This window comes from Arvicanthis niloticus, chromosome 3 (assembly GCF_011762505.2).
Source record: "Arvicanthis niloticus isolate mArvNil1 chromosome 3, mArvNil1.pat.X, whole genome shotgun sequence".
Lineage (NCBI taxonomy): Eukaryota > Metazoa > Chordata > Mammalia > Rodentia > Muridae > Arvicanthis > Arvicanthis niloticus.
This window is the reverse complement of record NC_047660.1, coordinates 70,173,299-70,316,562: the sequence shown is the minus strand read 5'-3', so window position 1 is coordinate 70,316,562 and position 143,264 is coordinate 70,173,299. Positions and strand designations below refer to the sequence as shown.

Below are 143,264 nucleotides of genomic sequence, written 5' to 3'. Positions count from 1 at the left end.
GCTTAGCATCACCGGGGATGGTTTGCAGCTGGGGAGAAGTACCTGGAGACTTGATAGGCTTTGGTGTGATACACACGTTGAGTGAGTTAGTGCGGTCCAAAATCATACATTCAACACGATGTTCATTTGTGTGCACACGGGCCCATTGTTAAAAGGCACGTAGAGGGGATAGGTGACTCAGCAGTTAACAGCACTTGTGTGCTCTTCCAAAGGATCCGAATTCCCAGCAGAAATCAGGCAGTTCAGGACCACCTGCAGCTAGCTTGGGTGGATCCGATGTCTTCTGATGTTTGCAGGCACTGGGGTCAGAGGGGATGTGTTCACACAGGCACACATACACACAAATCATAAATCTAAAAGGTATATGGAGCCTAAACATCGCATTGCTGAAGAGAATCTGCAATAGTGCATCTCTGTAGTTCCAGCACTTCGGAGGATTCTAAACTCAAGGCCAACCTTGCTTACACAGCGAGAGCCTGTCTCTGAAGGATCATTCCACAGAGCCCTAGTTTCTCTTGCATAGAGAAAGGCAAATAAACATACCATCAGTGGTCATTGATTCTTGAGCAGGAAGCAGTAGCATGAGGCCATACCTCACATTTTTTTTCTTCTTTTTAGTTAATTTCCTTAACACAATTTTATAGAATATGAGCATACAGGGTCTTCTCCCCAGCGATTGGCTCAGCCCGATGTTTGTCTGACACCAAGACATGTTCTTGAGAAAGAACATCAGTGAGGCATGGATCAGCATGCCACACCCAGCCCTAGACACATTGAGAAACCATTGTAGACACAAGAGACCATTGTGAAACACTAACCTGTTAGGCTTCCTGTTGGAGAGAATAAGAGACTGAATGTAGCCCTGCAAACACAGGAGACAGTGGGGTGGTGTTTCTAATTGTGTTAGTAAGGTTAAGTGGAAGGAAACAAAGAGCCCATATTCTTCATCCTGGTTGTGTTTTAAGTCCTGATCCCACTGCTCACTGGATACATCACACTGAGCAAGTCACTTAGCTCAATGCTGCCATTGCTTGGCTATAAAACTAAGGTTGCAGTAAATACCTAGGCACGTGGAGTTATGTGAGTTATGTGAGCCTCAACCACTGAACGTTACGTGCAAGCTTATCCGGAGGCCTAGAGGTTATTTTCTCTCTCTTGTAAGGAAACAAGTGAGAACAGAACCTGTTGTCCATGTGATGTCACTGGTATGGAAAACTAACTCAACAGAGTGAGCCTCACAGTTGCTGAGCTACTGCTTGTGGCACTGAGTCAAACAGCCTCTCAAAATCCCCTCGCCAGGCCCTCACGATGTGCACAGAAGGATGACATTCGGGTTGAACCCTCCAGAAAAACCTGTCTCAGGACGGGGACACCTTAAGCTACTTAATCCTCAGCCATATTCTCTGATTCAAGTCCATGCTCTGTTGGATAGAAGGGAAATAGGTTCAGTCAGGTGTGGGCTTTAGGGAAATGTGAAGGGCAGACAGAGGCTCTGTCCCAGGAGGAACCATGTCTATAGGAGCCATTTAGCCTTGAGTGGGGACGTTCTCCACAGACCAGCGACTGGTTCATTGGGTACAGATTTCCATGCATCATCATCCCCATAATGTCAGCAGCCATCCTGGAAACACAGTTTGTGTCTTGGCTGCATGCGGCTGCACCATCCCTTCCTATGTTTGGAAATACAGAATCTATTCATCCCAAAGCCTCGGACCCACTAGGAGTTCTAAACACCTCAAGTCAGGATGTGAGCAGTGGTCCAGTTCTTGCCCCTAGGGAAGCACTCCAAAGGCTGAAGCAGGATTGTGAACTCCAGGCCAGGACCCAGTGTGATAATCCAACAAGAAAGTTGAATGAAAAGGGAAAGGCAACAGAAAAGGGACCAAAGGAAGAGGGCAGCGTGGTGGCCCATGCCTGTCATCTCAGCACGCAGGAGGCAGAGTGAAGGCATGGGTGATCACCTCATTTAGAGGCCAGACTGCTCAGCAAGCTGGGGATATGTATAAGACTTAAGAAAGAGAAGTGCTGGAGGGAACCAGGACTGCTCCTGCATAGGAGCTAAATTTGGTTCCAACACACCGACCCCTGCCCCCCACCCCCCGCCCCACTCACTGCCACTGTAACTCCACCTCCAAGAGGTCTGACACCCTCTTCTGGCCTCCATGATGCACTTGGATGCACAAATTCATGCACGTACACAATTATGCAGGTAAGCTGACCGTAAACTAGAACCTGAGATCCTTCTGGCTCAAGCCTGGGATTACAGGCATGCTCCAGCACACCCAGAACAGCAAGCTTTAATAATGTTAGAAGCCTAACCAATGAGCAAAATAGTTTTGATCCATACCTTATGCCATATTAGAAGATTAAAAATGGATTATATACCTAAAAATAAGACTTCAAGGAGAAATTAGAAAAAAATCCTTGTGACCATAAATTATAATATTAAAACTACAATAAAAATAACAATCTGCCAGGCAGTGGTGGCGCACGCCTTTAATCCCAGCACTTGGGAGGCAGAGGCAGGCGGATTTCTGAGTTCGAGGCCAGCCTGGTCTACAGAGTGAGTTCCAGGACAGCCCGGGCTATACAGAGAAACCCTGTCTCGAAAAACCAAAAAAAAAAAAATAAAAAAATAAAAAAAAATAAAAACTAGGGCTGGACAGTGGTGGTGCACACTATTAATCCCAGGAGTTTGACCTTGACCACAGAACAGTTCTAGGGACAGCCAAGGATACACAGAGAAACCCTGTCTCAAAAAAAAAAAAAAAAAAAAAATTAAAATCTGGGGCCAGGTGGTAATGGGGACACTTTTCATCCCAGCACTCGGAAGGCAGAGGCAGGTAGATCTCTGAGTTTCAAAACTAGCCTTGTCTTCACAGTGTGTTCCAATACAGCCAGAGCTACACAGAGAAACCGTGTCTTGAAATATATATATTGGTTTTTCGAGACAGGGTTTCTCTGTGTAGCCCTGGCTACCCTGGAACTCACTCTGTAGACCAGACTGGCCTCAAACTCAGAAATCCCCCTGCCTCTGCCTCCCAAGTGCTGGGATTAAAGGTGTGCGCCACCACTGCCTGGTGAAAAAATATATTTAAAAAAAAAAATGAGATTGAAGAGATGTCTCAGTAGTTAAGAGCACTTGAATGCCTCCCAGAGGTCCTGAGTTTAATTCCCAGCACTCACATGGTGACTCACAACCATCTGTAATGGGACCTGACCCCCTCTCTGGTGAGCATGAAGAGAGCGCTCAAAAACATAAAATTTTTAAAGCTGACAAGGAGTAGCTTAAAGAGGGAAGGACTTGTTGGCTCATGGGTGGAGGAGACCATCCATCATGGTGGAGAAGTCGTGCAGACAGAGGGTGAGGTTCTCACATCTAACACCACAAGGCAGAGATGATAAAGCTGGTCCCGTCTCCTTTTCATGCAGAGAGTCATACTGGGGCATCCCAGGCTGTGGAATGGTGGGGCCCACATTTAAGGGGGAGTCTTCCCACTTTGGTTAATCTAACAGTTCTTTGAACCCAAACAGTTCTTTGAAGATAATCCCAGGTGGCTTGGCTCTTACAAGTCTAGATCCAGTGAATGTCACCATCACACCGTCACACTGCCCATGCTAAAGGCATTCAGAAGCAGCTGAACAAGCCAAGCAAAGACACAGGATTTTAATCCCCGGAATTCAGGAGGCAGAGATGGGTGGGTTTCTTTGAATTCAAGGCCAACCAAGGCTGCATAGTGAAGCCCTGTCTTACACACACACACACACACACACACACACACACACACACACACACACGGCAAGAACAGCAAAAGCAACTGAACATCTAGGCAATTCCATGGTCTCATTTACTAGTCTGTAAAATGGAGAAGCTGAACTAGATGTTAGGGGGGCTTCCCCTGGCTCTCACATGCTCCTTTATGCTTGAGTTTATAGTTTAACCTCAAAGAAGAAAAAGACTGCTGAGCATCTGTGAGATACCTCGAAGCAGCTAGGCTGACGACAAAGAAATGTGCCAACATTATAAAACACCAATGGGTAGCAAAGAAGAAAATCATTAACCCTGGATGCTTTTATATTAACAGCCCCATTTATGACTATAAAGTTAATTACAGGCATCTTAGAAAACATAGACTGTGAGAAAAGAGTTAAGAGCAGGTTAGCCTGCTTAGACCTTGCACTCATCTTAGAGATGTATAAGTAAGGCCTTGGTCAAGCGCTGACAGTGCAGCCATCGGATGGCCTTCGTTAATGACAAAATGCTAAAGCAGTTTGTCAGGTTTGCTTCAAAAAAAAACCATCAGGGCTCATGATGTACACCTGGCCTTATCGTGATAGGCCCCTGCTGGTTACCATGCTGGCACACAGCCGACTACACCTATGTGAGCAATCTGCATAACAGCCTTAAACTGTGATAGACTTCCTTGGGCAAAAGACAGTCCACACCTGTGTCTGTAGAACGCCGAAAGAAGTATTTCTGGGTGACTTGCCACAAGGAAGAACTTTGGAAGCCAATATTGAATATGTCTGAAGCCAATGGATGCCTATCTTTTTCTCCTGATATTTTTGCTCAATAACTGTGATGATTTGAAGATGCTTGGCCGAGGGAATGGCACTATTAGGAGGTGTGGCCTTGTTGAAGGAAGTGTGTCGTTTGGGGGTGAGCTTTGAGACCCTCCTCCTAGCTGCCTGGAAGATAGTCTTCTCCTGGCTGCCTTTGGATCAAGTTGTAGAACTTTAGTTTCCTCCAGCCCCATATCAGCCTGGATGCTGCCATGCTTTCTACCATGACGATAATGGACTGAACCTCTAAAACCGTAAGCCAGCCCTAAAAGTTGCCTATAAGAGTTGCTTTGGTCATGGTGTGTCTTTGCAGCAATAAAACCCTAAGACAATTGGTGGTGGGGGGAGTTGGAGAGTTGGCTCATGAGTAAGAGTACTTCTGTTCTTACAGAGAACCTGAGAACCATTCCCAGCCCACATGTCTCGTGACTCACAACCACTTGTAACTCCTGCTCTAGGTTCCTGCCCTGCTTGAGTTCCTGTCCCGACTTTCTTTGATGAAGAGCTGTGATGTGGATGCATAAACTGAATAAACCCTTTCCTCCTCAACTTGCTTTGATCACAGTGTCTCATCACACCAACAACTTTAACTAAGAATTCTGCTTGCTTCAGGAAGCCTCAGTCTTGGGATCTAAGGTCTTCAACTGATTAAATGAGACCCACCTTCATTCTAAATGGCAATCTGCTGGACTCAAGGTTTACTGATTTAAATGTTGTTTCAATTTCTACTCAGCTTTACTAAAGATGGTGTTCCTGAATAATCATGCTTGGGTGGCATTTCAAGTAAGACTTAGGCAGTGGTCATCAACAACATACAGCTTTCAACTGGCCTTCTTGTGTAACTGTTGTGGTGAAGAGTTGATCTGTTTTGGCTACCGAGAATCTCCTCTGCACCCACTCAAGAGCTCTGGATTTGTGAATGAAAGACATGCACGCACGCACGCACGCACACACACACACACACACACACACACACACACCACACCTTAATTTTGATATGTCTTCCTAGCTCAATGGCTGGGTACTTGCAAATCTCCCTATGGCTAGCACACACTCTGCCCCATGCCTCCTGCTTCCTTCCACCACCACCATCCCACCCCGCTCCATATTCCTGGCTTAACACCTTCTAAATCTATATTTTATCTTTGCGGCCCTGTTACCTTTTGGGCAACCCCCCCCCATAGGGCCACTTTTCTTTCCACCTACGTTGGTGGATGATTTCTCTCCTGCAGCTCTTAAATCTGACCCCTATGGCTCTGAGTCACAGTGATTCTCCTCTCTCTCTTCCCCTTGGTCCCCTTCCCACACAACTGAAAAGTCTCACCTCCATTTCCCTGCCCAGCCATTGTCTGTATGACAATTCTTTATTACCAATGAAACCTAGCTGAGGGCAGGGACCCTCAGCGTCTGGAAGTGCAGCTTTTGGGAGCTGAATTAAGAGAATGCACTAGAACCATTTCCTGGCAGTAGACCACCAAGATCAGGTGTTTACTACAGAAGCCATGAGATCCTTACTTGGTGATCAGAACAAGGCAGGCTTAGAGTGAGGGTTGACAGTTCACCTTAAGCATGCTGTTTAACAACATTTCACAAGCCTACCCTGACTTTCTGGAAATAGAGAGCAGAGTTATTCTGAAGGTCCATTGTCTTTTAGAAAGGGAACCACTGCTCTTCTCATGCCACCTCAGTGATGTCATTGTGAAAGTCAGGGCCCTTTCCTCTGACACACTTGCAAAACCAAATGTAGGAAGTCAGGTCCGTCTCAGTTACTGTTCTATTGTTATGAAGAGATTCTATGGCCAAGGAAAGTTTTATAAAGGAGGGCATTTAATTGGGGACTTGCTGCCAGTCTCAGAGGCTTAGTCTATTGTCATGGCAGGAAGCATGGTGGTGGGGAACATGGTTAGCAGGCAGGTGTGGTGCTGGAGAAGTAGTTGAAAACTGATCTTGATCAGAAAGTAGAGAGACAGATACTGGGCCTACCGTAAGCTTTTGAAACCTCAAAGCCCACCACCCAGTGACACGACACATTTTCTATAATAAGCCACACCTCCTAATCCTTCTCAAATTGTGCCACTTTTTGATGACTAAGCATTCAAATATATGAGGCTATGGAAGCCATTCTTATTTAAACTATCACAAAGTCCAACAGGTTTTAAGGGAGTTAAGGACAAGACACAAATTAGAGTGTTTCCATACCTCAAAGTGTTTGGGCAGTAGTGCCTCCATGTGTCATCAGGGAATTCTTTCTGGGAGCCAAGAAGATCTCAAAAACCAGCAAGAAAAGACATTTCCCCCCACAACCTCCCAACCCAGCTTGGGAAACATTGTGTTAGTGGCACCTGTTCTCCTTCCACTACAAAACAGAGAAATCGGCCTGGCTTGGTGGTGCAAGCCCTTAGTCTCAACACTCTGGAGGCAGAGGCAGAGGCAGAGGCATGTGGACTCCTGTGAGTAGCCAGGTCCACATAGAAAATTCCAGGACGGAGCTGGTGAGATGGCTCAGTGGTTAAGAGCACTGACTGCTCTTCCAGAGGTCCTGAGTTCAATTCCCAGCAACCACGTGGTGGCTCAGAAACCATCTGTAATGGGATCTGATGCCCTCTTCTGGTGTGTCTGAAGACAGTGACAGTGTACTCATATACATTAAAATAAATAAATCTTAAAGAAAAAAAGAAAAAGAAAATGTTTAAAAAAAAAAGAAAAAAGAAAATTCCAGGACAGAGAGCTAAAGCTACTATAGGTAGGTAGGTAGGTAGGTAGGTAGATAGATAGATAGATAGATAGATAGATAGATAGATAGATAGATAGAAGAAAGTGTCCTGCATGCTGACAACACAGCATAGCTTATGGGAAAAATAAAATGAAACCCAACATTTATATAATGCTTGAATTTGAAGAAAAATTCAAACTGTATAGGTAACAGAATTATGTACCTACTCAAAATGCACACATTTCACTTGGCATCAGCGCCTCCAGGCCTCTGTGCCTGCTCTGGCATCTGCATGGCTGGGCAGGGTCTCTCCCTCCCTTGTTAGCATCAGCTTTGCGGTCTTTTCTTTGCAGGGGCCTTTGGAGGCATGGACTCTGGCTTTGGAGGACGGGCTTAGCAGACAGCCTTGAGGGTCCTAGCTGTGGTCCATGTTTTCTTGTCTTCATCGCCTTTAGCACCCTCCCTCTCTTGCTTTTCTGTTGTGCACAACAGCAGCAGCATAAGGAGGTAGGCACTGGGCAGCGTGTGTGGGGTCTGAGGCTTTGGTCCCTCAGTGATGTTTCCTGCTGCCTTCCCTCCCCCCCCCCATGATAGACATCAACACACACACACAACAAACAAACAAACAGCCCTGTGGCTGGGCGTGGTGGGGCATGCTTGCATTTTCAGTACTGGGGAGAAGGAGATACGAGAATCAGGAGTTCACAGCCATCCTAGCCTACGTGGGACCCTGTGTCAGACAGCAACAAGCATCAATAAAACCATCTTAATGAATGCTTTTTTGTTTCAATTCAACTTAAAGTATGTAGTTACAGTTGAAATTCTTCTTTATCATAAGAAAATAGATAATTTTTAAATTTTTTTTGGTTGTTTGTAGACCAGGCTGGCCTCAAACTCAGAAATCTGCCTGCCTCTGCCTCCCAAGTGCTGGGATTAAAGGCGTGTGCCACCACTTCCCGGCTTCATTTTATTTTATAATTGTCTAATATTGTATGAAAGTAAGTGGAAACCAATTAATTAATTAAAATATCTTCACAGCAATGGATAGATGTGTTTGATCAAACAACTGGACACCGTTGCCTATCCAAATTGACTCATTAAATTATTCATCATCATAGGTTTAAGTTTTCTTATTTAAAGAAGAAAGGCCAATAAGAAACAAAAGTCAATTATTCAAGATTGATAATAACCCCAGCATGGGCCTTCCCAAGTGAAGAGCCCATCCAGTGGGTTGGGAATCCGTCACAGCCATGCAAGTGTGACACTGGCCAGAAGAGGGTGCTGTCTCCTGCTTGTGTAACAATCCTCTTGGGAACCAACATGCTGGGAAATGTTGATGATACTTTCAAATAATTATTTTTTTAAAGCTCTTGATTTAGTATATCATAGAACCTTTGGTATTTCATTATGGCACCAAAGCATCTCATTGGCAGTACTGAACCACTGAAGTAATAGTGCATGAAGGCAAGGACCAACTTTACCATGTGACTTTCCCAGAGAGATACAGTTGGTCCAACCAGGCGGAACCCAGCCAGTTGGTTTTCCAGACTAGGCTAACTCAGGCTGGTGCTAGAGGGAAGAAGAAGCTTGCCATATTTGCCAACAGAAGGCAAACAAACAAACAAACAAACAAACAAAAACAGAGAGGAATCGTCTAGCCAAGACTAAGGGTATGTTTGGGAATTCCCTTGTCATTAGCAAAACAGCCACATCTAATCTGGTTTCTTAATTAGACATGGAAACTCACATAAGTCTAATAACCCCTTAGCTTTCATTGATAATTAAAAGCTTCCACTCTAATGACAGCTCACATTTCTGCTATGTGCATGTTTGCAGAGGGCTCTTCCACCACACATCAAGAAGCGAAGGCACTAATTATTTCCAGTTTACAGCTGAGGAAACACTGAAGGTAAATGGTTTGCTTTGGCTTCCTGTTTGCAAAGCCTGGGAGGTGACCAGAAATCTGGGGCCTGGTGCTAGCTCTGTGTTCCTTCCTTATCAGAAATATAGTCTCCTTCCCTCTGGTGTCCATTAATGATGGATGTCTGCATATGGCATATGCAGGGAGAACTCGTCTTTGTAGATTGTGCCCAGCATGTGTGTAACAGCCAAAGACAAGTGCACAAGCATATTCACAACAGTATATTTGTCTTGTCGGTACTGATTTTGCTGTTGTTGTTGTTCAGTGTTTTGTTTGATTTGTTCATTGGTTTGGTTTTTTTTGAGACAGTTTCTCTGTGTAGCCCTGGCTGTCCTTAACTCTGTAGACGAGTCTGGCCTCAAACTCAGAGATCCACCTGCTTCTGCCTCCAGAGTGCTGGGGTTTAAAGGCGTGCTTCACCACACCCAGCTATTTTTACTTATTTTGTTTCTCTCCTGTTTTTGTTTGCATCTTTTTCGTCTTATAGATTTATTTTCATTTTATTTTTTAGTGTGTTTGAGTGTTTCACCTGTGTATATGTATGTGCACCATTTGTTTGCCTGGTGCCCCAGGGGGCTAGAAGAGGACATTGGATTCCCAGGACTGGAGTTGCAGAACTCCTGATCCTCCGGCTTGTAGCTCCCTAGTGGTGCTTCATAACTCAGGTTGTTCTGTGATGATGGATGTTGAGCCCAGTGTTTCATTCATGATAGGGGAACATTCTACTAACTGAGCTACATCTCCAACCCTATACAATTCAGAAAGGATTTACCTTTATTATTTAAGTTGCATGTGTGTGGTCATGAGTATCGGGGGGCCTTTGGAGGTTGGAGGCCAGAGGCATCCCCCTCGAGCTGGGACAGTTGCAAGCCACGTATTGTGGGTGCTGGGAACCAAACCAGGCCTCTGGAAAAGCAGTAAGCCTTCTTAACCACTGAACAGAGAAATGTATATTGTTCAGGGAGTTCTGGGAGGTTGCTAGATACATTGTTTGTAGAGCTGTGTATGTATGTGTGTCTGTGTGTCTGTGTGTGTGCACATGCATAATACATACAGGTAAAGGAAGTAGTAGGCTGCCGGTGGGTGAATAACCCAAACAAGTAGAGTACCAGGTTGGTAAATTATTCCCCGTGCTTGTCTCAGTGATACAGACAGACCTTTTCTGAGACATTATCTCTCACTTAACCTGATTAGAGATCAACATAGCAAGATCTCATATCAAAAAGGGAAACAGTGAGTGGAGAGTTGGGCAAAGTGCTTGCCATGCAAGGATGAGGAGCTGAGTTTGGGTCCCCAGCACTCACTTAAAAGCCGGGTCTGGTAGCATATGCCTGCAATCCCAGCACTGCAGGGATGGAGAAGGGCAGAACACACAGGTTCTGAGAGAGACCATCAAAAGATAATATGGGGGATGCTGGAGGGTTGACTCAGTGGTTAGGAACATCAGCTGTTCTTGCCAAGGACCCAGGTTTGGTTCCTAGCATCCACAAGGCAGTTTACAGTTGCCTGTAACTCCAGTTCCAGGGGATATGATGCCCTTTTCTGGTTCCTAGGGTGCATCCACATGCACACATACCTACACTCAGGCATACATATATACACACATATATAAATGTATTTTGTCATAAAAGGAAGAGCAATAAAAGTATATAGCTGGAGTGAAAACCTAGTCTTCACATGCAGGTACAGGCATGGGAGCACTCATTCGTGCACACACTAATGCACGCGCGCGCACACACACACTCACAAATAATCATAACTTTTTTTAAGGAAAGAAAACACTCCTACCACCACCACCACCACCACACACACCAAGTCCACAGAGCCTCACCTTGCTGGTTGGAGCCCTACAGTGGTGAAGCACACAGGTGAGTGCACCTCTTTGCACCTTAGTGCCTTGTAATCCTGGGCTGCAGCTTTGCCTTGGATCCTGTCAGTACAACCCTTAAAAGGAAAATTGCTCAGACCGGTATTTAATCCAGCAGAGTTAGCGGAACAGGGAAAACAAATGGATTCAAGAAAACAAATGGATTCAAACAGCTCCCAGACCAGAGTCTAAGAATCCCGACTGACTGGCTCAGACAGCATTTGTGGGGAAGCAGAAAAGAAGCGTAGAAAACAACTGGGCTGGGTGAGGCTCAGTACTAGAGCTCTCAGAAGCCCTGATCTCCAACTCCACCATAATGAATAAGTGAATGAATGAATGTTTGAATGAGTGAAACTTGATTGGCTAAGCTTAGTCAACCAGTTATTTACTTTCTTATTTGTGTGTGGGTACGCACACGTGTGTTTGAACATGTGAATGTGACCAAAATCAAGGTTAAAAACCATTACATTACCTCTAGGTCTAAATGGGACACCCCCAAATTCAGCAGCAACTCAGCCAGCTCGTTTTGAAGGTGTTCTACTGGAGTTGTACAAAGTCAGTTTCCCTGGCTGCCTGCTTGTCTTTGTCTCTCGAAGGCTATTAGATCAGGCCATGGCCTGAGTGAGAGGCCAATCATGAGTCTGACATAATGGCCAATGTGTCGCACCGTAGCCAGAGGCAGGTACATTCCTTAGGCAGCAGGTGTTGAAACAATCTAGGTAGAAGTTGTCAGGCTCAGTGCCTGCCCACTGCTCCCCTGCTAACCAAATCCCACTTGGCTTGTTAAGCAATACCTTCTTGGTTACCCGCTGCTAAAATGCAGAATCCTGAAAGGAAAGGCACTTCAGTTCAACAAGTCTGTGGAGTGAGTTCATCAATTATTCAACCAATTCAAGTCGGATGCATTGGGAAACAAGATTCATCAGGGTGACTAAGAAAATTCCATTAAAACTCCAACTTTGAACTAGACACCTCTGGTCACCAGAAAGGGAGCTGGAGCTGAGGCAGGAGGATAACAGAAAGATTTACAACACTTCCACTGCCCTTGAGGACGAAGGGCTATGGAACAGACCCAAGCACTGCAAACTCGGTTCTGGCATGTCTTGGCCATCCCCCCTTCCTTCTCCCCTTGCTCAACTGTTAGATTCCATTTCTAAAGCTTGCTCCCAAGGTCTATCCCATTATTTGGCTACTTCCTTGTGCCTGACTAAAACTCCAAGGTCCAGCAATCAAAATTTATTATTTCATTACTCTGGCTAACCAGTCCAATCAAGACTTACCAACTCAACCCAGCACAGACTCCCCTCACTTCTCTTTAAAACCCACTCCTGCAGAAACACCTAATGTCTATCTTTGTCTGATCTAGAGGCAACCCCCTCCGCTACCCGCTACCCACTCCCCTCCCGCGTCCACTTGGCCCTCTGGGGTACTCTCCTTTGTGCTGAGAATTTGTTGTCTGGGTGTGTTCTGTATAGACTCTCTTGCAGAGCAAGGAAGTGTTACTAAGGGCCCTAGTGAAGACTGGAGCTGAGTGTAGCTGTGTCAAAGAGCCCTTTCACACATGCTCACGGCTGAACCACACTGACTCTTTCATTCAGAGGCCCAGAAAGTAGGCTATTACAACCCCATGGTTTTCTAAATATTAACGTGGGTGTAATTTCCTGGTTCTAGGACCTCGCCTTGGTTTCTACCCTCTAGAGTCCTTCCTAGGTTGTATTAAAGGGAGTCATTCATAAGTGTTTGCAGGGTGCTTGGGGCCCACCCACCTTTTTTTGCTTATTTTCTCCACTCTGTCCACTTGCCAAGTCCTGGTGGTGGGATGGGTGGTTTCACATTTGCTAAACTGTCTGTCACAGTACTGTTCACAAGGCACCCTTGTGAGAATGGCACCAGCTAGACAGTCCAGTGGGAAGGGAGGACTGTGACCATCAAATGGAGACAGTTGAGGTGGTGCTCCTCTGTGTTCCCAGCAAGAGGATCAGATCAAAACCAGATTAGTGACTTCAAGTTCGAGGCCACTGTGGGCTACATGAGGCAATGTTTCAACACAAGAAAGATGGGGGGAAAAGTTAAAAGAGTTAGGCTTGGGAAATTAGAGAAGAAACTAAGAAGGATGAAAATAGGGGATGAGGATGAATGGGAGTGGAGGAGAGGGTGCATGGGACAGGAAAGATGCAAAGGGGCTACAAGGGGCGTTAGAGCAGCAGAGAGGGGGAGGCAAGGGGAAGGAGCATTAAGACACTTAAATTGGAAAATGCTATAATGATCTCTAATACCTCGCATGCAGTCTTAGTTAGCATTTCATTGCTGTGAAGAGACACCCTGACCATGGCAACTCTTATAAAAACAACATTTAATTGGGGGTGGCTTACAGATTCAGAGGTTCAGTCCATTATTACATGACAGCATCTAGGCTGGAGGAGGAGGAGGAGGTGCAGGAGGAGCTGAGAGTTCTACATCTTCATCTGAAGACTGCTAGGAGAAGACTGCCTTCAAAGCAGCTAGGATGAGGGTCTGAAAGCTCACACCCACAGTGACACACCTACTCCAACAAGGCCACACCTACTCCAACAGGGCCACACCTCCTATAGTGCCACTCCCTGGGCCAAGCATATACAAACCATCACATATGCTAATTTTAAAAAGTTTAATACTTTTGAGACTTTATTTCTATTTCATTTGTATGCGTGTTTGTCTGAATATATGTTTGTGACCAAGAAGGCAAGAAGACAACATTGGATGCTTTGGGGCTAAAGTTACAGACAGTTGTGAGCTGTCATGTAAGTGCTGTCAATGAATTTGAGTCCTCTGGAAGAACAGCCAGTGTTCTGAACCACTGACAGATCTCTCCAGCTCCTATTTATTTATTTATTTATTTATTTATTTATTTATTTATTGGTTTTTTTCCAGACTGAATTTTTCTGTGTAACCCTGGCTATCCTGGAACTCACTCTGTAGACCAGGCTGGCCTTGAACTCAGAGAGCAGCTTGCCTCTGCCTCCCGAGTGCTGGATTAAAAGCTAGAGCTGGATTAAAAGTCTACACAATGTAGATGTGTGGGTACCAATTCTGCATCAAGCTTCCTGATGCCACCTGGTTGGGAAGAGCATTTGGAGCTGAACTGTAAAACAAATCTGGAGAAGCCACAGAAGGGAACTGGAGAACCAGTGATAGGAGGCGGTGCTGAAGTTAGGCACACTGAAAGGTGGACAGCTAGTTCCTGTTACAGATCTGTCACAGACACTGGAACACTGCCTGTCTCTGAGTTGGGCTGGCCGACTAGGCAGAAGCAATAAACAGGTTTTCTGAAAGAAAAAAAAACAAAACAAAACTGAGAATAGCCAGGACCTTAGAAGGCGCGTGTGCTACAATGGTGAATCTTCGGGATTGCATACTTAGAATTGTGTCTTTCACTGTACATACTTTTAACTTAAAAGAATTCTAGTCATTGAGCTGGAGAGATGGCTCAGAGGTTATGAGCACTGGCTCTTCCTGAGGTCCTGAGTTCAATTCCCAGCAACCACATAGTAGTTCACCACCATCCGTAATGAGATCTGATGCCCTGTTCTGTCATGCAGGCATACAAGCAAATATAGCACTCGTATAAATAAATAAATCTTTAAAAAAATAAAAATTCTAGTCAAGACCTGGAGAGTTGGCTCACTGGTTAAGAGCACGTGTTGCTCTTCCAGAGGACCCGAGTTTCCATTGCTGGCTCTCACATGGCATCTCATAACTGTAACTCCAGTCCCAAGGGATCCAAAGCCCTCTCCTGATCTTTGAGGGTACCAGGCACATACATGGTGAACATACGTATGCGAAGGCAAAAGTTCTCATACACATAAAAAATAATAAAACAAACCTTAGAAGACTTAGGAAACGAACTGCCATCGGACTGAACCTAGTTAGTTTTCCTTTCAGCAGAACTATAAATTAACAATTCTGAAATGCTGCCCTGGGTATTCCTGGGCTTTGGCTAAATGGAGCTAGGTTCTCACAGTGTTAAGGAAAGATGGCACATGGATAGGGAGGATCTTTGCTGTGCTGGAATTAGAATTAGCAGTGTAAACTCATGATTTCTAATATATACCCGTGCCTTGGTGTCTTTTGTTATTGTTGTTGTTTTGCTCTTTGTTTCTTGACCTAAGTTCTCTCTAGTACATAGCTCTAGCTGTCCTAGAACTTGCTATGTAGACTAGACTGGCCTCAAACTCACAGAGATCGACCAGCCTCTGTCTCCTGAGTGCTGGGATTAAAGATACGCACTATACCACCTGTCTTTCTTTCTGTGTGTGTGTGTATGTGCAAATGTGGATACATCTGCCTGAGGCACATAACTCAACGTCAGAGCCTTCAGGCAGACACACTAGCAGGAATGAGTGCAGTTAGCAACCAGGTACTATTTTTTCTTCATTTTCTTTTAATTGAAAATTTTTTCAAGCTAGTGAGATGGCTCAGCAGTTAAGAGCACCAGCTGCTCTTTATGAGGTCATGAGTTCAAATCCCAGCAACCACATGGTGGCTCAGAACCATCCGTGATGAGATCTGATGCCCTCGTATGGGTGTCTGAAGCTACAGTGTACTTTGGGCCAGAGCAAGCCTGGCCGGAGCAAGAGGGAGAAGGGAAGGGAAAAAAAAAGAAAAAAGAAAAGAAGAGAAAAGAGAAGAAAAGAAAATAAAGAAAATCATATTTATCTAGCAATATAGTCTGGCCATGGCTTCCCCTCCCTCATGGCCTCCTGTATCCTCTTCCTCATATTCCTAGCCCCCCTCCAACTCCATGCCCTCTCTCTCTCTCTTTTTATAAAACAAATAGGCAAATGAAAATAAACCAAACAAGACAGATTAAAAAAAAAAAAGCATTGGTCAGGCAGTGGTGGTGACTAAACAACTGCAGATCAAAACTATTTTTCTTATTTGTGTCAAACCATTGTATCTGTTTTCCTTGCATCATTTTGTAAATGATACACTGTAATAGATATTTGTATTAGGTAATAAATCTAAAGACGAGGAACATGGAGCAGCACCACAGGGCCACTGCTCTCTAATACCAGTGTGACTGTGCGCTTTCCACTTGCAGGAGAGAGTTTCTCCTTGGTAAAGCACCCAGGAAACTCTGGGCTAAACAAGCTGCTGCAAGAATATGCTCTCTGCAGGCGGGGTGAAGAAACTTCATTGTTACAAGCCTGGGGTATGGAAAACAGCTAGCTTGCTTCCTTTATATGAGACCCTGAGTCCGCTTCCTTTATATGAGATCCTGAGTCCGATGCTCTGAACTTGAAAAACAGAAAAAAGCAATCCAGGTCTCTGAGACATGACAGCTACACTCATAACCACCAGCTATTAGAGAGGCAGAGGCAGCAGAGTCGAAAGTTCAAGGTTGTCTCAATAAACAAACCAACAAAAAGTAAGTAAATATAAGGGCCAGAAATGTAGCTCAGTCGTTGGCTGCTTGCAGAGTATGTGAGAGGCTCTGGATTTGTGTTTGCATTCACACAGTCTCTGGTGAGGGGTTGCACGGGAATTCAAGAGAGCTGTACCTTGGAAAGCCCAGCTATCGGCCCTGTGCAGGAAGACAGTTAAGCCTACCTCGTTGGTCTTGTGCTATGGTTACAATGATGACAAGAGTGGTGTAGACTGGGGTTGTGGTTCATGGTAGTTCCCAGCTCAGCTTGGGTCTTCTGAAAGTACAGTGTGTGTTCTTAGCCACTGAGCAAGCCAGTCTGTACTGGCACTTGTGTGAGGCCTGGGTTTGGCCCCAGCCTTTGTGGATGCACAGGCTATTTTACTTGGGCCTCTGCCTTATCCTTCTCTTATGCTTCATCCTGTGCATTTGCTTCTTGTGACACAGGAGTTTCAAGGAAGATGGTGCTAAGGCCAAGAGAGCATCTTTTTTATTTTTTTAAGTTTATTTTATGTGTATGGGTGTTTTGACTGCATGTATGTCTATGTGCCAAGTGTAGCTGGTGCCAAAGTCTAAGGCCAGCTAGCTACATAGGAAGGATCACACATCTGAGGCTAACCTAGGCTACATAGCAAGATCTTGTTCCCACTCCCTCCAAAAAGAAAGGAACAAACAAAGGAATGAAGAAAGGAATGAATAAGCAAAGGAAAGAGAAGGGAAGGGTAGAAAAGGGAGGGTAGGAGAGAAGAGAGGAGAGGAGAGGAGAGAGGAGAGGAGAGGAGAGGAGAGGAGAGGAGAGGAGAGGAGAGGAGAGGAGAGGAAAGGAAAGGCAGGGACAGAGCTTAGTTGGAAGTGAAGCTGACTGTTGTGTACAAAGCCCTGGGCCAGATGCCAACCATCTTATAAGACATGGGTGGTGACACACACCTGTAATCTCAGCACTTGGGAAATGAAAGCAGAGGGACTAGAAATTCACATCCATCCTTGGCAGCATCTCAAGTTCAAGGCCATCGGGAAGGCTGTGTGCAGACTGTATGCATACCCTGTCATTACCAGGAACTCCGGCCTTCACCTAATTTTCTGCTTGCAGCAGGCCTCAGGCTAATAAGGTCTCTCACAGGTAGTGGCCAATGGTACTTAATGAAGTCACCTAAGATCTGTGTTTTAATATAAACCAGCATCTAGTATCATATGCTCAGAGAGGGTCATATCCTTGTCCCTGTGAAAGTCCTGCCCAAAAGGCGTATCTCGAGCCTCCTCATGAAGAAACACAAGGCAGATCCAAATTCAAAGACATTCTATGAACCACTGATCTATCATCTAAAAAAAGTCAGAGTAAAGAAACAAAAAGAGAGTCTCACAAACTGTTTCAGAATAAAAGAGCACAAATAGACTTGACAACAAAATGTTATGTGGTCTTGGAAATCCTAGACTCAGGAAAGAAAAAACAAAAACCAAGGAGATGGTTGGAGCCATCAAGGAAAGAAAAGAAAAAGAATGGTTAATTCTGATTGTATTAACTGCACTGTGGTTGTGCAGAGAACATTGTTTCCTAAAATCTGGATGAGGTGGTACACAGATATCTGTAATCCTAGCATTTAGGAGATAGAGGCTGAGATGAGAAGTTCAAGGCCAACCTGAGCTACAGGAGATCATATCATAGAAAACAAAACAGAGTATCTGTCTTTTCTTGTCTTGGAAAATGAAACACTGAAGTGTTTATGGGTAACAGCCACTGTGTCTCTCCTAACTCTTGACTTGAGAAATTGTGGGGTCTGTAAGAAGTATTTGAGCTGAAGACACTTCCTGCATAGAGTTCCCATGAGCATGGGTTAGCTGTCACAAGAGTGGACAGCTATAATGTGCCCTGTCTTTGCTTTGTTCCTTTTCTTGTTACAAAGAATCTGTTTGCTTTTCTGCTTTTCTTTGTGAATTAAACTAACATAGAGCCCAACTCTCTCTTGAACTTCCTAAAACTTTGAGCCAAAATAAATCTTTTTTCTTTATAAATGAATCACTATCAGATGCTCTGTTGTCGAAATGGAAAATGAACTCAGTGACTGGGAAATAAGAATTATGTGAGGGGCTGGACTGATGGCTCAGCAGTTAAGAATGCTGACTGCTCTTGCAAAAAGGACCTGAATTTGGCTTCCAGTATCAGGCTGCTCATAACCGTAACTCTAGTTCCAGGGGATCCAATGCCCTCTGACTTCTTTGGACATTTACATAAACATTGTGCACATAAAACTCACACATAGCCATAAACAAAAATAATAAATAAACATTGGGCTGGGTAGAATGCACAGTGCATGTCTTTAATTCAGGCACTCTAGAGGCATAGACAGCCAAGTCTACATGAGATACGTATATATGAATTCTTTTTTTTTTTTTTTTTTTTTTTTTTGGTATTTTGAGACAGGGTTTCTCTGTGTAGCCCTGGCTGTCCTGGAACTCACTCTGTAGACCAGGCTGGCCTCGAACTCAGAAATCCACCTGCCTCTGCCTCCCAAGTGCTGGGATTAAAGGTGTGCGCCACCACCGCCCGGCCTGTATATATGAATTCTTTATATTGTTCTTTCTTGACATTTTTCTGAATGACAGAAATTATATGAATTAAAATCGAAGCAGCCAGTGGATGTGGTCAGAAAGACAAGCACTCTGAATCTGTCAATTTGAAGGTGTATGCTTCATGCTGGGGCCGGAGACCGGGGAAGTGAGGCACTTCTGATACCTGTGGGAAGGGGCAGGTTGACACTCCAAGGCAGGCTTAGTGGCTGGAGCATTTGCTATGCAAATTCTGTCAGCACTGGATCAGAGGGTAGGACACAGTTCCTGTCAGAGCCGTCATGCCCTGAGGATAGAGGTCTTGCAGCTGTTTTCTGTCAGATGATTCATAGGCGCCATGTAGCAAACAGCAAACAAATGTGTCCTTGGTAAATATGGGAACTGTGTTTGGGTTTGGTGTCTTCCATAAAAGTAATTACTGTCCAAGTTTGCTTTTGTTACAGCCCATTAATAAATAGAATGCTTTTTTTTTTTTTTGCAAAGAAACCTGATTTTAAAATATATATATATTTTCACCTTTAGGTCAGAGCACAGCCTGGGAATGTTTCTTTGTTTAGTGGTAGACACAGAAGCTTCCTCTAAGCAGGAATTCCTCTCCGAGAAGTAAAGGAACTCAGGGCCACAGTGGCCCTTTACCCGATGCCGGTTGTCCCCTTCTCCTACATCTCTGTCTTGCCTTAGTCTCTGCATTGCTAGAGATACAATTCCCACCATGTTGTTGCTTTTGGGAGCTGGGGTGGGGTGTGGAGACTGGCCAGTGGCTGTGTTGGTTGCTTTTATCAACTTGACACAAGCTAGAGTCACCTTGCAAGAAGGAACCTCAATGGAGGGGCGACCTCCAACAGTCTGTAAGCACGTCTGTGGGACATTTTTCTTACTAATGATTGGTTTGGGAGGCAGGTGGTCTGGGGAGTGTAAAGAAACAGGCTGAGCAACCCTTAGGTTGCACACGTCAGTGTGCAGCCTTTCTTCACGGCTTCTGTGAATTTCTACCTCTTGTTTCCTCCTTGAGTTCCTGTCCTGACTTCCCCCCAGGACTGTGAGCTGTAAGCCAAGCAAACCCTTTCCTTTCTAAGGTGTATTTGGCCAGTGGTCTGTCACAGTGACAGAAACCAAACTGCGTCAGTGACCAAAAGCACTCCTTACACAGTCATCGTGGTTAGCCTGGATCTCAGCGCCCACGTAATAAGTCAGGCGCAACAACTCCAAGAGGGGCAGAGGTGGGAAGATCTCTGAGCTTGCTGGCTTCCAATTTAGCTGAAAAAAAAATATTGCCCCAGGTTCGGGGAAAAATTCTGCATGGAATCAATAGGCAAGCTATAGAGAATACCGGATCTCTTCCTCTGGCCTCTGTGAGTACGCAGTGTGTGAACTCACACGTGGATGTGAGGACCACAGCTTAAAACTCAATTACAAAAACGTTTTGGGTCTCAGTTTCTTTTCTTGTTTTAACCTGCATGTTCCCACACTAAAGGACAAGTAGGACAAACTTCTTAAAACAAGAAGAGGTCTATTTGGGACCCTCCAACGTGTGAGAGATCTTGGAAATGCCTCCTGCCCTCTCTAGCTCATGACTCTAAATCGTGCCTGGGAAGGGCCTGGAGTGAATGCGCTGCTGGGAGGAGCAGAGGTTTGCTTCCCTTTTCTGCTGCCCACCTGGCCTGCAAGGAGTGCACCTATTGCAGGACAAGGGACAAGGTGCCTGCCCTTGAAACACCTGGCCAGGTTACTGCCACAGGGAGTCATGGAAAAACACCCATGCCATGCTGAGTCACCTGGGCGTAGACACTGCTGGGTTTCATTCTTGCAACATAAAGAGCTAACAGAGTCCAGATGGAATCTAGGCTGAGTTTTGTAACGCTTTTTCTTTTAAACCTATTTTTATTTTATGCTTTTTTGGGTGTTTTGGCTGCATGTATCTATACACCATGCACATGCAGTGCCCATGGAGGCCAGAAGAGGGCGTCAGATTGCCTGGGACTGCAGTAACAGATAGGGTGTGTGCTGCCAATCAAACCCCCAGGTCCTGTGGAAGAGGAGCCCATGCAATTACCCACTGAGCCTTCTCAGCAGCCCTGAAACACTTTTAAAGACAAGTTCATAACGCATTCACTTCATGAACTAATTAGGCTGCTCTAGAGGCTGGGTGAGGCAGCAGTATGCAGAAGCCGCTTGGCAGCCAGCTCACCTTTGAGGACCTGAGTGCTCCAGCAAAGGGGATGTGATGTTTGATCTCTGAAAGGTCCATGATCAAGAAGTGGCTGGGATTTGCCTCTCTCAGCCAGTCTCCAAACCTCTGGTCTCTTTGGCTTTAACCACTGTTGGTCTTGGGCTTCTCCCTGGACAGAATTTTATAGACAGGAAGTCCCCTCCACCTTCCTTCCCCAGACAGGAAGTCTTAGTTTAGAATAGAGATCTGTGTAGTCCAGGGCAATGTTGCTTCAGATGTCTGACTTAGGAGCTACGGTTTACAGGACATAACCTGGAAGGCAGGTGGGCTAGCACCTGACCGACACAGACAAGGCCTAATTTATTTTCCTGGATGCTTCAAAGCGTTTCCTTCAGGCAATGGCCTGAGGTGGGGAATGGAGGAGTATCTGGTCCTGCAGCCACAGTAATCCTGATCCTGAGGAGAAAACACTCTGGAAGATCAGCTGGGAGAGTCCAGAGACCCAATCCCAGAGTCCACCTCACCTCTCACATGGGCTTCACAGTTTGCCATTTAATTAATAGCAAGACATTTGTTTTCACTGGTGAGGAAACGGGCGCCTGCTGCCTTTGCCTTTCCTGATTTTCCTTCTGCCTCCTGAGCTGAGCAGGAAGAGTTCTTTTTGGAGGAAGTGTGTGAAGGAATCTGGGATGGTGACGACAGAAATCATTCTTTCCAGGCAACAAAGTTAGTGTCCCGCCCCTGGCATGTGGAGCCAGAGGTGGCACGGCTGGTGGGCCCACACTACAACGCGTGGATGTCTATCTAAGACCTGAATGTGTCCCAGGGTGTGTACTGGCGTGTGAATATATGCTACAGCCTTCTTGCCTAAGAAAATTTACACAACTCAGGGCATATAATTATATAAAAATGGGTATAGAAGGCAAAGATTGACAGATAATACATTGCAAAAATATTATTTAAAAAGGAGTCTTAAATTTTAAAAATTATATTTATTGTGTATATATATGTATGTGCGATGATGATAATGATGATGGTGGTGGTAGTGGTGGTGTGTGTGCGCATGCATGCATGCATGTGTGTGTGTGTATGTATGTGTGTGTGCGCATGTGTCTGTGTGTGAGCGTGCATGTGTGTGTGTGTATGTATGTGTGTGTGCGCGTGTGTGTGTGTGCATGTATGTGTGTGTGTGTATGTGTATATGTGTGTGTGTGTATGTGTGTGTATATGTATGTATGTTTAGATATATACCCACTACAGTATGTACATATGTAAAGGTCACAGGACAACTTTCAAAAGTCAGTACTTACCTCCTAACATGTGTGTCCCAAGTTTTCCTTTTTACAAACCTGAATCAATTTAAGGAATAAACAGATAACAAGGTAAGCTGCTTTAAAAATATTTACCAAGCTGGTACACACAGCATTTGGGAGGCAGAGGCAGACAGATCTCTGAATTCAAGCCCAGTCAGGTCCATAGAGAATTCTAGGAAAGCCAGAGTTACGAAGAAAAACCCTGTTTCAAAACAAAATAAAACAACAACAGCAATAAAACAAGGGGAAAGAAAGAAAAGAAAAACAATAAATAAATAAAATATTTAGTTTTTGCAACTAAAATGGGTATTTTTCTTTTGCCAAGGATGTGATTGGATCTAGGACCCCATTGCTGGTCAATCACCCTACCACTGAGCTATGGCTCACACCTGTAACAAAGAAATATAAAGAAGTAAGCTACATACAGGCCTCAGCATAGGCTAGGGCAGGACTGTATCCTCATGCTAGTTATTATTGTTAACCAAAACAATTTCTCTCTTGAGTTGACTACATAAGAAGTAAATCCTGGCTGCCAATATGAAGTCACAGTCACAGTGACAGCATACAGATGTCACATTTAAACTCAAGCCAGACCAAATCCCAGCATAGAGAGGATTGGGAATATGTCCCATCCGTAGCTGAGGAGCTATGGCAATTGCCAGCTGCTGGGAGAGTCAGTTTTCCTTCTTTTTTTCTTTTCCCCCCATTCTTTTGATTTATTCATTTAACACACACACACACACACACACACACACACACACACACACTGTAGCTGTCTTCAGACACACCTGAAGAGTACATCAGACCCCCATTACAGATGGTTGTGAGCCACCATGTGGTTGCTGGGAATTGAACTCAGGACCTTCTGGAAGAGCAGTCAGTGCTCTTGCCAGCTGAGCCATCTTTCCAGATAACGAATGTAGCTCTCTTGGGCTGGTGAGATGGGTCAGTGGGTTAAAGTACCTTAACCAAGCCTGGCAGCTTGAGTTTGATTCCCAGGAACCACATGGTGGAAAAAGAGAACTGATCACACACACACACACACACACACACACACACACACACACACACACACAAATCTAATTTTAAAAAAAGAGTGTAGCCCCTGCTTAAGTGGACCACACTGCAATGAAAACCTCATGTCTAAAAATATACCAGCAGCATAAATTGGATTATTGGATTTAGTGACTTAAAAAGAGAGAGAGTGGCTGGAGAGATGACTTAGCCCTTAAGAGCACTGACTGCTCTTTCAGAGGTCCTGAGTTCAATCCCCAGCGACCACATGGTGGCTCACAACCATCTGTAATGGGATCCAATGCCCTCTTCTGGTGTGTACTCCTATGCATAAAATAAATAAATCTTTTAAAAAATGGAGGAGGGTGAAGTTGTGTGGATGGGAGAGGGTGGATAGGGAGGAGGATGGGTATAATCAATATATATTGATTGTACAAAATTCCCAAAGAGCAAATGAAGAAGAACTAATACTGTAAAGTAAAAGAAAAAGAAGTGAATGGAAAATAAATGTTAAAATATATATGCGCAAGTTGTTTCTTTGGCATTTTCAAATTAGAGTCCTGGACTGGAGAGATGGTTCAGCAGTTAAGAGCACTGCGCTTACAGGGGACCTGGGTTCAATTCCCAGGACCCATATGGCAGCTCACAACTGTCTGTAATTCCAGTTCCAGGGATCCAACTAACATGAACTTGAAGGACTAGGGTACCAGACTGTGGGTGAGTGTTGGCTGGGAGGACCACAGATGAGAAATAAAACTGGAGGGCTGGCACTGGGAGATCAAGGATAAGCTCGGGACTGCTTGTTTGGTTTTTGAGTCAGGGTCTCACTATACAGCTCTGGCTGTCCTGTAGACCAAGCTGGCCTTGAACTTACAGAGATCTGCCTGCCTCTGCATCTGCCTCTGCCTTTGCCCCTTGCTCGGCCCCTGCCTCTGCCTCTCTGCCTCTGCCTCTTTCTCTGCCTCTCTGCCTCTCTCTCTGCCTCTCTGCCTCTCTGCCTCTCTGCCTCTCTGCCTCTCTGCCTCTCTGCCTCTCTGCCTCTCTGCCTCTCTGCCTCTCTGCCTCTCTGCCTCTCTGCCTCTCTGCCTCTCTGCCTCTCTGCCTCTCTGCCTCTCTGCCTCTCTGCCTCTCTGCCTCTCTGCCTCTCTGCCTCTCTGCCTTTGCCATGCTGAGATCAAAGGCATGTCCCACAATGCCCAGCTATAAGCTGATGACTTATGCCAAGTCAGTTTATTAAGAACTATAGCATTGGCTGGGCAGTAGTATCACATATCTTTAATCCCAGCACTTGGGAGGCAGAGGCAGGCGGATTTCTGAGTTCGAGGCCAGCCTGGTCTACAGAGTGAGTTCCAGGACAGCCAGGGCTACACAGAGAAACCCTGTCTCGAAAAACCAAAAAGAAGAAGGAGGAGGAGGAGGAGGAGGAGGAGGAGGAGGAGGAGGAGGAGGAGAAGAAGGAGAAGGAGAAGGAGAAGGAGAAGGAGAAGGAGAAGGAGAAGGAGAAGGAGAAGGAGAAGGAGAAGGAGAAGGAGAAGGAGAAGGAGAAGGAGAAGGAGAAGAAGAAGAAGAAGAAGAAGAAGAAGAAGAAGAAGAAGAAGAAGAAGAAGAAAAGAAGAAAGAACTAAAGAACTATAGCAGAAAACTCAATGGAGCAATGTTACCAAAGAAAAACAGGATACTTTGAACAGTGATAACAACAGTCCTTCATGAGGGAAAACTGTGTTCCCTGGAACTGAAACCTTAACTTCTTTGAGGCCACGCCCTAGGCCCCAGCCCCAGACTGGCCTTGCCAAATCTTCCCCTGTACAAGAACATAGACCTAGTTTCTGATTCTTTCATCATGGCCTCTGAAAAGCCTTGGATCTGTCTGGCTCCCAACAGTAGAAACTTTCTCTACCTCTCTCCTTAAAAATCTGTTTGTTTGTTTGTATTTTCCTTTTTAAATGTATTTTCATAGCATACGAAGCCTATCCATAACCATGGGCTTCACTGTGAGAGCTTCGTGCAGGTGTGTATTTTGAATGTATTATCCCTCCTTACCATCTTTTGCCCACCTTTCCAACCCCTCCTCATCTCAGCTAGTCACCTGTGTGGTTAGCTTGTATCAACTTGACACAAATTAGAGTCACTGGAAAAGAGAAAACCTCAACTGAGGAATTGCAACAACAATGGACTGGCCCGTGTAACTTTAATTTTTTCAAAACCTATTTTTAATGATAGTCCTTAAACACTATAACCTTCCTTGTAGCCCACCACCCACCAGAGGTAGTGGAAGAGAAAGGATGTAGGGGAAGTGGACCTGTTTAGAAAGGTTGTTTGGAGCAACTCCCATCTGTGTTGTCTGGAAATCAGCAGTTCAGTTCACAGGTCAGCAGCAGCAGCTTGATCCACTAGAAACATCTTATGGATACAGCAGCAGTCCAGTTCTGTAGAGTCAGGTTAGCAACAGTAGTGACACGTCCTAATAGAGACAGCCAGGCCTCAGCAGGAGGAACCAGCAGGAACAGCAGGAAAAGTTCTCACCTGTGCCTCCGAAGATCAGTGAAGACAAGAGACCCACACAGCTAGCTCTACCAGCAAGCCTAGCTCTGGCTCTGTCACTCCTTGGAGTCCTATTCTTACCCTCCAAACAGCATGTGTCCTCCACCTGCTTTGCCTCGGCACATGTCTTGCCTCAGCACATGCATCCAATCAGTTCAAGTCACAGAAGTAGCAAGAAACTGCAGCACACCACCAGAAGTTTTTGGTGCATTTCTCTCTATGGAGTCCTGACAAATGCAGCTCAACTACACAATGTAAGGCGAACCAATACATGTGTGTTAGCAAAGAATCCTTCATCACATGTCCTTTCCAGTGCTTGCTTTAGGAACATCCTGTCTCCTGTGTCTGCTTCAGGGAAACATTCCTTCAGGAGTCTGCCTTAACCTTTCACCCGTGTCCACTTTAACAAACACCATCCAACTGACTTTCCAAAGAACCCTTAAGTTTCCACTTCAGGCCCATGGGCAAGTCTGGGTGCGGGCATTTTCTTCTTTCCAAATGATGGTGTCAGGCCCAGCCCACTGTGGGCGGTACCACTCAGGGTGGGGTCCTGGGAGATTTCCAAAGGCAAGCTAGAGGGCACTAAGCAGCACCTTGCAATGACAGCCTCTGCTTCCGTTTTAGCTGTCGGCTAAAACTAAGGCTAGACAAAATGGTCCATTTATTTTCTTTTACCTGTAAGGTAAAGGAAGTCTGGGACTGCAATGCCCAATAACCAAACATCTCTCTGTACCTTCATGCCTGTGTCTTTATCCATTGTCCTCTGTCTTCTTTAGCTATGTGAAAACCATACCAAGGCCCAGGAAGGAGAAAGAACACAGGGAGATAAGGATGGAGTCAGGAATGGAGAGTCATTGGTCTGCTAAGCCTTGCGCATTTCACACATTTGAAAGGAGGGAGTTGAAGGTGGGCTGAGCTACAGCACTGCTGCAGGATATCTGATCACACTGGGAACCCCAGGAGTGTGTTATTTACTGGAAACCCCTGTTTTTAGTTGTGCTGTGGCTCAGCCTTAGCAAACATCTTTAATCTAAGCGTTTTCTGCTTGACTATTGTAAACAGGATTAAACCAAGTCAACCATAGGTCAAGGGGCAGAGCAAGCTAACAAAAAGTAAACATAGGATTACTAAGAAGGAAATCAGAGAGAGTAAGAGTAAGTCAGGAGGATGGATAGAGAGACACTCCAGCATCTGGCTCCCGAGGCTCCACTGGTAAAATTGCGATTTTGTTTAAAAAAAAAAAACAACAGACCACAGCCAAGCCAGCCTCCTCAGGCTGAGGTTTACATTCATGCAGAAGCCACAGGGGACAGATGTTTCTGGACAGATCTGATTATTGAAAGTGAGGCTGAGAAAACCAATTAGCCCAGAGAAGAAAACAGCAGAGGTTTTTCAATTAGAAAAACTGACATCTCATTGGAACTAGCACAGGTGGACCAGGGACAGATCCTAGATAGAAAGGTGAAAGCATTGTTGGTGACTCAGGTTTGGCTGCAGATATGGAGGAAGAATGCAGCATGGAGTCTACAGGCCAGACTGAGGAGAGAACTACCTGGGTGCCTGGCCCAGCAGCGAAGTCTGAGCTCTGTCTCTTCTCTGCCCATGAGGGCAACAGCAGCCAAAAACATGGAGGGACAATAAGAAAGTTGGAGTGCCTCGGAGTTGCTGTGACCTAGGAATTGTTGCTGTGTAGAGATGCCAACCCTTCAGAAAAAGCACACATGCAGGTGAGTGTTGACAGAAGGAACAACAGATTCATGCGACTACAAGAGCAAAGAGAGATTTTCCTATCGACTTCACTTTAGATTATGTTACCTTATTTATCGTGTGTGTGTGTGTGTGTGTGTGTGTGTGTGTGTGTGTGTGTGATACAGCGACAACTTTCAGAGGTCTCTGCTCCCATCATGTGGGTCCTGGGGACCAAGCTCAGGTTGGCAGGCTCGGTAGCAAGCACCTTGACGTGCTGAGCCATCTTGCTGACCCTATCAGTGCCTTAATTATAAAGACTCCTAACAAGGATAGAGCGGCTGCCATTGCAGGTTGGTGGTAGACGTAGTCCTTGTTTGCTTGCTTGCTTGCTTGTCAAACAGCTGTATAATTTTGCGTTCACACAGGCTGGTAGCAAAGGAAAATGCATTGTAAAAAATTAAGACATTAAGACACAGGGAGGCTAAGCCTGCAAACACACTTCCTCCACAAGGCCGCACCTCCTAATAGTGCCACTCCCCATGACCAAGCATTCAAACACATGAGACTCTGGGGGACATATCTATTCAGACCACCACAGCACCCAAACTTCCCACAAGCCTGTTGGTCACCAGTTAGAAACTGACTTTCCCCAACCCCTATTCTCAAAAACACCCACCTCAATAACTCTGTCATGTCTGAGGAAGAATGAGCTCAGCTGCACACGACAGCCCACATCTGCAACCAAGCACTTTCGAGAGTGAGGTTTAATCATGAGACCAAATCTGAGACCAGGCCGGGCTCCACAGAAAGTCACTGCCTCAACAGAACAAAACAAACTGTCATGCAGCCTTTACAACCACTTGATTTAGCATTCCGTGCCTGGCATTTTACCAGAAACTAAGTGACCCAGGGATGGCAGCCTGAGCTGGCGCCAAGGAGCTCACAGGTGAACATGAAATTCCTCATAAAGCAGGGCCTGCTCATTCTGAGAAGAAACCCTGGTTCCTCCTTCACAGCTCCTGACTCCTCGATGCGGTTCCCAGTTTCCTCATTCACTTTAGCCTCGTCTTTCTGAGTCAGCATCATTCTCCCTCTTCTGCCCAGTTTGTGTTTGTGGTTGTGGTTGTTTGTTCTACAAAAAAACTGTTTGCATTCCTTATCTTTCCAGCCACCAGTGGAGGTGGTGTCCACCAACACCACAGTCCTGAAAACGTTCTCTCTATTGGTGGTTAGGATGTTTGCTGGAGCCGGGCGGTGGTGGCGCATGCCTTTAATCCCAGCACTTGGGAGGCAGAGGCAGGCAGATCTCTGAGTTTGAGGCCAGCCTGGTCTACAGAGTGAGTTCCAGGACAGCCAGGGCTACACAGAGAAACCCTGTCTCGAAAAAAAAAAACAAAAAAACAAAACCATAAAACAAACAAAAAAACAAAAAGGATGTTTGCTGGACCCTTATGTCAAAGTTATCACCGTTCTTCCCTTTGACGCAGAGAGGGCATCCATGAAGACCTCCATGTGGATCTCTCTGTATCTGTCATCACTTTCTCCCTTCTCCTTATGTGGCATAGGGGTCCAGACTCCATCTTCCTCTGTCTGATACCCATTCTGGGAGATGATGGTCACCCCGAAGACTTCAGAGACATTCTCTCTTTGTGCCATCTTAAGTCTTCCCTAACCTCAGACCCTTATTTTCTCTTCCTGGGCATGTTGTTGGGTTTCAGATCTGTGGGAAAGAAGAATGAGAACTATGGTTTTCCTTTACAACTCACTCCTCTCTGCAATCGACAGCATCGGGGGCCCGAGTCAGAAGCCTGTGTGATATCTGTGACTACACTGTCCTTTTTCTTTCAGGAAGTCTTCCTGCCACTGAGATCTGTTAGAGCTGACCCCAAGCCATCAGTCCCAACGAGGGATGGTGAATCGGTTTTATCTAATGCGTCACTTCCGTGTGATAAGGATTTGGAGACAGCATTTGGTCTCACAAGTAAACACTGCTGTGCCTGGTTGTGTCTCCACAGCAGAATGCACACTGTGTTTCCTAGTCAGCCCTGCACCTTCTCTGGTAAAGAAATGGAACCCAGCCCCTCCTGTTGCAGGTTGCCACTGCCCTAGGCGCTTTCTTAGGACAGGGCCCCTTAATAAACGTTTCCCGCTTGTGAATCCTCGTCACCACAGAAACGTTGATGCCACCGTGCACATACAGGTGTATCAGTGAGGACTAGAAATCAAACATGTATTAATAGTAAATCATAAAGAAAAGTATTTTAAACCACCCTCTGGTGTGTGTTGCAACGTATCGTTTATTAGGGAGGAAAGTAATTGTTACAATATGCAGGAGATGGATATGTGCTTGTTTATTTTTACATAAAATTAAGTCTTGGCTGAATATTTGATCCTGCAAGATGTAGAGACGCTTCAGTATTCTTTCAAGTTGGCCAATATTTTGCTTTCTAAATAGTCAGTGCTGGACTGAAGATGGCTCAGCAGTTAAGAGCACTGATTGCCCTTCCAAAGGTCCTGAGTTCAATTCCCAGCAACTACATGGTGGCTCACAACCATCTGTAATAGGATCTGATGCACTCTTCTGACAGGACAGTGTATTCACATACATAAAATAATCCTTTTTTTAAGTTTATATGAGTACACTATAGCTGTCTTCAGACACACACTAGAAGAGGGCATCAGATTCAGTTACAGATGGTTGTGAGCCACCATGTGGTTTCTGGGAATTGAACTTAGGATCTGTGGCAGAGCAGTCAGTGCTGTTAATGACTGAGCTATCTCTGCAGCCCAAATAAATAAATATTTTTTTGGTTTTTCTGTTTGTTTGTTTGGTTTGGTTTTGGGTTTTCGAGACAGGGTTTCTCTGTGTAGCCCTGGCTGTCCTGGAACTCACTTTGTAGACCAGGCTGGCATCGAACTCAGAAATCCGCCTGTCTCTGCCTCCCAAGTGCTGGGATTAAAGGCGTGCGCCACCACTGCCCGGCAATAAATCTTAATAAATAAATAACTAGTCAGGGCTGAGAATGTTGCCTTGTAGAACTATAAAATGATAGAAATGTGCTCACAGAGATTTCAGAGATTGTTAAAAACTTGATTCTAATCACAAACCCAAATCATCTAATGATTAAAAATTATTAGTATTTTATGTGTATGGGTGTTTTGCATGCATGCACACCTGTATACCATGTGTGTGCTTGCTGCCTGGGGAGGCAAGAATGGAGTGCTGAGGATGAAATCCAAGACCTCTGGAAGAGCCAGTGTCGGGGCTCTTCAATGCTGACCCTTTCCTCCAGCCCTAATAATGTTTCAAAAGAGAACTTAAGTAAGCAGGTCAAATAGCAACTTTTAAAATCAAATGTTCTGATACAATACAATAATAACTTGATACTTACATGCCAAATAATGACAGTCAGAAATATTAAAAGTCTTTTCTTCCTAAAAGTAAACCGCTGTGTTTTTCGAAAAGCAAACAGTCTTGTACAGCAGAAACACTGCTATTCATAACGTAGAAGCATCTTGAACCTGAGCCAGGGTCTATCAGTCAGAAGGCATGCACGAGGCAAAGTGTACCCTGTGTGTCCTGAACCAAGGCTGCGTTAAGATCCTGAGTACGAGATGGGTGAAGATTGCCGGAAACCCCTCAGATGTGTTACCTGTTTGATTTGGAATCAGTCCGTGGTAGCTATATGTCTGGAAAGCTTTCAGTGTCATCACCCTTTGAATAAACTCTACATTTAATGACCCACAGTCCAAGAAACTGTCTTGGAATACCAGAAATATTCCATAACTTTCAAGTATTCCAAGAAGAGTGGAGTCCTCTACCTTCTGACTCCCTCCCCTCCACAATTAAGCCCTTGCTTTAGCCCTCCAAAACAGTGGTTTTCAACCTGTGGGTCGAGACCCTTTTCGGGGGTCAAACACCCCCTTTACAGGGGTCACCTAAGACCATCTGCATATCAGATACTGCATTCTGATTTGTAGCAGTTGCAAAATTACAGTTATGAAGTAGCAATGAAGCTAATTTTATGGTTATGGTGTTGCCACAACATGAACTGTATTAAAGAGGCGTTGCAGGGTTGGGAAGGCTGAGAACCACTGCAAAAGGACCTTTGCTGTCTCACTACCCACACCATTGCCTGTGGCTCATGGTATAGAACCAGTGTCTCCCTGCCCCGTTTCAACCCCTACGTCAGCTACTTACTACCTGTGCAACTCCTATCGATTTATTTAACTCCCGATGCCTCTGTTTCCCCATCAAACAAGTGAAAATAGTTATTACTCACTGATAGGCTGCTGTGAGGATTACACAGGTTAAAGGACAGAAAATGCCTAGCTTAGCCTCTGCCACGTAATAAACCCAAGGGCAACGTTCATTCACATTGGTACCACACCTGGAATCCTTCTCCCCCTTGGCTTCTGTCAGGGTGTTCCACTGGTCCTGCCCTGCCTTCCTCCACTCCCAGTAGAAGTAAATTGTTCCTCTCCGCACGCCAACAGCATGTGTCTGTCATATGCTTCCACTCCAGCAGGTACCCGGGCGGGCAGGCAGTAATTAGTATCTATGTGCTCATGAGAACCAGGGTTTGGGTGCTCCTTTAAAGGCAGGGATCGGCTCTGCCTGCTTTTGTGTCATCTGCTTCTGCTGAGTGTCTGGAGGACAGTAGCCCTGACAGTGTTGTGATAAGGAATGAATGAATTGTCCACAGAGGCAGAATGAGTGTTGAGTAGCAATAGTGGTCAGATTTAAAGTTGTCATTTATCTCCTTTGCAGGTTCCTCCTGGCTTCCTGGAGTACCGCACCGGTGTCTGCTACGCATCGCTGGGGATCACTTGGCTAGCTCTGACTTGTTTGTGCCTGGGAGGGGGTTTGTGGCCTTCAGCGCTATACTGTTCATTCTTGTCATAAACCTAGATTGCATTTTTCATGGCCTAATTTCCTCCACCACTCTGATTTCACTCTAGGTAAAGAATAAACAGGAGTTCCTCTCTCTACTCCAGGACTCTTGACACTCCCCCCCTTTTTTTTTCGAGACAAGATCTCACTATGTAGTTCTAGCTAGGCTAGAACTGACAGAGATCCACCTGTTTCAGCTTCTCAAGTACTGGGATTAAAGGCATTCACTGCCAGGCCCAGCTTGACACTCATTCTTGTTGAGACCCTGGACTCTGAGGTCTTCATGATTGTGAATATCATTGCTGCAAGTGGTGGCAAGGTTTTTGGAGAGCTTTGAGTTACAGTTAGTTGAAGGAATTAGCCCCTTTTGAAATCTACCTACCAGAGTTTGTTGCCTGAACCAAAGATGTGACAGTATAGCATTCCAGTGTACTCCTGTTACTAGATTGTCACAGTTTATAGGAAACAGCCAGGCTAAGCTATACTTTGGATTCTCTGAGAAATTTGCAAGCTTGATTGCTATCCTTGTGGTTTCACAACTCATGATAGTCCCTTCAAAAGTACAGAGAGGGGCTGGGGAGGCACTGGCTGCTCCTTCAGAGAACCCAAGAACATGGCTGCTGGACGTTAACTCCAGTTCCAGGGTATCCAAGCCCTCTTCTGGCCTCTGTGGGCCCCCCCAGACACACATGTGGTGCAGGGATATACATGTAGGCATTCACATATACATATAAGATAAAAATAATTTTTTTAAGTATAGAGAGGGCTAGGGCGTTGGCTTAGTGGGTAGGAACACTTGCTGAACAAGCCTGAGACCTGAGTTCAAAGCTCAGCGCCCACATAAAAAGCCAGGAGTGGTCACATGCACCTGTAACTCCAGTGCCTTTGAGGAGCAAGTGTGAGAGAATCTCCTGAGCTTGCTGGTCAGCAGCCTGGCTCCAAGTTCAGTGAGAGATCCTGTCTCAAAGGCATAAGATCAATAGATCAGGACTCGGCGTTTTCCTCAACTGTACACACAGGTGCACCACCCCACCCGTACAACAAAACAACCGAAAGCAGGAAATAAGACAAAAGCCCGGAAAGCCAGCCTGGTGGCACATGCCTGGAGTTCCAAGTACCAGGAGGTAGAGTTAGAAAAATCGAGTCATTCTTGAGTATATATGCAATTCACAGTCAGCCCCAGCTACGTGAGACTCCCGTCTTAAACACATAAATAAAACACAGGGAGGAAAATCCTCCATGGTTTTCAGCTTTCCTGCCCAAATCAACCCTCCCCATCTCGCTGCAAAGATTTTGATGGTTGCCGGCCAGGAAATGTGTTGAAAATGTGCACAGTGGGTTGCCAGCCAACAAGATTCATAGCCTGTCTGTCCTGTTTCCCACACCCTGCCACAGCCCTGGCAAACCCCACAGTTCTGTTTGCAGTGTGAGCACTTTTATGTCAGGGGAGTGATTCTTATCAGGAGCGTCCCATGTACCCACCCACCAGCTGCCCCACAAGTCCCACCAGCTGCCCCACAAGTCCCACCAGCTGCCCCACATGTCCCACCAGCTGCCCCACATGTCCCACCAGCTGCCCCACATGTCCCACCAGCTGCCCTTCTCCATTGGCTCTCTACAGCCCTCTCCAGAGAGGGCTGTTGTTATTGTTTTGTTTTTTGAGACAGTCTGGCCTTGAGCTCACTCAGTAAACTCACCAGTCTCAAACTCACACCAATCCTCCTGCTACAGGCTCCCACATGGTGGGATTACAGGCGAGAGACACTACCACTATTCCTGGCTCTCATCTTGACTCAGGGTTTTTTTTTTTTTTTTGTTTGTTTGTTTGTTTGTTTGTTTTTGTTTTGTTTTGTTTTTTAGCTTTGGAGGAACAACTTATTGGGCAAATCTATGCGTTCCTGGGTGGAAAGAAGAGCCTGACTCGGGAGTAGAGAAAAGGACAGACTGTGCTGACGTGGAGACAGGAAGTGTGACTAGAGTCCTGGTGTCTGCAACAATGTGACAGGGAGAGCTGATAAGAACTGGTCAGGGAAGACAGTGGAGGGTCTGTGCACACTCAGGCCACAGCTCGGGGACTACCTGGAAGGATCACCCCAACAGCAAGTTCCCAGAAAAGTAGTTCCTTAGAGAAGTTGGGTGGCTGGTTTGGGCTTCATGCAGAAATCCTGGAACATGAGTTATGTAGCCATCGTAACACACATGGAAACCAGTACTTTCCGGCTCATGCCTGATCCAGCACACTCAGTCCTGCACAAGCTAGCGGGTTAGGAGAGCTTGTGCTCTGCCCTAGTTAGAATGCCTTTGTAGCAGGTGAGAGAAACCAGCGTTAGCCAGTCTAAGTTTAGAAAAATGATGCTCAAGAAGGGTCCCAGGTAGGGTGGGCAAGGGTGGGTGCAGTCTAAATGCAGACCTGAGACTGGGCATTTAAATATTTACAACCCCACCTGAGTATCCTTCCTTCCTTGCCAAGCCTCCTCCTCTCTCTCCCCTTCCTCTTCTCTTCTCTTCTTTTCCTTTCTTATTTTTCTTCAAGAGGCTTTTACTAGGTAGCCCAGGCTTAGATCAAATTCACAATGTTCCTGCCTCTGCTTCCCAAGTTTCATCAAGTTTCCTTGTCTTTTGTTTTAATTTTTTAAATCAAAATTTATGTTAGGGTACAAGGAAATTTTTAAACCACTTATTTACTTACTTATTTCTAAGTGTATTTATTATTGTGCATGTGACTGAATGTATGGTAGACATGTGAATCTGAGCACATGTGCCACTGTCTGCATGTGAAGTCAGAGGACAAGCTGCTGGAGATGACTCTCTCCACATGTGAGACTCTCAACTCCAGTTCAGATTGGCCCCTAAGGACTGGGCCAAGGTTTTTGTCATATGTTTGAGTCATTATACTTCTTTCTGGTCACCAATCTTTCCTTCCTGCTGTCCCCTATGCTCCAAGCCTCTTTATCTCAGAGCATGTCTCTCCAGCTTTCACATCTAGAGGCTAACACTGTACTGGGACAGCACCCATACCACCTGCCTGGTGTTTCTCAGGGCCCAGACTCACACTCCAGTGGGAAAAGCCAAACACTGAGCCTGTGAAGGCAGTTTGCCTCTGAGTTCTATCAACTATATATTGTATGTCAAAAAGCTCCAACAGGGCCAGGGCCACCCCTTCAAATGTGGCAGGAAGGTCATTCAGAGAGAGATGAAAACTCACCCAGTGTGTGTCATCTGTCCTATCTCCCTGCTCAACTCAGTGTCCTTGCTGCCCACTTCCTCCAGTCTCCCCGGGTGCCCTTCTCAGTACTTAAATCTCGGCTCAGCTATCATCTGCTAAAGTGCCAGCCACCACTTTAGTTAACAGGACAACTGACCCCTCAGTTCTATTTGATAGACTGAGCTGTGTCCCTCCTTCATTCAGGTTGAAGACCTAACTCTTGGTACCTTTCAATGTGGCTGTATTTGGAAGTGGGGGCCTTTAAGGAGCTGAGAAGTTTACGTGGGAACATTAGGGTGAGCCCTGATCCTGTAGTATGACTGGTGACCTTCCATGAAGAGAGGACTGGGACATGGAGATATATAGAGGAAAGACCATATGAGGATCCAGACAGAACTCAGTCATTTCCAAGCCAAGGAGAGGAGCCAAAGAAGAAACTAACTCTCACATGTCTGAGACTGTCAAAGAATAAGAAAGGATATCCCATTTTAAAAAGAAAGGAAGAAAGAAAGAAAGGAAGGAAGAGGAGGAGGAGCCAGTCATGGTGGCACACACCTTTGATCCCAGCACTTGAGAGGAAGAGACAGATGGATCTCTATGAGTTTATGGTCAGTCTGGTCTATATAGGAAGTTCTAGGCCAGCCAGGGGTACATAGAGAGACCCTGCTCAAAAAGGAGGAGGAGGAAGAGGAGAAGAAAAAAGAGGAGGAGAAGGAGGAGCAGGGAGAAGGTGAGGAGGAGGAGGTAGAGAAGGAGGAAGAAGAAGAGGAGGAGGAGGAAGGGGAGGAGGAAGAGGAGGAGGAGGAAGTAACTTTGTTTTTGAACTTATGGCCTACATATTTGTAAGCGAGTGAGTCTGTCATGGAAGCATTCAGGCTGCAGTATTCATCCACCAGAGCAGCCACGGCAAACCCTCCTACTCCTTTCCTTTACCTTACTTTCTGTCTATTCACAGGGGCAGCTGACGTGTCAAAAGCTTAACTGGGAGTGGGCTCTGTCAGGGCAGTCATAGGTGGCAAGTGTGTTGAGCTGATGTACACACTGAGGCCCCAGCTCTCAGGAGGCGCTGTTGTAGGTGTGTGGGTTTTGTGGCAGCTGGAACTAAAGGCCAGCTTGGATTAGGCTTGTGGCAGAAGAAGGACAGAGGTGACTGGCGCAGAGGCAGGCAGTGAGAGGAGCTTTCCCAGCACCCGGATACCTCTGCTTCCCTCATTCTGGGGGCTTCTCTCTACACTAGCTGGTTGGAGCTGCCAGTGCATTCTTGAGGGGGCTTGGGCTGCAGCCTGGGCGGGGAGACTATGTTAACTAGCAATTGGTATGTTACTACTGACCCCATTTTATGTGTTGGCCAGATTTTGACAAACTTGTCTGCTGACTGAGTTACAAAGAGTGGGTTTGTAAAATGGCTGAGGCATACGTTGGGTTCCTGCTAAGCACACCGGAAATGAAGGCCCAGCTTCAAACAGCTGAGACGTTAGCAGCAGATGACCTTGGCTCCAGAACACTGGCAAGTGTTCTGTCTTCAAGGCACAAACTGTGTCCCCATGACACGAAGGCTCCCTTTCTGTCCTGAAGGTTCCAGGCTCCCAAGTCAGAAGCCAGCTATGAGCATTACATGTACCAAATGTCCCCAGGTCAGCTCCGATTCTCAGGTGTCACCTGGACGTGTTGACAGGATGTAGACACAGGCAGAACTGGGAAACTCTCTGTGGATCAGAGGTGACAAGTGGGAAGACCTTTTCCTTTCCTCTTTCCTGGTTGTTCTAACTAGCTGCTCTCTATGAGAGCTCCTGTCAATGTGGTTCTGTTTATATTTCCCTAGGGCTTCAAGTTTTATGGGGCATCTCTCTTTATTTGGCACAGCATTAACTAGTTTCTGGGAAATTTCTCCTTCTGGCTGTATTTCATATTTCTTCATGCTTTAATTTTTATTACACTTAGTTATTTCTGTGTGGGAGGACATTGCCTGCCGCAGAGCACAGATGGAGGTTGGAGGACAACCTGCAGAGTTCATGCTATGTGGCCCCAGCGCTTGAACTCAGGCGATCAAGCTTGGTGGGAGACACCTTTACCTGCTGAGCCATCTTTAAGCAGCCCCCCAACATGCTGTTCTATGTTGTTTATTTTCCTATTCTACATCCAGCCTTCTTCCTCAGTTTTAATTTTCCTATTTAAAAAGTGACTAATTGGTCCCCCCTCCCCCTCAGATTTCCTTTCTCTGCTTTAGTATTTTTTCACTCTCTCCTGGCTTCCTCTACCTGAAGTTCCCTCCTTCAGATACCTTCCACCAGCTTCTGCAAGTTTGAAGCCGCTCTGAGGCCTTTGCCTGACTGTCTGCTCATCTGTGTATTAAGTCAGAGTCCTAACGTCTCTGTATCAGAAGAAACCAGTCGACCAGCTGCCAGGGTCAAGGTCAGGCTTGCCCCTTATTTCAAACAGAACAGTCATCGGTATCTAGAAGTCATTCAGTGGTATTTTATGAGATTGTCTTGGACATGTATTTTCAAAGAGTTTATATAGGCTTTGGGCTGGGTTCAAAGAGCCATTCACTGCACCTACACAGACCGTAAACTTCGGGCACTCCTTGATATAGCGTCATTCACTGCACCTATACAGACCGTAAACTCCGGGCACTCCTTGATATAGCGAGACCCTTTTGCTAGCTTTACCTGGCACAAAATTGGCGTAGAAGCGTTCACTCGGATGGGCAGTGACGACGTTAAGTCTAACCTCTTGATTCAGCATAAGTAAGCCTTCTAAGTAACAAAGACATAACTTTTATCGATCCCTAAAAATGACCAAAGAGTACCCACAGAGTAAGACTGTGACTCATCTCTTATCTCTATAGCAACCTTTTCAGCTGTCCACTTCCAGCTAACCTTCTGAGCGTCCCCATGACTCACTGTCTTAAGACTTTAAGTGTTTGCCTAAGAGTCTAAAGACATTCCTCTCGGCCCATCCTGTTCCATGCCCACGAGCTAATCATCTACAGATGACTCACTCAAACAAATCGGTTGCCAAGGCTACCTGTGTAGAGGAGAGTTCATGGCGTCTGAATTCTTCTCTGGCCACACAGTGACTTCCGAGTGTGTAAGCTTGGAGGGGCAGCGAAGGCTCGGCAGAGCTTGGAAATCTACCCTAGAGAGTAGAGCAGGCCTCCTCAGTGCCACTGATGAGAGCACATTTCCCTCTGGTTGTGGAAAACCGACTGAGACTCTTTATTAACATACTAATAATTGATTACTTTAGAGACTACAGGAAATCTGGAGAGCCAGGTGACATCTGGACTGCTCCATGGTTTACATAAGCCAGTGGCAACAGTGATTGTTTGGGGTTTTTAATTTTTGTTTTTGAAACAGGGCCTTACTGTGTATCCCTGGTGGCCTCAAATTCCCATACAGACTAGGCTGGCCTTAAACTCGAAGGGATCTGTCTGTTTCTACATCCCAAGAAGATTAAAGGCATGAGCCACCACACCTACCTACAGTGATTTTTAAAAAAATGTATTCATTTCTAAAATTTTATTTAACTGTTTTAATATTTTAAAATGCATTTATGTTTGCACATATGCAGGTGAGCATGTTTGTGTGGCTTAGATGACAACATTCAAGAGTTGATTCTCTCCTTTCCTCATGAGTTACAGGGATCAAAGGTAGACAAGCTCCCTTACCGGATTATACTTAACTCTCTACCCATATTTTCTCATGTCTAAAGTGGGATTTGTAAGCAAGGGCACAGTGAAACCACAGAACTGAACTAACTCCATGGGTAGAAAGAAAAGTTCATTAAGGCTTTGGACTGACAAAAGCCGTTGGGAGTGACAGAGACGCAGATGCCCTTGCCCGAGGTAGTTGACATTTGGGCGCAGACTAACAGAGTTCCTGGTCAACTGAAACCACCTCTAAGCGTCTGTCTGGGCGTCCAGAGTCCCTCTGTTTAGGACCAGCACTGGCATTTTGGGGGGCTGCTTTGGACCTAATAGGATTAAAATAATGCCAACTCCATAAATGTATGTAAAGCCCTAGGCACAGCGTGGGGTGCATAAACATTTGGTGGATGTTAGCTGATGTCATCTGAAACCGGAGAGAAATTATCTTGAATATTCTTAACCACATCACTCAGCTTTTATCTATATAAATGCTTCCAAACTGGTTATCAGCCTTCTTGCAAAAGACAGAGCTACTCCCTGTTCTGTTGACTTAACTGTCCCTTGCCGTGCTGGACTCTCCAATCTGTAAGAAAACATCTTCCTAGGAAGCAATTTACCCATTCATTCTACTTCATTCATTCATTTGTCCACAGGTATTCATTCATTCATTCCCAACAAATACCCACCTACTATGTACCACATTGGGGTACCCAGCCCAGCAAAATCCAGAGCAGGATTGAATGCAAACAGGGGCGCCTCTTACATCTCAGACGTGTCAGGGACACCTGCTCCTCCTTCCCCTCACACCCAAAGTCACTGCACATTTCTTGGGAAGGCTTCAGCTGAAGGAAATAGGGGCAGGATGAGACCATGAAAGGCAGCTTTAGACAAGGGAATCCGGTGAGTCTGAGAACCTGGGTGCGGTCGGCAAGGGCCCACTGCGGGGCACAGGTGAGGGGCACAGGCTGGCGGGCGTGTCCCAGTCCACCTTGGGGAAACTTCGGGGTCCGCGGGGCGCGGTCCAGGCAGGCGCCTGCAGGGCGAGGGATGCTGCCCCGCCCCAGGAGGGCGGGCCCGGGGAAAAGTGTACTAGAAGCCGCGAGCCACCGCCCAGCTCTAACTGCTAGCGGAGCAGCGGGAGGAGCACTAACCAGGTGAGAAGCACACAGAGCACTAACCAGGTGAGTGGCGCGGGGTGAGGGGACTGTTCAGTGCACCAAGGGCTGGGCTTCTGGGAGATGGACGGAAGTCACCTTCAGGGTCCCAGGCGCCGGTCCACTGCCATGGCTCTCCAGCCGGTAACTCTCGGAGAAAGTTAGTCACGACCTACATACTAAGTCTCTTTGGGATGGCGGGATGCCTGCGAAGCCCTGCGCTCCAGTGAGCCACAACCCACGGAGATCCACCTTGTAGCCTGGCTCCAAGCGGTTGCCCCTAGCTGGGCCATAGGAATCAGGTGCCCCTTCTGGCACGTTGGGGGTGGGGGTAGGAGTTTGGGGACTCAGCAGACATCGCCCAGGATTCCTGACTTGGCCAGTAGGCTCCTTTGGTGCACCTGGAAGCCTTCCAACTAGAGATCTTGCTGTATGGTGCCAATGAGTTCCACCAGGTTCAGCGGAGGCAGGGGCTACAGCCACTCCCTGCTTGCCTGACCGCATGCAAAAGTGCTGCCCAGGACCTAGTGCGCATGTGTCGGGATGAAGAACTACTGTAACCTCTAAATTTTTTTGTAAGCCAAGTGACTCATCTCTGACCAGTGTGGATATTTGTGCAATAGCCTCTAGATCTGGGTGGAGGAAGTCTTGGGTGTGGCCATATTTGTCTCAGAGTGCAAACCCTTAGCTTTCAAAAGTTGTGTTTATCCTGAATTATCTGTTACTCAAACAGGGGTTGATGATAAGGGGATTGAGGCTGTGGTTTAGGATCCCAGCTGACCCTAGCAAGTGATTCCTATTTGAAGAAACTGGAATATTTGTAAAGCGATCCCTGGGGAGTATGGTTTCTAGATAATGAGAACGTTTGAACTTTGTGACCCCGCTAATTCTGAGGAAAACAACAGGAATCACACTGTGTAAAACCTCACCAATTCCTGAAATTCCACGTATATATTTCCATATTTTCATTTACTTACTTTTGGGGGGAAGGAGAAGTGTCTTAGGGTTTTACTGCTGTGAACAGATACCATGACCAAGGCAACTCTTCAAGGACAAAATTTAATTGGGGTTAGTTTACAGGTTCAGAGCGTCAGTCAATAATCATCAAGGCAGGAGCATAGCAGCATCCAGGCAGGTATGGTGCAGGCAGAGCTGAGAGGTCTACATGTTTATCTGAAGGCTGCTAGTGGAAGACTGGCTTCCAGGCAGCTAGGATGAGGGTCTTAAAGCTCACACCTACAGTGACACACCTACTCCAACAAGGCTACACCTTCTAATAGTGCTACTCCCTGGGCCAAGCATATGCAGCCCATCACAGGGAGGCAGGATGCTACTGCAGCCTAGGCAGGTGTACTCCAAGCTGGCTTTCAATTTTCAATCCTGTCACAGTCTCCCAAGTACAGGAGCTAACAGTGTTAAACTACCACACACAACTGGTTCCATAAAAATTGAAGTTTAATAACAAACAAACAAACAAACAAAAAAAAACCCAAAAAAACCCTTGCTTTTCTGCAATAATAGTCTTTGGTGGTGGTGGGGTACAAGTCAAGACCTTGAGACTGAAAGAATTTTTTGTTTAGACAAGGTCCTCCTATGTGGTCTAGGCTGGTTTAGAACTTGCGATTTTTCCAAGCCAGTACAACCACACCTAGCAATTGTCTCCTTGGTAACTGATCACACTTTTGCTTTGTTGTGCTTGTTTCTCCAGATAGGGTCTTACAACATAACCTTGGTTGGCTTCATACTCAGTACAAAGTTGAGGCTGGCCTTGAACCTGTGGCGCTCTTTCTACCATGGTTTCCTAAGTGCTGGGATTACAGATGTGGGACATCTTTACAATAGACTTTTTTCCTAAGATAGTCATATTTATCTTTGACGGAGACTAGCTTCCTAAATTCACAATGTTTAGAAGTTTGGTTTAAAATCTGTATTGAGTCCATGTTCTGGAGCGGACTTTGATGGGGCCTTTCAGGCTGAAGCTTAGAAGTGTTTAATGGATGGTTCACTAAATAGTACCCAAAGCAGAAGAGGTAGAGAATTGCTTGAGGGTTGACTGGAAAAATTGATCATTTTCCTGTAGAATGAGTCTATTCAGGGGTTCTCAATCAATGAGATAGTTCACTGGGTCAAAAGCATTTATCATCTTTCAAGATGGGGTCTCACAGGTAGCACTGGCTAGAAGTTCATACATCAGGCAGGCCTGGATTTATAACACCCACCTGCCTCTGCCTTCTGAGTATGTACAGATCCTTTCCAAAGAACACTTCCTTAGGTGGATGTGGGAGTAAGTGCCTGTATTTCCAACATTCAGGAGACAGACCCCAGAGAATCTTAAGTTCAAGGCCAGCATAGGCTACATTTAGAATTCCAAGCCAACCCAGGCCAAAGAGTAAAACCTGTCTGGAAATATATAAACAAACTTCTTACTTCTTGCCAGTAAGCTCAAGTGTCCTAGGTCGGTCTTACGTATGATTCAGGTGCCTTTTTGTCTAGCTCCCTCAATAGTCAAAGTCTAAATCTTTACTGCAACACACACACACACACACACACACACACACACACACACAAACAAACATACAAAGACATACACCTCAATTAAGAATCTATGTTTGAGAAGTAAATACTGTAAAAAAAAACAAACCTAAAAACAATACTTTTTTTTTTTGAAAAACACAATTTATTGGTTAAAATGTGGTTTTTCTTAGTAATGTGACTGTGCACAAAAGCATTCTGTACTCAGCAGCCTGTGTGTTGAGTGATTCACCAAGTTAGTGTTCTGGCCAAAGCTCCATCTTATTTTTAAATCTGTTTACTGGTTCAGCATGCTGTGTAGTTCTGGGTGAACAAGGCAGAGAATTTTTCAGGGAAGTAACTAAACATTTTAAAGGATTTTAAAACATCAGAGATGTACACTTGTAAACTAGTATAGGACAAACATGAATTAGGAGTCAGGAAACTTGGGCCCTCAATCCCAGGATGCTAATGAGTTGGCCTTGGCCACTGAGTCAGCTCTCGGATTCCTCACTTGACAGTGGGAATGTTTTCTCCAGCCAGTGTCACCAGATCGTTAACAAAATACAAATTCTGTGGAAGTTCTCTGGGAACTGAAAATCCCTGTACAAGTGCTGGGAGGGTGTCATTATCCTGACATCCTGTGGAATGTATCACAGTGCTGTCCAAAGTGTCATCCAAGGCCCACCTGAGTCACAGCGAAATCTGCTGCCTCTAGGATTTCATTTGGTCAGAAAGGAAAATGGACCAAGCCGGCCCTGATCAGAGGCTTTGAGCAGAACAAAGCTTCACGTAGAGGTGTCCCTTAGCATTTCTCCATGTATCTTTCTTTACACATAATTTGATTGGTGTTCTGTTTTTTGAGCACCTTTTAAGGAAAATGGTAAAGTTAGGTTGTTTGTTTTCTTTTTTTCCTCACAGAGAATTTTTTGAGTGAAACATTATTTATCAGAGATTTGGCCTTCAGGTTTAAGAGTTTAACTTGTACATCTTCAAGTCTCTTTAAACTGTAGTGTACTTAAGAGGGAAAAAAAAGGGTTTCTTTAGAGGGAAGTGTTCGTTGGTTAGCTTTTGGACAGTCTTGCTATGTGGCCTAGGTTAACAGTAAACTCAATCCTCCTGCCTCAGCCTTTTGAGTGCTAGGATTAGAGCTGTACAGCACCAAGCCCAGCAATAGATTGCTATTGTTTTTGAAACAGGGTCTACATGTGCAGCTAAGACAGGCTCCGTACTTCTGCTCCTCTTGCCTCAGCCTCCCTAGACCGGAGGTGGCAGTGGTGACCACCCTTCCTTGTAAACTTGGCTACTTTTAAAGACTGAAACTCTTTATTGGTTTTTATGGTCCCTTGTATGTACATTTACCTATGGATAGACATTAACAGCCTGGATTGCTAGTTTTCAACCATACGTGGTTTTGGCCTTAGAGATTTGCCCATGTTTGAAAACATTTAGGGTTGTCACAAGTTATAGTTATTAGTTGCTAGTTATGCCACTAGCATCTAATGGCTTGAAGCCAGAGATATTGCTGAAGGGGTGGGGAATGGTTAATCAGAAATGTTAAATTCTCTGCCCACTTTGAACTTCAAAACTATTTCCTAACAAGATCTCACTACGTAGCATTGCCTGGTCTGGAACTTGCTCTGTAGACCTCAGCTCTGCTCGCCTCAAACTCACAGAGATTTGCCCGCCCCTGCCTTTTGAGTGCTATGTGCCATTCTGCCCAGCCTAGGTTTTATTTTCTTTAAAAAATTCTGAAGCCAGAAACTGTGGCTCATGCCTTTGAGCCCAGTCATTGGGAGGCTGAGGAATGGGGATCGATATAAGTGGTCAAGACCAGAATGAGACCCTGGAGCTTTTGTGTGGTCCAGGCTGACCTCAACCTCATGGAAGTTCTTATGCTACAGACTGCTGAGCTCACAGGCATGAGACACTATGCTCACCTAATCATGTCATTTCTCGGGATAATTGAGTAAAATATCACAGGTGGGCAAATGAAGTCAGAAGAGTCTGATTATTTCCAGGTCCAGGTAGTTCTCATGGTAGCAAAATGATGTGGCCATTCTGAGCTCTGATCAAACTTACCCGTCCAATGCTGCCCTCCAAATATGCTAATGCTGTCAATCTGATCCCCAGCACCCTAAGAAAGAAAAGTTTTCAAACCAATGCACTCTGCTGCATTGAGGGATCTGTTGAAAGGGGGGTTCGGGGGTGGGCAGGTTCCAGGCATCTTGTGGTTTTCTAGGTGTGGTACAGGAGCACAAGCCGGAGGAAACAGGCTGTCTGTAAACCAGCCCCGTGACAGCTTTGTGTAAGGCAAACCTGTTTGGCAGAATCTTGAATGCAACTGCTTTCTGTTCACATTGCCGCCTGACTCACCTTTTATTTGGAATATCGAGCACCTTTAAAACAAACAAACAAACAAACAAACAAACAAACAAATGCAGGCACCACAGCCAGCACTGGAGATGCTGAGGCAAGAGGATCATTAAATTCAAGGTCAGGATGAGCTACACAGATAGACCTTAATACTAAACACTTCAAAATCCAACCAACCAACCACTCCCAAATGTCACCTGTCCACCACCATCACCCTTCCCAGCTCACCAGTAAGCTCTCAGATTTGAATGTCCCAGCAGAGGCTTGCGGCACTGACCATACTCTGGTGCGCATGTGTCTCATGTAGCTTGCTGGTCTGTGGGCCTTGTGATTATGTGGAAAATGATGGCGCAGGGCAGGCACCAGGGTGTGCCAAACAAGGATAAATAACCAGGCCATGTCAGCTGTCTTTGAGATCTCAATGGGAACCCACAGATAGCTTTCCTCTAATGTCCCAGAAGTCCTGAGGCTGGGAAGAGAGGAGGGCTGTATTTCCCATGAATCATTGCAAGGGTAGAAAAACCCAGGGAAGCAGGTAGCCGAGAGAAGCTGTGTCTTGTACCATTTTTCACCGAGAGAAGAGGCAGGAAATTCTCAACCTACTCCTTAGCCCTCAAGGTCTTTTACTCCTCGGCTTCAGAACACAAGCACCTGGCATCAAGGTCTAACTTCACAACCTCAGTGGGTTTGGAATTTAGCTAGAATGCATCCCAGCCTGTCCACAGGATGGTTTTACAGCCCAGTACCATTGACTTAGGCAAAATGATTGTAGAATGACCAGAACTGCCCATGAACTATTTGCAATGTTTAATCTCATGAAGGTTTGTAAAATGTTTTAGGCTCAAATGCTAATAACTTCTCTTTGGCTTTTCTCTTTTAGGAAAATGGCAGACAGTTTTTCCGTAAGTATTCCATGTCTGTTTTCTTAGCCCCATACACGCTCACACGGGTTAAAGGTTTCATTTCTACCAGTTTTCCCTTTGATCCTCCTACTGAGAAATTCCCTTTGGCTCACTTGTGCATTTAGGCCCATTAGCAATAAGCTTGCTTTTCCAACAGCAGATTCCAGGGAGTGGCCTCTGCGGCAGTGACATGTGTCCTGGAAGCAGTGGGACCATGAAACAACTGCAGCTGTTTCTCATGTTGATTAGAAAGCATGTGTTTAGAACCAGCCAGTTCCTGTAAGCAGGAAGAGTTTAGCCCACCCTGATCCGCAACAATGAGAGGCCAGAATAAAATACAAAACAGCAGAGGACCAACTCTAAACAGCAGAATGGGCGAGGGAAAAGTGAATCTTTTCCCATCTCTCAGCTTCTTAGATTACAAATGCCTGTAGTCCCCCAACTCTATGTAGTGAAGGAGTCCCATCCTCTAATTGTTTGTCTTTCTTTACAGCTTAATGATGCCTTAGCTGGCTCTGGAAACCCAAACCCTCAAGGATATCCGGGTGCATGGGGGAACCAGCCTGGGGCAGGGGGCTACCCAGGGGCCTCCTATCCTGGGGCCTACCCAGGTCAGGCTCCTCCAGGGGCCTACCCAGGACAGGCTCCTCCAGGGGCATATCCTGGACAGGCTCCTCCTAGTGCCTACCCCGGCCCAACTGCTCCTGGAGCTTATCCTGGCCCAACTGCTCCTGGAGCCTTCCCAGGGCAACCTGGGGCCTACCCCAGTGCTCCTGGGGCCTATCCTGCTGCTGGCCCCTATGGTGCCCCCACTGGACCACTGGTAAGGAGGAAGGGTTGTTTTGTGGGCTTGCTGTACAAGTGGAGAGGACATTAGGGGGAATTTAAGCCTGTGGCTTAGAGCCATATCTTAAGGGCTAACCACAGGGATGTTATTAGTCTGGTGGGAAAAGGAATGTGTTAATATTGAGTTTATTCTGTGACTTGATAAGGCATTGATAAATGTGCTTTAATATAAATCAAGATTGTAGTAATGAGTGGTGAACACCATTAGGAAACAGAGACAGAAAGACCTCTGTAAATATGAGGCCAATCTGCTCTACACAGAGATCCTGTTTCAAAAAAATAATTATACTATGAGGCAAAGCTATATTATTAATAAATACTGAGTTCGGTGGCTTATACATATAACCCCAGTAAATACTGAGAGCTTTTCAAGGCTGCAAAGCTTTAGCTCAATCCAGGGATGCAGGAAAGGGAAAGGATGGGGTAGGGGAGACTCCTCCAGCTCACTCCCACGCAAGGAGCCTTCCAGTTCACCCACCCTCTGGGAGCAACTTCAGGAAGCAGGTACAAGGTCTAGTGCAGACCACGGCGAGAGATGGGAGTATGGGAGACAGCAGAACCTAGGAGGAAACTTTAAAGGAGAGACTAGAGGCAGGGACAGAGATCTTGGGATGTCCATACCTTAAGCACTTTGCTCAACACTTGTGGAATGAACCAGAGAAGTGCTCATTCAACACAGACTCGTGTGCAAAGCATTCTGCTGGTGACCTGTGAGCACAGAAGCCCCAGTCGACACAAACCTCTCCTCAGGGAGCAGAATTACAGTGCTGTACGTCATGTGACAACGGACCCAGGGACCTGTGCATGAAAAGATTGTTGCTCAACAGTCTAGCTTAAAATGTTACAAAAATGAGTCCATGTGGATGAATTATGGGTTGAAACAGCCCCAGTGATGGTCCAAGAACATTTGCTCCTTCATTTGTTAATTTCTCAATTAACTTTTTGCACACAGGGAACAAACACTACCTTTCATCTCTTTACATACTGGTCAAGGTGGCCTTTGAATCTACCCAGGTTCTGTGTTGGTCACATGCATTGCAACAATGTTTGCAATGGACGTTTACACTCCTCAAGAAAACACAATGCTTTACTGACCCTGGAATTCTTGTCTGTCCCAGACAGTGCCCTATGATCTGCCCTTGCCTGGAGGAGTCATGCCCCGTATGCTGATCACAATCATGGGCACAGTGAAACCCAACGCAAACAGGTACAAGGGTGACCCCAACAACCAATCTGTTGAATGGTTTCGAAATACAGACTATCTTAATTAAGAAGATTTTGTAAACTACACATTAGAATCTAGCTTCTAGTGTTATTGTAGGGACTCACCTTAAGAAACCCAGTAGGGCCAGTCCCTTAACAACAGACTTGTGTTTGTATTAACACACAAGAACAAAAAGGGTCAGAAAGTTCAAGTGGCACTTTCAACAGTCCAACCGGGAAGGAAACATTACCTACATCCGTGTACCCTGCTGTTCTGAGCTTTCTGGTTAACCATGACAAAGTCAGGTATTTGATAGTTTTTAGGCTTGGTCTTGACAGATATTAAGAGTAATCTATCAGGGCAAGAAAAGAACCATTATTATTACTTATAGCAAGGTACAAAATGCTCTCAGGATGGGTCTAAAACTATGAGGATATCTAGAAGCATTTGCCTGAGTACACAAGAGTACATCTGTGAAAAGAGAAGAGAGCACTACAGTCAGGAATGACCCCCCAAATAAGACAGCTGGTGGCACACATTTGGAATCACACCCCTCGGAAGGCCAAGATAGGTGAGAATCACGAGCGGGAGCCCAGTCTGGGTTACATAGTGAGATCCTGTTTCAATGAACAGACAAGGCATATTGTCCCACTGAACTTTCGAGGCGATCCCCGTAATGAATGAGAGGATGGGCCTGTTCATTTTGAGTTGGATCTGACACTGTCGCTTCTTTGCCTCCAGAACAGAAAAACAGTTCCAACATATTATGAGAGGGTTTGCATTTTAGTAAGTTAGATGTTCTTGACTTGATACACACTTTAATTCTCTTTGATTTCTGTTTTAAAACAGTATTACTCTAAATTTCAAGAGAGGGAATGACATCGCCTTCCACTTTAACCCCCGCTTCAATGAGAACAACAGAAGAGTCATTGTGTGTAACACGAAGCAGGACAATAACTGGGGAAGGGAAGAAAGACAGTCAGCTTTCCCCTTTGAGAGCGGCAAACCATTCAAAGTAAGTCGCAGCTGCGGCTGCTGCCGTACTCCTACATTTTCTTACCAATGGGAACCACTGGAAAACCTGTCCTAGGCACCTGGCCAACCTTCCTCCCTACCACGGCAACCTCCAGCCTCCACAGGCAAGGGATGTGGCCAGGAGCAGCACATCCCCCATTGTCACTGGTACCTCTCCAAACAGTCTTCTAGTATCACATTGCTTTTCTATACCACAAACCTCCATTTACAGGATTATGGATGAATGTTCATTAACTATGGGGAGAAGTATTTCCTGGCCTTCGCAAAACTGGCTATACATTAACCTGTCTGATAAGTTAATATTTGTCATTAAGGAATCCCTTTCTATGTTGCCATTTTTAACTTTAGGTATTATAGACCCCATTAAAACTAAACTTTTGGGTGGTTTTTTGGGGGCGTGGTAGTGGAGAAAACAGGGTTTCTTTGTGTAGCCCTGGCTGTCCTGGTACTCAGATCTTCCTGCCTCTGCCTCCTGAGTGCTGGGATTAAAGGCGTGTGACACCACAGCCTAGCTAAAACTAAACACTTATGTATATAAAACTATTTTTATGATTGTCATTATCTATCCTTCTGATAACTTTGATATCTTTTTATTGTGTTTTTTAAAAAAGATTTATTTTATGTATATGAGTACACCATTTCTCTCTTCAGACACACCGGAAGAGGGCATCAGATCCCATTACAGATGGTTGTGAGCCACCATGTGGTTGCTGGGAATTGAACTCAGGACCTCTGGAAGAGCAGTGCTCTTAACTACTGAGACATCTCTCCAGCCCTTTTTATTGTGTTTTAAATCTGACAATCTAGATTTATTTTTGCTATTCAGTCACTGCTCTAGATTCTGTACGTAAAATGAAATACTGAACTTCCCGAACTCAGACTACACTGGTTTAAGAATATATATTCATATATATGAACATTATATATATATATAAAATCTTCCCTCTTTACATAGAAATTAACAGATGAAAACAAAACCTGGCAGACAGTATGCCATGGGAAACACTGTGGTGGAATGCCTAAATTGCAATGGTTATTACATGTTTTGACTGTTCCCATGTTTGGTTCCTAGATCCAAGTCCTGGTTGAAGCTGACCACTTCAAGGTTGCGGTCAATGATGCTCACCTGTTGCAGTACAACCATCGGATGAAGAACCTCAGGGAAATCAGCCAACTGGGGATCCTCGGTGACATAACCCTCACCAGCGCTTCCCATGCCATGATCTAAGCCAGAAGGGGCGGCACCAAAACTGGCCCTGGGGAAATTATGAGCAGAAAACTTTGGCATTTCTTTTTTTATCCTTCTTGTAAGACATCCATTTAATAAACAGTCTCATGCCGAGAGATACTTGTTGCTTTTTCTTTTATGACACTGGGTGTCGCATCTTAGGACCTTGTGAGCGCTAGACAAGTGTTAGGAAGTGCTAGGCCCAGCACTCACAAGGTCCTATCACTGAGCTACACATCCCTAGCCTTTTAAACTGTGTGTGTGTGTGTGTTGTGGGTCTGTGCACAGGGGTGCAGGTGCCTGCTCACACGGGAGGCATCAGGCCTGGTGCTGCTGGAGTTCCGGGTGGTTGTAAGGGGCCTGACTCACATCCTCTATGCAAGCTGTCTTGAGGGTGGATGGCTGACTTGCCCACTCATGCCGTGGATTTGCACCCCTCTTCCTGGAGGGTGGGACAGGTTAGGTCCACCCATGCCTCAAGCTGCCTGTCTTTATATGCCCTTTGATTTGGAGCAGTATGTACAGGGAAACATGTAATTATCAATAATCCATCCTGATTTTTAAAAAGGAAATACACTGAAGAGCACTGGCTCACCAGTAGACAGTTACCACCGGCATCTGGGTAGAGCTGTGTTACTTAGCAATGTTAGTAGTGCTGTTAGGTGATTCCAAGGGAAGACCAAAGGGTGCACTTACACAACCCTAGATAAGGGCCAATCAGGGCACAGGAAGATCGACGTAGGGCTGCTGCCAGCCCTGACCCTACACCTGTCTTCTGGCATTACTCTATACCACGCAGACGCTGTTCTAAACGACTGGGAGCAGGTTGCTCACAGCAGCATCACTGCAATTACAAGGCAATCATGCATGTATACAGACGTGAAATATCTGTGGTGGAGGCTGGTCTTAAACCTATTTTTCCTTTAAAGCCTCAGGTCATTGCCTTCAAATGAGTATTTCAACACCATTGAGACTCTGTGTCTTGGTTTTTATGTCCATTCTTATACCTAACACTTTCTATCTTTTCTATCAGTAGCAAGCTCAAAGTAGAAAAAGGTCAAAATTCTGTTCTACGCTATCTTCTCGAATAGCTTAAACTGGTGAATGTCACAAGCTGGCATCCCGGGAAAATCAGAAATCAAGAGGTCTATAAAAGCAAGCACTTGCAATCACAACCTAAGGGACAAGAACATCTCCTTCCAGCATGCAGGTCCCAGGCATTGACCTCAGGCCATCAGGTTTGGTGTCCTTACCCACCAGGCAATTCTGCCCTCCCACCCCCCATAACTTTCCATCATCCATTAGCGGGCCGTCAGGAAACCCCATCTAAAGGAATACAGGAAAACAAAGTATTTGATGTCAACAGATACAGGTGCTCAAATGAAAATCCATAAAATGGGCATGCAGATGCAAAACCTTGGTTCATGTTTAATATTTTAAATAACCTATAGGGTTTTTATAGTATCATTATTAAAATGTCTCCACAAACAGGGACCATTACAACACTGTGTAATGTAATATAAACAGACCAAATAGAAGTGAATACCAGTGCATATTTTCACAACTTCCAACAGTTTAAGATGTAAAAGAGAATTAACAATGTGAAGAAAAGAATATTTGCAGTTATTTTAAAATTAAAAGCCCTCTTGATGTTCTCTTCTCTTCAAGGTCTTAGTGGTGAGAAGACAATGAGGTCACCTCCAAAGGAGAACTGTCTGCCGCGATCGCACAGTCTTGTCTCCTCAGTGTAGGGGCTGTTGCAGCTGAGGCCTGGCTAAAGAACACAGCAGAGCAGTCAAGAGTTGCCCTTAATAAGCCTTCTGTACCCTAGTTAACTGAGTGCCAAAGAATAAGTAAGTTTCCCTATGTAACAATGACACTAACAACAATGTAAGACCTAATATAAAGCTTTTTAAATTTTATTTTTTATGTGTGCCATCATAACAGGTGGATCTTGAGCTGCCAGCCTGGTCTACAGAGTGAGTTATAGGACACCCAAGACTATACATAGAAATCTTATCTTACCCCCTGCCCCCCAATAAAGACCTCAGAGAGTAGAAAGAGAAAGTAAATTACAAGAGCAAACTGGGCTTGATGTTACCCAGGCCTCTGGGGCAAGAGGGCTCCTACACAGTAAAAGCAAGCAGGTAAAACACACAGACGAGTATAGCTACTGTTATCAAGTTTGGTTCAAAAATAAAGGCCAGGGCAAGAGATGGCTCAGTGGTTAAGAGCAATGACGGCTCTTCCCAGCACACACATGGTAGCTTACAACCTTCTGTAATTCCAGGTCCAGGAGACTACGCACACAGTGCATAGATATACAGGCAGGCAAAACACATATTCTTAAAGAACTTTAAAGAGGCCAAAGATCACTAATTCTCTGGTTCTACAGTCATCTTGATGTGGTCTGAAGAATACAAAGACAGCATGGTTGCAAACAACCCAGGGACATGCAAATGAGGATGACGACTCTGCATGTTAGTGTCTCCATTAAGTACCTGACATAAACAGATGATACCCTGGGCTATCTAGGTATTGACCTTGCAATAGGACTTACATGCTCTATGTCACTTGAATCTTGTTTTCCAGGACACAGGGCATCTTCTACATGGCTGCACCTGAAACAAGCAGTGATATTATACACCAATAATGAAACATATCACAATCATTCGACCTGTGCTTTGAGTCCATCCTGCATGGAGACCACTAGTTTGCATAATGGGGTTGAACACAGAGCTGACCCAGGAGCCTGCTGATCTGTACAGACTAGACAGTTATTGTATGACGGCCACACAGATGATGTCCTCTTTCCCTGGAAGCTCACAGGCCCCTTTCCATGCCAATCACTCAGGCTAATATGGTTCTACCTGCAATGCTGAATCTTAGCCAAATCCAGAGCCACAACTAGGAACAGGTCAGGGTGAGGCTGAGTTCTGAAGCAAAGCAGCCCCGTTACTGTGTGGGCAGCCTTGCTGTGTTCTGTGTGTCAGGTCTTGCTATGTAACCCAGGCTGGCTTCTCAGTGTTCCTGCCTCAGTCTCCTAAGTGTGGAACTACAGATGTGCTATCAAACCTGCAGGCTGGCTATGTTTACTGGATAGTGTAATTCAATATATTTTAATCCTAAATATAAATAGAGATCAGATCTGAGTATGTGTGTGCCTACAAACACACAGAGACAGAACAAACATAAATAAAAATGTAACTGAAAAGAACAACAAAGTATAGGACTGGCAGAGTGCTTGCCTAGCAAGTGAAGGCTCTGCATTCAATTCCAGAACCACCAAAACCAGAACCACGAAGGAGTCGCACCCAAGCACACTCTTTTGTAGGTTAATAAAAAATGAATTAAAAAAATTTATCCGTCATAATCTCTTCAGGAGCCAACAAGATGGTTCCTAGGTAAAGGAGCCTGACACCAAGCCTGACAATCTGGGTTCACCCCTGGAACTCACATGTTGGGAGAGAACTGTTTGCTGAAAGCTGCCCTCTGCCTTCAACACATGTCACAACAGGCATGTGTGAATCTACACACTCAAAGTAATTAAACAGAATGTAATTTTATTTCTTCAAGTTTGTTTTAAAAAGATTCTCTTCCAGAGAAATGAAGTTTATGCTTTTATGGAGGAGGAAAGTTCCGTTCCCATGTTGGTCAACTTACAATTGCTTGTAACTCAGGCTCCAGGAAATCGGAAACCTTCCTCTGCTCCTGTGGGTGTCCACACACACGTATCACACACACACACATGGTCTCTGTGAGTACCCACACACATGTATCACAGACACATGTAGCACACACACATGGTCTCTGTGAGTACCCACACACATGTAGCATACACACACGGTCTCTGTGAGTACCCATACACATAAATAAAATGAATCTTAAAGAATGACTTATTGCAAAGTTGGGTTTTTTTGGTTGTTGTTGTTTTGTTTTGAAGACAGGGTTTTTCTGTGTAGCCCTGGCTGTCCCGGGACTCACTCTATAGATCAGGCTGTCCCGGAACTCATATTGATTCACTTGCTTCTGCCTCCTGAGTTCTGGGATTAAAGGTGTGCACCATCACTGCCTGGTTCAAAGTTATTTATTTTCAAGATGCTTTCTTGTAAGATGTGTGTGTGTGTGTGTGTGTGTGTGTGTGTGTGTGTGTGTGTGTGTGTGTGTAAAGGCCACAGGCTTGCAAAACAAGTGCCTTACCCACTGAACTATCTTGGTGGCCCCAGAATTTCATTTTGGGAGGGACAAATATGACTCAACTGCTATTACAGATCTTCCTAATACAGATAATAAACTATAAATTATACAAAATAGCAAGATAAAAAATTGGTATCTTACAAAACACAGATTTTTATAATACCAAAAGCATTTTTGTGGTTCTTAAAGGATGAAATATGCTTTTGGCATATCAAAAGTTTAAAAAGACATTATTATAAATAAAAATATAGTTAAGAACTTTTATGTGCCTCCTCTATTTTAACTCACAGGGTCTGCCCCATGCCTTATTTAGTGGTATGTTTTTGAAATGAAGAGTGTTCAACATTTTCCAAACTTCAAGCCCAACATCTTCTCTAGACATCAGGTAACAATTTCCTACTTAAGTTTAAGGTTCCTTTCCCTCTCAGATGAGCTGCACACTTATCTGTGAGCCACTATAAAGACGGCTTAGGTTATGCTGTTGCAATTGTGTAGAGAATGGATCAGTTTGAGCAATTACAAGCTAAGAACCTGGCATGGCTACTATAAGAGTTGTCTAGTTAATGACCGAAAGTGATGTTTAGATTGTCTGCACACAGTAGGCACTTTCTCTCTATACATACTGTATGAAAGTATGTGCCTCTTCACCACCCCAGCAACAGCAGAGCACCCCTGTTCTGCAGACAAGGAAAGTGAAGCTGAGCTAATGAACTTGTCCCAGAAGTTCACAGCTGGCACGTCATCACATGGTTGGTTTAGAGCTGAGATCTGCTAAGCACCAGAGGATACCACATTGCTTCTCTCCTGTGTATGGCACGGTGACTTCTGCCAACTGCAACAGGACCACTTACCAACTTCAGTCTTGGTGCTTTCTTTTAAGACAGGCGGTGTTGCTAAGGCTGGTTCCAAACTGCTGGTGAAATAATCCTTCCACCTCAGCGGCTATGACTACCAACACCACAGTTGGTTCCAACCTGAAATCTGAAGTCTGTTTCCTCAGAAAAGCCCAAGACATGTGGCTGACACACTTTCCCAGCTTAATCATATGAAATGAGAGCCCACGTCAGTACCATCAAAGTCAGTGTACATATTAAAGAGATACCTGCTTTCAAAACAATCTGAAAACGTCCGATCAACATGCTCACTCTTGCTGCTCTGAGGGTCAGGTTTCTTCAGTGGTGTCTTCTGTCTTAGAAGATCCCCTGCAGCCCGGCCCTCAGGCACAACTTTGCTGGCAGACATATGTGTTCCAAATCTTTGAGAACGACGTTCAGAAGACAGTACTAAAAATAGAAAAAAAACCCTCCATAGCAAGTCTTTTCGTTCATTTTTTGTTTAGAAAGGCAGTACAGAGCCTACTCTTGTCAACATTGTTACTGTCAGGTGCCAGGGACTTTCTGTGACAGGAGGATGGTCACGTTAGCCTATGCTTCCCTTTGATACACCATGCCTATTATGTTACAGAACTTGTTTTAAAAGGCAGGATTCTGGGCTGCAGAGCGGGCTCAGTACTCAAGAACACTGGCTGCTCCTCTGGAGGATCCAGGTTTGGTTCCCAGCACCTCATGATGTTTCCCAACAACTGTAACTCTACGTCCTGGGGATCTGATGCTTTCTTCTGATTTCCATAGCCATCAGGCACACACATAGTGCAGACAAACGTGTAGGTAAAGGTAAAGCACACATACACATAAAACACTAAAACTTAAAAAAAAAAAAAAACATAAAGAGGTGCAACTCTGATAATAAGCAACAACAGTAAGAATATTTTAGAAGGTATAATGTAAATTAGCAAGTGAGCTATCCTTAGCTAACTCAGGCAAACAAATGCTTGGGTCAAAAGTGTTGACTCAGAGGCGCGGTGACATACACCTTTAGTCCCAGCACTTAGGAGGAGGTTAGAGATTTCGGTGAGTTTGATGCCAGCCTGGTTTACATAGCTAGTTCTAGGACAGCAAGGGCCACACAGAGAAATCCCGTGTCAAACAAACAAATAAACAAAAACAAAAAAGAAAAGAGAGAGAGAAACCTAGTCTCTTAACAAGTTCCTTTGACCATTTAGCAGAGCAGAGTATGTCCTGGTAAAGTTGAGACATAGGCTGTATCCTGCTGTAGATGGTTACCAAACAGCTGAAACACGGGTTAGTCATGGGGACAAGGAAAGAAACAAGTATTTACAAATAAACTATGAGACACCCAGCTTCCTCCTACACGGCACTTGAATGGCTGGTGCCAGAACTGGTCCTAGCTGGAGGTAAGAGAATGACCTCAAGTGAGCAGCGTAGAGGAAAACATTTGAATACAGGGATGTACAGAGCCCCTCCAGAGGCTCAGGCGGCAGGACCACAGCAAGTTTCAGGCCTGCTGAGTCCTAGGACAGCATGGGAAACTTAGCCAAGCCTTGTCTAAAAAGAGAGGCTTTCAGAAAGACACTTATCTTGTAAGCAGCCGACCTGACGCAGACCCGATGGCTGGTTAAAGGCACGGCATGGTCTGTCAGCTTGGTAAAGTGGCGCCACCGACTCAAGGCAGCTGCCCTTTTTGACTCGCGGCTGACTAAAAGCGGCTGCCAGCTGAGAGAAGCAGCGCCTCCGCCTCAAAGCAGCTGACAGCGCTGACATTCGCCGTCAGCTGCTCTGAGGTGCAATCCAAGATGGCGGCTGCTTAGGCTCAGGTAGAACTATCAGTGCATGCGCAGTGCACTTAGGAATTTGACTCCAACCCCTCCCGAACGGGGCATGCAAATGAGGTACCACTAGGGTACCATGAACCTGGCCAATCACCCCCTCCCGGGCGGGGGTATGCTAATGAGCATGATAATGAGGCATTGCAAATTGACCAATCGGACACCTCCATGCGCTTTGCCACGCCCAGGGCTGGGGGTATATAAGCAGCCCGTTCTGGGCATTCGAGTCAGTCTCTCCCAAAAATCTAAAAGAGCGCTTCCAATAAAGGCTGTTGAGAAGGATCTGGTTTGTTGCATCTTCCTTGCTGATCTAGCGGGGGCGCGACAGTATCTGGAGGGACAAATGCTTGCCCAGCACATGTCAAGCTGAGTTTGAGCTCAAGGATCTCAAATGCAGCCGCTCAGTTCCCCCACCCCATGCAGAGGGGCTGCAGTCGCCCGCACAGCTGAAGGAAGCCTGATAGCTCAGGTCTTCTGCACTGTAACCCTAACCCAGCTTGGCACCGAACCTCACACACAGACTGGGAAGCGTGGCAGTAGCAGCTATAACATCACTTGGAAACATGAACAGGATCTTAAAAGATAAATGACTCACAGTATAAGCACGCCTCTCAGAATGTGCTGCACATGTGGACTTGCCAGCAAGGAGCCTATCTCTAGAAGTCAGAGCACGGGGTCTCTTCGTGTGAAAGTCACTTTCTCCTTTTACTCAAGCCCTCACTTGGCCCAAATCCTTAAGTCTCAGCAAAACTACAAACCTGAGAATGACTTAACAGGACTCTCAATTCTGAAAAACCCAGCATCAAACACAATTTTGTCAACTTCCTTTGGTGTCTCTGGAGCTGCCGTATGGGCTTGGGCTTCCTGCCTCTGCAGCCTGTCTTTCATCGCCTTCTTTATGGCATCGAGACGACTCCTAGCTGCCGCTCGTCCATCGTCATCCTGTTTTGCTTTGCCTGTTCTACCAGGCACAATTTTTTTCTGCAAGGAGAAACCATAATTAAAGGTGTGTTCATTACCACCTTCTCCTGTTCCTGTGGTACTAAGGAGTGACCCCAGAGACCTGTACATAGCAGGAACTCTTTCTTCCACTGAAGTAAGTCTGTAGCCCCTTTAACTTTTTATTATGAGACAGGGTCTCACTATGTTGTCCCTGCTGGCTTGAATGCACACCCATTTCAGCCTCAGGACCAGCTGATATTAAAGAGGGCATTGCCCCACCAATTGAGCATCACCTTCTGTGGTGTGGATGAAACAACCCTCAGAGGCTCATGCGTTGGAATGGCTAGTCCCCAGTCAGGAGAACTGTTAGGGCAGAATTAGAGGTGCCCTGCTCAAGTAGGTATGCCTTTGTTGGAGGAGGTGTGTCACTGGGGTAGGGGGGCTTTGAGGTTTCAAAAAGTTCTCTCCAGCCAACCAAACCGTAGAACTAAACAAAGTAGAAGGAGAGACATCTGGTGGTCACAGGCAGAATTACAATTCTTATATGATAGAGCCACTGATAAATTATTTTGAGAGCTAAACACTCAATTAAGAAATACCCACAGTATGTCAGGAGCAGCAGTGCAAACCTGTAATCCCAGCATCCTGGAAGCTGAGGCAGGAGGATTCTGTTGACGCCTGTCCCTGCACCCCAGCACAGCTGGAGCCATTTTGTTCCATGCCCCCAGCTATTTCATATCGTTAACTGAAATATGCCTGCCAGTCACTGACACAGAAAAATCACTTGACTCAGATTAGGGCCATGCTTCCCACATGACCTGTCATGTTCTGAATGCTATGAGGTTTATTCATCTGAAATTCCACAACTATAAGCTTCACTTGGACCCATCAAATTAAAGATCAATATGAACTGTTATACTTAAATTAAAATGGCTTGAGTCAGGGCCGACCACCAGGCAGCACTTCCAGCATCTGTGTATGAGCTCACTGTGGGTTTAGTCTTTATAAGCTGGCCCTGAGAAATGTCCAGTGCACAGTTTTGAGCTATTGCCCTGGTTGGTCAGTCTTGGGGTATGCGTTCAGTAAACCATATCTGTTTAACTGAGATCCATATTCGTGTGGTATGGGATGACTCTTGGACCCCAACAGATTCTGTTTGAATTTTGGCTGGGGTACTTAGTAAGACCCATCCCAAAAAACAAATATCATTATACTAGCTCTTCTTATGAACAACATCTTTTACTATTACAGAAGATTTTAAATGTGTTTAATGATCTAACCACTCCTCTCAGATCTTTGTACTGAGATTTCACTGAGAGGAAATAATAAAGTTTCTTTACTGAGACAGAATTCAGAACATCTCTGTTTGCATAACACAGTAGAAAGCAGCAACCTAAGTTTATAAAATAAGTGTACTTCTAAAATCAGAAGAAAACTAGCCATTTGATTTGATAAATGTCCATTTGAGGCATAAGTAAGATGAACTTTAAAAAGGTCTTAAATTATGTGTGAGAATGTGCATAAGTGCAGCCCCCCTCCCCGCCCCCAAGTACAGAAGAGAGCATCAAGGCCCTAGAGCTGGAGTTACAGGCCCCTGAAGGCTAGTCTGTGTGTGAAAGAAAGAGCAGCACACTCTCTTAAGCCCCTTAAATGGATTCTTATAGATTAACAAGGCATGTTTTACAGGAAACATGGAAAACCTCATAAGCATAGTGAAGAAATACATAAAATCTCTCATTCCACAGTCTGTCCCACAAGAAGCATGCAAACTTCTTGTGATCTGCCCACTAAGAGCGTTGGCTCTGAAATAAACCCTGGAATGAAAGCCTTGAGCAAATGACTTAATCTTTGGAGTTTTGGAATTTTCAACCGTGAACTGTGAGTATAGCACTCATCTAACTGGACTGCTAGAAAGTGTAACATGTGACTCTCTAGAGTTTAGCATTAACAAAACATGAATTATTTACTGCTATTGCAATTACAAGCAAATACATAAACATAAGAGATTTGTTCCGGTTTTGTACAACACAGTCTTGCTATATATAGTCCTTGCTGTCCTGATACTTGCTACATAGCCCACGCTGGCCTTGAACTCATGGTAATCATTCTGCCCAGCTTTCCATAAGTGCATATAAAGCTACTACACCACACATTTTGACACAGGTCTCGTTATCAGAATAAAACAAACACATGCCCATCCACCCACTGTCTAGGAACATAAGTCACCTAGGCACCCCAAGTCCACCACTCATCTGTTACCTTCTTCTTTCTGGAAGGAAACGTCTTACATTTGTGTTGATTATATCCTTGCTCCCCTGCCCACAAGGCAATCAGAAGGTAATAAGCAAGAACTTCAGTTTGTGAACAGTCAGAGTTTACACAGTAGAAGTGAAGAACCAATGCCTTGAACTTGTCCTCTGATCCTCGCCTGCACCTCATGGCACAACCAGACGACACCACCCACCCGCAGAAATAAACATATCTTTAAAAACAAAAATCAGAGAAGACTTTGTGCTAGAAACTTGGGCAGGAATGCACAAACCTACCCGGAGGACCGTTTTGCTTGAATTATTGTTGTCTTTCCATCCAGATTCCTCAAGTTTGATCAGGTTGTTGAACTTTTGGCTTACATTGTCGACCTGGTAATAAAAGCCAGAGTTCATCCAGTTAATGCTATGTTAAAATTGCTACTTTAGGACTCTAAAATAAACGACCATGTCAAATAAACAGATAATGGCGATCCAGAACTGGTTAGTTATAAAACTTAAAATCCTATGTATGGGGATATATGTGTAGGGTAGTGGTGGTGGTCTGTGTGTGTGTGTGTGTGTGTGTATGTGTGCGTGAGGGGGGGAGAGAGAGAGAGAGAGAGAGAGAGAGAGAGAGAGAGAGAGAGAGACTAAGACTCACATTAACCCAGGATGACCCACAACTTGCTGTACAGTCCAAGAAAAAATACTTAGAACTCCTGATCTTTCAGCCTCTACCGCCCAAATGCTGGGGGATATTCAGTTCAAGTCACTGAAAATTGTGTTCTCAAGGTTTTTGTTTTGAAAGGTTTCTGTGTGCAGCCTTTTCAGTACAACCTTGGCTATCCTGGAACTCTATCTCTAGACCCTGCTGACCTTGAACTGCCTGTCTCTGCCTCCTGAGTGCTGGGATCAAAGGTGTGCACACCATGCCTGGCTCAAATCAAAAACCTTTATAGTAAAACTGTTGACATATTGGTCTAGAAACCTTTAAGCCCTACATAAAGGATGCGTAGCTGCTACCTTATGCTTTACTTGCTAACTGGCGTGCGATGCTGAGCTTCACTTCAGAAGCTTACTGTGTTTCACTAGTCACCATCTGCTTCTGTTCTGTGCTAAGGCATCCCATCCAGGCCTTTTTTCCAAATTGTCATTTTCATGCTTTCTTTCTCGTTTTTAAGGAGGGGGATGGGGAGAGAGAGGGGAAGCAAGGAAGGGGTGGAGAGAAAATGCAACAAATTCCAAATCCAGGGAAGAAGGTACAATTTAATGACCAGTGCCTGCCTGGCAGAGGGGAAGCCCCAAGTCAGGTCCTCAGCACTACACACACCAGTGAGACTCCCTGCCATTTGCACATAACCTATGTATATCCTTCTGTATAGTAGAAATCACCTGTGTATTGTTTATAATTCTGAATACAATTCTGAATGCAAATTCTATAGACTTAGCTTCCCAGGGTAATGGGACTAAAGGTGTATACCGCCGCACACAACTGATCTGCCTGCTTTGTTTTCTTTCCTTCAAGATTGATTTTATTTTATGTGTATATGTTATATGTGTGTACCTGAGTGCTCACATGTGACCCATGAATATGGGTGCTGTTAAGAGGGAGTCAGATTCTCTGTGTTTCTCTGTGTGGCCTTAGCTGTCTGGAATTGTAGACCAGGCTGACCTCCAACTCACAGACCTACCTGTGTTAGCTTGGGATTAGGCACCATGTGTGCCACCACACCGTACTCTACTCCTGCCTTTTGATCATCTCTAACTACAATGCCTGACACACAACAGGAATTCAGTAACTGCACCAGCTCATTCCTCACATGTACCATTACCATAGTCTCTGACAACACAGGGACAAGGTGGTGCGGTTGACATGGGCCTCCTGGTAGCTACTCCCTACATTCCAAGTAGCTGAACTACTATCTTTCCAACTTACTGATGTTACAAGCAAGTGTGGACAGCACACCTGACACATACCTGAAAACTAACCATATCCCAGAATCCATCCAGATCTGTGCAGGTGGTCTCCTTTTCGCCTCGTTTATATTCACAATTGTCCACTAGTCCTTCAAACTGTCTGAATCTCTCCTTGATAAGGAGTCTTGTTTGACCAACTGCCGTTCGGATAAGATCTTTAGCTAAAGAAGTAAAATAAAAAGAGGACTTTATAGCAAGCCAGACAACTAAGACTTACCCTCAATACCTTAGAGCTCACAGAATCAAACTCTTACAGCAAAACAAAAATGACTACCCAAAAAAAAATTAGCCATAAATACTGCACACGAGTTCCTTGCTTCAAGAACCAGTAACAATTAGCATCAACAATGTCCATCCTCAATCACACACAGCTTCACAGTGAAGATGATTCCCTCTACTTGTATTTTATGAGACTTCAACCTCACACAGCCAAAGCACATAAGTATCCAAGGACCTTGTACTGGTAACTCTTCATAAATAGCTTCTCCAAATAAGGGGACTAAAGGACCTTTGCTAAAATTTGTTTTCATACTGATTTACTTAATTGTAATTCAGAATACACACACACACAAATATATGTTTTTCTTATTTTGTTATTGTTTTTTGGAGACAGAGTTTCTCTGTGTAGCCCTGGCTGTCCTGGAACTTGCTCTGTAGACCAGGCTGGCCTTGAACTCAAGATCCACCTGCCTCTGCCTCTTGAACGCTAAGATTAAAGGGATACCAGATACCACCACTATATATAAGTTCACATTAAAAAACAAAATATATAAAGGCTGTGTAGTTCTCTAGCATAGAAATATTAGGGGACATATGCTCAACAGCTCCTGGTACTGTCAATAATACTGAAACTACACAGTTGGACAACACAAGAGTTTTGATTTTGAAATAAAGAGAAAGAAGGGCTGTGGATACGGCTTGATGGTCAAGTCTTTGCTAAGCACATACAAGATCCTGGGTTGAATCTCTACTACCTCCACTACAAAAAAAGACCAAAAAACAACACACACACACATACACACACACACACCTAATGCACAACATAACCACCTTTGTAGTCAGGTGTGTTTGGACACACCTGTAAGCCCAGCCCTTGGGAGGTGAATAGGATGACCAGGAGTTCAAGGTTCAAGTACAGAGTGAGCTCTGGACCATGGCGCCTGTGCTGAGGGAACCTTTCTACAACAAAAGCCAATACAATGAATGAGAGCAAGAAAAGAAACAGAATGAAGATGACTTTTTCTTACCATCATCAGGAATGTCCAGTTCCAGCTTCCTCTCCCACTCCAGGCAGTATGAAGTTAGTCTGTCAGTTTCTGATTGGAGGATATTCCTAAAATTATGATATACATGTTAGTGTTCCAAGTACTGCCCACCTTAATTCAATCTTACCATTTTGATATAATACATAAGACTAGAATGGTTTTAAAACACAGGTATGCCAGGTGGTGGTGGTGCATACCATTCATCCTAGCACTTGGGATGCAGATGCTGCTGGATTTCTGAGTTCAAGGCCAGCCTGATTTACAAAGTGAGTTCCATAACAGTTAGGGCTACAGAAAAACCCTGTCTAAAAAAACCAAAACAAAACAATAATTTTTTAAAAAATCAGGTGTAAAAAAATAATGACAATAGTAATTTTGGAGACTTTATGTATAAGGATTTAATGAACTATACTAAAACTCATGAAAGACAAATCTCCGGTCATCATATACCTTGTGTATGTCCGCTCCTCTCTACCTAAAACTCACATTGGATGATGACACCAAGTCCCACCTTCAAGCTACCGTTCCTTATTTGTTCTGTTCTCTGCTCAGAGACTGACTAGAGTCCAACAACTTTGGTGAGTATTTCATACTCACACACAATTCTTTATGGAACTAAGGCCAAGCTGAGTGCCAGAAGCATGCTGGAGATAACCCTGTGAGGTCTATGGTTAAAGTTCACCATAAAGTGCACCCCTGCAGTCCCAGCACTTGAGGAGATGAGGTAGGAGGAGCTCTGTAACTGCCAGCCAGCCACAGCCACAAAGCAAGACCCTGGGTCAAAAAAGAGAACAAGAACAAACAACCCATTTGCTCTAGTTACGGTGAGGCCTTTATTACAAAGGCTGGTGATTAGATGGTGTGATTCTTGTCAGTTTTGCTCACAGTCAACATTTGATGTCTAGAGACCTTTTTGTTGTTTTTCTGTGTAGCCCTGGCTGTCCTGGAATTCACTCTGTAGATCAGCCTGGTCTCAAACTCAGAGATCTGCCTGCTTCTGCCTCCCCATTGCTGGGATTACAGGTGAGCACCACCACTGCCCAGTTCTAGAGACTTTTTTTTTTTTTTTTTAAAGATAAGGACTCATGATAGAGCCCTAGCTGACCTTGAATTCAAAGATTCTCCTCCCTTCTGCTAGGACAAAAGGTGTATGTCACTGAGCCTGGCTGAAGACATTTTTGATTTTCACTATAGGACAGAGATGCTCCAAACACCCAACAATGTACGAAAGGGACCACAAACAAGAAGTACATAATTTAAAATATGAATACTTCCATAAATCTGTGTTTATACAGACATCCCAGAGTGCAGAGAAATCAGTACTTCTAACATGACCCAGCAATCCCACATCTAGGTATGCAAAGAACTGAAAGCAAAGTCCCAAAGGCATATTTGCATACTCATATTCACAGGAATTCTAATCAATAAAAGATGGAAATGAGCCAAATGTCATTACAACTGGGTGTGGTGACACCAGATTCAGAGACAGAAGGATCAATCTACATTGGAGACTGCTAGGGGGAGCCCTGGGCCAATCAGAACTGGTTTAGAACTTGTATAGTAAATTTTAAGCCAGTCAAGAGAACATAGCATGACACCATCACAAACAAGAACAAAAGCAAAACAAACAGAAACATAAATGACAGATATATAGAGAAGCAAAATGTGATTCATATGGAGTAGCACTTAAGATTTATTTACTGTCTTATGTATGAATGCTTTGCCCTTGGAGAACAGAAGAGGGTACTGAACTCCCTGGAAATGACAGCACGGTGGCTGCCATGTGGGTGCTGGGAACCAAACTGCTCTGAAAAATAGCAAAGTACCCTTTAATGGCTGAGCTATCTCTCCAGCCCAGTCTCCCAGCCCCAGTACTATTCATCCATGAAAAAGGAAAACTGAGCACTGTCTGTAATCTCAGCACTTCTCAGCTTCAACAGGAGGAACACATGAGTCGGAGTCCAGTCTGGTCTACAAACTAAAGCACATGCCAGTAAGGACTACATACTGAGATCACAACTCAAAAGAGGAAAGAAATTCTAACATTACAGATCAATCTTAAGGACACTATGCTAAGTGAAAGAAACCAGTCACAAAAATGAACATTGGCTTGGGGTGGTAGATAAATGTCTAAAACCCTACCAGTAAGAAGGCTGACACAGGAACATCTCCTGGCTCACCAAGACTGGGTTACTTGAGACTGTCTTAAGAACAAATGAAAAGGCTGGACAGTGGCGGTGCATACCTTTAAGCCCAGCACTCAGGAGGTAGAGGTTGTCGAATTTCTGTGAGTTCAAGGTCAGCCTGGTCTAGAGAGTAAGTTCCAGGACAGCCAGGACTGTGAAAAGAGACCCTGTCTCAAACAACTCTCAAATCTCCCCACCAAAAAAATAATTAAATAAAGGCAAATTGTGTATGATTCTATTTAATTGCATGATGCACTTAGAAAAAAGTTATGGAGACAGAGACTAGAATGGTTGTTGCTAGGGGCTCTTAGAAAAAATGGGGGTCTGTCTGGCAGATATAGAATCAGGTGATGAAAGTTATGGAGATGGGTGGAGGTGATGGCCTCATGACACTATGAGTGTGTTTAATACCTGTGCACTGCACACTTAGAGTGACTCTTACATGATGTACCCCTTACCTTAATAAGAAAAACTGGAAAAATAGCAACAAACTCAAGAAGAGAGAGAAGACGAAACAAGGCACGGGAGGGTGCACTTGCTCAGTTGTAACTCAGGCAGGTTAGCCTGAAACCCCAAGTCTCCCAAGTGCTGGATTATAGGTGTGAGCCTCCACACCTGGCTCAGTTTTGATTTCTTAAAAGAGAAATTAGGGCTAGAGATGTATTCAGTGACAGAGCACTTCCACAGCATAAGGAAGGCTCTGGGTCTGACGCCCAACCGTGGAAAGATCAGAAATGAAGGAAGGAAAAGGGTTAGTTCATCCAATGGACAGACATAAAACCACAAGGACTGAAGTAACGAGGGTGGAGACGCAGCCTAGCCCTGACGTCACTTAGCTGGATAAGCCGCTACCTCAGGGGCTCAGTAGTACCATAGACTATGCTACACCTCTAGATGCCCTTACATTTGATTGAAACCTTCACTGTAGAAGCAATTCAAGTGGCTACTAACATGAAATATTCAGGAAAAGGTAACTAAAACAACGGAAGATGACTTATCAGTTAGGAGCACTGGTTGGTCTTCAGCACGCACAGGCAGCTCACAGTCGTCTGCTCACTCCATTTCCAGGGGATCTAAAATCCTCTTGTGCCCTCTGCAGGTACCAGGCACACACAGTGCACTAGTATACGTGTAAGCATGACACCATACCTATTACAAGCCAACCAACACCAAAAGGACCACAGGAAGATGGCATATCCTCTAGCTGACTGACAACGTCCTAAAATACTGCAAGTACTATCCTAGGAAAATAACAACCTTCCGACACTGCTTGAGGGAGTGTAATTGGAAATCAGTATTTGTTTTGTATTTTTAAAGACAGTTGTGGTCTCAACCCTGACAGTTGATGGCTCCTGGTAGGTCAAGCACGCTCTAGTGGATAGCCTACACTCGCAAAGAGAAGTCCATGGATTACTAAAAAAGACCTGCTGGGGATTGGAGGTAGGTGCAGACCAGGAATGCACTAAAGGATGATGCTGGGGTGAGTCTGGTGAAAACACATTGTATGGAATTCTCAAAGGATTTAAAAAGAAAGGAAGGAAGGAAGGCAGGCAGGCAGGCAGGCAGGCAGGCAGGCAGGCAGGCAGGCAAGCTCTCACATTTCCCCAGTTGGTCTTGAACTTGTTATGTAGCCAAGGATGACCTTAAATTCCTGATCCTCCTGGCTCTACTTCCTGAGTGCTGAGATTACAGGCCTGGCCAGTTTATTCAGGGCTTCATGGATGCCAGGAAGGACACTGCCAAATGACATCTCTCCATTTTTCTCTTTTCAGCTTTGGTGTCAAGTGTGAACAGCTGAACCCTGTTCATAGCCACCAACTGAGTCCTACCAAGTAAGCCGAGGACAGGAGGGATTATGTACCCACGCATGAGAAAAGTTCTTCAGGTGCTAAAACAGAATGTCAGCAACACTTACCACTGAACAAGAACAAAATGTCGGACTGTACTAGACAAAAGGTGTCTGTCCTAAAACACAGTATCTAGGAAGGATCAAACTACAGGGCTGGGAAGGGCTCTTCCCTTGTACATGGGGCACCTTTAGAATCATATTTCCATCCCACCTACGAAGTGGAAAAAACATCCGAAGCCAGTTTCTCCCCATTTACCAGACACAACATTTTTGCATAAAATCAAACCCTTAAATCTGGGACAAAATGTCTAGACATGAATGCAGATTCTTACAGTAACAACATACAAACCTGAAATATGGCACATCATGCTGGGGCTGGGACGTCTGACCTTCGCTCACTTCAACTGATGTCACTCCTTTCACTGAAAGGTGATCTGAATTTGAAGTAGAAGCGTCCTTCTGTTTGAATTCAGGTTCTATGACACAAACAAAAACATTCATTAAAGAACAATTCCTAAAGTGACACTCCTCACAGATCTTTAAAATCCTTCAGTTTTATCATGCTGAACTTTAAAACTAGGTTTCTGCCTCAGTCACTTCATTCACGTCTCCTCCGTTAGAGTTGTGAACACTTCTGTGTTCATGTGTGTGGAGGTCAGAGGTCATCTACAAGCGTGAGCCCTCAAGCACTCTCTATTTCTGAAAGGGTCTCTTCCCAGGGCCTGGCAAGTCACCTGCAGTGTCCCCACCTCCCAGGGCTAGTCTCCAGCTGCTGCCCCGCCCACACCCAGCTCTGTCCGCAGGCTCCAGAGCTCAGTGACTGAGCTGCCTCCACAGCTCCTCCTCCACATTTCCCAGGCCCTGGACACATCACATGAACTACACGGTGAAAATGAGCTCAACACAAAATTCTACACAATTTTAAGCCAGAGAAGTGACAGCTTAATTAAACTAACGCACCTTTACTATAGTCTGTCAGAGAATTCAATTTGTGCTGTACCAAGGTTTCATCAGCTTTGTCTTGAGTTGTAGTGCTAAAATAACAGAAAAAAAAATTTCACAAAAAATGAAGTTCACATATATGTAACTAAAGGATTTGAAAGTGTTGCTTTAAAATAAAAGGATAAAATAGAAATGTTTGCTTTTTTCGGAGTAGGCTTCAGTATGTAACACACACAAAGTTGCTTTTATTTAATAAATTTCTATAAAGGCATGGTGATATGTGTCCTTAACCCCAGCATGGGATTGGGGAGCTGGCAACAGATATCCAGTATCATGGATGCTGGGATAAAAAGCTACCTTTTAGGGCTTTTTATTTGGTTTTGACAGGATATCTTGCTATGAAAATGAGACTGGCCTCAAACTCTCAAACCTCATCGTCAGCTTTACCAGTGCTAGGTCTACAGGCATGTTCCAGCCAGCCTGGCTTTCCATCTTTAAAAATGCTTATTCTGGGAGCTGGAGAGATGGCTCAGCACTTAAGAGCACTGACGGCTCTTCCAGAGGTCCTGAGATTTCTAGCAACCACATGGTGACTCAAAACTATCTGTAATGGGATCCGATGCCCTCTTCTGGTGTGTCTGAAGACAGCTACAGTGTTCTCATATAAATAAAATAAACAAATTCTGACCAGGCTGTGGTGGTGCATCCCAGTACTCTAGAGACAGAGGCAGGAGGATTTCTGTGAGTTTGAGGCCAGCCTGGTCTACAGAGAAAGTTTCAGAATAGCCAGGGCCACACAAAGCTTATTCTGGACAGAAAAATTTTAAATGATAATGAGAAGCCATTTCTATTAAACTAGTTACAGAAGGATTTAAAGATGTAGAAACTTGGGGCTGGAGAGATGGCTCAGTGGCTAAAAGCACTGACTGCTCTTCCTAAGGACCCGAGTTCAGTTCCCAGCAACCACATGGTGGCTCACAACCATCTATAACGGGATCTGATGTCCTCTTCTAGTGTCTCTGAAGACAGCTACAGTGTATTCACCTACATAAAATAAATAAATAAAATCTTAAAAAAAAAAAAAAAGATGTAGAAAGTCTTCATAAAAGATTTTTTTTAAATACCAATAGCCGTGGGTGCTGCTACGATCTCTAATGATGTACAGCCAAGCTAGTTTTACAGCAACTTTGCCTTTTCTTCTGAGGAGTCCAATTAACCTTCTTCCCACTTTACAGGTTTCCTGCTACTAGAGGTAGTTTTTTGAGAGGAAAGGCAAGATGGAGGTAGGCAGAAGCTAGACATATGGCTCAGAGGACTTATTGCTCTGGCAAATGACCCAGGTTCAGTTCTCAGTACCCACACCAGGCTCACAAGTGCCTCTGACTAGCTCTAGGGAGGCCTGATGCCTCTAGTCTCAATAGTCTCAATAGCACTAACATGCATGCGCTCGCACCTACACCCCCCCCAGAGAGAGAGAGAGAGAGAGAGAGAGAGAGAGAATTAAAAATCATCATAAAATAATTTGCTTAGGCCACAAAGTGAGTTGCTATTTCAGCCTCACCAGAAAAACAAAACAACAGCAACAAACAAAACAAACAAAAAAACAAAATACAAAAAAAAAAAAAAAAAAAAAAAAAAAAAAAAAAAAAAAACCCAAAAAGCCAAAACAACAAAAAAAGGAAAAACCCAAAAACAACTAAGGGACTCGAGAAGTGGCTCAAGTACTTGTGCTTGCAGCTCTTGCAGAAAAACTCAGTTCAGTTCCCAGAATCCACAGGCAACTCACAACCACCTGGAACTCTAGTTCAGGGGATCAACACCCTTCACAGGCAGTGCACACACATGGTACACTTATATACATGAATGCAAAACACCCATGCACATAAAATAAAGTTTTACAAAGGTAAATAAAGTAGGTAAGTATTATTTACACATTATAATTAAGTCACCTATTAAGAGCAAAAATCACTAACAATGGTGCCAAGTCTACAGAGTAAATTCCATGGTTGCCAGGGATACACAGAAAAACCCTGCACCCTACACATTTATGATGAAAATAATTCACAGAAAATTCAAAACAATCAAAGATATTATTGAAGGCTTCTGAAGAACTTTTCTCACCATTTTTTTTTGTAATTTATAGTTAGCATATTTTACTAGCTAAACACAGTGGGGGGGGGGGGAGCAGAAATGTAAGAAAGGCATTTGTTACCCCTTTGAGGAAAGGGCTTATTATTGAGAGTATTTGTGTATTAGTATTTGTGTCTGCTTAAAAATATATCTTACACTTCTGGTCTTAAACAGTTTTGATCACAACTGGGTGTCAAGAAAGCGCTGGCACTTCTAGGACTCAGGGGAGCCATCTGGTAGGTCTTCAGACCAAGTGGGGGCTGAAAGACACAGTGCTTGGGGGCAAAGGACTTCCTTTCTTTCACTTTTGCAGGGACTGTCTCAGGCAAGCTTTCCATTTCTTGGAAGACTCTGCCCGGATCCATTTCATTTGTCACACCGGTCTGCGAATCCAAATGCTTTTCTTCAGGCTCAACTTTGGAAGAAATAGCCTAGGTAGAACAAGCAGAACAGAGTTGGAATTTCTCTCCCAGGAATGCACCCAACCATTAACAAGGAACACAAATAACAAGAGCAGCTACAAAAAAGCAAGTCAGACAATGTGATGGCAGTGCAGGCTGTAATTCAACGGGATTCAACTTTTGGCCACACCAAAGGTGGTCCAGTCTGACCACCTTAATGACACACCAAGAGTGGTCCAGTCTGACCACCTTAATGGCACACCAAGAGTGGTCCAGTCTGGGCCACCTTAATGAAAGGATGGAGCAAGCTGAGCTCAGGCATCCATCACTGTTTCCATGTGAACAGCTCCCTCAAGACTCCACAGCTATGATGAACTATACCCCTGAACTGGGACAAACCCAGTCCCCCTTAAGTAGCTTTGCTCAGGTAGTTTATCACAGCAAAAGGAAAAGCTCGTAAGAGAGCACCCACATACATAATTTGAGACAAAAATGGAAACACTTAAACATGTCTACACGAGGGCTCAGGACCTGCTCAGTACTTGAGAGTGACTGGTGGCCTTCAGAGAACCAGAGGATGGGTCGCAGCCCCTGCCAGGTGGCTCACCACTGCCTCCAACTCTCACTCTTTCTTTTAAAAAATGTACACTTGAAATCAGAAGGCCAGCTGTACTAAACCAATGCTGTAATTCAGAGCCAGTCCTTATCAAACAATACCTTGTAAATATTATAACAAATAAAAATATATTAAAACTACAATAGAAAAATCAAACTAACAAAATAATGTTTTTATCAAAATTACATGAATTATCACAAGGCTTCGAGAATGAGAAAACTAGTATTTATTGACCAACTCATTTCTAGAGGACCAAACCCTTTGTAGAAAAGGAACCTTGGATTGTGGGAGCTGGAGCGATGGCTCTGGTTAAGAGCACTAGCTACCTTTCCAGGGACCCAGAAATTCCTAGCACATACATGGAGGCTCACAACCATGTGAAACTTCCACCCCAGGGGGTCTGACTTCCTCTTCTGGCTTCTCAGGCATCAGGCACATGTGGTACAAAGTCTTATATGCAAGCAAAATACCTATTACATAAAACAATTACAAATAAATAAATAACCTAAAAATAGCTTTAGGTTGTAAATAATATCCCAGGAACAACAGTTCTCAATGTGACCCGATGAGATCAACCAACTGGATACAAAGCATATTCTTCTTCCAAGGTAACTTAGATGCTACTTGATAGTTAGACGTTTAAGAACCTGTTTTGACTTTATTAATGAGACCTGATCTCAAACCAAGGTATTTCACCCTGGCTAACAATCTCAGAGGTCAATGTGTTAGTGAAAGTAAAACCTAGTAACAGTACTTAGAGGAGCACACCATGCCATGGGTGGATGTTAGAACACAACTTCCAAGTGCTGGTTCTCCTCTTCTACCTCGTGGGACCTGGGAATCAAACCTGGGTCACCAGGTTTGATGGTAAGCACCTTTACCCACTAAGCCATCCCCCTGGTCCTATGAAACAAATCTTCCTTTAAGACCCAGTTGGCTGAGATTCACTCTCCATTCCTCTCCTTGGAGGATTTGTGTTTGCTATTCAGTAAATCTCTAGGCAGGTTTCTTATGATTCAGCATGACCATTTGTTGCTCGCCTTAAAAGGTTAAAGGTATAGCACAAGCCAAGGAACTCAAAATAGTTCCTTTTTTTTTTTTTTTTTTTTTTTTTTTTTTAACGTTTCTATGTATGGAGGTCAAAGGCCAACCTGCAGGAGTTGGGTGTCTCATTCCACCCATGTGGGTTCAGGGGATCAAGTTAAGATCATCAGCCTTGCCAGCAAGCATCTTCTTCACCTGCTGAGCCATTTTGCAGGCCAGGTCCCGTTGTGGTTTTTTTTTTTTTTTTTTTTTTTTTTTTTGGATCTCATTCCTAGATGCTGTCAGAAGCCCTGGTTTACTGAACTCTTAACAACTCTAGTAAATTCCATGTTAGAGATAGAAAAATAAATTCAAATTACACAGTGTGCCCCAAATCATGCAATCAATTGGAAGCACAGACAATACCCTAGTATAACCGAATCCAAAATCCAAGCATCTCACCCTACCAACCAGTTCTTGCAAAACTGTCTCTCTGCTGTGCTTCTCACAAGTCTCCATTTTCTTTCTCTGCTAATCAGATTGCACTTTCTCTATTCATAACTGAGAGCAAGGCACCCAAGCACCCATGTCAGTAACTGTTAGGATGCTTCCTTTAGTGTCCATGGTTTCGGCCTGCTTGTACTTAGCTCTCTGAAGCTGCCTGCATGCCTCACTTCAGCCTTACGAATGAAGCATTTTGATGGGGAGACACTGGACAATGACAGAAGCCTGTACTCTACCTTGTCTGGCTTGCCTTCTGCTTTTTTGGCAGGTCTCCCTCTACTTGGTCCCACTCTTTCTGATTCATTCTCTAAAACAGAAAATAAAGTAACATATTCACTTTATAACAGACAGTCAATGCTACATATCAAAGTATTAGATAACCTGGCAAAGTTTGAAAGAAAACCAGGATGTCTTCAACTTTTATGATTGCAAGTCACACTAGAAAGGGACAAAACCAAATGAAATGTCCCATTAAATATAAACCTTTTTGGGTTTTTTTTTTTTTTTTTTTTGGTTTTTCGAGACAGGGTTTCTCTGTATAGCCCTGGCTGTCCTGGAACTCACTCTGTAGACCAGACCAGGCTGGCCTCGAACTCAGAAATCTGCCTGCCTCTGCCTCCCAAGTGCTGGGATTAAAGGTGTGCGCCACCACCTCCCGGCTCGTAAACCATCTTTTCAAAATAAAAGGTGTTTCTTTTCTCTTTTTCTGATTGCCAAACACATACTTACTATAACAAACAAACAAACAAACAAAAAAATCTTACTGCCAACACTAAACCAACCAACCAACCTAAACAGACAAACAGACGCACATGCCTCTAACTTCAGCATTTCCTAGGAAGCCTGAGGCAACAGGATCAAGTGGGCAGGCTAGCCTCAGCTACAGGGTGACCTTTTGTGTTCAGGCTAGCCTCAGCTACAGGGTGACCCCTTGTCTCAAAGAAACTGGTCTCAAGAACTGGAGCGATGGCTCAGGTTAAGAGCAGGGACTGCTCTTCCAGAAGCTGAGTCCCAGCAACCTCATGGAGGTTGACAACCATCTGTAACTCCAGTTCCAGAAGATCAGATGGCCTCTTCTGGCTGCCATGGGCACCACACATGTGGTACACAGACATACACACAGGTAAAACCCATACTCATAAAGTAAAACTAAATCTAAAAAAAAACAAAAACAAAACAAAACAAAAAAACCCTAGCCAGAAAGAAACTAACAATAGCCTGGTGCAGTAGTTGAGCTGGCAGTGCTCACTGTCCACACACGGACCCGAGTCTGGGTCCCAGCCACCGTCTGCAGCCAGTGCTAGGGAAGCGAGGACTGCTGGATCCCTGGAGCTTGATGGCCGGCCCAGTCTAGCTGCACTCTCAAGATCCAGGTTGAGAGACTATACCTCCAAAAGCAAGGTGAAGAGTAACAGAGGAAGATGCCCACTGTCGACCTGTAGCCTGCCTACACACACACACACACCCCTCACTTGTGAGTCCATTAACAATCTCATACTTCAGCATGTATTTCCAATACTTTTTATATTATTAACACACTAGATTTCAGGGCCATGATCCTTTTTTTCTTTCTTGTTCTTTATAAAATGTATTACTGTCTATGTGCATGCAGATAATCATCTCTTCTTACCATTAGTGGCTCTTGTGACTGGCTTTCTTGTGGTAGAGGACACTGTTCGGGTGATCTGCTTGGGCCTCTGAGGAGCCGCTGATCCAGTCGCTGATCCAGTTGATTTCCCTGCCATGGGCTGCACAACTGAGAAAAAAATCATCTAATCAGATGCCTTTTGTCAGTCCTGAGTCGTTCCTGGGGCTGCACCAACTCCATCATCATTGCTAATATTCCTACCTTTCTTCTCTCTCTCTAATGGTTTTTTTTCAGAAACTTGTCTTTGGCCAAATTGGGTTGCTTGAGGAACATTCCTGCTACCAGTCTGTGAAGAGATTAGAAACTTTGTCATTTAACTGCATAATAAATCAAAGCACACTCTTAACTTGTTAATTCATCAATTCAAGACCAACTTCAACCAGCAGAGAGTTTCAGCAGAATCTGGGCTACATGTGACCCTGTCTCAAAAACAAAGCCAGAAGGCGTGATATCACAGACCCTCAATCCCAGCACCCAGGAAAAGAGGCAGGCAGATTTCTCTAAATTCCAGGCCTGTCACAGCACCAAAGTGAGACCCTGCCTCATAAAACAAAGAAATTTTTTTCTCCTTATATGCTTGTTGGAGGAGTCTAAAAATACTAATAAAAATATTAACTGTGGCTTTCTTGCCCTGAAATAAGACCTTGTTATGTTGTGAGGCTGGCCTCAAACTCATGAACTTAAGCTATCACCCTGCCTCAGGCGCATGAGTGGCTGTAAGCAATCAGTAGCTTGGGTACCATGATCTAGTTATTTGCTCAGTGATACAGAACAGGCCTAACAAGCATAGATCCCCAGCCTGATTCTCAACACTGCTAGAAAAAAAAAAATCAATAGTAAAAATCCCTCAATTTTACACTTCTCCCAGAGATAAAGTTTTTTCCTAGGGTTCATTCACTTCCTTTGAAACTATATCCCACATATAGGCATCTCAATGTTTCCTTGACTATTCCAATTAAAATGTTACTCAAGGCCCACGCTTACTGTAATCTCCCACCCCACATACTACATATACCTCAGTTTTATTCCTAGGCCCACTAAGATTCATAAAGCCTCAGCATTTGATCAGTATTGTATGTAGCCCAGGGGCTAGAGAAGTCACAGGATCATGGCGGTGACTCCAATCTGTTAAAAACAAAACTTAGGCTCTTACTCAATGAAAGTCACTGCCTTTCTCAGTAGCAAACCGTTCTCTCCCAGGTCTTCCCCTGTTGCTGTAGTAGGGAAGCCAGAACTGTATCCCCCCCGAAGCTCGGTGCTTTCCACTGTCTGTACTTCATGCACTTAGCTAGGAACGCATGGCAGCTGCACAGACACAGATGGCAGCATGATAGGTCACACAGGAAGTGTTTATGCAAACAACGCTGTAAGTGACAGCCTCCTTGGCATCTGGCGACGACTACTCTAAGCCATCACCAATCTTCATACCTTCAAGTCCGATAAATACATCACCATGCTTGTATCTGGTCTTAGGCTGTAAATGGAATCATAAACTTTGAGAGGAAAAAGTACGCCTCCTTTAGTAGCAATTATCTATACACAAGGATACCTTAGTCTGCTCCATATGTTCTTTGGCCTTTGATCTTGTAATCCGCCCGGTATATGGAAGAGCCTTTAAACAGCCAAAAGAAGGTAGATTTAAACAAACATAAAACACACTGGCAAAATTTATTCCATGTCTCAGTTTAAAATTTAAATTTTATCCTTAAAAATTTACGGTATACAGATACTTGCTAAGTCAAGTGTTGATTTTTCCAGAGTTAAAAGAATTGTTTGTGTATTTCAAGTTAAAATCATAACCGGACCTTTTCTGGCTCAGCTTTCACAGCCCTCTGGTCTGTGACAAGAAAGCCGGGCGCGGTGGGCCTATAGAGACCCACTTTGAACACTCCACGCTTGGCTTTCTCTCGTTGTTCTTTCAACTTTTGAAGCTGCTTTTCTTCTTTGTATTTCTGAAGGAGCTGCTTCCGTTGCTCACTCAGAGCTGTTTTCACGGGCCCTAAGGGGAGGTGGTGTCAAACAACAGTCCATAAAACACTTCGGACAAAACATCACATCAACTTTCTAACAGCATACTATGGCTAACTTCATCTGCTAATAAATCTTCAATACTCTCATACAGTTATTTCGAGTTCTAATCATGACAAAATTATATTATGTATGACTTCATTTGCCCAACTTTTTAAAAATATTGATATACTGATTAGGCTAAACCACTCAAAGAACTTTAGGAAGGGCCATCGGGTTTGCCTTTTCCTATATGCAACAAGCTTTAAAAATTCTTAATGCCATCCATCACTTGAGAGGCTGAAGCAAGAGGAATCCAAGTTTTCTTGGCCAGCCTGGCATTAGAAAAGCCAGGCTCGCCAGAGCTATCTATTGAGACCTGATCTCCAAATCCAGTTCTTTTGGGAGTCAGGAGTGTAGTTCAATGGTAAGGCACTTGCTTACTTGCCTAGCATGACTGAGGCCCTGAGTCCAATCCCTAACACCCTGCATACAAAACAGTAACAAAGCAATTCTTGGGAAGGAATGTCACTCACACACAAAGCCCAAGGTGACAGCCTTCCTTACTGGGGCTGCAAGGATCTGAGCAAACCCCACAGTTTTACCTCCTGGGCCCAAATGTATCTCCTGGTAACAAAGCTCGGACTGAGACCCTCACAAGCCTACAGATCTTTGGATTACAAAACATTATACCAGGGCCTTTCTTCAGATTTCATTCTCTTTACGAAGGCAATCCCCCAACCCCAACATAAATTTTATAAGCTTTTCTGTGACTGGCTCTTGCATTAAGTTCTCAGGCCCTCAATGGGCTCTTGTTCTTACTTATTTCAAGTTTTTCACTTATTCCTAACCCCTATGTTTTTCTTCTTCTAGGGTAGAAATAACATCTCTGGGTTTCACTGGACTCAAGCTCCATCTTTAAAGACAGACTATGTCCTGGATGACAGTTCCTCTCTTTTGAATCCATTCCTCCCTCCACAAGCCCCCTTTTTGGAGCCAGCATTTCACTGTACAGCCCTGACTGGCTTTACCATGCTCCTGAGTGCTGAGATTAAAGTAAAGGCACGAGCACCGTGTCAGCCCTCAATGACTTCGTCATCTCTCCTTACATGCCTAATAGGCACCATAACTTCAACATGTCCAGCAGCAGGCTGTATTTATATATTTGTCCATACAAATGCCTATGTTCATGATTTTAAAAGGGACTTATCAATTGGACAGCGGGACTAGGAAGATCTGGGGGAATGGTACCTGAGAAGAACTGGAGGAAGGAAAGGAGGTAATTCATTTTGATTGAAAAGATATTTTTCAAAAAAAGGTAAAAATTTAACATGTCCAAAATTGAACTCTTAATTTTTAAAATACCCTCCCCTAAAGCTACTGTTGTCTTCTACAATACTCACTGCATATTTTAGTTGTGCACAGAACAAAAAAAAAAAAAGTCATTCTTTCAGAACTCTGACTCCAGACCTTTCTCCTGCCAACTCCCTAGATGGGCTGTGACTTTCCCTCTTCACACTGCCACACTATTCACACCAGGTCATGACTCTCCCTCTCCACACTGCCACACTTTCACACCAGGTCAGAAGACACAGAAACTTGCAACTATTCTGTCCAGTTTTTGGCCCTCATGTTTCCTCAGAATCATGAGGATAAATCTGTAGGAAGCCTGGTGGTACAGACTATCATCTTTCGGCCCCAATAGCACCTTTACAAAACCAGGTTCAAATGCACTGGATGGGCATGCCACATTGATTGTAAAAACTGTAAAACAAAACTTCTGGGGGCCAGGAAGAAAGCTCAGTGATTAAAGTCCCTGCTAAACAATCCTAACAACCTGAGTTTGATCACTGCAACCAACATAATGGCAGAAGGAGCAAAACTCCAGAGTTGTCCTCTGACCTCCAACATGCTCACAGGAAAACCTGTGCTCCCACACCCCGCCCCCTCCAACGAGTGAGAAAAAACAAAACCCCTGAGAACGTCCTCTCCTCCACTTAGCCTTGGTCTGTGCTACTGCATTCAGTTCTAACACTTGCTAAATAAAGAACAAACTCGGACGCCAGAGACTGCTGGTTAGAGGGAAGCCATTCCTCGGCTCCGCCCCTCTAACTCCTCTGGCCATCTAGGATACTATTCTCATTATTTTGATCTTTTTCTGAGGCTATTCCTTTTTGTTTGCTCAGTTCTTCTTTCCCTGTGGCCCCAAACCACTTTGGGCAAAGCTTAAGAATGATCATTCTCTAGGTGACTGGTGAAATATTTTTATTTCAGACGTTCTCACAGAGTTATTTAGAACAATTTCTTTTGATCAGTGCAGTTCTTTAGCTTCTCTCTCAGGCCTTTCTTTTACTATTTATCTGATGTGTATGTGTGTGGTGTGCCTGAGGGGATGTACATGCACCACACACATGAGGGAGCTGGTGAAGTTGGATCCCCTGAAACCCGAGTTACAGGCGGTTGTGAACTACCACACTAGGAATGGACCTCTGTAAGACCAGTCAACACTCTCAACTGCTGAGCCATCTCTCCAGACTCTCAAAAATACTTACACTTACAAAAGACCCTTGCTTACCTGTTTTGGAGCTGGCCTTTTCTGGAGCAGTGTTTTGAAATGTCTCATGTATATTAACAAGGTCTCTCCCTTCCAGTGGAATGTTGACATCCTTCAAACCAAAGTGTCTGTTTCGTTCATACACCCTGTGTCTGTTTTCCTTCTGAGACATCGACTTTCTGTGAGCCAAGGTAGTTCTAATCATTTCAGTGCTCAAATCTTTCCGAAGCCGGCTGGCAAATCGTGACACCGGCATCCTGCCAAAGACGAGAAACAAACACCAACATAAATGAATTTACATTTTATTATTAAAAAAAAAAAAATCAAAATCTCAGGTCAGGCTGTGGTAGCTCATCACTCTACCACCAACACGAGCGAGCAAATCATGTGAATGTGAGGATAGCCTGGGCTAAAGAGTAACTAAAACATTCTCTCAAAGAGCAAAATAAGTAAAGTAATAAAAACAGTCAACAGGCGGTGGTGGCACACGCCTTGAATCCCGGCACTTGGGAGGCAGAGGCAGGTGGATTTCTGAATTCGAGGCCAGCCTGGTCTACAGAGTGAGTTCCAGGACAGCCAGGGCTACACAGAGAAACCCTGTCTCGAAAAACCAAAAAAAAAAAAAAAAAAAAAAAAAAAAATCAAAATTTCAGTCTATCTCCTATACTACTCTGTACTCCCTTGAAATGAAAATATTAAAACTTACACCAGAACAAATATGAGTAAATATGAAAGTAGAAAAGTCATCACAGATGAGATGTGGCCTATTTGGGGGCCATGAGTAGGAAGCTGCTCAACAAATTAAACTGAAAAAACTATAATCTAGAATACGGACGTAAGTGGAAACAGAAAGAAAACAGCTACATTACAGAAATCCTTAAGCTTCCCCTGGTCTGGGGAGCTGGCTCAGTCATTAAGTCCTGCTATACCACCCAGAGGACCCGAGTTCATCTCTAACACTTGTGAGGCCGGGCACAGCACTGCAGTAATGCCAGTGCTGGCCAGGGCAGAGATAGGCAGTTCCTCGGGTTCTTCTGACAACCAACCAAGTAGCTCCAGCTTTAGGGAAAAGCTCTGTCTCCAGAAAATAAGAAAGAGAGCAATAAGGGGGATACCTGTTGTTGGCCTCTGGCCTCCACATACACCGGCATATACACACCCCCGCACCAACACACATCTAACGTGCGCACATACAGACACACACACGCCCCTAACAAAAGCGCCTGGGAGGCTGACAAGAAGGCTCAATAGAGTTCAAAGCCAGATTGGGCTACACAGTACCTACGGTTTAAAACCCAGCTATACCCTTCATTCCAGCATCACCCCACTGTGATGAATACACTCCTGACTCTAGCACCTGGATAAAGCTAGCCTGGTAAATACAGGGAGACCACAATGGAAAACCAAAACAAGAGGTCCTGCTCACAGGCCATCTCAGCTCCAAAGGAGGCTGGTGGGAACTATGTGAAACTTTGTTTTAATCCTCTCCCCACCGAAAAGAAAGAAACAAAACAAGCCAAACACAACTACTAGAGAAAGAGTTTAAGAAAAACTTGGTGATACAGTTGTCTCAGACTGGGTGTCAATTGATGCAACGAAACACCAGGACCAAAAAACAAGTTGGGGAGGAAAGGGTTTATTCTGTTTACACTTACATTGCTGTTCATCATGAAAGGAAATCAGGACAGAAACTCAAGCAGGGCTGGAACCTGGAGGAAGGAGTTGGTGCACAGGCCACTGAGTGATTCTTATTGGCTTGTTCCACTTTCTTACAGAACCAAGGACCTCCAGCCCAGGGATGGCTCCCTCCCATTAATCACCAGCCTTACAGCTGGACATCATGGAGGAATTTCCTCAACTGAGGCTCCTTCCTCTCTGATGACTCTAACTGGTATCATGGTGATGGTCAAATGTACCTACCTCTCATCTTAAGATTCTCAGTTTAATACTTACCGGAGGTTAAAAAGAAATGACAGCGTCTTCAGGAAAAGCACAACCCACTGCCACTTCTGGGTTCTTTTGAGAGGTTATTAACATACAGGTCAGGTAGGTTCTCATCTCTAATACGCTGTCAATGCTTTAGGATAATCTACATTTTTTCATGCCAATTCTTTTCCAAAGGCTTGTTTGTTGTTTATGTATGTTTATCTCTGTGTGTGGGTAGATGCATACTGGCGTCCAGAAGAGGGACGCTCTTGACGTCCTCTTGACGCTGGAGCTAAAGGAGCTTGTGACCTGCCTAACGTGGGGTGCTGGGAAGCTAACTCTGCAAAAAAAAAACAAGTGCTCCTAACTGTTGAGCCATCTCATCTAGGCCATTTTTAAATTTTGGGGGGACAGCGTCTCATGTAGGCCAGGCCATTCTCGAACTGGTATGCAGCCACCTATACCCTTGAACTCTAGATCCCCCTTACCTGAAGCAATTTCTGGATCCACAACAATGCCGCAACACAGAAAACACCACAGATCCGCAGAAGGAACACCCGGACCGCCTTCTTCTTCGCCGAACTGAAACTTCCCGCTGCTAACCGCTGATTGGAGGGACTTTTGCCAACACTTCCGGAAGCTCCCGCCCCTTCCCCTCGAACGAAGCTTGCGATAGGTTGGTTCTGTGCGACATTTAAATTGTTTGGAAGGCAAAGGATTGGGAGGGAGGGCGAGGAGTGAGGCGGTAAACTGGCTAGGTGGGGAGGCAAGGCACCAAGCTCTGTGTCCAAAGGAAGTCCTCTTGTCGCCTCCCCAGGCCGGTTTTCTTCTTTCCTTTTTAAACGTTTTTGTTTGCTTGTTTGTTTTTAAGACAGGGTCTCACTATGTCGTTCTGCGTATCTAGAAACTCACTATGTGGACCAGGCTGGCCTCGAACTCACAGAAAGATCCTCCTCCCTGTCTTTGAGTGCTGTGATTAAAGGTGTGAGCAACGACGCTCAAAAAAGAAAAAGATTTTAGTAAGGTTAAACGAGATAAGTTATTCCATTTCTGCTTCCAGCTGGCGGCAAAATTAACAGCTGCTGTGTTAGTAATCAACCGAGAAACAACACGTCCTTAAACCAAGGCATGTATCCCATGAGATATCAAGAAACAAAAAAGCCTGGGCCAGTACAGCTGTGCCGACCTTGTGTTTGTAGACTGATGGGTATACTGTAGACGCGGGGAAAATAAATTAGAAAAGCATTTGTAAGTTTGGCTTCTGCTCCCCGCCCCTCCTCTCCCCCTCCCGCCCCCCCCCCCCCCAACCTCTTGAGACAAAGTACTATGTGACTGCAGCTCTATAGCAGCAATAAGACCTCTAGGACTTACAAAGAGAAAAATATAAATAGATAATTGACATAATATTTATGGTTATGTTAGATCTGAGGAGGAAAAACACCAATTCCATGACTGACTGATTAAAGCAAGCTGTATCTACAACTGGCCAGCCAGCTGCGTCTCCCAAGGTCTCCCAAAGATTTCAGAGAGCAGGCCCTCACTGGCTTTTGAGGTGCCTTTTATGGGAACCGGTTAGGGTTACTATAAAACAGCTGTCCGAGATAATTTTAAAACCTGGACAGGAGAGTGGCCGACTCAGGGAGCAAGGCTGCCTGTGGGGTAGATAAAAATGTGCAAGAACACATTATGCAGAAGGGGAGTCCTCACAAGTCTTCAGGAATTTAGCAAGGCAAAGGGGTGGGTGTACATCATGGGGTCACAAGTTCAGGTTGAAAACCATGGTTTGCAGGAAACAAATCTGTTCTTATAAAGTGTAAGAGACTTACACCTTAACTATGGAGACTTAGTAACAGTGTGTGACAATGTTGGCTTCACAGTTGTTAAAAATGCTGAGACTGGGGACTGGAGAGTTGTCTTGGCAGTTGAGAGAGCTTTCTTGCCCTGGCAGAGAACCCAGGGTCAGTTCCCAGCACCCACATGGTGATTTACAACACTCTGTAACTCCAGTTCTAAAAGATCCATCACCTTCTTCTGACTTCTGTGGGCGCACATGTGGTGCATATACTTATGCAGGCAAAACACTCACAGGCAGAAAACAAAAGAAATCTTTTTGTTGTTGTTGTTGTTTTTTCAAGACAGGTTTTCTCTGTATAGCCCTGGCTGTCCTGGAACTCACTCTGTAGTCCAGGTTGGCCTCGAATTCAGAAATCCACCTGCCTCTGCCTCCCAAGTGCTGGGATTTAAGGTGTGCATCACCACTGCCCAGCCAAAATAAATCTTAAAACACTTAGTAAATAAGTTTTTTTTAAAAAAAAAAAGAAAAGAAAGAAAGAAAGAAAGAAGAGAAGAGAAGAGAAGAGAAGAGAAGAGAAGAGAAGAGAAGAGAAGAGAAGAGGAATATGCTAAGACCATACTGGCTATGATTTTAATCCCAGCAGTCTGGAGGCTGTGGGTTCCAGGCTAGCCTGGTAGACAGAGTGAGTTGCAGGACAGTGAGATCCTATCTCAATCAAAACAAATCTGTCAGGAACATAAGTGCAAACATTTTGTGTAATTTAAAATCCATTTTTTTGTGTGACTTGGAATATAATACCTGTAAGATAGGAGCTTGCCAGCAGAAAGCTCCGAGCCACCAGCTCAGGTAGGAGCCAAGCAGGCCTCCATATGTAACAACCCAACCCGAAGGTGGCATTGATATGTTAGTAAACCACCACCAGCCTGTGAACCCAGAAAGCATGAAACTACCAATCAATGAAATGATACAAACCTGGAACTTTGGAGATGGTCTCTAGGATCTCACTCCAGCACTCCCCAGGCGTGGCTTCTCTAGTATCTGCATTGATAACCATGGATGAGATGACTGGAGATTGGCTTACAAGGGTTTCAGTGACCTCCGGACTTCTACTCCTGGCACCATCCCTCCTGTCAATGTTCGATGTTGGCCTATGCTCTCAATGACCTTCTGATCCTCCATCAGTGCCTTCCTCCCAGCCTGCCAACGCTGGAAGACTTCATGGCTGACATGGGTAGAGCCAGTTAAGCTCCCAAAGCATCCTTCCCAGAAAGATTCCCCAATGGAAGCCTGCAGCATTTCCTGCCCAAAGTCTCCACTTGGTGAGATGTCTGTTTAGCATGGAATTATAGGGAATGCTTGCCTGACTAAAATGAGCGTATTTGTATAGAGGAACTTTAATCTAGCAACATGGCTGCTCTGGAAAAGGATTACATCCAAAAAGTTTGTAGGTCTGTGTGATCCAGTTGGAATACAGACATACTTTTAATCCCGGGAGACAGAGGCATGCATATCTCTGAGTAAGATGTAATAGAACATGGGGGCAATCTTCCAGTCCCAGCAAGCTGCAGAACTTGGCAGCTTTGGCCATGTGGCTCTGACTTTAGACTCAAGAATAGAAGGGGCTACTGGGATGCTGATTAGCTGGAGCTAAGAAATTAGTGGTGATTAAGAGGAGACCAGCATCACTGAGGTGAAATCTGTGAAGTATCTTCTGAGAGCACAAAGAAGCTGTGTTCCAGAGAGAGACATTGTGCTGGCAGCAGACTTGGTAATGCGTAAGTCACCTAAGTAGATTGATTTTAAAGGCATGAAGGGGTCATAGAGAATAGCCGAGGCTTGGTACTGTCAGAGGCCAAGAGAGAAGCCGGTTTGAATCAGTCAGCTTGGAGAGGAGCTTGAGTAAGAACAGCTAAGTTGAACCAGCCAGCCAGAATTTGTTGGGGTTGGTCTGGTGCTGCTATGTACCAAATGCTAAATACTGTATCCCAAGATCTGGTTGCCCCAAGATGAGCTAATTCCTACATACATCAGCTTTTGTTGTGTAAACCCTGCCCTTCAAGTTATCCCTGATTGGTTAATAAAGATGACTATAGCCTGGGATGGGCAGAAGAGAAGTAGGTGGAGCTTTGGGAGGCAAGAATGGCATTCAGCTTAAAACTACTCAGTAGCTAGTGTTGGTCCAGGATTCAAGAGTGGTTTATTTCAGATGTCTTTAAATACAGCACAATCTGGTACAAACTATTCTTGGATGGTCAACTTAGTTCCATGTACACAACAAAGTATACCTACTCTTTTTGAGGAACAATGTAAGCTGAATACAGACCAGATGTGACTACATCTAACTGCTTTATAAAATGCATGTGATACCTTCCATAAAGACAGATTGTACAGACTGACTGAGAAACAAGTTTACGAGAATGGGTCTGGGAGGAGGGTCCTATCTGAGAAGTCTTCAGCCACACATATCGACCAACAGTCAGGAGGCTAAAAAGCACATGCACTCCAGCCTCTGGGAAAAAGACAGGCTTTGCATTCCTTCTGTTGAAAGAACAGCTAGGTGTGCTTAACATTCCAGGTTAGTGCAAGTCTGTGAGCACAGAGACCTCCAAGCCCCTCCTTATAATGTTCTGACTTCCATATATGCATATATACATACATATATATATGTATGTATACATGCATATATGTGTATGTATGTATATATGTATGTATGTGTGTATATATACATATATATACATATATTTGATGTATATATACACACATATATATACATACATACATGGTATATATATATATATATCATGGCATGCATGCACTTATATTTCTATACCACACACACGTGCACGTACACTCACACAGACAGGAAATTAATAAAATGTGTCATGAGATATCCACCATAGAAGGCTGTTCAGCCATGGTTAAGCCAATAGAAAGTCTTTATTAGCCAACCAGTGACTACACTGAGTGTTCAGGATCCCAGTGTAGCTCTGAGCCTTTCTCAGATTGAGCTTTTAAGCACAAAAACAGATCCTATGTGGACTCACTTCAGTTACCGAGAACAGTTAGCCAGAAGCAGAACTACAGAAGCCAAAATCAAGGTTAGTACATTTAACAACTTTCCCAGAACTATGGACTTTGATGGATTAAGTCTTTGTTCTCATTTGGCTGATGCTGCTGTCTACGTGCTGAGTTTTGCAGCATGAATGTTACTTCCATCATGGAGTCAGTTGTGCTAAGGCCTGGGAGACTCTAAAGGTCTAGGGGTTTGTTACAAATGTGATAAAAATAGCTCAAATAACATGATTGATTTTTGGCTAAATAGTTTCCTTTTTCAAAAGACTGGGTGCTCACTGATGCTGTTTTGTTACTCATTAATTTTTTTGTTATTAACAAGTTATAAATATATCACTTGCTTTTATTTTGGAGGAAATTGTTTTTAAAAGGTAAGGAGTTTTGTTGTTTTTGTATATTTGCTCATTCTTTCTGTGTTTGGTTGCAAACATGCCATGGTGAACATGTGGAAGGCGAAGGACAGCTTCCAGGAGTGAGTTTTCTTTCACCCTGTGGTGTCCAAGGATTGAACGTGGGTCCCTGGGCTTGGCATCAGGTTCCTCTAACCACTACACAATCTTATTGAGCCCAGGAGTTTTTCTTATATATTTTTAGAAGTTGTTTATGATACAGGAAGAGATTTAGAAGTGAATTTTAAAAGTGAAAACCTAGTGTCCCTGGGCATATTTTAATGAATTCTTCATTAACTGTATTTTATAAACATTAATGAAGCTTTGTGTTAAAAATAGCCTTATTTATTTTTAATTAATCTAATTTTGATAGTAAAACATTACAATCATATATATATATATTAGAATAAAACAAGCCTAATATGGAAAAATTAAACCTCCCTACTTTGCCTAATTCTCTCTCCCAGTCTGTAATTCATTTCCATTAATAACTTGTGGTGGTTGTTTCTGCTTTAAGTTTAATATATTCCTAGTCTTCAAGTTTTATCAGATTTACATAGAATCAGTGGGTTTTCCTCTATGAACACTTACAGTTTTATTATGAACTATCTATATTCCTCCATCTTTGGTGGTTTCTTTCTTTTTTTTTTTTTCTTTTTAAAGATTTATTTTTTGCATGTAAGTGGGTACACTGTTGCCATCTTCAGATACACCAGAAGAGGGTATCAGATCCCATTACAGTTGTTTGTGAGCCACCATGTTGTTGCTGGGAGTTGAACTCAGGACCTCTGGAAGAGCAGCCAGTGCTCTTAGCTGCTGAGCCATCTCTCCAGCCCCTGGTTTCTCTCTCTCTCTCTCTCTCTCTCTCTCTCTCTCTCTCTCTCTCTCTCTCTCTCTCGTTTCTTTTATGGAGCAGAGTTTCACTATATACCCCAAGCTACCCTGGAGTTCATGAGGAGTTCATGAGCCTCATGTCTCTGTCTTTTGAATGCTGGGGCTATGGGTATGTACTATAGTGTACCTCGGTTGTGTTCTTATTACTGGTATTTATTTTTTAAATATTCTAATGATTGATTCATTTAAATAATATATTAGGGTTCTCATGAGGAACAGAAATTCTAGAATGAACTTATAAAGGGTATTTTATAATGGCTAACAGGCTGTGTTCCAGCTTGTCCAACAATGGTTGTCTACAAATGGAAGGGTCAAGAATCTGGTCCTTGCCCGGCAGTGGACAACAACAACAAAAAGAATCTGGTCCTTGTTCAGTCTATGAAGCTGAATGTCTCTGCTGGTCTTCAGTGTATGACAGAATCCTGAAGAAGTAGGCTCTAATGCCAGTGGAGAAATGGACTTGCTAGAAGAGTAAAGCAAGCAGGCAAGGAGAACAAGCTTCCTTCTTCCATGCCCCTTATGTAGGCTGCCCACAGAGGCTGTGATCCAGATTAAAGGTGGATCTTTTCACCTCAAAAGATCTGGATTAGAAGCAGGTCTTCCCACTTCAAATGGTTTAATTAAGAAAAAGAAAAATCCCTCACAGGTGTGTCCATCCTTTGGGTTTTGGTTAATGCCAAATGTAGTCAAGATGACAGCCAAGAACAGCTATCACAAACAACATGCTTAAGTGTCTAATTCTTGGATTACCAGGTTTAGCATAGATTAGCTAAGACAAAAGGAAATGCTACACTTTTCTTTCTATCCACCCTGCATTTTTCTTAGCCCTCATTTGCATTGCTGTGACTAAAACCACTGAGGACAACTAAAGGGAAGAAAGATCTGCTCTGTCTCACAGGCTGAAGTGCTCAGTCTGTCGTCACTTAGCCTCATGCACTTGGGTAGCACACCCTGGAAGCAGCAATGTGTCCTGTCACAAGTGTGTGTGTGTTTGGAGGGATATGTCATGTCTGGAATGTCTGGTGAAGTCAATTCTTCACCTCACATGAGACAGGAAGCAGTGAGAAATTGGTAACATAAAATGATGCTAGTGGAAGATCCAGCCCCCATGACACACTGACCTTCTTCCAAGTAGGGCCATGCCTTTCTTCCATTATGTCCCAATAGTGCCTCTATATCATGAATCCATCAAGGGGTTAGAATTAATCCATCAATGAGAGCAGAATCCTCCAATGTAGTTGTCTCTGGAAACTCCCTCAGGAACATACCTAAGGGTGTGCTCCACTAATCCCATAGGCATGCCTTCTTTCTTGTTTTAGTTTCTCTCTTTTAAATGGTATTTATATATTTATTTTTTTGAGTGTGTATGCATAGGTGTGCTACTGAACACATAAGGAGGTCAGAGAACAACCTCCAGGGCTTGGTTCTCACCTTCTGTCATGGAGAGTCTGGGGACTGAATTCAGGTCATCAGACTTGGTAGCAGGCACCTTTGCCCATAGAGACATTTTGCTGACCCTACAAATTATTTCTCCTCCCCCTCCCCCTCCCCCTCCCCTCCCCCTCCCCCTCCCCTCCCCTCCCCTCCCTCTCCCCCTGCCCCTCCCCCTCCCCTCCCCCTCCCCCTCCCCTCCCCCTTCCCCTCCCCCTCCCCCTCCCCCTCCTTCTTCTTCTGGATAAGGTCTTTTTCTTTAACTCTGTAGCTCAAGATGATCTAGAACTCACTGTGTATGTAGCCCAGGCTGACTCTGAATTCTTTAGCAACCTTCCTTCCTTGGCCTCTGACTCCTGGGGTAAACCACCCAGGCCTGTTTAATGTAGTCTGGTTTATAATGAGGATTATCCACCTCAGTTATATCACCATGTGTCTGAATAATATTTTATGGTATAGTTCATACCTCTTTTAATTTAACTTAAAATTTCCCTTTACCATTTCTTCATTCAAGAAAATAAGAAGCTTCAGGTTTTCTCACCTCAGGGATAATACAGGGATGAAAGCATGATTATCAGGTAAAATTTCATTTTCTGCAAACCTCACTCAGTGGGAAGTTCAGAGTTTGAGGGTATCCCCATGGAAACACAGAGGCAGGAGACTTTCAGAAGTTTCTCTGCAGAGACTGAGTAAGGGTTGGGGTAGGGATAAGGCTGTGTGTTCTTGGACAGTCCTGCATGCTGGCAGCCTAAGACAAGGGCTAGCCTCAGCAGAGCTAGAGGTGACAAATACCCAGGGAAGGTGGGACCCTTGCTCAGGCTTTCTGACTTCAGCTAAGATTCATTCCACTCACAGGGTCCCAAAGGCCTGAAGGAGGAGAGACCTTCCATCATTCATTGGGGCTCTTGGATACCTGACTGTAATAATTACTCATGGTGGAAGGGTCCCCCTACTCTCTGATGTTTTGGCAACTGTATGGCTTGACCAGACCCTGAAAGATGGAGGAACTCTCAGAACATCTATGGTTCATTTCTTATCTAGAAGTACTCACAAGAGAGAAAAAGAAAGACACCGTCCCAGAAGCAGGCTTTGTTAAATTTTATTACATTTACTTTGTTATTTTGGTGTGAGAGCATGTGTGACTGTGGGTATGTGTTTGTCGTGTGTGCCATAGCTTGTGTGTAGAGGTCAGAGTAGGTTCTCTTCTACCAACACGTGCATTCAAGGGATTGAATCTAAGTCATCATGCTTGGTGACAAGTGTGTTGTCTTGCTAAGCCACCTTGCTGGCCCCAGAAGCAGGCTTGCTTCTGTTGAAGTGTTGAAAACTGGTATTTCTCACACTTGAATTTGCTGAGATTTTTACCCTGCCACCTTGTTTGTTTGTTTGTTTGTTTGTTTGAGACATGATTTCTCTGTGTAGCCCTGGCTATCCTGGAGCTTGTTTTGTAGACCAGGCTGCTCTTGAACTTACAGAGATCCACCTGTCTCTGCCTCCTGAGTGCTGGGATCAAAGGCATGCGCCACCATCGACTGATGAGCACATAACTGTAAATTGTCAACAACGTTTATTACCTATATGTATCATCCTTTATTAAATCTTCTGTGCTTTAGATATTTTTTGATTCAAAATTAATCTGGGGTGGGGAGCAGCATGGAAAGGTGTTGAGGACTGCACTGTCCCACGTTTGGGGGCCACTATGTTGCTGTCCACACTGCCCCATGCTTTGGGCTAAGCGCTCTGGTCAAGAGAGAGAGGGGGAGGGAAGAAGGGGAAGAGACTCAAAGAATGTAGATAAGCCAGGGGGTCTGATCAAGTCTCGTTTCTCCTTTATTGTCTCTCTCTTATTCTCTCCTCTCTTATTGTCTTGTCTCTCTTATTGTCCTCCCCCTTATTGTCTCCTCTTATTGTCTCCCTCTTCTTGTCTCCCTCTTATTGCAAGGAAATCCTTGCAGGGGAACACAGCTGAAGACACTTAACTACGTGCAACACGCAGCTGGGGTCACTAAACAGCAAAACAAAATAATGTGGGATAAACAAGATGTTTATCAGAGTGTGCTCAGCTGTTGTAGGCTGTTGAAAACAAGTCTCTTGTCAGGGTATATGGCTCGAGATGGCTGCAAAGTTGATAGCTGCTTTCTGCTAAAATTCGGCTCCCAACAGAAAGATGGTAGGGAGTTTGGAGCACTTGTGGCTTTTGGTAAGGACCCAGGGTTAAATTCCCAGCATTTACATGGTGGCTCACAGCCATCTATGGCTCCAGTTCTGGGGATCCAACACCTTTCTCTGATCTCTGTGCACTCCAAGTATGCAAATAATAACAAGGTTTGTGTGTGTGTGTGTGTGTGCATATACAAGTATGTATGTGGTCAAAACACTCATATTTTTAATTAATTTTTAAAATTTTTAATTAATTAAATTAAATAAATAATCATCAGGTGGCTGAGAGCACATACAAGGCCCTGGGTCCTTCCTCCAACACAAACACACATAATAAATATTATCTCTATGTTGGCAATGTGAATTATGCTAAGATTACTTATGTATATAAAATTAAAACAGGCTGGAGAGATGGATCAATGGTTAATGGCACTCGTTGCTCTTCCAGAAGACACATGTTCAGTTCTCGGTAACCATATGATAGTTCACAACCACCCGTAACTCCAGTCCAGGTAGACCTTTGAGAGCATCAGGCCTGCACGGTGTGTGCATATATACATACATGCAAGCAAAACACTCATACTCATGTACATTTTCAAAGTCTAAACAAATTAGACAATAGGATGTGTATAATATTTTAATTATGGAAATATAATTCTCTGTAAGTCAAATAGTATGATTTGAACTAATTTAGAAAGAAGAAATTCTAAGAGTTTGCCATTTTGTTTCTTATTGTTTCTGGTTTTACATAATTGCCATTTTACATCATTGTGTAGCCTCCTAGCTTAGACTCTTGTGTTGGCCAACTTCCTCAAATAACTCTTCTATGTAAGGAATGAGTGTTAAAAATATAAAAATATCCATTCCTCTGTTGAAGGACATCTGGGTTCTTTCCAGCTTCTGGCTATTATAAATAAGGCTGCTATAGACATGGGGGAGCATGTGTCCTTGTTATATGTTGGAGCATCTTCTGGGTATATGCCCAGGAGTGGTATAGCTGGATCCTCAGGTAATGCTATATCCAATTTTCTGAGGAACCCCCAGACTGATTTCCAGAGTGGTTGCACTATCTTGCAATCCCACCAACAATGGAGGAATGTTCTTCTTTCTCCACATCCTTGCCAGCATCTGCTATCACCTAAGTTTTTGATCTTAGTCATTCTGACTGATGTGAGGTGGTATCTCAGGGTTGTTTTGATTTGCATTTCCCTGATGACTAAGGATGTTGAACATTTCTTTAGGTGCTTCTCGGCCATTCGAGTTTCCTCAGTTGAGAATTCTTTGATTAGCTCTGTACCCCATTTTTAATAGGGTTATTTAGTTGTCTGGAGCCTAACTTCTTGAGTTCTTTGCATATAGTGGATATTAGCCCTCTATTGAATGGTAAAGATCTTTTCCCAATCTGTTGGTTGCCGTTTTGTCCTATTGACAGTGTCCTTTGCTTTACAGAAACTCTGCAATTTTATGAGGTCCCATTTGTCAATTCTTGATCTTAGAGCATAAGCCATTTGTGTTCTGTTCAGGAACTTTTCCCCTGTGCCCAAGTATTCAAGGTTCTTCTCCACCTTCTCTTCTATGGGTTTCAGTGTATCTGGTTTTATGTGAAGGTCCTTTATCTACTTGGACTTGAGCTTTGTACAAGGAGATAAGAATGTATTGATTTGCATTCTTTTACATGTTGTCCTCCAGTTGAACCAGCAACATTTGCTAAAAATGCTGTCCTTTTTCCACTGGACAGTTTTAGCTCCTTTGTCAAAGATTAAGTGACCATTGGTGTGTGGGTTCATTTCTGGGTCTTCAATTCTATTCCATTGATCTTCCTGCCTCTCTATGTACCAATACCATGTAGTTTTTATCACTATTGTTCTGTAGTACAGCTTGAAGTCAGGAATGGTGATTCCTCCAGAAGTTCTTTTATTGTTGAGAATAGTTTTCGATATCTTGGGTTTTTTGTTATTCCAAATGAATTTGAGAATTTCTCTTTCTAACTCTGTGAAGAATTGAGTTGGGATTTTAATGGGGATTGCATTGAAGCTGTAGATTGCTTTTGGCAAGATGGCCATTTTTACTATATTAATCCTGCCAATCCATGAACATGGGAGATCTTTCCATCTTCTGAGATCTTCATAAAATGTGGTACATGTACACAATGGAGAATTACTCAGCTATTAAAAACAATACATTTGAGAAATTCTTAAGTAAATGGATGGAACTGGAAAATATCCTGAGTGAGGTAACCCAATCACAAAAACAACACACATGGTATTCACTCACTGATAATTGGATTAGCCCAGAAGCTCGAAATACCCAAGATTCAACTCACAGACCACATAAAGCTCATGAAGAAGGAAGACCAAGTGTGGGTGGTTCCAACCAACCAGAGCTCCCAGGGTCTAAACCACCAGCCTGGGAGCACAAAGGGAGGGACCCATGGCTCCAGCTGTATATGTAGGAGAGGATGACCTTGTTGGGCATAGGTGGGAGAGGAGATCCTTGGTCCCATGAAGGCTGGATGCCAAGTGTGGGGGAATTTGAGGGTGGGGAGGTTGGAGTGGGGAGTGGGTGGGGGCACATCCTCATAGAAGCAGGAGGAGGAGGATGGGATGGGGGTTCCTGGTGGTGGTGGGGAATGGGGTAAGGAGATAAAATCTGAAATGTAAATAAAATATCCAATAAAAAATATAAAAATATAGCAATGATGGTTGAAAGGTGACCCAGTGATTAAGAGCACCGACTGCTCTTCCAAAAGATCTGGGTTCAATTCCCAACATCCACATAGTAGCTAACAACTGTCTGTAATTCTAGTACCAAGGGATCTGACACTCTTCTTCCTCCCTTCTTCTGCCCGAGGATCAAGATGTAGAACTCTTGGCTCCTCCAGTACCATGTCTGCCTGCGTACCACCATGCTTCCCACCGTGATGATAATGGACTCATTTCCTGAAACTGTAAGCCAGCCCCAATTAAATATTCTCCTTTATAGAAATTGCCTTGGGGGGGGTGGTCTAAAGAGATGGCTCAGTGGTTAAGAGCACTTGCTGCTCTTCCAGAGGTCCTGAGCTTTCAATCCCAGCAATGACATGGTGGCTCACAACCATCCATAAAGGGATCTGATGCCCTCTTCTGGTATGCAGGCGTACATGCAGAGAGAGCATTCATATGCATAAAATAAATAAATCTGAAAAAGAAAAAAAAAAAACCAAGTTGCCTTGGTTATGGAATCTCTTCAGCAATGAAACCCAAACCAAGACATGTCTTAGTCCACATCTGTTAGGTGTTTATGAGCTCTCGGGGCTTGGATTCCCTTCCTTTCCTGAGCAGCACTAGAAAACCCTATTAGAATTGTGTGTTTTAGTGAGTATATTAATTACGTTTGCATTACTGCAAACAAATTACTGAAGAGAAATGACTGAAGGAAATATTATTTGGGTTCAGGGTTTCAGCGGATGGGGGTGGGGGCGATCAATCCCTCATGGCAGTGAAAGCCATTGACATCACAGTAGACCTGGAAGCAAAGGTTAAGGAAGGAACGGGGGTAAAGGATAGCATTTAAAGACTTAACCCCAGTGACGCACTTATGCTAGCTATGTCCCCCCTATGCTCTTTGCTGACCAGCATCCCTTCTTTTGGGAAGCAATTCAAAATTCCAGAGTTCCATAGCCTCCCAAACTAGTAAGCAGCTGGGTAGCAAGTGTCTGAAGTATGAACCGGTGGGAGGCATTTCAGGGAAACACCATAATAGTGAAAGATTTTAAAAACTTGGTGCACAGTTGGAGAGATTTTACTTGATATTTACAGATTAATAGGAATAACAGGAATCCGTCATCAGAGTAGAGGATGATGATAATATACCAGCAAGTCCAAAAGCCAGGACAAACGACTTGGCTTTAACCTCATCATGTTTATATATTGTCAGACTCAAGGCATTTTACAGCTACCACAGGATGGTCTTTGCAGCACCTGCCTACCCTAAGTGTGAGGAAGATGAACGTAGGTCATCGTAAAATAGGCCTTAGCACTCCAGTGCACAGGCAAAACCCACCACCAAAAATGTGTTTAAGGCAGAAAATGGCGTACCCCTGGGATTGCAGGTGTGTGCTGCCACACCCCAGTTTTGCCTTGGGTGCTAATTAGTCTAATAACTCAATTTTGTTATACTTACAATATGTGTTGTCATTACCTAACAGATCTTAAGTCATTTCTCTTTCTCTTCAACCTGTTTTGGTTTTGAGACCGTCTCTCACTTTGTTGTGCATACTGGCTTTAAATTAGCCCAGGTTGGCCTCCGACTTACAGTAATCCTCCTGACTCAGCCTCTCAAATGCTAGGATTTCAGATACAAGTTATCATGACCTGCTTTAAATCCTGTTTTTTGAAGGAAATCTTATTTTCTTAGTAGCTTGATCAGTTCATCTGCTTTATCAGTGCCTGCATGAGAATCTACATAGTCTCAGTTCATTTTGGAATTCTAGATCCCTTCTTTAAAGGAACCAATTTGCAGTACAGCAGACACACCAAGGGGGGGGGTGCCTGGAGGGCTAGGAAACCGTGCGCACAGCCCTGATCTTATTTGTGCAAAATGTTTGACAGTGTGTGTGGGCTGCAGCAGGAAATATACAGTTGTAAGATATTCTATTAAAAATATACCTTTTTACCTCATCTACTGCAAGAATGAAGACCATTCTCAGCAGACTGTTGGCAGTCCAGAAAATGGACGTCACTCTGAAGGGGCCGCAGTCATTGTGAAGGGCCACAGGGGAACTCTGCAGAGGGACTTCAGTCATATTAATGTAGAGCTGAGTCATCTTGGAAAGAAAAAGAAAAGGCTCCAGGTTGACAAATGGTGGGGTAACAGTGGGAACTGGCCACTGTCAGAACCATCTGCAGTCATGTTTAGGACATGACCAAGGGTGTCACACTGGGCTTCTGTTACAAGAAGAGGTCTGTGTGTGCTCACTTCCCCATCAGGAAAATGGATCTTAGGTTGAAATCCGAAATTTCTTGGGTGAAAAATATATCCACAGAGTTCGGATAAGGACAAGTGTTGCTTTTTCTGTCTCTCAAGCCCAGAAGGATGAATTAATCCTTGAAGGAAATGATATTGAACTTGTTTCAAATTCAGTGGCTCTGATTCAGCAAACTACAACAGTTAAAAACAAAGATATCAGAAAATTTTTGGATGGCTTCTATATGTCTGAGACGGGAACTGTGCATCAGACTGACGAGTGAGGCCTCAGATTCCTAGCTCCAGAAACAAGATCCTGATCACAAGTACAATTTGGGTTCTTTGAGGACATTAAAGGACTTATATATTGAAAAATAACAATGTATATATGAAAACCTGTTAAACTGTGTGTTTAAGACGTGTACATTTTACTACACGCAGCTTATACATCAGTAAAAAGTTTAAATTCTTCCTGATATAGGGTTTCATGTAGCCAGGATGGATCAAATTTGTGAAGTAGCTAAGACTGACAAAACTTCTCCGAAATGAAGTGTTTTGATCTACAGTACTGGAAAAATAACTAAATAACTAAAAATTAGATGATATGATGGTTTGTATATGCTTAGCCCAGGGAGTGGCACTTATTAGGAGGCATGGCCCTGTTGGAGTAGGTATGTCACTGTGGGTGTGGGCTTAAATATCCTAGTCCTAGCTGCCTGGAAGTCAATCTTCTCCTAGCTGCCTTCAGAACAAGAGGTAGAACTCTTGTCTCCTCCTGCACCATGCCTGCCTGGACACTGCCATGCTCCTGCCTTGATGATATTGAACTGAACCTCTGAACCTGTAAGCCAGCCCTAATTAAATGTTGTCCTTATAAGAGTTGTTTTGGTCATGGTGTCTGTTCACAGCAATGAAACCCTAAGACAGATGACTATCAACAAGAAGCATCTTACATAAGGAATCAGAACCCTCTACCCTGTTGTTGAACACAGTAATGGAATTTCATGGGGAGTGCTAAGTGTGAGCTCCTGAGTAGCTGGAGCCTTTTCAGAATGTTTGCTTTAGCTTATTGTAGTACATTTAAAACAAACAGGTGGCTAAACCATGAACATTATGATGACAGGTAACAATGCTGGATAAACAAAGGCTACAAGACCATATCTGCATTCATTATTAACATGTGTCAACTTTACAAACTGACATTGAGTAAAAATTCTCAACCATCACTCACATGTAAACTTTTCTATCAAGTTCAAAAATATTCAAAATAAAATGTATTTGGGAATGTCCATAAGGATAGCCAATGTTTTTTTTTTTTTTTTTTTTTTTTAAATGCCAGAGAACACCAGGCATGGTGGTATATGCTTTTAATTCCAGCACTCTGGAGGCAGAAGCAGGTGTGAGTTTGAGGCCAGCCTGGTCTATATAAGTGAGTCCAGGATAGCCAGGGCTATTATATAGTGAAAACTTGTCTTGAAAAACTGAAAGAAAAAAGGAAAAAAAAATCAGAGAACGGTTATCATTGTCCTGTGAAATCAGGATAGTGGTGAGGAAGGAGGCTTGTGTTGGTTTAAAGGGGAGTGGCCTCCATAGGCCTATAGGAAGTAGCACTATTAGGAGGCATGTCCTGTTGGAGTAGTATGGACTTTGAGGTCACTTAAAGTAAGCCCAGTGTTTCACCCTCTTCCTGCTATCTGCAGATCCCAATGTAGAACTCTCAGCTCCATGTCTGTCTGTGTACCACTGCACAACCCACCACGATGACAATGGACTAAACCTCTGAACTGTAAGCCAGCTCCAGCTAAATGCTTTCTTTTGTGGAGGTACTGTGTCAGGTGTCTCTTCACAGCAATGAAACCCAAACTTAGACAAGGACAGTGCCTGAGGATAGGAACAGAAGACTCCTAAGGGCTAACAGCATCCCACATAGCCCATGTGGTAGTCCTGTGGGGCTTTATTTTGTAACTACTAAGACTTACTCTTAGAACAAAAAGAAGACAAAAACCACATAATACAGCAGTTAAGTATTTTATACTCCAAGAACTTCACATGCATGAAGTTTACATTTAACTGGACACCCTGTGTTTAATTTTCTAGAGTTCTGTATTTATATTTCTTAAAATATGGCCACCCAATAGGTAATTCCAGGTACTTATGACTGTTTTTAGTTTGCTAGTGGGTTCTTGGAGTATAAAATGTCAAACTCAGATAGACAAGAACTCTACCTCTGAGCTACACCTGATTGCTAACAATAATTTATATATCGCCATGTAATCAATAGCTGGTGTTATATAACATCTAGGACATACTTGAAATAATCAAGATGATTATATCTGGAAGTTATATAAAATGAAGCATCAAAGATTTTACCTGATGTGGTGATTTGAATAGAAAATCCCTCACCCCCACCCCACCACCCATAGATTCATGTGTTTGAAAGCTTGGCCTATGGGGAAAGACACTATTGGGGGTGTGGCTTTGTTGGAGTAGGTGTGGCTTTGTTTCAGGAAGTGTGTCATTACTGTGAGGGCAGGCTTTGAGGTTTGCTATGCTCAGGCTATACCCAGTGTAATACACAGTCTCCTACGGTTTGCTAATCAAGATGTAGAACTCCCAGCTCCTTCTCCAGCACCATGTCTACCTGTATGCTGCCATGTTTCCCACCATAACAATAAAGGACTAAACCTCTGAAACTCTAAGCCAGCCCCAAACTAAATGTTTTCCTTTATAAGAGTTACCGTGGTCATGGTGTCTCTTTACAGCAACAGAACCCTAACACCTGGCAACCTTCACTGTGTAAGTTATACAAGAAGAAGCAGAGTGGTGACCAGATAAGCCTCAAGAAGAAGAAAAATAAATAAATTAGTCGGACCCTAAGCTCCTTTTGAATAATGGTGTAAATGAATTCTCTAAGTTCAATCTTTATTGCAACCACTCTAAGTGAATTTACAAGCTGTATCAAATAATTTCTTTTTTTTAAAAAGATTTATTTATTTATGTTATGTATATGAGTACACTGTTGTTCTGAGGACATCAGATCCCATTACAGATGGTTGTGAGCCACCATGTGGTTGCTGGGAATTGAACTCAGGACCTCTAGAAGAGCAGTCAGTGCTCTTAACCACTGAGCCAGCCATCTCTCCAGCCCCTCAAATAATTTCTATCAGCCAAAAGCAATGTCAGTAAATGTTTCAAAGAGTTTTTTTTTTTTTTTTCCCCTAAAAATGACCTGTCTCCTAATACACCAAAAGTTCTTCTTTTGCCTGGCAGTGGTGGTGCACGCCTTTAACCCCAGCACTTGGGAGGCAGAGGCAGGCAGATTTCTGAGTTCGAGGTCAGCCTGGTCTACAGAGTGAGTTCCAGGACAGCCAGGGCTACACAGAGAAACCCTGTCTCAAACAAACAAACAAACAAACAAACAAACAAGTTCTTCTTTTAGTTTTGGATACATATATTATGTAAGATAGTCCTGGTTATGCTTATTTAGGCCTAATAGTATTTGTTTGTTTGTTTGTTTGTTTTTTGATTTGGAGCAGATCCTCAGCAGTGAATTTGTAAGCTACACTACTTTGTTGTGTCTGCAACTTTCTCTTTCTGATGGCTTGCCATGTGTCAGATACTGAAGAGAGCTCAAAAGACAGGGTGACATTAAGGACACAGCCATAGGCCCCTCTCAGGGTCTTAGAGACTACACCCCAGGGAACTTTAAATTATAATATTGGTGATATAGACATAGATGGGATGACATACTTGGTAAAGCTTAGTTAGCTACAGTGGCTGGCTGCTCTCTGTTGCACTGTCTCCCTTCTTCTGGGAAACAATCTAAAATGCCTTATCTGCTATTTGGTTTGGCAGGAATTGGCCTCAAGCTTATTGGCCTCAAGACAATGATTCAAGAATGAGTGCATAATACAGTTAGAAAGTGACACATTAGAAGTGACAAGTCAAGATACTTCAGGGGAAAAGATAAGCGCTCCCTCTTCTGTAGATCTTGCTGAGGACAAGTGTGTAAAGCTTGGTAAGGAATCACCATATTGCTAACTCAAAGTAAGCCCTTTGGATAGCAAGGGTGGACCAGTAAGTACACACCACCAGAAAACACCACTAATGCGTGCAAAGCATGAAGTAAGCCTTCAGAAAAGGCATCCTGGTTGCATAGAGGAGCCCCAGGATGGACTGGAAACTACCTTTAGATGTTTTAGCTAAATTGAGCCAGTGAATGTACCTGCTGTTAGAGCAGATGCAATCTTGTCACCAGTGCATCAGTCTGACCTGGTGCGATCAAAAACCAGAAAGACTTCTTTCCATTGTTCAGCTCCTGGCTCTAGAGATTATCAGCTATACCCACTGCAGATACGTGTTGGCAAGCATCAGCTATAGGCACTGTGTATAAAACCTATGTATACAGTACACCACTTTAAACTTCTACAGAGGTATGTGTGGGTCCGTTACTTTTCTCATTACTGACAAATTCATGTCAAAAGTGTCTTAAAGGAGGAAGAAAGGGTTGATTTGGGCTCATAATTTAAGAAGGGGTCTGATCCATCATTGTGGAGAAGGCTTGGCTGCAGGAAAGTGAGCACCCAGAGACCCACTCTCTACAGCTAGGCTCTGCCTCCTAAAAGTTCCACAATCTTCAAAAATAGAGCCAACACAAAACAAACTCAGTTATGTTTCTGTTGATTATATTTTTGCTTTGTTCTGGCAATTTTGTTGTTGTAAGTTTTTGCCTTTTTGGTCTTGTGCTTGTTTATTTTGGTTTTGGTTTTTGTGGTTTTGGGGGGGTATTTTTGCTTCTTCTTTTCACTTTTGTTTTGGGTTTTTTGGGGGGAAGAAAAAGAAAAGAAACAGAATTGGGTGGATACAGAGGTGGGGGTCTGGGAAGAATATATTATGTAAAAATCTTTATAAGAATATTTATATAAAGCCAGAAAGATGGCTAGATTAAAAAAAAAAAGTCACTCACAGGGCAGCAACAGGACATCTGAGAGGAGTCCCCGTGAGGACCCTGTACTGGTAGTGTAGCAGAAGCCAGAGGCCTCGAACCAGACCAATGACTCACTGCAACAAACATCTGAAAGTAAAGATGTGTAGACAAAAATGGTGTACTATGTGACACACTGTGACACACTACAGCTTCCACTGCGGGACGTTACTATTATGATGATTAGTAGTAATTATTATTATTATTTTTATTTTAGGGGAGGAGGTTACAAGGGCAGAGGGCAGATATGGAGAAACGGGGAGATGAGTGAGATTGGGGTGCAGGATGTGAAACTCACAAAGAATCAAAAAAAGTTACTAGCTGGGTGCAAGCATTCAGACATGAGCCTATGGGAAGTAGACAATAGAAAACGTGTTTTAAAATGTTTTATTAGGTGTGTGTGTGTGCACGCGCACGTGTGTGTGCATACCACAGCATGGAGGCCAGGGCACAGCATTTGTGAGCTAGCTCTTTCCTTCTACCAAGTGCCTCCTGGAGATCAAACTCAGGTTGTCTGCCAGACTGTGGCCAGAATCTTTGCCATCTGAGTCATCTCTCTAGTCCAGCCATTTTTCTTTTTAGAGTGGAGGGTTACAAGTTCAATAAAACCTTCTTATAAACTTTTCTGATTTTATGCTTCTCTATCCTTGACTCCCAGAGTGGTGGTTCTCAACCTTCCTCATGTTGTGATGACCCCCAACCACAAAATAATTTTCATTGCTACTTCATAACTGTAATTTTGCTACTATTATGAATTATAATGTAAATATCTGTTATTTCTGATGGTCTTAAGCATCCCCTGTAAAAGAGTTGTTCGACCCCAAAGGGTTGAGACCACAGGTTGAGACCCACTACCTAGAGGAAACTACCCTTCTGTGTGAGTTGTATCTACCCGAAACTTTCCTCATAGGCACCGAAGGCTTAAATATTTTCCTTTATTCTTCAAGGTAAAATGAGACAGGAAATAACAAAAGACTGAATAAACAAACTGTTCACAGTTGTCCTTGAACAAATCACATCAGGGTCTGTAAGGATTTTGTAAGCTTTCTCGAAGGTTCCTGTGAGAAGCTGTCCACATATTGTGGCAGCTTCCTGATTAATGTTGCTAATGAAGGACAAAGGGCCTGTCCATCAAACTTGTTCTAGCACAGCCAGCAATGCACAATTAGATGCTGTTGTTATAACTTATTTCAACCCCAGGAGGCGACATTATTTTTAGGCTATAATATCTGTTGGCTTGGAAGCAGACAAGAGTTCTTCTGCTTGTGTGAAGAGTAGGGTACTGGAGAGGAGATATGGGGCTGCTTGCACTTTCAGGGTAAAGCATATAGACAAGCAAAGCAATAGAGCCAGTGAGAACACAGCTGGACACTTCTTAGTTTAAGTTGCTCTTTTTAACAAGGTCTTAACTCTGCAACCGAAGCCGTCCTCGGACTCACTGCATTGCCCACAATGGCGTTGAATTCTCCCAAGTCCTCCTGTCTCTGCTTTCCAAGGGCCGAAATTCAGGCATGAGCCACCACACCAGAGTCCAACAGTTTTGCAGAAAGAATTAAATGACAGTTTTGCTTGTTTTTGTTTATTTTATTGATTTTTTTTTTTTGAGACAGGGTTTCTCTGTGTCGATCTGGCTGTGCTGAACTGGCTTTTTAGACCCATCTGGCCTTGAACTCAGATTCCCATCCCTTTGCCTCCCAATTGCTGGGATTATAGTCACGTAATACCACTCACTGACCTGCTCAGTTTTGCTTTTTTTTTTTTTTTTTTTTTTTTTTAATGAGTCAGTGGGGCTGGAGAGATGGCTGAGTACTTAAAGGTGATGGTACTAAACCCAGCACGACACATCTGTTTACATCTGTCTAACCCCTGCAAAAGAGGAAGCCTGCTCCTGAAGCTGTCCTCTGGCCTCCATACTTACTGTGATGTCCACACACGTGAGAGGTCCCTTAGGTTGTCATCTGTTGAAAGGAAACTGCTTGGCTTTTGGCCATTCGCGCCTCTTTGCTGGAAGTGCCAACCTGCTCTCCAAAATGGTTCCCAGGTTTACTTTTTCCTCAAGCAGCGGTAAGTCAACCCTGTTGCTGGCCCATATCTGAGGGTCTATGATTTTGAAAGGAGTATAATTTATTGTCACATGGTACCTGGTCTGTGCACTTTGTACATGTGTGGCCATGCTCAGAAGGTTTTTGTTGTGTTGTTTTGTCTTTTTGTGTTTCAGCAAGTACTGGAGACTGAACATAGATGAACACAGGGCTTCATATATGTCAGACAAGTTCTCTTCCACAGCACCGCAGTCCTAAACCCATGAAATATTATCAAAGTTAGTCAGTGGTTTCTTTTTTCCCTCTGATATTATTAGGAATTGAACTCAGAGCCTTACAGAAGCCAGGGGATTCATCCTCTCAGGGAACTACAGCCCTAGCCTGGAATTTTGTTTTCTTTTATTTTTTGAGACAAGATGTCAAGGAACCCAGGCTAGCCTCAAATTCACCATGTAGCGGAGAATGACCTAAAATGTCTCAGTCTTCTGCACTCGCCTCTCTTATGCTGGGACTATAGATGTGCACCACCACACCTCATTTATGTCTTATCGAAGCTCAAACCCAGAGCTTGTGACTGCTGGGCAAAAACTCTACTCAGTGATGCTCACAAGACATTGGCTTATATTTTTGTTTTTGTTTTTTCTTGTCTCTGTCAGTTTTAGTAATAAGAGACTATTTCTTACAAATGTAGATAGCTTTATTATTGTTCCTTTTATGCTACAGTGGAGAAATTCGGAAAATGGTGTTAGCCAACCAGAAATCTAGTGATTCTGTAGCAGGATTTGATTTCATTATACAGTACTATATCTGAGAATTATTAATAGATGCCAAAAGTAAAGTCGAATTAAATTCAGAAGACACGTTTAGGAGGCCTCTAAGCACAGGATGCTAACACCAGCTGCTTCTCACTGGAAGCTTTTGCTTGTTGCCCAGCGTGGAGTTATCTAATGCAGGCTTCCTAACTGTGAGGCTAGTGCCCATCTGCTGGGTCCCAGGGCTGATGTTTCTTTCCTTCTCTCCTTTTTTCCCTTCCTTATCAAACCAACCCTCAGAAGGAAACTTCTACCTGGGCCATAGTTCAGTCTAAATGTTTTGCACTGTAAGTTTATTCACGACATTACACAGAGCCATGGCATCTCTAGGACAAATCAATTAAAACTCCAAACCTGGAGGATAACCGGCCGTGACATCTGACATCATGACATCTGAGTGGTCCTGTATAAACAGGCAGTAAACTGTGAAGTGAGAAGGAACGTAGTTGAGTCAGAAATGGCTTCTTGACATGGATTGAAAATGTGTTTGCTTCTTCAGAAACCAAGGATGTCTTCTTTCTTTTTTGTTTTTTTTGTTTGTTTGTTTGTTTTTATTTATTTATTTATTTATTTTGGTTTTTGTTTTGTTTTTGTTTTTGTTTTTTGAGGCAGGGTTTCTCTGTGTAGCCTTGGCTGTCCTGGAACTCACTCTGTAGACCAGGCTGGCCTTGAACTCAGAAATCCACCTGCCTCTGCCTCCCAAGTGCTGGGGTTAAAGGCATGCACCACCATTGCCTGGCTAGTCTTCTTATTTCTATGTCAATATTTTTCATAGAATATATTACCTAACAGTATGACACCTACTCATAGTTCCCTGCACTATCTCTGGATGTTGGATTTTTGGAGTCAGATTATGTTCTTTTACTGTTGTACAATACTCTGCTACTCTTGCAGACTGGAGCCTAGCATAACTGTCTCCAAAGAAACAGATGCAGAGACTCACAAGCAAACATCAGGGAATTGTGTGGATAGTTGGGGACAGGATTGAATGAGCTGGAGGGGTCAAGGACTCCACAAAAAGACCTAGAGAGCCGACTAACCTGGGCCCATGGGTGCTCACAGAGACTGAACCACCAACCAAAGAGGGTGCAGGGTCTGGACGTAGTTCCCCTACACATTTGTAGCAGATGTGCAGCTTGGTCTTCGTGTGGGACCCCTAACAATTGAAGCAGGGACTGTCTCTGACTCTGTTGCTTGCCATTGGATTCTTTCCCCTACTGGACTGACTGGTCAGGCCTCAGTGAGAGAGGATGCACTGAGTCCTGCTGTGACTTGATGTGCTAGGGCAGACGATAGGTACCCAAGGGGGGCTTCCCCTTCTCTGAGACTTTATTGAACTTGTTAAGAGTGAAAATATTTGCTAACAGTGTTAACTGATCTGCCCCTCAGCTGTGACATCTCTTACTTACGAAATAAAAAATGTCGAAAGGGAACCCATGACAAAGCTGATCTGGCAGCCGCTGTGTTAACAGATCCCAAGCAGAAGTTAATCTTTCTCCACAGACATTCTGTTTTGAAGAAAAAGACATATAATACAATCTTGAATCCCAAGATGGGCAATTGCAGTCAATTTAATGATAAATTTGCTTTTATCATTGTCTTCTCTGTGTGTACACTGAAACTTAAGAGCCAATCCTGGTTAGTAATTCTTATCTGTAGACTCAGCACCTGGAGGCTGGTATCATTCCTACAGAGAGGCCCAAGCTACACATTCATCATTGTGATGGAAAGTAATGGCCATTAACCCATTTCCTGGTTCTTCAAAACTTATTCTCCAATAAGCCACTGATGACATTTTTAGAACAGAGTAACTTTAGATTTGGAGGCAGAGTGTCTGGATTTGAGTACAGTCTCCAGCTAGCTATGTGAATGGAGGTATGTAATATAATTTCTCTATCTCTTAGACCTTTGTCTGTAAAATGGTCACCAAGTTGCCAGACAAGATACTGATGAAAAAAAAAATGTGATATCTCATGGGTAAAGAAGCACAGAAAATCCTCTCAAAAACACTTAGGGCTGATCACATTGGTGCCAGCCTGGAACTCCATCATTCTGGAGGCTGAGGCAGAAAGGAGAGATGGAAGCCAGCCTGGGCTACACAGGAAAACTCATCTCAACAAACAAACAAAACCACCCTTTTAATCTGAGGCTGTAGTGAAGCTGTATAGTGTAGGTCTAACAGGCACAAGGTCCTGGGTTTGATCTCCAGCCACTTGAAACAAAAGAAACAAAAAGTTTTGAGTTGATGTACATTTCAATCTTATTCTTTGAAAGAAAACACCTGGATAGCTCGCTCAGCAGATAAGCAAGCTTGCTGCTCTCACAGAGGACCAGAGTTTACGTCCCAGCACCCAAATCAGGTGGCTCACAATTGTGGGCAACTCTAGCTCCAGGGGACTTGGCATCCTCTTCTGGCCTCAAGGGCATCTGTATGTACATGTACACACACACACACACACACACACACACACACACACTAAATTTGAGTGTGGTGGCTCACAGTTTTACTCCCAGAGGGTTGCAGAAGCAGGTGGTTGCCTGTGAGTTCAGGCTAGCCTGATCTATAGAGAAAAACTTTCCAGACATTCCTCCCTCCTCCTCCATACACACACACACACACACACACACACACACACACACACACAAAAGAAAGCAGATCACACCTCATGTATGAACCAGAGAGTGATGCTGAGGTCACATTTCACCAAGTTTCCCTTGGACTTCCTGAGACTATTCTAAGCCCAGTTACAAGCCCACGGTCAATCACTTTAGCATGTATTCTGAAAAGTCCATTTTTCCCCCCAGGAACATTGTTATTAAACTCTAGTCATCCTTTCAAGAGCCAATAGGTACTCACCATGTGCCTTTTCCCAATTGTCTCATGATTTGTTTACAACTGTTTTGTTTGATCTGGGATTTTTCACCAGGTCGACACATACAATTTGTCTGATTAGACTTTCTAGTCTAATCTAAGGCTATACTGTTCAATATGATAGACACACGTGTCTAAATCCAATATCCACTAACTAAAATTAAATTAAAACTCAGTCCCTTAATTGTAATGACTTCATTTCTATGGGCAAATATCCATACTCTTATCACAGAAAGTGTGAGGGGCGCTGCGTGCCTCCAAGTTTCCCTTCCATGCCCGTCTATCTTATTCTCTTCAATCTGACAAGAACAAAAACCCTCAACCCCAAAGGCAGGCATGGTGGCATGCTCCTGTGATCTTACTATGTGAGGAGCTGAGGCCAGTGTGGGTGAATAGTGAAACCCTGGTGTCAGAAGAAAAGACAATCAAGGAGAAGGAGAGGGGAGAGGAAAAGGGGCAGGAGGAGAGGGAGGGGGAGGGAAAAGTAAAGGAAGGAGGAGGTAGAGTAGAAGGGAAATGACTGGGAAGGAGAGAGAGAGACAGAGAGAGACACAGAGACAGAGAGAGACAGAGGGAGAGACACACAGAGACAGAAAGACAGAGACAAGAGAGAAAGAGACACAGAGACAGAGAGAGACAGACAGACACAGAGACACAGAGAGAGACAGAGAGAGCCAAGTCAATTTCCTACGTTTTACTGAATTTCTAGTGCAGTGTTTATATCACAGTCTTGCCATCTGATGTGTGAATACATGTGTAGGTGTACATGCAGATAGAGAACAGAGCTCAACATCAGGTGCCTTCTTTAATCTCTTTCTCCACCTTATTTTTTGAGACAGGTTTTCTCAACCTGGAGCTCATGGATTCCTAGATTGGCGAGCCTGAATGCCTCAGAGACTCTCCTGCTTCTGACCCCCTATCACTGGGATTCAGGCTATGAACATCCCCCAAATCCTCTGGATTATTAAGTATACTTGCTGTGAGCCACATAACTTTTTGGAGGTTGTAGTTCAGTAGATTTGTGACCTCTGAACATGTCTTTGAAACAGATTCCAATACGAAACTGATGGCCCTGAAAGGTGTGTAGTTGTCTAGGCTGAACTACAGGTCCCAGAATTCTCCTCTGGCCTGTCTCCTGTGGGTTGGATGACAACAAAGACTGACAGAGCTGCAAGAGCAAGGGAAACCACAGGCACCATAACACCCACACACTTTTATCCAGGTACCAAGAAAACATAGTCTAGGGTTCAATGGTGATGCAATTTCACAGTTTTTACAAAAGTCTCTAAATTAGTTGACTTGAAGTTAATCAAAAGAAAGAATCTCTTGGGTAGATCTTGGAAAATCAGTCTGAAGGCCTTTAAAAGGTAGCTGAGTTTGGGCTCGGATAGCTTCATTGTCCAATCCTGTTAAACCTTTAAAGACAATTAATACCAATTCTTTACACATTTTTCCAAGTTACAGAAAAGGGAAGAACACTTCCCAAATTGTGCTAAGAAGCTTGGTGCAAAAGTCAAAGGCATTATAAGAGGGGGAAGCATCTCTTTTGAACATAGATGCAGAAATCTTCAAAAACACACTAACAGACTGCTTCTAGCAAGGTACTGAAAGACATTATACACAGCGGCCAAATGGGATTTACTTCAGAAATGTAAGATTGATTTGATGTCTGAAATCAATTAGTGTGTTAAATTATGTCAACATAATAAAAAAAAAAAAAAAAAACAAGGTCTGGCAGGAAGCTCTGTGGGTAAAGGCACTTGCCATGCAAACCTGGCGACCTGTGTTTGATCCCCTGAAGCCATGTAAAGGTGGAAGAAGAGAAATAATCCCACAAAGTTGTCTCCTGACCTCCACACCAGTGCTGTGGCACATGTACCCACATACATGTCATGCTTCACAAAACACAGTAATAATAAACTTAAGAGAGACAAAATACATGGGCATTTCAATAAATGTTTGACAAACTCCAACACTTTATTTTTTTTTATTATTATTATTATTATCATCATCATCATTATTATTATTATTGGGTTTTTTTGTTTTTTTTTTTTTTTTTGAGACAGGGTTTCTCTGAGTAGCCCTGGCTGTCCTGGAACTCACTCTGTAGACCAGGCTGGCCTCGAACTCAGAAATCCGCCTGCCTCTGCCTCCCAAGTGCTGGGGTTAAAGGCGTGTGCCACCACTGCCCAGCCAACACTTTATTTTTAAAGTGTGTGTGTGTTTGTGTGTGTATGTGTGTGTGTGTATGCAAGTACAGGCGTTTATGGAGTCCAGAGAAGGGCGTCAGATCCCAGTTATTAGAGACCTGATGTAGGTGCTGGAAATAAACCCAGGTCCTCTAGAATAGCAGCAAGTGCTCTTAACTGCTGAGCCATCTCTCCGGATGCCCCAATACCTTTTCTTTAAAAAAAAGTTTTAAGTTATTTAATTCACTTTATAACCCAATATCAGCCCTTTTGATCCTCCCAGTACTTCCTCATGCAAGTTCCCCCCCACCCCATTCCACCTTCCAGCTTGTTTCTTGTGTCTGTTTGCTTTGAAAACCTTTTTCCAGCCCTTTATATTGAGACAATGACTATCTTTGTTGCTGAAATGTGTTTCTTGTATACAGAAGAATGATGGATTCTGTTTACACATCCATTCTATTAGCCTGTGTCTTTTTTTACTGGGGAATTGAGTCCATTGATGCTGAGAGATATTAATGACTAATGATTGTTACTTCCTGTTGTTTTGATGGTGGTGGTGGTGGTGGTGGTGGTATGTGTGTGTGTTTCTCTTCTATTTGTTTTAATGGTTTGAAATTATTTATTTGTGTTTTCTTCAATGTAGTTAGCCTCACTGGGTTGGAGTGTTCCTTCTAGTATCCTCATGTAGGGCTTGGTTAGTAGAAAATTATTGTTTAAATTTGCCTCTGTCATGGAATAGCTTGGTTTCTCCCTCTATGGTGTTTGAAAGTTTTGCTAGGTATAGTAGTCTGGGCTGCTGTCTGTTTTCTCTTAGGGTCTAAAAGACCTCTGCCCAGGCCCTTTTAGCTTTTAGAATCTCAGATGAGAAATTGGCTGTAATTCTGATTAGGTCTGCCTTTATATGTTACTTGGCTTTTTCCCCTTGCTGCTTTTAAAACTCTTTGTTCTGTATATTTAGTGTTTTGATTATTGTGTGGCAGGAGAATTTTCCTTTCTGGTGTGATCTGTTTGGTGTTCTGTAAGCGTCTTGTACATTTATAGGCATCTCTTTCTTTAGGTTAGGGAAACTTTCTTCTATGACATTGTTGAAGATGTTTTCTGGGCCTTTGAGCTGGGAATCTCTCTTTTATTTCTATTATTCTTAGGTTTGTTTTTTTCATAGTGTCTCAAATTTCCTGGATGCTTTGTGTCATTAACTTTTTAGATTTTGCATTTTTTATTAATATATTGATTACTTCTATTGTGTCTTCTACATCTGAGATTTTCTCTTCTATCTCTTGTATTCTGATGGTGATGCTTGCATCTGTTGTTCCTGTTCTCTTCCCTAGGTTTTCTATCTCCAGAATTGCCTCAGTTTGTGTTTTCTTTATTTCTTCTATTTCCCTTTTCAGATCTTGTTCATTTTAATTCATATTCTTTACCTGTCTGATTGTGTTTCCCTGTATTTCTTAATATTTTTTTGCTTCCTCTTTTTGCCTCTGCCTGTTTGAATACATTTCCTGTATTTCCTTAAGGAGTTTATTCATGTTCTCTTTAAAGAACTCTATCATTTTTATAAGATTGGGTTTAAGATCCTCTTCTTGTGTTTCAGTCTCCTTAGGATCTCCAGGGCTTGTTGTAGCAGGATCGCTGGGCTCTGGTGGTGCCATATGGCCCTGTGTCTTGTTGGTTGTGTTCTCATGCTATTCTTTAGGTATCTGGTTTTCCCTGGTGTTGTTTGGATGATCCTGATGGCAGCAGTACTTCTCAGGAAGGTTTGGGGAGCCATGGGCCAGACAATGGAGGTTAGGATACTGGACTCTGCTTGCTGTTCCTCAGGCAGACTCCATTCTGCGGGCTGTGTCCCAGTCTGACCCAACTGGGATAGATGGCTGGCTGATCCAACTGGGTTGGGATTAGTGGAGCAGGGTTCCAGGCTGTTAATCTTGGGCCCCCTGAAGTTTTCCACGAGGAAGCAGGAGGCTCTTGGGGTCCCACAAGCTTCCTATAGAATGAAGAGCACATCCAGAGCTAGACAATGATGCTCAGGGGACCGTATGAGACTCACCTCTGCAGGCTGTCCCAGATAGACCCCCTAAGACTTCTGCAGGCTGTCCCAGGTAGACCCCTAAGACTTCTGCAGGCTGTCCCAGGTAGACCCCTAAGACTTCTGCAGGCTGTCCTAGGTTAGAACCCCTAAAACTTCTTCTGGATAAAAGCAATAGAAGGGAGTTTTCCCAACCTAAAATGGGCATCTATAAAAAGCCAAAAGTTAGCTCATACTTCACAATAAAAGACCAACTTCTGCCTAAAATAGTGAATAAAAGCAAGAACACCACCCCTCCTCTTTCTCCCCCCTTTTTTGTTTTTGAGATGGAAGTCTTGATGTTGCCCATGCTGGTGATCACTTGATCAAGTGAGCTCCTGGGCTCACTTGATGCTCCCACACCAGCCTCCCAAGTAGCTGGGGCTATACTCTTGGCCCACCATGCCCAGAGTAACCTCATCAATTTAAATGAACATTTAATTAGACAGTCTTTCCTGGGAAATTGGGCAAGGCATTCTTTTAAAAAGACATCTGAATTAGAATGAAAAAACTACTTCTGTTTTGAATTAACAAGATTTTACATATGAGACTATGGATACAGCTCAGTGGTTAGTGTGTATGAAACCTTAGTTCAATTCCCAGCTTTGCGAAATAAAAACAAATACCCTAAAGAGAACATTATGCCTTGATTGCATTTATATCAGTCCTCCAATTTAATAAATCTAAGGAGACACACAATGGCTGACTAGGGCTTGGGTAGAATTTAGAGAGTGTGGAAAGGGAGTGGAGGTAGATGAGAAGGGAATGGAGGCACATGGGGAGTGGAGGCACATGGGAAGGGAGTGGAGGCACAAAGGAAGGATGAAGCCTTCTAAAATTGATTGTAGAGATGCCAACAAAGCTTCTGTGGTGTAGTCAGTCCCACATCCTCACTTTCTAAAGATTTGTTTATTTTATGTATATGTGAGTACACTGTCGCTATCTTCAGACACACCAGAAGAGGGCACCAGATCCCATTAGAGATGGTTGTGAGCCACCATGTAGTTGCTAAGAATTGAACTCAAGACCTCTGGAAGAACAATCAGTGCTCTTAACCGCTGAGCCATCTCACCAGCCCACATCCTCACTTTCAACCAAGCACAGATTGGGGTAATACCGTACATATGTGCACTGGAGGTCAAACCCGGCGCCGTGTGCATGCTAACCATATGCCGTACCACTAAGCTATACCCCAAGCTGTGTGAAAACATTTTTTTACTAACTTTTTAATGTTGACATTTTAATAACACACCTGTCATCGTACCTTGCTCATATTTGCCTCTCCACTGACTGCCCTCTATTTTTCTTCCTCTCTGCTTCTGTGGTATTTCTTCCCCTCTGCTTCTGTGGTATTCTTTCTCCTTGATTTATTTTTTAAATGGCTTCTGTTGTGGCTGGAGAGATGCATCAGCAGTTAAGACCACTTGCTGGTCTTGCAGAGGACTGGGTTTGATTCCTAGCATCCATGTGGAGACTCAAAACTGCTTTACTTGGATCCAGTTTGGGGGATTGCTGCCTCTTTTGCCCTGCCCAATGGGCACCAGGATGCACACGTTACACAGACATACATGCAGAAAAATATTCATATATATAAAACAAAAATAAATAAATCTTTAAAACAATACTTCTCTATTAAAATGTATGGATTTTCACAGTCTTGCCATTAACTTCTAAACAGTATAACAACTATATACCATTTTTATCTTATTACATATTATAAGTAATATGAAGTGACTCACAATATACGGAAGATGGTCATAGATGATAAATAGATGCTATACCATTATATCCAAACGATTTCACCATCTATCAATTTTGGCATTTGTGGAAGGTCCTAGAACCAATGCCTTGTGGATATTGATAGAAGACAATATACTGTAATCAATTGGTTTAATATTTTAGACAGGTAAATTATAATTGTTGTGTGTTGATTATATCTCAGTGAGGCTATTATCTTTTAAATACTGTATTAATCCTCTGATAATTTGATACAATGTATTTTAATCATAGTCTTTCAACTCCTCCCAGATCTACTCCCATATCCCTACCAACCCACCTTCCTGTTCTCTCTCTCTCTCTCTCTCTCTCTCTCTCTCTCTCTCACAATTTAAAACCATTGAGCCCAATTTGGGTAACCCAACTACTCTTGGGATTAGGACTTGCCCTGTAATATGGCCAACCTACCAGAGTCACATCATTAAAGAAAGTTGACTTTCTGTCTCCCAGCAGCTATCACTCACTGTTAGGGGAAGGACTTCCTGCCTACTTCCCCCTTCCATGCAGGGAGCCTTACATATGCTATCGCAATTGCTCTGAGTTCCTATATGCAGCTGCTCTGTTGTGTCAGGAAAACACAGTTTGCCTGAAGCCACCACCTCTGGCTCTTACAATCTTGCAAGATGATCCCTGAGCCTTAAGGGGGAGAGGAATGGGACAGATGTCCCATTTAGAGCTGAGCACTCCCTAGTCTCTGGTTCTTTTGAACGGTGGCCTGCTGTGCATTTAGGTACTGAGTGTCTTCTTCAGCAAGAAGAGCTTAAGCTGCCTTCTCAGAGGGGGTAAGTCTCTCCAGAGTTCAGACGCCCAGAAGCACAGCTGAGTTTGCCATTGCTCTGTTGTCCCCTTCACTGTTCCTTCCTGACTGCCTGTGGACAAGCTACAGCCCATTCCCATGGGGATGGAGCACAGATCTGACCTTATCTGCTCTGTGGCCTTCAGGCTTGCTTAATTAGCCCATGAGCTCAAAAGCCAGTTCCTCATAACACAGTAAATATGTTCCATTTCTTTGGTTGAAATCTGACTTTGAGCGATGCCAGTGGCAGAATTTTTTTTTAATAAATATTCATTTCAATAACCCAGGCTAGATATTTGGTTGAGGATTAGGGGGCTATTGTTAGCATTTGTCTAAACTCCACCCCCACAGTTACCTGGCAAGAGCCAGGTATGCTTCTCCCCACAGTTATCTGGCAATAGCCAGGTAGACCTGGCCCACTATAAAAGGGGCTGCTTGCCCCCTCCTCTCTCTCTTGCTCTCTTACCTTCTTGGGCTCTTCCCTTCCCCTCTCCTTTCCCTCCTCCCTTCCCCCTTTCTCCACATCCTCATGGCAGGCCTCTAGTTCTCTTTCCCCTCCCCTTCTCTCCCCTCTCCTTCTCTCCTCTCCTCTCCCCTCCTCTCCCCTCTCCTCCTCTCCCCTCCCTTCCCTTCCTCTCCCTCCTCCTCCCTTTCCGTCCTCTTTCCTCCTCCCCTTCCCTCCCCTTCCCCCCTCCCTTTTGCTCTCTCTCTTTCCCTCTCTCTACCTCTACTACCCTCTTAACTCAATCTCCTCATGCCCTGAATAAACTCTGTTTTATACTATACTGTCCACCCATGTGGCTGGGGGTGCGGGGAGGCCTCAGCATGGGCCCGCTGAGACACCCTCTTCCCCCATACCTCACCACACCCCATAGAACATATTCTCTTTCTCTTTTTATATACACATCAGCTATAGAATCTGCCAAACAACAAATCAACACTACTTGCTTTGGGAATGGCTGTTGAGTAAGATGTGTTCACTGGGTTGGGCAAATTATGCTGATGCTGTCCCTAGTGGAAGGGAACAGCTGTCTCTCTTCTTAACCACTAGCCTAACTTTATATGATCAGTTTTTTAAAATCTGGGAAGCTGGGTGGTGGTGCATGCATGCCTCTGATTCCAGAACTCAGGAGGCAGAGGCAGGTGGATCTCTGAGTTTGAGGCGAGCCTGGTATACAGAGTGAGTTCCAGGACAGTCAGGGCTATTGGAGATAGGTGCATTAATATAGCATTTTCTTTAGCTTATTTCTATCTATTCCCTCATTTGACCCAAAAAACTTGATTAGAAAAGAAAATATTGAAGTTGCGAAAAGCTCAGAATAATCTCTAGAATCTCGGGCTTTTTAGTCTGAAGGTGCTATGCTTTGGATAAATGTTACACCCCCGCCCCCCAATCCAGTTAGGAGGTCTGAAGCAGTGCTATTCAATTAAAAAAAGGTTCGATTGACCTTGTGGTCCCAGTGGACTATTTCATCTAAGGCTCCAAACATCATGTCCAGCTGTTCTGGAACTAGAATCTAGGAAATTGTGCACCCAAAGAAATCTGTCTTGTTTCTAAGTTAGTTGCACCAAGTATTTGACTATGCTGATGAGAGGTTAGCAGGGAATCTAGATAGGTAGACCCTGGATCTCATGTCGCTGCTAACTCTAACCCAGAGGTTAGTACCCATCCAAAGTTATCCAATATTCTAGTGATACATTGGAAATAGAATCTGTATTTTTTCCCTTAGCCTACTGTACTTTCTAGCACACCAGAATGCTGTGTTATTTTGTTTCTCATTGTACAGGCTTCCCTGTACAATGAGAAACATTACAGTGATCAGGATTCTGTCATCTTTTCCAGCCCTATGTTACAGTAGTTGTGGAATTAATATTTCCTCTCAAAGAATAGAAGGAAGTAAGCAAAATGGGGTGTTACTGCCTAACTCCAGACCTGTGATCTTAATTAACTCTGATGTGTTACTGCCTCAACAGGAGTGTAAGGTGTCAACATAAATTTGTAGACAGCAAAGTAAAAGTTTCACCAATTTTCCAGGAGCAATTAATTTATACATTACTCATTAAGAAATAGGACTTAGCACTTGTGTATTCTAGGTTTCCTTAAATAATCCTCCCTGTGGTTTCATTGCAAGAAACCCAATAATATGAACGATGCACATTAGGCCACTTTGTGGCCTGGGAGGACACCAGTAATTGTTTGGCAGACTGCTGCTTGTTAATGAGGCTGTTGCTCTGGTTTTTTATGAAATTTACAGATTCATTTAGAGTTTCTACAAAAAAAAAAAAAGTCTTTAACCACATACATCTCTTTTCTGTGTTGAGATTTACATCACCCACCAGTTCTCTTTTCATCAGTGCTTTTTTAGGCACTAGCAACAGAGCCATAAATTGAACAGAGCTCCAGGACTCATTATGCAGAAGGCATTACAAAATGATGGAAACAGTAGAGCGCCTCATTTGCTGTTAAGTTAGGCATGCTGCCTGTTGATATGCTTGCGATCTTGGAAATGAAGAAAAACATGCTCAGGGGCTGGAGACACAGCCCAGCAGTAACGAGCACTGGCTGCTGCACTGGAAGCCCTGTGTTCAGTTCTCCAGCATCTGCATGGTGGCTCACAACCATTAAGGTTGTCCACTCTCTCCATCCCCATTAAATACAGTACTTGAAGTCTTAGCGTGAGCAGTAGGCCAACTGAAGGAGATCAAGGAGATACAAATAGGAAGGGAAGAGGTCAAGGTATGTTTATTTGCAAATGATATGAGAGTGTACATATGTGATCCCAACAATTCTACCAGAGGACGCCTATAGCTGAAAAACACTTTCAGTGAAGTAGCCGGATACAAAATTAAAACAGAAAAAATCACTAGCCTTCTTATATACAAATTAGAAAAGAAATCAGAAACACTTCACAATAGCCTCAAAAAATATAAAATATCTTGGAGTAACTCCACCAAGTGAAAGACTTGTATGATAAAAATTTAAGACACTGAAGAAAGAAATTAAAGAAGATATCAGAAGATGGAAAGATTTCTTATGCTTAAGGATAGATAGAATTTAAATAGTAAAAATGGCCAAAAATTTCCTCCTACCAAAAGCAATCCTCAGATTCAGTGCAATCCCCATTAAAAGTATAACACAGATCTCAAAAGGAAAATTTTCAGCTTCATAAGAAACACAAAAACCCCAGCATCAATAAAACATTCCTCAATAATAAAAGAACCGCTGGAGGAAACACCATACCAATCTCAAATTGTGCTACAGAGCTATGTACCCCTAGGTAGGGGAAGTAGAATAGTTATTGATAAATGGGGCTGGGGAGGGCTGGGACTGAAGGACCAAATGGGGATGGGAAGGGAAGCAGGGGGCAAGAGAGGGAGTATAGGAAGGGACAGCTAAAACTCAGGGCCATTTGAAGAGTCATGTGGGAACTTTCTAATACATAGACGTGTATGAAAGTGATCTGAAAGAAATCATCCAATAATTGGGGAGACAGAACCCTAACTGGACATACCACAAAATGAAACCTCCAATACCAGGAATGAATTACATCTAATCAAGTTGTTGGCCAAAGGGGTCCTTTGAAAATCCCCAACAACCCAGGCTACTGCCAAGGCTATTGGTTGCTATCTACAAACTGATGGCAAGGTTCTACTGCTGAAGACAGCACCTACACAACTCACTGAACACAGAGGAGTTGAGCTGGTGTCCACGTAGAGCTTTCACCCTTATGGACTAGTGTTCTTGGTATTGGAAGATGCTCTGCATGCTACCAGAGTGGAAAGGTAAACACTAATTCAACCCTTTGGTCTACAATGCTGACCTGCCTGCAAGTTACGCTGATGTAATAGTTGCACTTGTGGGAGTAACCAACCAATATCTGACTTGAGTTAAAGTCCACTCCATGAGATGGATCTAGTGCTGCTCAGGTGGCCAAGAACCTGAGACTAAATAGACCAGGGACTGTTTACAGTTCTAGTTGGCAGTGGGAACTTGAGAAAGCAGGACCTAAAAATGAAGCAGACTAAAGTCTTGTGAAATAGGAGACTTTATTCATAGCATCAGACAATTTATACCCTGAGGGTTATGAAAGGTCACCTGAGTAAAGTTCTCATGAATTCAAGCCATATACAATCACCAGGACAAGCCATCATGGCAAAACCAGGTTTTTCCATCGAGGCATATGAAGATCAAGAGCAGAAATAAACTTACTCCTCTATGCCACATCTGGGAGCATGAGAACACATTCCAAGAACAGTTCTGTGTTTGGAAGAAACTGAGGTAACAAGACTCCTGTCTTGCTTTCTTGGACTTTTCACTTGAGCACTCAGAGATCTTCTCACATAACTCTGTTCTGAGACCATGTTCTGATAAGGGACCTAGGTGAAAACCAAATACTACTGCTCTGTTAAAGGAACTCAGCAGTAAAATGACCGCAGATGACAGTCCCCTTTCCTCATAGATCAGTACCTTGCTTAGCCATCGCCTGGGAAGCGCCATGCTCCAGTAGATGGGAACAGATACAGAGGCCCACAACCAGACAATGCGCAGAGTATGGAAGACTTTGGAACTCTCAGCCCTAAGTGAGGTGTCTCCATCAGTTCCTTCCTCTCAGAACTCAGGGAATTCTGCAGAAGTGGAGGTGGAAGGGATGTAAGAACCAGAAGGAATGGAGGACACCAAGGAAAGCAGCTCTTCTCAGCACACATGAACTCACAGAGACTGGGGCCACATGCGCAGGTGTGCACCAAATGGGGTGCTGGAGCTGGGAGGAGAAGTGAGCACAACCCCCCTCCCTAACTCAGCCAACACTTGTAAATGTTAAATTGGTTTTCTCCAAGGGAGCTCACTGGTGAAACAAACCACTCTTATAAGTAGGCTCATGTTTAACAGTAGATGGCTGTCTTAGTTAGGGTTTCCACTGCTGTGAAGAGACAGCATGACCAAGGCAGCTCTTACAAAGGCAAATATTTAATTGGGGCTGGCTGACAGTTTCAGAGGGTCAGTCCAGTATTATCATGGTGGGAAGCATGGTAACATGCAGGCAGACATGATGCTGGGAGAGCCAAGTGTTCTACATCTTGATCTAGGGCAGCCAGGAGAAGACTATCTCTTCCACACCGGGTGGAGCCTGAGCACTAGGAGACCTCAAAGCCTGCCAATGCAGTGACACACTTCCTCCAACAAGGCCACACCTATTCCAACCAAGCCACACCTCCTAATAGTGCCACTTTCCATGGAGCCAGCAAACCACCATCAAGTCTAACACAAAATGAACTCTGGTTTTGTGTTTTTATGGGTTTTCTGTGTTTTACAACATGTGTGTCTCTGTGTGTATATGTGTTTCTTGTGCTTTTTCTTTGGTTCTTTTTTTCTGTTTGTATTTATTCTAGCCTATTTTGGTTTCTTTGGTTTTCTTATATCTTATTTTGGTTCATATTATTTTTTAGATGCCTGTTTGTTTTCTAACGAGAGACAGAAAGGGTGTGGATGCAGATGGGAGAGGAGTGGGAGAGGAACTGTGAGGAGTTGGGGGGGGACCATAATCAGAATATATTGCATTAAAAACTCTATTTTCAATAAAAGAAAAAAACAATAATGTTATAATTCCATATATGCATTGAATATGTTTTGATCGTCTACCCCTCCCAATCTTTTCCTCTTAAAACCTTTTAATTGTTAAATTAAATAGAAATACACAATGAAACAGCACAAATATAGAGCTTTTGTATTATTGAAATGACTATCCCAGTAATCATAACCTAGCTCCAAACTCAGAAGTGACCCAGCATCCCTAGGAGTCCCTTACAGTGGTCCAGCCATTCTCATTCCCCTCCCGTCTCCCACAGCTTTTCTTCTGGCTTTTGAGCAGTCATTCTCTGGCATTTCTCTGCAACTCCTTCACTTCTCTGTGTGTTTTTACACACCAATTTACTCTCGTTCAAAATCATGCTTTTAAAAATTGTTTGCTTTTTTAACTGATTTGGGACGGTTAACCTATGAGTTAAGGGACTATAGCAAATTTATGGCTTTGAGTTTATTGTTAGGAGGTTTCCCATATTTTATTTAGAAATAGCTGAGAGGAGTGTACAGACAACAGTCCAGGTGACCTTACATGGATAGTTGGTTTTCAAAACGTCAGAAGTCCATAGAATTGACGCTACAAAAATTTATATATTAATGTCCATTCTGATTAGAGACCTGTCTGCTCCTGACAGCTTCCTATTGTGGATTCTAAGAAGAAATTGAGCATCCTTGGAGTTATGCCAGTTGTGTGGTGACAGCCACTAGGCAAGAATTGCCTCTTTCCATCTACAGACAAATTACTGTCCAGAAGAGGACACACATGCAGAATAGTCAACTGATTATATCTGCCTAGACAGAGTAATCAGCCCTTAATAATCCTGCATCACTAAGGTCTGTCAGAGGACTCTAGGCCAGAAGGCTGAAGATTTGATGCTTGAACGTTTGGTAGTATAGGGGCTTCTCAGGTGTTCAGCGGTCTCTATAAATTGGCTAAGTTTTAGAAGCTACGTTTAGTGCTTCCCATAACTTCAGTTAACTCAGTCATTCTGGATTTCTGATGGGGTTGAAGACCCATAGTCTCATAGCCAATCCTGGCTATTTACTTTGAGAGAAAAGATCTGAGTAGATAGTTTTCAGCTGACATTCATTCTAAAGCCAAAAAAAAAAAAAAAAAAAAAAAAAAAAAAAAAAAAAAAAAAAGCCAGGATCAAAAGTAAGTGTTTTAGTTAGAAGAGATGACAGAGGTTCTGGTTAGTCAACAAAATGATGGACTGAGTATTAGGACTATCTTGTACCTCACTGGTACAATTAGGAATAAGTATGCTCTAACTGTATTTTGAGAGAAAAGTTTTACTTTAACAGGAAGAGTGATATGTAGGAGGAGCTAATTGGGAAGGAGTAATGAGAGGAAGAGATGGAGTAAGGAGAGAAGATGAAGGAGAGGAGATGAGAGAGAGAAAGAGAGAGGGGGCATGGAGGCAGATGTTCACAGGTCTCCACCAGTCAACGATAGTTTTTATATTTAGGTTGGGTATTGGGTTACGCTTCTGACTGAGCATTACCAAACTTATAAATCCTTTGATTAACATTTTTAAAAAATTGTATAAAAGCAAAAAGGAAAGGGGGGCATGGGACAGGGGTTTTCTAGGGAGGGGAAATGGGGAAAGTGGATGGCATCTTAAATGTAAATAAAATAAAATAAGAAAAAATTGTTTGCTGTATAGCTATTGTCTTTGGATTTGATGAACTTTAGATTTTAATAAAGATGGCTAACCTAAGTGCACATAATTAATGATATCATTGACTACATATGTGGCCTGAGTATATTCTATCTCTGTCAATGGTAATTTTAAAAAAAAGAGAGAGAGAAAAGAAAGAATAACAAGGCAGGCATGGTGCCAGGAGGCCTGGACTCTTCGTATTTGTGGTGCTGAGGCAGGAAAGTCATGACTTGGAGGCTATGTGGGCCGTATAACGAGACCCTGTCTCAAAAACAAATTAATAAAATGCTAATGAGAACTTTTGAGATCTTTATTACCATCAGCTCCACACAGTCTCAGCAAGTGTCTGACGTGTGTGTGGGAAAGCCCCTCAAACGTGTGTACTGTCTTTAGAATCTCTTTTGGTCTACAAGTTTCTCCTCTCCCCTTCCCCTCATACGTATTTATTTACATATTTATTTACTGTAGCGCGCCACGTGTCCAATTCCAACTTCCTTACCATAGTGTGTTGACCCCAGACTCATCGTTTTATTCTGCTCCTTCTGTCTTCCATGTTCCTTAGAAATTGGCGCTAGGTTCAGAGGCATCGTCAGACTCACTCAGGTTCAATCCTTCTCACGCTCTGTGTGTGTGTGTGTTTGAGACAGAGCCTAGCTATGTTAGACTTTGAACTTAAGCTTCTCCTGCCTCAGCCCTTCAAACACCAGGATGACAATCCTATTCCACTATGCTGATCCTTTGCCATCTCCTTCACCCATATTGACAGTTTTACTTGTATTTGCTGGGGCAAGAGTCAGGGGAGTTTGGTTTCTAAGGCATGCTCTGTACAATGGAGGGGTAGACATGTGACTAGCCAGATGCCTAGTCAGCATGAGCTCCTTTGATAAGCTTTGCAACATGCCCACAATACAGGTTTCAGCAGGAGCCAATCTATTGCTGTCAGAATTTGACATTCAGACTGTGTCAGACTTAGCTAATGGGAGACCTTCAAACTGGCTCTTCTCCTCCTTGGTTTTTATCATCTTTCTGAGTGCTTTGTTACTTTCTTGCCCAACAAGCTGTTTGTTCCAGGAGCACTTTGGCTTCACCCTGTCCCAGCCTTGAAGTCGACCATTCATTTGTAGATGTTTGTATCTTCTTTACAGAGAGTGGGGCTCCCTTCCTGTATTAATTCTCTTCTTTGACCATGACAAAGCTGGCTCCCATGATCACAATGTCCTCAGCTAAGCTCTCTGTGTATAAACCATTTTCCCATGAATAGCTGCCTTGCAGACCAAGACCACACCAACTGTGGCTACCCAGGAGCAGAAATGTCTCCATAGAGAGGCAATCGGTCTGCTGTTCTATTGTAACGTATAAAATGCTGTGACTTGTAACTTGTAAAACTTGTAAAATCCATTATCCAAAACATGAGCCATTTTCTTTTCAAGTACTTCCTACTACATATGTAAAGTTTATAGAGAACTTTAGAATTCCATTTATTATACCTACGGAAAAATTATTTTACTCTAGACATTGATGGTATAGGTATTATAGCTGGGATGGTCCTCTGATCTGACACTTCTGCTGTTTACAGACTTACTGCATGGAAGTGGAAGTGGTTGTTGGACTTCTTTTGTTAGGATCCAAGAATTGCTGAAGGAAGACCCCTGACTCAAACAGTGTGCAACAGCAAAGAGTGTTTATTCAACTGAATCTCCTGCATGCAGGAGTCTCCCCATCTGGGAATGGAGACCCCTGGTGGATCGCAGGCCCAGCTTCTATTGTCAGTTAGGGGAACTTTAGGGAGGAGTATGTGTTCTTTTACCTTGATTGGTTAGCTCTAGCTCTAGGGGTCTGACTGATAGAACAATTGTTTAGGCTCTGGAGACCTCCCTGGGAGGTCGCTTACTCATTCTAGTTACCTGTTCTTACTTCAGGCCAGATGACAAGGCGTCCTCGGATTGGCTCCCTTCAGCCGTGGTTGGTTGTCTACAGGTTCCTGGATCCAGATTCTCATTTCTAGGCCTCGTATCTCACTTCCAGTTTGCAGCCTCTCGTGGAGTCAGCCTGGCTCTGGCTAACTCAGTCCTCACTTTCTGGATATTAAAATTTGACAAATGATACATGATCTGTAGGGAAAAAATAGTGAGAAAAATTTAAATTCAATTAAAGTCACAGATACCAATCACATTAAATGAACAATGTTGAAGAGGTAATGAAAACTCTCAGATCTCACCCTTAACTCAACCATTGTGTTCCTAAAAGATTTACCACATCGTTGTTAAGCATTGCTGTTAATAAAGATAGTGTTTATCTGCACGACTAATGAGGTTTACAAAGCACTTAAGAGCTAACATCCCAATTACTGTCTCCTGGGGCTGTGCCATAGCTGAAATTATCCTTACTTAATAGATTCATCACAGGCTTGTTAAGAATGTAGCTTGTTACTGGTCAGCTATTGGAATTAGAATCCAGACACAGTTCTTTTTTTTTTTTTTAATAAATTATTTTATTTTATTTTATTTTATTTATGTTATGGGTGTTTAAGGTCTGTGCACTATGTGTGAACCTGGTACCTGAGGAGGCCAGAAGAGGGCTTCAGATCCTTGGAGCTGAAGTTACACATGGTGGTTAGCTGCCATGTTGGTGCTGTGAATTGAACCCTGGTCCTCTGTTAGACAGAGCTGAATGATCCTTGCAGGCCCCAAACAACAGTTCCTTTATCTCACAATTTACTGGTTGGTTTTCATTATTTTATTTTTCAATATTGGGATTTTTCTCTCTCTTCTCATACCAGTCTTGTTTGCTAGATTAGAAAGGGATACTTGCTTTCCTGAGTATTAATAATCCACTTCTTATGTCACCAGGCTTGAGATCACTCTTCCAACTCCACTAGTCCCATTTCCTAAGAGTAGCTGAAAATGAACATTGCTCATAAAGTTTATTTCCCCAATTGTATAATCATAGAATGTTTACAGGAAAATGGTCACCCCAGGGTAAAGTCTACTTCTGAGCATACTTCTAAGGTTGTCAGTGATAGGCCATGTGATACAGGCATCCATGTGCACAGTGGTTGATGTTCCTGCTTTCAATGTGACCCATGCTCCTCCTCCATCCTGCTGCCGAGCCGAGATCCGCCTTGGCTAGTGAAAACGAAGGTTCTATCCTAAGAATGTCATCAGGGTCAGGATTCAAGGGTTCCAAGGACAATAAAGAGAGCTATGGCCGATCCTGTACTATCTCATTGTAAGTTTTAGTAGAGAGAGCTACTCTGTTTGATCCATTAGTATCTTGACTTACCTACACACATTCTTATGAACATATTAACATTCTTCTCTGGGTTCTCCTGCCTTCAGTTGTCATCAGCTAGTATGGCTGGAGAAAGAGGGCAATCATACAATTCATATCTAGAGATCCACTGTCCTGGAGTTAGGGCCACTACAGGGAATTTCAGCTGAGTGTGAGGAACTGGATCAATAATGAGTGTGCTCCATCGTTAGAGACAATCAGCCTATGGCCTTCCTGTGCTCCTGGTGATTGCTTCCTCTGACACAAACAATTGGAGGTTTGTGTAGAGCCACCTCCTCCTCTGGAGACCATGCAGCCCCATATGCAAACATGGAAGCTTCTAGCTTTAGAGAAACCAAATAATGAGAATGTTAGTTGGTGGAGAAATGTAGACCCAAGGGAAGTATGAGTGGTTTCTCTCAGATTGGACTAACCCTAAAGCCAACATTTGGTCATCTCGGAAAAATGGGCCAACAAATACCCAGTAAGATTATTCAAGCTCGGTTGCCTTGGTTTGGTGTTAATAGCACAGAGAGCAGAGAGCTCCTGTTAAACCCTCCAATGACTTCAGCATTCAGTAGCTCTCAGCATTATGAGTGTAGTGGCAGATGCCCATTGTCTCTGAGGTAGAAGAGGTCCTGAGGTCTGGAGTTTGACCCTAGCCTTCGGTTCAAGGTCACTCTTGGTTATATAGCCAGTTCAAGGTCACCTAGGCTCCCTTAGACTCTGTATTAAAAAAAAAAATCAAAGATGAAGTTAGCATGGTGGCACACAGGAGAGATGAAAGCTTTAGGCCAGCCCAGTCTGAACTGCAAGTTCTAGGTTTGGAACTTGGAAACTTGTTTTCTTTTTATGTTGTGTGTATGTTTTCCTGGGTTTGGAGGCCAGAGGCCAACATTAGGTGTTTCCTTTGATCACTAACTGAGCCTGGCGCTCACTGATTACATCATTTAGCTAAATCAGCTGGCCAGCAAGCCTCAGTGAGCCTCTTGTCTTTCCCTCCTGAGTGCTAAAATTATAGATATCTACTGCACATCTTTTATGTGTATACTGGGGATCTGAACTTGGATCCTCATGCTTGCATAGCAAGCACTTTCAGTAAAATGAGCTGTCCCTTAGCCTGTGTTTCTATTCCTTTTATTACAGGCAAATGGCCCCACAAAATCTGTTATATGTCAAAGGCATGGGAATATTGGATTCCCTTCTTATATAACTCAGGCCAGCCTCAAACAGGCTATATGGCTGAGGCTGGCCTTGAACTCCTGATCCTCTAGCTTCCATTTTCCAACTGATGGGATTATAGGGCACTATATAACACCCAGATTTCCTATGCTGTTTCTTTTTTTTTTTTTTTTTTTTTTTTTTTTACATTTTTTTGCCCATTTCTTGATTGTTGTCTATAGTGAACTCCTCAAAAATGATTTCTCTAAGCTTCAGGAAGATGCGCATGTTCAAAGGCTCAATTTGTCATTATTTGAAATATTTCTCTTTCATTGACAAGTAAAAATATATTTGCAGTAGATAGAATGATATTTCAAAATATGTATGCATTATAAAATGGCTAAAATGAGATTAATTAACACATACTTTACTTCACATACATTTTCTGTAGAGCACTGAAAACCTATTGTCTTAGTGATTTTCAAGTAGGCGATACATTGTTATTAACTACATCAGATCTCCTGGACTTTCTCCTCCCATGTAACTACAGTCTTTTGACCAGCATCTTCCCAACCCTCCTCCAGCCCAGCCTCTGATATTCTTTGTTCTGGTGTCTGTTCAGTTTGGCTTTTACAGACTATGTTGATGAGGGAGATTTTTATATGCCTTTTTGTGACTGTCTTATTTCACTTCTCATCCTTGAGGTCCATGGAGTCTCCTTGGCATGGCGGATTGCCTGCCCGATTTCACGCTCAGCCTTTCCCTGAGAGGTGCTCACTCATAGCTTAGGGTTCGGTTCTCCTGCAGCCCCGGGTCTACAGGAACCCAAAGCACAGTGACCACCTGGACACACTAACCTCATCTTTTCTCCCAAACATCCCTCTCTGTAAGAATTCTCTGTTCTCACCCAAAACATCATTCCCAGTCTCCCTCCATCCCCAAACTTGAGGTCAGCCTTATCTTCCAGTGTCCCCTTTCAACCACATTTACCTTGTCATATGCAATTTTTTTCTTCTGCAATGAATTCAAGGACAACTACCTGACACAACCCGAACCACCTCACATCTAGCTGACTGTATTTATTTTTTTTAGTTTGCCATACTCTCTTCACTTTTAGCCCAACTTGTATATGGAATTATAATATCCTGCTTAGAGTCTTTGAAGACCCCTTTAAAACCATTTCTATGGCATACGTGGTGTGTGTGTGTGTGTGTGTGTGTGTGTGTGTGTGTGTGTGGTGGTGGTGGTGGTGGTGGTGGTGGTGGTGGTGGTAGTGGTTCAGGATCTCCTTATATAGCCCTGGCTGGCCTGGAACTCAATATGTAGACCAGGCTAGCTTAGAACTCAGATCTATCGCCAGTGTGCTGGGATTAAATGCATGTGCCACCAAGCACAGTTTGGTTTGTTTGATTTTTTTTTTTTTTAAGATAGTCTTACTCTAACCCAGGTTGGCTTGGAAATTACTGTATAACCAAGGCCAACTTTACAGTCATAGAAACCTGCCTGCCTTGGCTTCCACAGGCTGCAATTGTGGCTCCCTTTCTTTCTAACATCAAAGTGGTAGAGCCATTTCTTCCCAGATGCCACATTTCCAAGGTCTTTGTGCATATCATTTCCCGTGTCCTGGAATTCTGTCTTTCTTCTTATACATGGTTTAAGTTCATCTCTCCTTCAGTGCTAAACTCAAGATGGGTGTGGTGTTCCATGCGTGGAATCCCTGGAACTGAGAGGCTGAATCTGGGGGACAGTTGAGTGTTTGAGGACAACTTTGGTTTCAGTGTGAGGTCTTCTGTCACCCCTACCCCCAAAGCTAAGTTTTAGGTCCTTATTCCTCAAGGAAGTAGTCCCTTCTCCCTCTCCCCCCACCCTTCTCCCTTTCCCCTTCCTTCCCCTCCCCTCCTCCCTTCCTCTCTCTGTCTCTGTCTGTCTCTGTCTCTCTCTTTCTCTGTGTGTCTCTCTCTCTTTCTGTGTGTGTGTGTATTTGAGGCAGGGTTTTTCTATGTAGCTCTTCTGTCCTAGAACTCACTCTATAAAACAGGCTGGCCTTGACTTTACAGAGATCCACCTGCCTCTGTCTCCCAAGTGTTGGTATTAAAGGAGTGTGCCACCACTGCCTGGTTTTACTTTCTTTCTCTGCCTCAAATCCCCCAAACCAGATACACTTTGGGCCAGTCTATCAGAGGTCATCTTTAGCAAACTTTCTAGCTATTGTAAGAAGCAATGTCATGGTGCCTAACCTGGCCTACAGGATCTAGTGACCCTATAGATTACACAACATGAAGGATGACCATCTGTAAGTCCTCCCTAGACCCTCTTTTCACCCTTTCTACTTTGATCTCCAGAATTAGAAATCCTAATCCATTTTAGAAGCAGACTGAATCAGAAGAGTTGTCGTTGACATAAAAGGCAATTGGTCCTGGGATTCAGGAGAAGGGGAGATTCAAGATAGAGACAATGAATTCAGCATTAGGGAAGGAGGCAGCTACACTAAGGAGTGGGGAGAAAGGTTGAGGTCTGGCCCTGGTGGGAAAATTTGGGGAGTAGATACTGAAAGAAGCAGAGGCATCCTTTATCTCCAGTGGTACAAAAGGCCTTTCTTTGTGTATTTGTTCAGACTGTGTGAACGTGACCTGCTGATAAGGTCAGGAGTATGAAGTACAGAGTTATCTCCCTTCTGGAATATGAACAATGTGACCGTCAGTCTCTGGCTGTAATGGATGACCCACTTACTGAGTTGTACGGAAGGATTTAATGGAGACACTATTTTCAGAAGTGTGGGCCAGGCTAAGGGATCCAACAAAAGCTAGAATCTATAGCTACTGTAAACCTAAAGAGACCAGGGAGGGAGAAATACCACCTGAGACCCAGGAAGCAGGAGCTGGGAAGAGACTCCCCAGCCATGGCTGTGGCCATAGTGTAACATAGCCATGACCAGAGGCACACAGGGTGTAAATCTCAACTTTTCTCTCATTTCCCATATCTGGGAAGCAATCTGGTTGTTTTCCATCAAAAGCCACAGAATGAGAGAGCCCAGGTCTTTGGGTACCACCTTTGTAAGGCACAGAGGAGAGTGAAGGAAGCAGATGATGGGTCAGGGATAAACCCAGGCTATGTGGATAAACCCAGGCTACATAGCATGCTGGGGTTCTAATGGCCACAGTCTGAACTCTAATATGGGAGTGTGCTTACTCTACAAAGTCCATTGCAATTTCTAACAAGCACCCGCTTCACCTTCCCAGGAGCACTAGATGTTTGGAACAGTACTCAAAAGAACTAGCTGAGGGTCCCTTTGAGAATTTACATCCAGCAGGCAATCTTTGGGCACTTAGAATTGTCTCCTCTGTGCTTCATTTATCTGTGTTAGTGGGTCTGACTTTTTCAGAGTTCAAGAGTTTGGAACAGTACTCAAAAGAACTAGCTGAGGGTCCCTTTGAGAATTTACATCCAGCAGGCAATCTTTGGGCACTTAGAATTGTCTCCTCTGTGCTTCATTTATCTGTGTTAGTGGGTCTGACTTTTTCAGAGTTCAAGAGTAGAGTGGTATCCAGGTTTTCTTATGTGATGGGAGTTTTATGTTATATTCTCAAACAAACAAACCTAAGATCTTTGTCCACACACTGTGGAAAACCTAGAGGCACCACAATTGCCTTGTAGATGATGTGTCTGGACGGAGTGATTGTGGCTCCTGGCTTGCCGTTCATAAAATGTCTCCTATGCTTTTTTGTTTCAGCAGTGTGTGTGTGTGTGTGTGTGTGTGTGTGTGTGTGTGTGTGTGTGTTGATATGTGCAGCTGTGCATGTCTATCACAGGTATGAGGGGACTGGAGAAGGATTTATGGTGTCTTCCTCCAAATACCCAAATGTACAGAATTTATTAGAGTGGCTTATAGCCTGACGTCCAGTCATTCCATTAGTGGCTGTCTATCTAGCAGCAGCATAAAGTCCAGTAATCCAATAGTTGTTGGGTCCGTCCACAAGACTAGATGTCTCAGCTGGTCTTCAGTAGATGCTGGAATCCTAAAGAAGTAGCCTCTAATGCCACTGATGAAATGAACGTGTCAGTCTCTTTCCCCAGCCACCCCTGTCATTGCCCAATGGGCCCACGACCTCGGCCCATGGCCAGGGTGGCAGAGATGGAGGTTATGCTTGGGCTTGACAACATGGATTTCCAATCACGAAGCCTACAGCTACTGCTGAATGCAGGGTCTGCAAACAGAAACCAACACTGAGCCCCGAATACAGTACCATTCCCTGGGTGACCAGTCAGTGATCTGATGGCAGGTTGTCTATATTCAACCACTTTTTCCATGGAAAGGACAACAGCTTGTCTCTATTGTTGTAGATACTTATTCTGGTTATGGATTTGCCTTTTCTGCACATAATACTTCTGCCAAAACTACTGTCTGTGGACTTACAGAATGACTTATCCACTGTTGTAGTATTCCACACAGTATTGCTTCTGACCAAAGAGCCCACTGCACAGCCAAAGAAGTGTGACAGTGGGTATGACAGTGGGTGTGACAGTGGGTGTATGCACTGGTTTTTATTAGTTTTTCCCACCATCCTGAAGCAGCTGTCGTGATAAAATGATGGAATGGTGAAGACACAGTGATAGTGTCAGTCAGGTGGCAGGGGTTTGAGGGCTGGAGCAGGATTCTCCAAAAGGCAGCATGGGCTTTGACTCGGCATCTAACAAATGGTAAGGTTCCTTCCATAGCCAGGATCCACTCGTCCAGGAATCGAGAGGTGGAAAAGTTTCCACTCACTACCACCCCCAAGTGAACTACTAGGGAACTTTTCACTTCCTGATCCATGTTTCTATGACTTTAAATTCTGCTGGCCCAGAAGTTCTGGTTCCAGAGGGGGGAGTGCTCCTGCTAGGTAGGAGACACCACAAACATGCCATTGAACTGGAAGCTCAGACTTACCCTGTCCACTTTGAGTTGCGGATGCCCTTAATCCAACAGGCTAAGAAGTAATAACAGCATTAGAAAATTGATTGGTCCAGATTTACAAGGGGGAATTGGATTGCTTCTCCACAATGGAGGAAACATAGAATGGGTAGTAAAGGAAAGTAATCATAAATACTAACACCCCATCACATGACCAGTTGCAGAAATGAAGATCACTTTTTTTTTTTTTTTCGAGACATAGTTTCTCTGTATAGTCCTGGCTGTCCTGGAACTCACTATGTAGACTAGGCTGGCCTCGAACTCAGAAATCTGCCTGCCTCTGCCTCCCAAGTGCTGGGATTAAAGGCGTGCACCACCACTGCCCGGCGAAGATCACATAATTGACATGCATGTTTCTCTCATATTTTGTTAAGAATGTGCTTGAGTAGATATTTGTGTTTTCTTTTCTCAATTTCTTTATCAGGCAGTGTAATATTAACTGAAAGAATATCAGTGGTTATCATATTTAAGTTTGAGATACTAAAAAAATGTCCCTCAAAGGACATGACCACTTATTCTAAAGTTTATAATGCATTTTTAGTTGTACCTGGGAAAGCTATATAATTATGGCCTGGTTATTGTTTTCATTTGGAAATTAAGCATGACATAAGGAGGTATGATTGTATATCAGCTTGACAAGGGGTGAGTTTATGATGGCTATTCTTGGTTATCAATTTTACTACATCTGGAATGAACTAAAAAACCAAAACCCAAGCAGCTGGTACAACTGTGAGGGTTTTTCTTAATTAAATAATTTGAAGTAGGAAGACTCACCCTAAATCCAGATCTTCTGAGGATGAAACGATCCATCCTAAATCTGGGCCATACCTTCTGGTGGCAGCCTATACAAAGGTCATGGAAGGGGAAGCTTTTTGCTCTTTGCCTGCTTGCCCTCACCTATACTAGCAAGTCCACGCCTTCACTGGCATTAGAGCCTGAAGACCAGCAGAGACATCCAGTTTTGTGGGCTGAACAAGTACTGAATTCTTGGATTTTCTGCTGGTAGACAGCCATTGTTGGACCAGTTGGGCCATAACCTATAAGAACTCCAGTAAGTCCCCCTTTAAAATATATACTCATTCTATCAGCTCTGCTCCGCTAGAGAACCTTGACAAATACAAGGAGGCATTTTTATTTTTACTTTTATGGACAATGTAAGGTTTCCAGGGTTGGAGAATAAATTAATTACAAGAGGAAAGGAGCCATTGGCCAATGTTTTCCTAAGCACTTTCCATTACGTCTACTGGGGTTTGTGACTGATGCCACTGTACTAATGAAGACCTGAGTTCAATTCCTAGTATTGAAAAAAAATTAACTTAAGATTTAAAGATAAATAAGAAATAGCCACATACTAGATCTCATTCTGAAAAAGGTAAAAACGTGGAAACAATAGAATTTATTAATCATCAGGGATGTGATTGGGAAGGATGGAAGACCAAGCTTAGAGGGGTGTCTGAGTGAGGGTTTTCAATGCTGTGAACAGACACCATGACCTGACAACTATTATAAAGGACAGCATTTAATTGGGGCTGGCTTACAGTGTCAGAGGTTCAGTCTAGTATCATCAAAGCAGGAAGCATGGTAGCATCTGTGCCGGTATGGTGCAGGAGGAGTTGAGAGTTCTACATCTTGTTCTGAAGGCAAAGAGAAGACAGACTTCCAGGAAGCTAGAGGAAGGTCTTAAGCCCATCCCCACAATGACACACTTCCTCCAACAAGGCCACACCCCCTAATAGTGCCGCCCCCTAGGCACTATTAGGCATATTCAAACTACCACAGGAGGCTTTGGGGGTAGTGAAAGTATTCCATGCAATACCGCAATTATATATGCATATCATTACACACTGGACCAAATGTGGAGAGTGTTTGACACCAAGTGATAACGCTGATGTAAATGATGAACTTTAGGTGACAGGGATGTGCAAATGTCAGGTCGTTCCTGTAATAGATGCACTATGGTGTTACGGATGGTGGAGGGATGGTGGAGGATGATGCTACTCAGAGATGGGAACTCTCAGCACTTCCCATTTAAATGTCTCGAAAATCTAAGAATTTCCTCAAAAATATCATTTGTTAACTTAAAAAAAATTTAAAGTTTACAATAAAAGCTGTAAGAATAATACAGAAAAATTAAAAAACAAAAAACTCTTAAAGCAGCCTGGCAAGGTGCACAGATCTACAGTCCCAGAACTTGGTAGAGTATTGTAAGTTCAAAGGTTGATCTCAGTACTATGTTCTAGACCAGCCTGGTCTACAGAGTGAGACCCTGTCTGAAGAGGGATGGGGTGGGGGGAACAAAGCCAAATAAGTGAATAAATCAATAATAATATCTTACACAATAGAATAATCAAGCTCAGAGGTACCATCGTAAATATCACCGCTGATTCCTGAGCTGCCATTAGATTTCACCAGTGTTCCAATAACATGGGAAAACTCAGGTCCCCTTCAGGGGAGAAGGAAAAGGAACTAGGAAACGTTTGCCAATTTTAATGGAAGTGCCATTTGATAAAGACCTGGGCTTTGCCGACTCTTCCTTCTGCTTAAAACCAGGAACTTAGGACACAACATTCAAACAAACCAAGATGTGTTGAACAGCATGAGAATGACTCAGTCCTTAGAAGGTGTGACAAAGCAGTCCTTAGAGGCTGCCACCAAAACAGAATTCAAAATGTATGACAGAAATGCAAGCGACTTCAGAAGTGCCAAACTGAGTTTTGGATGAAAATTCCCATTTTCAAGAACACATAAAGCTGTGTTTGCAAGAAGCTGAAGAATGGAATGAAAGACTGAATGAACTTATCCCACAGAAAAAGTCTAGAAATGCTAAGGACATATGGAACATGTTTTAAATGATTTTTTTAAAAAAAGGCAAGCACATGGGTTAACTTGGCCAAAAGTGAGAAATTGGACTCAGTTGTAGAAAGATTGGAAGAAACCCACACAATGTGAGAAATTTGGAATTGGACGCCTGAACGGAGGGTGAAAAAATCGATTGCTAAACTGACTTACTATGCGGAGGTTTTCAAAGAAAATAAAATCAAATCAAACCTAAATGTATATATAGTGTGTTAACAGATTCGAGGGAAGAAATCAGCAAAAGTTGGTGACCAGAGTAGAAGTTTCCAAACAGTAACTGCTTTCTCACATTTATTATTTTTCAGCTTGCTGTTTTCTTCTTTATTGATCTGCCTTCCTCCCATGACTTCAGCCCCTCACATCTATGTCCCTAAAAGAAGGCAATAAAAGAACTGAATGTCGGGGGTTCTGAGCCCCTCCGGCAATTAGGAAGTAGAAACCACAACAAGCAATCATCGAACATGACATAAAACTGACAACCAAGAAACCTAAGGCAGAGTGGGCATGGAGAACAAACAAGGGGAAAGGAGAGAGAGAAGAGCTTCAGGTGGCCGTGTCCACCATTACCCATCTGCTGGAGAGAAAGCTTCGAACATTAGAGTCATGAAGAAGGAAGATGGTGTCAAAGCCCGGGGAAATGGAGGCCAAGGAAGGAGGAAGGGTCTCCTCTCCTTGGAGCACAGAACCTACTCCCAACCTCAGAGACAGACGGTGAGACGCTTTGATCACTGTACACAAAGTGTAGGAAGAAAGGCAAGTCTACTAGAAGGAAGTGTTCCGGAAGTCCTGGCGTACTGACCCGGAGAGGCACTGTGGCTGTAGAATGGTGTGGTTGATTCGGAGAAAAAAAGAGAAAAGGCATCCTCAGCTCAGAGACGAAATTGGCTCCAGATGGAGGGTCAGACTGAGGTAAATGGCACCGGGCATTTCCTTGGTCCCAGGTCTTCTATTCCAGAGTTGGAAACTTTTCCTACCATCACCAGGACCCGCTTTTGTAATTTCTCTTGGACCTTCTTGCCCACAGGACCACACTTAGAACTTCACTCTTCCACTGACTAGGACCAAAGAACATCGACAGCCATCAGAGTAAAGGAGTTCCGGGAGAGCAGAATTCCGAGCTCCGAGGAAGGGAAAGACCAAAGCGCAGGCAAAATGTTCTCTCAGAATAACTTCAAGGAAAACAATGAATTTTTACAAACAAACCCACCCAGAGGCAACTTAGTTAATCAATACAATGCAAACTCTTTCCTAAGCAAATATAGAGACCGGAGCTGAGAGCACAAGGAGAGGAAGCCATGAAGCCACTGAATTCCAAAACCCAAACCAAAATTTCTTCCAAAGAGACTGGAAAAGATTTGTGAGATATCATCAAAGTTAGTTTATTCTTTACAGAAGGAAGACTCATAGCAATTGGTTGAAAGTTATTTAGGCTGGAGAAACCTTGATAACTTGTGGAGGGAAAATGTGTGTATAAGTGAAGTGTTTGGAAAACACTCTTAAGTTTCGAGCTTTCAAGCTGGTCAGAGATCCAAGACTAATCACGAAGGAACAAACCCTCTTACAGACTTTATCAGCAAGGAAGAAGGACTGTCTAACAATGTCTCAGAGATCAAGGGTCTAGAGTCCTATATGGGGTCATACTCCCTGCTAGAGTTAGGGGTCCCTTGGCAAAGGATTCTTCACTTATGCTGACTCCATCCTAACATCCTTCTAGAGAATCCTAGTGTTTACCAAGCTGACAGATGCTCAGAGTTATCTCTTCACTTCACTTGCCACTTGAACTTGAGGCCCCTGGTCGGAGTGGTCTTCCCTTATCCTTGTCAGGGATCTGATGTTACAGAAAAGCAGCAAAGCCCAAGGACATATTGTTACTTTCTAACTCTTTGTTGTAGCTTCGGCATCAAAAGTTCCAGTGTCCGGGAGCTAACACCCAGGAGCTGCTGAGAGGCAATTCTGAATATCCCTTCCCAACTGCAATACATAAGCTTGAGACTGACCAGGGTGGGAGCGTCCACACCACTATACAGGCAAGTGCTGTGTAAATCAAATTGAAACTTGGCTGTAGTGCTCCCCCACCCTCCCTCCAAACTCTCTTTATCCACAGGTCCCTGACCCCTGGAGAGCAATTCCTCCTAGTTCTTCAGTCACTGATGTGGGCGGCTCCTAGAGCTTCCCAGTCAGCTGGTCAAGAGCAGTGTCTCTGAAGTCTACTTCTCCTCTCCTGCCCTCTTCCCCTCCCCCACACAACGAGGTAAGTAAAGATCAGCTGCTGTGCTGGTCCAGGCTTTTCTCAGCTGGAACTCACTCTGCTGTACTGGCTTCCCTTCTTACTTAGTACTCAACATGGTGAGAGAACGGCTTCTTTATGCTGAACACTGCCTTTGGCATAGGTCTCTGTCACAAATTCATCTTAATTTTTGTCATATTTACTCAGTGTGTGTATGTGTGTGTGTGCGCGCGCGCGCACACATATGCGAGTGTGTGAGCTTTTTGAAGAGTGTTGTTGGTGTTTTCAAGCAAGACTTGGCATTAAAAGCATCATTATGGCTGCTAAAAAAAAAAATGTCAGCAAACTCAGAAACTGCACCAGAAGTTGCTGGCGTTCTCAAAGAACTCAAGTCTGAATAAAATCCATTCCCTGAACTATCTTAGCAAGCTACACAACTTGGTTATTTTAGCCAGCCAGCCTCTCCTTGCTGGGACAGGTGCCTGCTAATTAGGTGTACAAGAACTTAACAGGAGTGAGTGCAGGCTGGCCGGTCTCTTGCTAATGCAGAAGGCTCCTCCAGTTAAGCTGCAAACATTAGGGAATGCCACCATCTTTTTAAAGATTTTAAAATAGCATCCTGGATCCTGATGGTTTATTTAGAGAACACCACCTTATGCATTAATAGAAAAAGTTCTCCTCCTCACTGTTTTTTATTAGACCCTGTTATAATTAATTCAATAATGTTCTGGAAGCACCAAAAATAAAAATTACTTTGTTAGTAGGCAACCATCAAACTTGTTTCCAAAAGGACAAAGTTTTTCTCCCCATATTTCATTTCCTATTCAATATATTAAACAAAATAAAAATATACAATGTATACATTAGGATGTTTTCAGTCTCAGTTTCTTAGGCCCCATAAAGTCCTTAATAGTAATAATAATAATAGGATGTATTACCTCATACGACAAGAAGTCTCAAGGGTTGGTTAATTAGAGCTTCATAGATCCATGAAGGATGCAGGTGATTTTCATTTTTCAGCTTTTCTATCCTCATTGCATTTCTTCTGCTAACTACACTGAGATCCCAGGATTCCTGACAAGCGCTGTTTGAGACACCACCACCTCCGACATGCATCTCACGGCTGGACTGGAACCCATGTCTGTCTTATGTCCTATCCCTCTTCCCTTTCTCTCCCCTCCGTCTCCCTCCTTTCTTATTGCCTCTCTCCCTCTTCCCCCAAGCAGGAAAGTGTGTAGTGCATTTTATCAGTCTTCTTTAAGGTGAGAAAAGTTCTTTCACCTCAGCATGGAGCTATGTGATACTGAGCCAGAAGGATTGCTGGGAAGTTGTGGATAGACTAGGCTATATAATGATACCAAGCTAGCCCAGGCTATTCTACAAGATCTGTCTGAACAAAACAAACCCCCCTTTCCAATGATGTCTCAGCAAACTTCTCTTTGCATTTTATTGCTACGATCTGAGTCTCATTCCTTGGTGCCAGTCATTCACAGGGAGCTTGGCCAGCACTGTTTAACAGGGTTTCTCAAGCTTAGGATTTTTGGCATTTGGGGTGGAGGGGACTGTGCTGTATGGTGTGGAACGTGGAGCATTTGTCTAATACCTGCAGTGTCTCTTCTTAGGTGTTGGCCTCTAGAAATGGCGGAATGTCTTTTGGAAGTGAACCCAATCTTCCCGTGGAAGGAAAGCCGTTGGCTTAGGGCAATCATTAATTAGCCCATGATTGCAGATCCACCACCCCTAGAGCACAGAAAGAGATCAGTTATCTGTGGTTTCGAAACTAGTGTTAGTCTAAGTGCTTAGTGACTAGAACACATAGTTTTGTGATCAGTTGATGGGGAATATTTAATATAGTATAGCTCATATCAAACAATACCCTTACTTTGGGATGCTCTGACACCTCTAGGAGATTCTGGTGTCCCTACCATTCATGTGTCTTTGCAGTAACTCAGGATCTGCTTTTATCCTTTGGTCTAATGGCCAAGGCTTCTCTGTTCTCGTGACTTCCGTAGCCATCTGTTGGTGATGATGATGATAGTGATTACTGTGATGGTGATGACAGTGGTGATTACTGTGATGGTGATGATGATGACAATGGTGATGGTGATGAAGATAGAGATGATGGATGGTGGTGATGATGATGGTGATTATTTGCATGAGTTGCTACCTTGGACCTGATATATTTTTATCCTTGGAATGAAGGTGGCTTTAATTCTTTGTGTGCTTTAATAATTATCAGGATACACAAAGTTGCATTCTCCTTTTGAGATTTTTTTTCCTAATTCTTAAGGCAGCATTGTTATCTTGGTTTTCTAGGTACAACTCTTAGACCATTTGCTGTAAGAAGTCCCCACTTCTGGGTTTCTACTGGGTCAACTTCAGACCTCAGGGCCTAAGCCTTCATAGACTTTTCCCATCTGACTAATCTGTCTAAGGCCATCTGGGAAGTTTCAGGAGAGTTCTTGGGACCTAAAAGATATCTCTCATTTCCACATCTATTTCTCAAATACTCCATCCTCTCATGGCTACAGGGGCTAAATACTTCTTAGTATTTATTATACTGTTATTACAGAAAAAAATCTTTAAAGGCATCCCCCTCAACCTTTGCTTTTGTAGCTCCCAAGCATCGGAACTCGAGGTTAGTTGCATGATATGATGATGAATAAAACTCAGTTCCCCAGCTCTCTGAGCAGTCAAGCTACAGGAAATGATACATCAGCATGAGTGGAATCATGTTGTGAACGAACTCTATAGTTTTGTGAAAGAACATACTTTCAGGAGACTCAGTAGGATGGCTAGGGAGGTCTTGACTTTAGCTGTGTCTCCATTCCTCCTTCTGCTACAGAATTCCATGCAAGAAATAGAACAGACTTATCCTATTGTCAAAATTAGCATCAGGGCAATCCTGATAGCAGGACTCAGGGTTTTCCAATCCCGTCACGTTTGACTTTTAACCAGAATCCTAGGCTTAAGAAGCAATCTTTAGTCTTGCCGTTCCCATACTTTTTGGTTTTATTTTGAGAACATGGCCTTCAATGACCAATCCCCTGCCTCTATCTCCCTGTTTGACTGCTAAGACAGGTTCCTCACTGCAGCCCAGAATGGCCTGGAATGCAAGATCCTCCTGCTTTGGCCTAGAGTTCTGTGGTTACAGGAGTTCTGTGTGGCATTGTGCTCAGCCCCTGGTGAGTTCAAGGCTAGCCTAGGGTATGTGAGCCCCTGTCTCTAAATACATTAATGAATGAAATTGCTTACCTAGCTGAGTTTAAGTGTATGTAACACAGCAGAAATAATGAAGCCGGTTTTTTTGGAGCCTCTTCCAAATTGAACCATCTCTATTCATGCTTAAAATCTGTCTTGCTATATAGACCAGGCTGGCCTGGAACTTGCATCAATTGAACCTTTGTCTTCTAAATGCCAGCACAGGCACACATGCCTTAGCTTTACAGTTTAAGATCCAACACTTATCACATTTATTTTAGATATTATGGACATTTATATATAGCTTAATTGCTTGATTTGGTTTGTTTTTTGGGAGGTTTCACTAAATAGTTCAGGAACTCATGGCAGTCCTCCTGCCTCAGTCTCACAAATATAATATTTTATGGGCATGTGCCACCCCACCTTACTGGGAGTTTCTGAGAGCTTCATGCATTAAAGAATTGACACTTTGAAGCATAGCACAGATACCGTTGTACTGAGATGACAATGGCTTACACATTGACAGCGTGTTGTTATCAAAAGTTCTTTCTGGTTTCCTGGGCTCTAGTGCAGTATCTGTGGTTTAAAAGAACAGGGCTTTGTTTTTCTTTTAAGAATTTGATACTGCATCTGGGGAGATGGCTAAGTGGGGTAAAAGATCTTGCTGAGGTCTTATGACCTGAGTTCCATCCCTGGAGCCTACACATGTGTACATTCAAATCCTTGTACTGCTGAGCGACTGAAACAACAAGGTGAGAAAGGCTCATCCCAAACTTTGGCAGCACCATCAGATGTGCTGGGGCTCTGGATGGAAAGGCGCTGAGACCCATCATCCACCTCTTCTTCCTATCTGCTTCCTGGTTGTGGATGCCAGCTGCCTTGTTCATGCATTCTGTGCTTCAAATTGCGAGCAATAGAACCCCCCCTCTCTCTTTTAATGAAAATATTTTGATCTATTCATTTCATATATTTTATGAGTGCTTTGCCTGCATCCATGTCTGTCACATCTGCCTGGTGCCTTAGGAGGCCAGGAGGTGTCAGAGCCCCTCAAGCTGTAGTTACAACAGGTTGTGAGCTGCTATGTGGGTGCTGGGAATCAAACCTAGGTCCTCTGTGTGAGCAGCAAGTGCTCTTAACACTGAGCCATCTCTCCAGCCCCACAAGATAGGCCCTTCATTTCTTAAGTTGCTTTTGTCAAGTATTTTGATCATGACAATGAGAAAGTGACCGATACAGTCCTGGTATATGCTATGTAGCCCAGAGTAGCTTTGATTTGCCAGAAACCTCTTGTTTCAGCTTCTCATATCCAGGGATTACAAATGAATACTACCATGCTTGGCTTATTTTTTATATTTAAAAATTGCAAGTGTGTGTGTGTGTGGGGGGGTGTGTGGGGAGTAACCATATACCTCAGCCCACATGCAGAGGGCAACTTTCCGGAGTCAAGTCCCTTATCTCACCAGGTGGGTCATGGGGATTGATCTCAGGTTGTCAGGTTTGATGTCACACCTTCATCTGCTGCAGCGTCTCACTGGTCCTATTTCTACAGTTTGATTCTTTAAGACTCCACATATATATCATGCATATATGTTTCACAAGAGTTTTTTCTCCTGTTTTGAGTCAGGTTGTTAAAAATTTTATTTTATACGTGTCGTTGTTTTGCCTGCACGCGTGTACACCAGATGTGTGTCTGGTGCCCCAAGAGGGAGTTGGATCCCCTGGGACTGAAGTGACAGATAATTGTGAGCTACCATGAGAATGCTGAGAATTGAACCTGGGTACTTTTCATGTGTATGGTGTTTTGTCTGCATATATTTGCGCACTGTGTGCACGAAGTGTTTGTGGAGGCCAGAAAAAGGCGTCTGATTCCTTGAGGTTGGAGTTACAGACAAGTTGCGAACCACTTTGAGGGTGCTGGGAATTGAAGTGAGCTCCTCTGGAAGAGCAGTCAGTGCTCTTAACAGAGGAGTCCCGGCTGATCTCAAATTTGCTTTGCCATTGAGGATGACCATGAACTTGCGGTCCACCTGCAATCACCTCCCAAAATCGGGGATTACAAATATGAAGCAACATGCCCGGTGTATAGGACACCAGGGATCAAATCCAGAGCCATGGGCTTGCTAAGTCGTTCATTTTACAAATTTGAAATAGAACCATATGCTAATGGTAGAACCAAGATTAGGACCCAGGCATGTTGGATATCCAACAGTGTCAAACATATTAAGGCTTCTGGACCACCTGCGAGCCTTAATGAATTTGTGACTCTAACCGTGCCATAGGGTTAGGGTCCTTGCTGTGCGGTGACACTCAAACTCTCCAATCCCCACTGCTCCGGGGTTCGCAGGCGCTTGTCCCGGCAGCTCCCACCTCTTCCCACAGCGCTCGCGGCCACCGGCAGGGGGCGCCGGCGCACGCAGGCTCCGCGGCCCCGCCCCCGGGCAACCGTCGATTGGGCCGGCGCGTGATGTCACGCCGGTTTAGCCAAACAAATGGGTTTCGGGGCGAGCGTTGGGCTCCGCCGCCCAGCCCTGAGCTCCTGGTCCGCCTCAGTCTCGGGGAGAGAGTCAGGCCTGCCGCCGCCGCATCGGGCTGCCGCAGCCCCGGGCCAGGGCCCGGCCGGGCAGAAGCACAGGTGGGCCGGGCGGGAGTGCCGGACTGCGGGGCGCGGGGCGGGCGGACACCGCGGTGGCTCCCGCTGCTCTCCGCGGCGGGGCCGAGCGTTGGGGGCGGGGACCGCGGCTCGCGGCGCTCGGGGTGCCGCCGCCGCGTCCTCCGGAGAGCCGTCCGCGCGGCCTGGCCCCGAGGTCCTGCGTCCAGCGGCTCCCTGGGCCCGGAGTCGGGCGACCTGAGCTAGGCCGCCGCGGGTGGGCTGCGTGCGGGGCACGAGGCTGGGGGGGGGGTCCCCGCGCAGGTGAGCGGCGCGTCTCCACCCTCCCCGGGGGGACCCTGCGGTGCGAGCCTGCGGCAGTGAGGTCACAGTGTCGAGGCTCGGCGTGTCGGTGATGTCAGGGCTCTAGCGAGACAGACCGTGATGTCACAGCAGGCCCCGAGTGGCGACCTTGGCGCGCGGAAGGGCTGGGAGGACCCGCGGGGAGAAAAAGGAAGTTCGATCCTAGTAGATTTGAACCGAAATCCTGGGATCTCGGCTTCGTATAGTTTGAATGTAATAATTGTCAGGTGCTTAAACTTCATTTCGGAAAGCATCGGTAGTACAGTTTAAGGACGTTCGGTTTAGAAATAGAGAAATCATGGGGGATCGCGGGGGTGGGGCGTGGAAGGGGTATTGGGGTGTTCACTGTAAGTGCCTTCAGGAAGCTAAACTCAGTTTGATGGTTTGCTGTAGCAGTTGCTGGGGAGGGGTGCGCGGGGGCTGAACCAACTGGAGGGCTGATAATTCAGTTGGCGTTATCTTTTTTTTGGGGGGGGGGCAGTGATCTGCTTGCTAGCCTTCTTAGCGAATGGCCAAGACAAGCAGATCTTAAATGAACTTTGTCTTGCAAAGAAGGGGAGCTTGAATCAATCCAACATTCTTCTTAAATAATAATCACCTGATGATGTAATTTATCCAGGTGTTTCTCCGTTTCATCAGGGACATTTGGTTTTCTGTGATTATAGCTCAGCAATAAGCCTCTTCTTTGCAAATCCACCCCCCCCCCCCAGCCCCACATCTGAAGACTACTTTTGAGGTCAGGTGACAAAAATTTTGTCCATAGTGCTTCTGAATGTGAAATTATAAGTTTTTGCAGGCAATTTTGTGAATGTTGCTTTTCCTCGGGCTTTGAAAAGATAGTAGACCTTCGTAGAAGCCGGTGTGCTAACCTGCTGGGAACATTCCAGCAAATAGTCCTTTCATCCTTTCTTCCTTCTAGAATCTGGTTCAAAAATGTAGGGAGGGGATTTAAAACCAAAGCATAGTTACAATTAGGGTTTTCAGCAGGAAGCTGCAGTAGGAGCTGTCTGTCCTTGCTTCCTCAGGGACAGTTACTTGAAATAGGGTGTCCCCCCACCCCCACTACTTTCTGGTTCTTATTTTTTCTTCAAATATTTGCATTCTTAAAATGCAAATATATCTTTGTTTAATAACTTCATTTTCCCGACAGGGTCTCATTGTAACTCTGAGTGGTGTGGTACTTGCTGTGCAGCCCAGTAGTTAGCGCCTGTGTCTGGTGTGCTGGAATGACCTGTGTGTGCTGTCATACCTGGCTCCTGGAAAACCTTTAATGACTCTGGATTTTGCCTCAGTATGCAGATGAAATGCCAATTAAC

The 143,264-nt window shown here is 43.9% G+C and overlaps 3 protein-coding genes, 1 long non-coding RNA gene and 1 pseudogene across 8 annotated transcripts in view; 4 read left to right on the top strand and 1 right to left on the bottom strand.

The window, feature by feature from the left end:
- The first annotated feature begins 26,794 nt into the window (after nucleotides 1–26,794).
- On the top strand, nucleotides 26,795–32,752 carry LOC143441737 (uncharacterized). The gene is made up of 2 exons (XR_013109388.1): nucleotides 26,795–27,798; nucleotides 32,532–32,752. It is a non-coding gene; the product is annotated as an uncharacterized LOC143441737 (long non-coding RNA).
- A 7,811-nt stretch (nucleotides 32,753–40,563) lies between these two features.
- Nucleotides 40,564–50,880, top strand: Lgals3 (galectin 3). Its single transcript, XM_034498393.2, has 6 exons — nucleotides 40,564–40,689; nucleotides 46,430–46,451; nucleotides 46,945–47,274; nucleotides 48,416–48,504; nucleotides 49,351–49,516; nucleotides 50,609–50,880. The coding sequence occupies exons 2-6, from the start codon at nucleotides 46,434–46,436 to the stop codon at nucleotides 50,762–50,764; spliced, it is 759 nt and encodes a 252-aa protein (XP_034354284.1). The 5' UTR covers nucleotides 40,564–40,689; nucleotides 46,430–46,433; the 3' UTR covers nucleotides 50,765–50,880.
- A 1,286-nt stretch (nucleotides 50,881–52,166) lies between these two features.
- Nucleotides 52,167–82,511, bottom strand: Dlgap5 (DLG associated protein 5). 3 transcript variants are annotated; one of them, XM_076931166.1, is made up of 18 exons: nucleotides 82,355–82,478; nucleotides 81,596–81,649; nucleotides 79,962–80,197; nucleotides 77,185–77,378; nucleotides 76,929–76,991; nucleotides 75,581–75,665; nucleotides 75,362–75,487; nucleotides 73,968–74,038; nucleotides 71,344–71,618; nucleotides 69,076–69,149; nucleotides 68,465–68,591; nucleotides 64,063–64,148; nucleotides 62,816–62,976; nucleotides 61,136–61,228; nucleotides 58,406–58,628; nucleotides 56,064–56,244; nucleotides 53,325–53,385; nucleotides 52,167–52,534 (listed from the first exon to the last, which is right to left on the bottom strand). In XM_076931166.1, coding segments are annotated over exons 2-18 (2,157 nt in total). In that variant the 5' UTR covers nucleotides 81,598–81,649; nucleotides 82,355–82,478; the 3' UTR covers nucleotides 52,167–52,435. The 3 variants fall into 3 exon arrangements, with proteins under 3 accessions (XP_076787281.1, XP_076787280.1, XP_034354128.1); XM_076931165.1 differs by having other exon boundaries at nucleotides 52,167–52,538; nucleotides 82,355–82,477; XM_034498237.2 differs by lacking the exon at nucleotides 81,596–81,649 and having other exon boundaries at nucleotides 52,167–52,538; nucleotides 82,355–82,511.
- A 12,567-nt stretch (nucleotides 82,512–95,078) lies between these two features.
- Nucleotides 95,079–96,835, top strand: LOC117705644 (large ribosomal subunit protein uL6 pseudogene; annotated as a pseudogene).
- A 44,631-nt stretch (nucleotides 96,836–141,466) lies between these two features.
- Nucleotides 141,467–143,264, top strand: part of Fbxo34 (F-box protein 34) — a 71,444-nt gene continuing 69,646 nt past the window's right edge. Inside the window, exon 1 of one of the 3 annotated variants that reach the window (XM_034498896.2) lies at nucleotides 141,467–141,630. Coding sequence is in view for 1 of the 3 variants with exons in the window: in XM_076931162.1 (XP_076787277.1) it covers nucleotides 141,488–141,630 (143 nt within the window). In the remaining 2 variants the exon portion in view is untranslated. The remainder of the gene's footprint in view (nucleotides 141,631–143,264) is intronic. The other 2 variants (XM_076931162.1, XR_013109387.1) reach the window with 2 other exon arrangements.

Bases quoted from the DNA above. Each gene is read 5' to 3' on its own strand.
- Lgals3 (XM_034498393.2), top strand. The intron at 47,275-48,415 runs GTAAGGAGGAAG...TGTCTGTCCCAG, and splicing joins GTGCCCCCACTGGACCACTG to ACAGTGCCCTATGATCTGCC. The intron at 48,505-49,350 runs GTACAAGGGTGA...GTTTTAAAACAG, and splicing joins GTGAAACCCAACGCAAACAG to TATTACTCTAAATTTCAAGA.
- Dlgap5 (XM_076931165.1), bottom strand. The intron at 76,992-77,184 runs GTCCGGTTATGA...GGCTGTTTAAAG, and splicing joins TGAAAGCTGAGCCAGAAAAG to GCTCTTCCATATACCGGGCG. The intron at 68,592-69,075 runs GTGCGTTAGTTT...TTTGTGTCATAG, and splicing joins TCTGACAGACTATAGTAAAG to AACCTGAATTCAAACAGAAG.